At 38.3% G+C, this 144179-nt stretch overlaps 5 protein-coding genes, 1 non-coding gene and 1 pseudogene across 16 annotated transcripts; all 7 read right to left on the bottom strand.

The window, feature by feature from the left end:
* Nucleotides 1-761: 761 nt before the first annotated feature.
* LOC123941911 (trace amine-associated receptor 4) lies at nt 762-1805 on the bottom strand. The gene has a single exon (XM_046005751.1). It carries the CDS (start codon nt 1803-1805, stop codon nt 762-764), a length of 1044 nt encoding a protein of 347 aa, XP_045861707.1.
* A 10143-nt stretch (nt 1806-11948) lies between these two features.
* Nucleotides 11949-12980, bottom strand: LOC123942567 (trace amine-associated receptor 3). The gene has a single exon (XM_046006574.1). The coding sequence runs from the start codon at nt 12978-12980 to the stop codon at nt 11949-11951; it is 1032 nt and encodes a 343-aa protein (XP_045862530.1).
* A 16527-nt stretch (nt 12981-29507) lies between these two features.
* Nucleotides 29508-30485, bottom strand: TAAR2 (trace amine associated receptor 2). Its single transcript, XM_046006602.1, has one exon. It carries the CDS (start codon nt 30423-30425, stop codon nt 29508-29510), a length of 918 nt encoding a protein of 305 aa, XP_045862558.1. The 5' UTR covers nt 30426-30485.
* A 17344-nt stretch (nt 30486-47829) lies between these two features.
* On the bottom strand, nt 47830-74895 carry TAAR1 (trace amine associated receptor 1). 5 transcript variants are annotated; one of them, XM_046004247.1, is made up of 4 exons: nt 74737-74895; nt 69162-69407; nt 63769-63931; nt 47830-50586 (listed from the first exon to the last, which is right to left on the bottom strand). In XM_046004247.1, exon 4 carries the CDS (start codon nt 50479-50481, stop codon nt 49465-49467), a length of 1017 nt encoding a protein of 338 aa, XP_045860203.1. In that variant the 5' UTR covers nt 50482-50586; nt 63769-63931; nt 69162-69407; nt 74737-74895; the 3' UTR covers nt 47830-49464. The 5 variants fall into 5 exon arrangements, with proteins under 5 accessions (XP_045860203.1, XP_045860199.1, XP_045860200.1 ...); XM_046004248.1 differs by lacking the exon at nt 47830-50586 and adding an exon at nt 62797-63128; XM_046004243.1 differs by lacking the exon at nt 69162-69407.
* Nucleotides 74896-83242: 8347 nt separating this feature from the next.
* Nucleotides 83243-126658, bottom strand: LOC123942577 (pantetheinase). 7 transcript variants are annotated; one of them, XM_046006590.1, is made up of 11 exons: nt 126092-126225; nt 116110-116149; nt 110762-110795; nt 107347-107458; nt 105893-106142; nt 104484-104614; nt 92544-92736; nt 91497-91788; nt 90688-91046; nt 84487-84657; nt 83243-83505 (listed from the first exon to the last, which is right to left on the bottom strand). In XM_046006590.1, exons 5-11 carry the CDS (start codon nt 106103-106105, stop codon nt 83323-83325), a joined length of 1542 nt encoding a protein of 513 aa, XP_045862546.1. In that variant the 5' UTR covers nt 106106-106142; nt 107347-107458; nt 110762-110795; nt 116110-116149; nt 126092-126225; the 3' UTR covers nt 83243-83322. The 7 variants fall into 7 exon arrangements, with proteins under 7 accessions (XP_045862546.1, XP_045862545.1, XP_045862550.1 ...); XM_046006589.1 differs by lacking the exon at nt 110762-110795; XM_046006594.1 differs by lacking the exons at nt 107347-107458; nt 110762-110795.
* Nucleotides 96895-96999, bottom strand: LOC123942873. Its single transcript, XR_006818506.1, has one exon. It is a non-coding gene; the product is annotated as a U6 spliceosomal RNA (small nuclear RNA).
* On the bottom strand, nt 126348-139418 carry LOC123942151 (annotated as a pseudogene).
* Nucleotides 139419-144179: the final 4761 nt, after the last annotated feature.

Here is a 144179-nt window from a genome sequence, read left to right as displayed (position 1 = left end):
CAGACACTCAAAGAGGTGGAAATACCACCTATACGTTTATACACGTGTTCTCTCTCCATATATATGGATATATATATATACATTATATATTGGGAGAAAGAAAAAATGTATTCCTAAACTCTTTCTTTATTCATTCTTCTTATTCAAAAAGACTTTAATCAAAATATCACAAAACTCACATCAATCCTTTTTGAAAGAGGTTTAAGACAGAACCACCACCACCAACAAACAAGCAAACGAAATGAAAGTAGCTGTGCCTGTCTGCTTCCTTCTCCCCTTCACATTCACATCACTCACATGCTCAATAATCTATGTTCCCAATATACTCAAGCTCGCTCTCCCACTCCTCTAAGATATAACAATAATCTTAAGAAAGACTTAGATTAACCCAGCATGGCTGCCAGTGAGTGTGAAGATCAAAAACTGTGTCTCCTCCTCTGATATTTACAAGAAAAAAGGAGGATCTCCGTTTGATTTAAAACAAGGGGATGAAATTCCAAATCCTTTGTAAATTCAGGAATCAGCAGACCATGGGACAGAGTTTCTGTTTATTGGAGATGCCTTCCCCAGAACCCCCAAAATTGACCAATTTAGTAGCTCTGGCACACCCAGAAAGCTAGATCTATTCCTCCTGTTTAGGCGTCCAACACCAACACGAAGAACATCTTTATCCAGCAAGTCCGTGGCCCTACCTTTGGGGGAAGGAGCGTAATCCAAGATTCCCTGACCAAGAAAGGATCTTGGAGAATGGAGAACATTGCCTAAGCATCTGCAGGAAATAGGTTTAGGGTGGAAGAGTCAGGCTGGAAGATGGTTCCCGTGACAATCATCCTCAAAGCCTTGCGAAACCAGGGATAAAACATACCGTATATAATAGGATTGAAAGTGGAATTGAAATAACCCAGCCAGAGGAAGGCATTGTATAAATCTTCAGGAGTTGTAAAATTAATGAAAGGGTCTGTGATCGTCAAGACAAAAAAGGGCAGCCAGCATAGCACAAACACTCCCATGACTATGCTTAAAGTCTTGGTGGCCTTGCTTTCTTTTTTGGATGATACTTTCATTTTGCTTTCTGACCCTCCCTGTTTCCTGGTAGGACCCATGCCAATTTGCCTCGCATGCTTCCTAGCTACCGTGAAAATGTGTACGTAAATCCCCACCATTACAGTCCCAGGGAGAAAAAAGGCTATAAAGGAGGCCAGCACCCCCCAGAGCTTGTTAAATAGCAATACACACAAACCTGTACAGTCAATGGCTGCAACAAAGTCTTCTGCACCAATTATGTTGAACTCTGAGAATACCAGGCCAAAGGCAAAAAAGATGGGGATGGACCAACTGATGACCAGAAAGACCTCTATTACAGGGATGGTAATTTTGGTGACATAACGCAAAGGGTCACAGACAGCATAGTAGCGGTCCACAGAGATGAAGCAGAGGTGAAAAATAGACGTGGTACACAGCATGATGTCACAGCAGCTGTGGACTTTGCAAAAAAGGTCCCCAAAATACCAGCAGGACTCAATGGACCTGACCATACTGAAAGGCATGACCACACAGCTCAACAAAAAGTCTGTGGTGGCCATGGAGAGGATCAGGAAGTTGGTTGGGGACTGGAGCTGCTTGAAGTGGGCGATGGAAATGATCACAACCAGGTTGCCCAACATGGTCATCACTATAGCACCAATCATGACAATGTACATGGTACAGGCACTCAACGCAGACCTCTCATTTCTAGGGCATGAGTTGTTGACCAAAGCAAAGCAAAATTGTACTTCTGGAGGGTTCCAAAGATCAGGTGAATTCATCGTCTTTGTCCTCTGGATACTATTCGTCTTTTCTAAAAATACTATGTTTCTCTCCTTTCTATAAAAGAAAGAGGAAAAATAATGAAAATTGTTGGCGGACAAATTTTCTGAAAGGCCCAGCTAGCTGCAATTCTAATCCCCAATTGAACTCCCTATCTACCAGGAGCATTGCTTCCTAAATTTTAATGTACATAGGAATCACCTAGGGATCATTTTAAAACATAGATTCTGATTCTGGGGTGGAGGTTGACAGTCTGCCTTTCTCACTGGCTCTCTGGAGATGCCCCTACTATTAGTCTAAAGACTGTCCCTTAACTAGGATGGAACTAAAGACAACTAAATTAATATTGTCACCCAATGTCTACGTAACTCAGTGTTTAGCTCAAACAATAATTACAGTCTAAAAACTGTGCTTTTTTTCATTCCTTAATTTCTCTTGTGGGTATTTGCATATGCTTTGGATCCTGTTGCCCATTATGTACTATTCAATTTAAGAACATTTCTCTTTCCAATGTGAACAATATGGTTTTTAGCATTTAGAGCAATTTATGGTAAACTGAGAATGTGCTAAAGCCTACAAAATTATATGCATGAGTAATCTCAGAAAAAAAGAGGAGGAAATACTGAAATGAAAGATTCTGTAAATCTCACGGGTTATCTCCTTTCATATAGCAACTGCATCCATGAATTCAAATTTCAGTTGAGGTCTCCCGTCCACAGATTGCAAGGCTTCCACTGGGAACAGATTTGACACATAGGCGTGCTCATTGTTTAAACTGTCACTTTACATAATTTATGCTGTTGCCCTGAAAATGGAGAATAGTGAGACTGACTTACTCAAAGTAGGACTGAGGTTTGATTTGTTTTTCCAGGGACAAGACTGGATGTATGACTCTGATGACCAAAGACAAGTATTACTGAGATCTAAAGCCAGGTTGGAGAAATGGACTTTGGCCTGAGAAGAATACATTAAATGAGCATTTAAGCACCTTTGAAAATAATTTACCATATTTGCTACTATAGCTCAGCAATTTTTTCTATTGTGTATTATTTGGCATTTTAACATTATGGCACATTTTATTTGGATATAATAATTTAATTTCTCAGATTAGCATTTTTCTTTACATGTGTTTTAACTGTGCCAATCAAATATTATGCAATGGAGTTGAACTTGAGAAACCAAAACACAGAGAAGTAAGAGGTAAAAAGGATGAAGACTTATTCCAGTCCTTTTTAGACTAGATTATCAACTTTGGAATAAACAGTATAAATTATCTGATCACTTATCACTTAAGCCATAAAATACTGAATATTTTGAAATCTTTTTTTTTTTAAGATGGTTTTAAGATTTTATTTATTTATTTGACAGAGATCACAAGTAGGCAGAGAGGCAGGCAGGGGCAGGGGGGGCCGGGAAGCAGGCTCCCCGCTTAGCAGAGAGCCCCAGGCAGAGCTCAATCCCAGGACCCTGAGATCATGACCTGAGCCAAAGGCAGAGGCTTAGCCCACTGAGCCACCCAGGCGTCCCTGAATATATTGAAGTCTTAAATACCAAATTAACTTCTTTAATAAATTGACTTTATTCTGCTTTTTATTTTCTTTGTTTTTGTGAATTTAAATTTTTTTCTTTAATTCTTTTAAAAATTATTTTTAAAGGTAGCTAACAAATACCACAAAATTAATCATTTGTCACTGTCTTTCCATAAACACAGCATTCCTCGTACAAAATGTATACTCTTCAATAGTTCATGGTATAATTTGGGGAGTTTGAAGTTTTATTTTTGAAATCTTAATGCCTGAAAGAATTGCTATAACCTAAACTCTTGAGTTTGTAAGGTGAATGTCATTTATTTCCTCTTACTTATTTTGTGTGGGAGGAAAGAAGGTATGAAACAACTTCCTGAACTTAATCTCAAGTTTCTGACCCAAGGTTATGTATATCAGGGAAGGCTTTAAACATTTAAGCGTTAGAGCAAGACATAAAGAGTAAGACACACACATTTACTTAAAAAGTTATTACATGGGTGAATTGTGAAGATAATGTAAAAAGTAATAATACTTTAAGCCTCTACTTGTAAGTTCTTGGTCCCAAATTACAAAAGCAAATGTGGCTGCTGGTCTCCTGCTTCCGTGAACAAGGAAAGTGTCATGAAATCAAGCGCAATGAGGGTTTTGTTTTTTATTTAAGAACATAACAGAATAGGTTCCTTTACTTTGAAGATGCACTTTCAAAAAAGATACAATAATTTTAATAAAATAATTTTAAACAAAGTTAAACCCACCATGACATCTCACTTTTATCAGAGAATATTATTGCTATACCTTTATTTTATTTTTATTATTTTTTAACCAATAACATTTCCAGGGGTCAAATGAACAACAACATTGTAAACAATCGCAGGAGGCAAGCATAGGAAATTATTAATCATTTTTGCTGGGAGGTAATAAGAAACACTTGCAAACAACTCTGGAGAGGAGAAAGAATTGTATTGTCTTTAATTTCAAACTTAATTCTTTAAGGGGAAAGATAACATAATAAACAGACACAAGGACTCTGAAAGAATGATTTCCTTAGAATTTAAAAAAAAATGAAAAAAGACTCACATAATAATTTCCAGTAAACATCAAATACCTAAAATTCTACTAATATATATGTATTTCCCCCAAATAAGGACAATATCCATCAAGCTCAATAATATATTATAAATAAAGTGGAAATTTTAGCAAAGGACATATCAGACCTGCTTCCTCAGGCATGATTTTTCTTCCCTTTGTTGGTGACATAGCTCAGCCATTTTACCTCTAAGACTATTTCTGTGGGGGGATAAAAGATATTGTGTTCTCTTGATGTATCTCGCTCACAAAATAGTTTCTTAGGTAAGGGAACTTACTTGTGAAGTAGATTTCAGAAAGAACTGCTGTGGGTCCTCCTATCATTGCCTCTTTAGAATTTCCATGATTTAAAAAAATGATCTAGATTTAATTTTTAGATCAGTATTTTAAGTTTGGTCCCTTTCAACATGCAAAAAACACACACACACAAAAAAAAAACAAAACAAAACAACAACAACAACAAAAAAAACCCAAGGATAAATGCATCTGATCTTTTTCTTCTTTTAATATGTTCTTCTCTGGCTTACCAGAATTTGTCTAAAGAGGTAATTTGGAGCTGAAACCTTTGAGAGATGAATTGTCTGTTGTGCTAAGGTTTCTTACCACGCAACTGGGCATTGCGCCTCAACGGCTCTCCTCTGCTGATATTCGACCAGAAAAGGCAGTAAGGCCCAAGCTCTTACGAATAGACTCTTGGCAGATTAGCTGTCGTCAGTACATATACACAGAATTATGCCTCCTGAGGCTGCCTTACCTACTTGGTCCTACTTTGGACAGGTGTGTCCTGTAACAACATTCAGTGTGCTGCCCAAGAAGTGATTACAGCAGGTCCCCGGAGAATTGGCTCTGGGAGGGTGAATCCGTTCGTGTGACTATCCCCTTGACCTCACAGAAGGCCAAAGTGGAGAAAAATGAAAGGAAGGGAGGAAGGGGGGAGGATAAGGAAAGAAGGAAGAGTAAGGAAGGAGAAAACTTAGTTAAAATTCAAAAAGTGCTCACTCCACTTGTTACCAAATGATAGACATTTTTAAACACTTTAATCCTGGGGCACCTGGGTGGCAGTCAGTTAAGCCCCGACTCTTGGTTTCAGCTAAGGTCATGATCTTAGGGTCCTGGGATTGAGCCCTCCTTGGGCTCTGTGCTCAGTGGGGAGCCTGCTTGAGAGTCTCTCTCTCTCTCTCTCTCTCTGCCCCTCCCACTCATGCTCACTGCTCTCTCTCTAGAATAAATCAATAGAATCTTCAGAAAAATAAATAAATAAATAAAATGCACAATGAACTACATCACTTAAAAAGAAAATAAAAAATACTTTAATCCCCAGTGAAAATTTGATTTATTTATATCTTTTCCTTTTGCTGCCCTGCACAGTTCAGTAATATTCACACTGCAGTCAAGTCTATCATTTTCCAGTTGAGCGTCTCAGCCAGACAAAAAGCACTAAGAACCATGTTTCAAACCAACCAAATGGAAAGTGAAAACTGCTATCACCACGTGGGTGTTTTCATGAACCCTGAGGGAAAGTGTTTCTATTAGTGTACTACAGTTCTAAACAGCAAGCTTCAAGTTGTTTACATTGACAACTTTGTCATCCATCAAGGACACAGACCTGTTATATCTCAATACTCAATGCTTTAGACAACATCAGAGATTCAGTATTCATTAAAAAAAATAGAATCAAATGATTTGTATTTAAGCTAACTAGTAAAAACCAACTTTATTTTGTCCTCTGAGGATTTTTCTTTATACAATGAAAAGCCTCAGTGAATGGGGATGGTTGGAAGATGTTGGGTTTTCTTTTTATGCTCATCTGGGTTTACAAAACTTTTCCTTCCAAACTTCTTCCTAGATAGAGCACTAGTAACATCATAGTATATTTTTATGAATTTTTGTTGCATCGGGCAGGGTCTAGTCAGAAAATTAAAAGGGGAATTATTATTTTAACTGAAAGAAATTCATTATGAAACTGTTTTAAGAGATACTGGAGGACTTACGGCCCATTAATGGCTTTGTTTGTCCAGGCTCAAGCTGAGGCTCAAATGTACGAAAATAACTCCTCAGGGAGCTTCTGAGATGATAGCCCAGAGACAGACTTGGCTGCTGCAGTCAGGTTCTGAGCTGTCTGACCCATCATCACAGCTCTCCGGGGGCTCCGCTGGGGCCAAGAAGACTACTGGAACACCAGGACTTGATTTTTACTGAGAGAACTTAGTTTGCCAAAGGAAAAACAATGGCATCCTTTTGATCTTAGGAAGATCTTTTCTGTCCTTGGCATGAATTTACCAGTGACCCACTCTCAGCTGCTCATCCCCAAGATGAGTGAAGTAGTATAGGATAAAGTATAAATAAGAATTAAGTCAAAGAAATAAGAATAAAGTGATAGAGGGTAACATAAAGATCTAACAATAAGTAAAAGAGAAAGGACGAGAGGCGAGAAGGAAGGAAGAAAGGAAAGAAGGAAGGAAGGAGAAACAAACCAGATTAATAGGTACTTTAAACTGCACATTTGAATTTTCAACAGGATTTTCTTCATTCGCCAAAGAACTAATAGATCTAAATTAAATGAAAAATAGTTTCAGGTGAGGTATATTATACTTGAAAAGCTTTGCAAAATATCCGGTCATCTCTTCTTATGTTTCCTTTTCCCCACTGGGGTTCAAATTTCTAGAGAATAGGGTTTAATTCCAGTTTATCAGCGTGTTCTGTTCTGTACCTCTCCGGGTAGGCATCGGTCACTATGCTCCGTACACAGTCACAGAAGGAGAAGTGAAAGGATACAACGTAATCACTGCAATGCAGTAAAATGAATATCAAAAAGCAAATATCAAAATACAACTAAAGTGTTTACTTACATATGACAATGAATGTACATGTGCTTGCATGGATATTTAAGTTATGATATTTCCGAATAATGGGTATTTTACAGACTCTGTGAAAAATTATGCAAAACGTTTTCCTGATATAGACTGAACCCCTAAGAGGTGTATTAAGTGAAATAACCAAGCGGCAGCACAACATGAATAGGTATTTTGCCATTTTTTTAAAGTGTGAGAGAGCAGAATGTGCATATATGATTGTTTGTGTATTCTAGAGAGACATGTTGGAAAGTGGTTGCCTCTAAAAAGGACATTTATAAGACAAAAGAACGAAGACTAGAGGGAAATTTATTTTATGGTGTATAGACCTTGATTCCTTTTCCTTTTTTTCATATGCATGCACTCCTTTAAAAAAATTAAAAATATTCTTAAATAAGTTTTCTTTATCTTATTTTTCTTTATGGTATCAAACATATTAATTAAAAATTTATCTAGCTGTAGCAGAATTTAAAAACCCTTTTAACTCAGGCTCATAAAGCCTCTGAATTAGAGAAATGCCGTCGTTCAAATCCATGGAAATAATATAGTTTAATGTTCAGTTTAAAGGAATTTTTGTAAAATTGCTATTTTCAGTATTTGTAGTATTTAAGTAATTAGCAGATTAAGGCACTTATCACCATAGCTTTGTGATTCCCACTTTAAAGTGTTACTAATTTTTTTCTGTTTTACAATTCTTTTTTTTAAGATTTTTATTTATTTATTAATTTCATAGATAGAGAGAGGGATCACAAGTAGGCAGGCAGAGCGAGAGGGGGAAGAAGGCTCCCCGCCAAGCAGAGAACCCGATGTGGGGCTCGATCCTAGGACTCCAAGATCATGACCTGAGCTGAAGGCAGAGGCTTAACCCACTGAGCTACCCAGGCGCCCCTGCTTTACAATTCTTAATAAATTTTTTATTGTGGTACAACACACACTCAGTAAGTACACAAATATCAAGCATACAGCTTATGAGATTTTAAATACATATAGATATGTACAGCCATAATCCAGAAGAGACATAGACTAGTTCCAGCATGCAGATGATTCCTTCTTGTCCCTTTCCAGTTATACCTCTCCCCAAAGGACAAACCAAGTGGAAGGGAAAGGTGAGTTTCCCCCAGGTAGTGCAAACGGAGGAGTTACTCGGGGCCAATGATGCCTTCAGAAAAGTGGGAACCCCAGGAGAATGACTAAATGTGAAAATACAAAGAAAGGCCAAGTTGGATGTGGACAGACTTGATGCCTTTGGTGAGAAATTCAAAACCTTATCTCAGAACAATGAAAAGCTACATTTACCACATGTCTAGCAGGAAACAGATGGTATGGTCAGCCTGGGTGATTGAGGAGAGTTTAATAAAGGGCTTATATTACAAAGACATGGGCAGCATTAAAAAAACAGCAAGAAACAGCCTAGCACCCAGGGACAGCAAGAATACAGTGTCACCACCCTGCAGGGTCCAAAGTGCCTGGGAAAGGGCACTGGTTACGGGAATTTAAGGGGATGGCTGTATATAGAGAGGGATTCCACTTGACCTTTCCTGAAGGAAGTCTGCCAACTCCAGGGCAATGTGGTAGAGAGGTTGTCTGGGTTAAATACCTTCATTTCAACTTCCTTACATCCTGCAAGTGCTTCTCATTGGTAAAATGCCCCTGAACACCCCGGGGCAAGGAAATCCCTTAATTCTAATCCCAATTTGTGCTCCCTTCTAGGGAAAACAGAGGGAATCTAGTATAGAAACCATGGAAAATATTGGAGAGGACAGTCATTAACTTCAGAGTAACTGCAGAGTGGATTGAAAAGCTGTGAAACCTCCAGCAAGAACACAAGTTAACATGGATGGGAGGGGAGGCCTATTTACAGATGACTATGTATTTCCTTCATTGAGTAAATTAATGTCTATATCAATAAATAGAGACAATTTGCCCATAGCCTAATAGCTATATATATCATGCAGCTAGCTAGCTAAAGGTATCCAAATAGATGATTCTATTTCTATTCAGATAGATTTATATCTACAGACAGTCCTAGTCTAACAACCACATGCCATTGTCCCTCATACTTAAAAGCTGGCCATCCCTGTAGTGATCCTCCCTTCTTGGGAAACCTCTGATGCTGTTTCCATGATAAGTATACAGAGGTGAGGGAGGACATATGACCAAGGCTCTTTCCTTTGACCAAATTTTAATCAGTCTCCTTTAATCCCTATACTTAGCTAGACCAGATCCTGGGCTTCCCTCTCTGCCTTTGTAAAATCCAGTCTGAGCAAGAATCCTACTAAGACAATTCTGCAAAAAACTCCCACCCTTGGTATCTAACCAGCTTCAACCTCTTATCATTCTGGTCTGCCTTCAGCAAAAATTCTGATGAGCCAGTCTAGCAAGAATTCCCTTTAACCCTGGTGTTTCCTCTTAGTAATTTTCTACCCAATGTCCCATACCCTATTCTTTGTGTGTAGATCCCCATTGGAGTTTGTGGGAGTCAGATTTGAGTCCAATCTCCCCTACAATACAAACCCACACTTGAATAAAGTCTGCCTCACTACCTTTAACGAGGGGATGAATAATTTATTCTTTAACACACACACACCATGCAGTGATTTTTTAAAAAATATTTTATTTTATTTATTTGACAGACAGAGATCACAAGTAGGCAGAGAGGCAGGCAGAGAGAGAGGGGGAAGCAGGCTCCCTGCTAAGCAGAGAGCCCAATGCAGGGCTTGATCCCAGGACCCTGAGATCATGACCCAAGCTGAAGGCAGAAGCCCAACCCACTGAGCCACCCAGGCGCCCCCGTGATGTTTTTAAAATAGAGAAATAGTTCAGAAGTAGAGAAACAAATGAGAGGTTTTTAAAAAGATTTTATGTATTTATTTGAGAGAAAGAGAGCAAGAAGATGGGTAGAGGGGGAGGGAGAGAAAAGGAGAGAATCCCAAGCAGACTCTTTGCTGAGCATGGAGCCGAGGATGAGGCCCAATCTCACAACCCTGAGTTCATGACCCGAGCTGAAACTAAGAGTCTGACACTTAATTTCCTGAGTCACCCAGGCACCCCCAAATGAGACTTTTAAAAGCAAGAATTGAGAGGAAGTAAAAAATGATACAAGTATCACTGATAGGAAATACCTGTCGCTACTGAAGTGGGGCAAGTCAGTTTTAAGGTCTTCATCTGTGGTAATCATTTTTTTTTTAAATAGTCTTTACAGTCAATGTGGTCTCGAACTCAGGACCCCAAGATCAAGAGTCGCATGCTTTATCAACTGAGTCAGCTGGACACCCTGATCCTCAGCTATGGGTCCATATGGCAGTATCCATCCTCTTTTAGGATTCTCAGGAAAAAGGACCTGGGCAGTTCTACTCACACCTAATATCTCTCCCTGGAGACAGCCTAAAATGTTCTTCTCAAGACTAGCAGTTATACTGCATTAGTAAATATCCTTTGGTAGACATGAAAGTACTTCAATTATGCATTTATTATGCACCTTTGCTTTTCTACCAACAAGTACAGGGAATGAAAACTGTAATGATGGTGAAGAGGAATCATCTTTATGGAATCATATTGTCCTTCAAGGCACATGTTGATTCTGGCTGATTGTCCACAGTTGGATCTAAGACATGGTGTGTCAGGGAATGTGGAGAGAAGACCTTAGAAAAAGTCAGAAAAAATTAAATTTTCCTATTCTAAGTTTGCATTAAATCTGGACTTGGATTCAGGAACAGTCTGCCCATTTTCTGCTCCTCTTCTTTTCCCTCCCACAATGTAATCCCATGTAGGAGAGGAAGAGGACATGGTTGTTACATGTATTCATGTATTTTCCAATCTGTCAGGTAAAGCAAAGTTTCTGTTTGTTTCTTAATGTTTTACAGAAGAATCACTGGAAGGATTTTCACCAAACATTAATGATCCAACTTAAATCATAGACATTGTGGTGTGGATGAAATTTATCTGGCAGGACTCTAGGGAAACTTTTAGAAAAAGTGATTAAAACAAGTACAGCGAGAAGCCCTGTGATTGCTGGCTGTTAGTGTAGACACATTGTGCAGAGGAAGAAAGTAGAGACAAGGAAACAAGAAATCATTTCAAATGTAAACCACAAAGTGAAAAATCACAAGAATAAGAGCACAAATTTCATATGATGATTTGTAATCAATGGCTTCTCCTATGGTTAGCTCTTTATAATAAGCTTCAGGGTGTCAGGAAATGACTAAGTAATTTATATAATGATGGTTAATAATTCTCCCAAGCCAAATGATAAAGTGGACTTCTAGTTGATAGTAAAGTTCAACCTTCTGTCCCACTTCTCCCATGGGTCTGCAGCCCACAACAATCTTCTCTTGTCTGAATTTTAGAGTGGAATCAACAGCCAAAACCATTAACACTTGATTTTTGTTATTTCTTATATTGGTTTATAATTGTCTTGTGTGTGTAAATAGAGGCCAACCTATTCTGAAATGTTTTATATTTCTCTTGTATATCTCCCCCCAGTCAAATGGGAGTGTTGATTGACAGAGTTCACAATTAATAAGTGATTGATTGATTGATTGGTCAAAGATACTGAATGTAATTCTTGTGCTTATCTAGATTACTGAAATTTAATAGAATAATTAATGTGAGTATGAGGCCAAAATAATAAGTCTCACTTTCAATACTCTCTTCACTTTTATAATAGTTTTTTTTTTTATTAATGTGCTTCAGGAAACAGATTTGCAGTTTCTGAGTGAGAGTTAAATATTTTGCCTGACAATATGTACTTAAGAGCATTCCGAAACCATGGATAAAAAAAACCATGAATAAGGGGATTGCAGGTAGAGTTGAAGTACCCAAGCCACACTAAAAGATCAAGTACTATTATGGGAGTGGAATAGTCTAAATATGGGTCTATCAAAACAGCAAGAAAGCAAGGCAGCCAGCAAGCTAGAAAGACCCCCATTACTATACCTAAGGTCTTAGCTGCTTTCCTGTCCTTTTTCTTAGATATGTTTTTTTTCACTTCCCCCTTTGCATTTTCAGGCATGTTGTTGATAACTCGAGCATGTCGTTTGGAAACAATAAAGATTTTGCTGTAAATACCAACCATGATGGAGCCTGGAGTAAAGAAACAAGTAGTGAACAATATCGTCCCCCAAAATTTGTTGAAAGTAAGTGCACAGAAACGGAAACAAGCAACAAGAATCTCGTAACTCTGCATACCAGCAACGTTGGCCTCAGACAGAACTAAACTGAATGAGAAAAGAGCAGGGGCTGACCAGCAAAATGCCAACAGTCGCTTTATCATAGAGGTTGTCATGGTGGCCGAGTAGTGCAAAGGGTAACACACGGCATAAAATCGATCAATAGCAATGGAACACAGGTGGAAAATGGAGGTTAGGCTTAGCATCATGTCAAAGCTTGCATGGAATTTACAAAAGCCATCCCCAAAATACCAGCAGCTCTCCACTGATCGTACCATGCTATACGGCATAATGACAAAACCCAGCAGGAAGTCAGTTGTTGCCATGGAGAGGATCAGAAAATTTGTAGGAGAGTGAAGCTGCTTGAAATGTGATATGGAGATCATTATAACCAAGTTTCCAAAGATAGTGATAAACATGGCTGCGGTCATAATAGAATACATTACCACTCGGACATGCAAAGAACGGCTGATGGGAGGGCAAGATTTATTTCCAAATTTTGGACAACTGGATAAGTCTTCAGGAATATAAGTTAGATCCATGATGCTTTATCATTTCTAATTCCGTTCTCTAGAAAGATGAGTCAGTGTTTCTTCTCTTCTTAAAATGATTACAGTAAATTTCAGCTCCTAAAAGTGCAATAAGGTTCAAAGTCATCTGTTATTAATTCATTTCCATTTTTATTTATTTAAATATTTAAAATTATACAATTGTGGTGGTTTTCTCAGTTATTTGCTGCAGTAGGAAAGGAAAAGTTTCAACTGCTTATTCTTTCCTGTTCTGTTTTATTCTATTCCACCCATCTGTTTGTTTATCCAACATGAGTTTATCTATTGAGTGCTCTGTTCTTTTTAATATATTGGAAGCTTCTCAAGAGTTTATTCCACTTCTATAGGTATCTATAAATAGTCAAACTCATGAAGCAGAGAATACAATACTGGTTACCATAATGGGGGAGGGAGAAGTTATTGTGCCATGGGTATAAACTTACAGTTACACTAGATGAATAAATTTCTAGGGATCTGCTATACAACATGGTCTCTCTGGTTAATAATATGGTATTGTGTACTTCAAAATATGTTAAGATGGTAAATCTCATGTAAGTGTTCCTAACACACCCATATACAAACAACTAAAACTAAAAAAGAAAACAAAAAGGCAGGGGGACAGCACGTTTTGTCTATGTCCATTACCTTGATTATGGTGAAGGTATCACAGATGTTTGTTTATGTCCAAACTAATGAAATTGTCCAGCTTGTATATCAATTTTATCTCAATAAAGCTCTTTTAAAAAAAAAGAATTTATGGTTAACTTTTACCTTGAGCAACGACATTTCTAGAGACTCCTTTGAACTATAACAAGTTAACATCCCTCATCATAAAAATGCTTAATTCATGAAAGCTAAGTGAAATCACAATGTTTTTCTTTACACATTCTTTCAATAATTTCACATCTTCTCTTTAAAGAGTCTGCAGGTGTTGTAAGAGTTATAAATGGCATATGGCAGTTGAAATATAAGGAAAATCATGTACCTATGGGTCAAACCTGGGTCAATTCTTCATAGTTTCTCTGCTCTCTACTCCCTTCATCCCCTCCTCTCTGTCCTTTACTGCCTTCTCCTCTTTGTTCCCCTTCCCTATGTTTCTTGAGATTTGTCACTCTTCTGAAATTCTAACTACTGGAACCATGTCATAAGTGCCATCCCTGAGTGATCCATAAGGTTCACAAATTTCATGTTCACAGACTTAGGCCAGTCAACTCTCATGTGATTCTTACTGGTTACAATGGGCTGAATAAGAGATAATGGATAAATGGGCATAAATCCAAACTCTTAGTAAGTTTTTGCACCTTCTTTGCTATTTACTTTGGAATATAGGCTATCATGAAAAGTCTTTTCATAGGCTGGTTCTGGAGATCAGTCCATTCTTCCAACTGAAACTTAAGAAGGAAAAATAAAAAGTTCCCAATAGTAAATTCTGTTTGATACTGTGCGGAGTTGGGGATTTTCTTCTAGCTGAAACTCACATACTCATAAATTTAATACTGTATGGAAAGCACAGACTCACAATTAAACTTGTACAGTATGTAAGTTCATGATGATATATACACTTAAAGTATATTATTGCCCAAGAAACTCCCTGTGATACCTCAATTACACATATGAACTTAATGATGACAGCCAGGACATTGAAACATCATATGAGTGTTGCAAATAAGTAACTGCTCCATTTTTTTTTTTTTAAGGACTGAGGGGATTCTAGGAGGTGTTTCGACACAAGATCAAATTTTCCACTATGCACATTACTACTTATATAAGGGAAACTTCACATACTTTCTGAACTGGAGAAGACCTCAAATGGAGTGTTTACGTAAGACATATTATGGGATGCAGTTTCCAGCCTCCTAGCTGTTTTACATCCTACAGTATGGCTTTGAAATCAGATCAACCTAGTTTGATGATCGGCTCAACCACTTATTAACCATATTATTTTAGACAAGTTTCTCAGTGTTCCTGAGTCTCAGTTTCCTCTAAAATGGGGATGCTGTCTCTGAAGGTATTTTAGACCATTCACATTATTTTTACCTTCCTCCCTGATTTTCCTCCCAAGAATTACAGCATCTCTTCCAAATTTGCTTTATTTTGAATCTTCCATGTAATCTATTACGTTGAACCACATGCCTCTATGAAATTGCCATTTTTGTAAGTTAAAAATGTTCAAATATTAATAAGTTCAAAGAATTTACTATTGGGAACTTTTTATTTTTCCCTCTTAAGTTTCAGTTGGAAGAATGGACTGATAAAAAGGTTGACATATCCTCAGTCACATACATGTTCTAGAAGTCAGATTTTCAATGCAAGATTATATTATGGAGGTAAAGTTTATTGAAAAGAATCTTCAGTGAGCACATTGATTTTAGTAGGAGGAAAAGGTGGCCCAAGCAAATTATAGGTTCAGAATCTAATTTTCCTAACTTTAAAGTACAAATATCGTATAAGATTTAGTAGAAAATGGGAAATTTACAGTCCACGGCTCTAACAGAAAGAGGCAAATATTTGTACATGCTACCTGTAATGTACCAACTAATATTAGTATCACCATTGCTAGAAAACATTCCCTTGTTCCAGAACCTGTATGGTAAAGAACTTAAAATTGCCATTACTATTCTATGTATGTATGTACAGATATATAAATTAATATAAATTAAGATTTTCCTCATTTTTTTTTAAGTAGGCTCCATGCCCAGCGTGGAGCCCATAACCTTGAGATCAAGACCTGAGCCAAGATCAAGAGTCAGACACAGGCACCCTAAGATTTTCCTCATTTTTAATTGTTGAGAAAATATTAGGGATGAAGGATCAACAAAAGAAGATATGAGTAATTGGAATTGTTGTTCTTTAATACACTTATTCAAATTAAATGTAATAAGAAGGAAATTTTAAGGTTTTTTTAATTTGAACACAAATTTGGATGATGTTTATAAAGAATGTGCTTTCTTTCTTTTTCTCCTTTAAACTCTGATTGCCCTGCAATTTAAGGCCAAAGTGTAAAGTGTCTAAAGTATTTCAGCTGATTACCCAACTGCTTAAGAGAACCACATAAAATTTCAAACTAACCTCTTAAACCATATACACTGAATGTCTGCTCATGGTGTACCAGTAAGACAATCTCTTATCAAAACCCATACCAATTTAAAGACCTAAAACTAATATTAACAATGACTGTTATTCCTCTTACCACAGGCCAGAAAATGTCAATTTTAACATAATCTTCTAAGAAATTGATCTTAAGCTGCAAGGTCTCAAATATGAATTCTGTTTTTCATGCTTCAAAATTATTCTTAGCCTAAAAGCAAATTCCACCCAGAGAGCAGATTTGTGTGAATTTCTGATTGAAATTGTCAAATCAAGACAGCCGGGTGACAGTACAAGCATATATAGTATAATAGAAAAAAACAAGCCAAGGTTTGAAATTTATGAAAAGTCATGATATTGGATCTTTTCTGGTTAATTCCTTAACATCTAATATGAACTATAATGAATATTGAAAGCCTGCAGCCACAAAGACCCTGGAAGACGTTTCAGGGATGATAAGTAGGCCGTATTCAAATGTAACACTGAAAACTAAAACAAACAGAAGAAAAAGAGTTCTTTCTCTTAAGTCCATTTTATAACTTTCTATAGCAGTTTACACATCGTGACATCAAAAAGTAAAAGTAGTATCTGGCATGTGAATGACTGATTTATTCCAAATGGCTCACAGTTCATAAGTCAGCCTTGTAAAACCACATGGCAGCAGGCCACAGGCAGAGATGACCTCTTGAAATGTTGTCTTCTCAAAAGCAGCTGGGATCAAGAAACACATTTCAAGTGACAATAAATACACATGGGGAACAGGCAGAATAAACTTCATTTCAGAGAGCGGGGACAGAAAGAAGAGTGAAAATGAAAAGCAAAGCAAATCATCTTTCTTATAATTAGCTATCAACGATGGCATCTTGAATGCCTGCAGAACAGAAGAATCTTTACTAAACCTAGGCACCAGAGAATGTGTTCAAAGTAGAGGCTCCAAGAGGAATTGAGCTGAATAAATCTTTTATCAAGATGACAGATACAAGGGAAAGAGTCTGAAAAAAGACACCTTGGCTAGAGCACCAGAACATGATTTTGCAGGCTGCAAATTTATGTTTTCAGCATCTGTTGCCTTTCCTGCCTTCAGTTGCAATAGCGTAGCCACTTCTGCCCACAGCTGTCTCCATGTTGCCCTGTGAATGCCCACTGCGTGGCTTGGCCAGCCCCCCTTTCCTATGTCTGATTGCCTATCCTTTCATCTCTGAGCACTTCAAGGCTCAACAAAACTACCATTTCTTTCCAGAAACCTTTTCTGGCTCTACCAGTGAGAGTTAACCTCATGAGATTAGAGACTGTTGGGGTGGCCAAAGGTGGTAGAGCTAGGTGATTCTGCTTCCTCATTTTACAGCTGACTTTGATTTCAAATACCTTTGTTTCCTTCTTCTGGTACAATTCTTTTTTTTAAAACAGCCTTATCTTAATGATAAATTAATTTCTTTCTCTTTCTTTCTTTCCTTCTTTCTTTCTTTCTTTCTAAGATTTTATTTATTTATTTGAGAGAAAGAGTGAAAGAGCACAAGGCCAGGGAGGGGCAGAGGGTGAGGGAGAAGCAGGCTCTCCGCTGAGCAGGGAGCCCAAGTGAGACTCGATCCCAGGACCCTGGAATCATGACCTGAGCTGAAGGCAGGCAATTAACCTGCTGAGGCCCCTTAGGTGCCCCATAACCATAGTTTCTTGAAAAATTTCTCTATCTATCCCCATTAATCTTCCAACTTTTGCAACACTTTATACAGAGCTATGTACATGGCAGGTATGTAGGAACCCCTTATTGAGTTAAATGCAAGGACACTAATCCCAACACATCATGAAACTTGGTTAATGAGCATCTCCACTCATGAAATTAAGAGACATCTGGTTTAAGAAAGATTAAAATATTAGGAAAACAGTAAATCCTGTTCAGAAAGTAGCTAATAAACTTCCTCCCAAAACAAACAGTATTTTATTGAATGAAATGTAGCCCACAGTGAAAATTTTGTGTGTCTTAAAGTTTCTAAATTACTTGAAAACACATTCCCACTATACCTAAGTCCTTGAAGGAACTATTGCCATTAAAGGCTGTAACCAACATTAAAACCTAGGTCTTTCAGCTCCTGTCCGGTGACTCTCCTACCACATCTTACTTTCTCTAATTATGGTAATATTTTACTCCTGATCTATTTGGACAGCAAGAAAGTTTATGACTTCATCTGCTTATCATTTTTCCCTCTTAGCCTTACTAATCAAAGTATCATCCATGAACCAGCCACATCATCATCTGCTGGGAATATTTTGGGAAATTAAAAAATCTTAAGCCATCCTAAAGTATATATCTTAGCAAGATACCTATATTATTTTTATGCCCAATGAATTCCAGAATAACAATTCTAGTCAAAAGAGAAACTACATTTTTAGTTTGGACACTCTCAGTATCTGAAATGACTGAATGATTTTGAGCAACAAAGAGCAACTAATACCTTTAGTCAATGTTGGTGGCAAGAGAAAAATACCAAAAATGAAATAGATAGTGAATTAAGTAGTATACTACAGGAATTGTTTATCAAATTATAATATTAAAAAGAAGAATACATTTTAGCATTTGAGACGCATAAATACCTTTCATTTATTAAATCATATTTGGCATGGTTTTTGAATTTTACAAAAACATTTTTTATATGTCACCACATAGAAATTTACAAACCTTGCCAAACAAAATTTAATGAAAAATTTAAGAAGTTTCTTTCCTTAAATATCATAAGAATCATATTCCAGTCAGGAAAAAAGCCCTACCTCCTCTACTGCAACAATTTCTGGTTCTCTATAAAATTTAATTATCCCTGTTCAATTATTTTGAAAAAGAGAATAAATTAGCACTTAAAAAAAAAGGATAGTACATTTCCAATTTTTTGTATTGACCCAGTACCTTCCCTCTCCTGAAAAGTTAGTTGTGAACCATGAGTCTCTTCTGGTGGCTTTGCAGGTATGAGATCAGGAAATTCTAGAAAGTGTAGTGTTGAGGACTGAGATATCTGATTCATATAACTTTGCTTCTGCTCTCAAGAGACCTGAAGTAGAGAACTTAGATCCAGGAGCTCCAAGAGAGGAGCTAAGTGCAGAGCCCCAGTGGGATTGCTCTTCTAACTCTCTTTCTTGGAGGATATTGAAATTGTGTGTGTGTGCGTGTGCGTGTGCGTGTGTGTGTGTGTGTGTGTGTTTTAAAGATTTTATTTATTTATTTGACAGAGAGAGATACAGCAAGAAAGGGAACACAAGCAGAGAGAGTGGGAGAGGGAGAAGCAGGCTTCCCACTGAGCAGGGAGCTTGATGCAGGGCTCAATCCCAGGACCCTGGGATCATGACCTGAGCTGAAGGCAGACACTTAATGACTGAGCCACCCAGGTGCCCCTGTGTGTGTTTTTATTCTGTTATGTTAGTCACCATACAGTACATCATTAGTCTTTGATGTAGTGTTCCATGATTCATTGTTTGTGTAAAACACCCAGTACTCCATGCAGTACATGCCCTCCTTAATGCCCATTACCAGGCTAACCCATTCTCCCACCTCCCTCCCCTTTAAAACCCTCAGTTTGTTTCTTGGGGTCCATAGTCTCTCATGGTTTGTCTCCCACTCTGATTCCCACCCCCCTTCATTTTCCCTTCCTTCTCCTAAAGTCTTCCATGCTATTCCTTATGTTCCACAAATAAGTGAAACCATATGATAATTTACTTTCTCTGCTTGACTTATTTCACTTAGCATAATCTTCTCCAGAACCATCCATGTTGATGTAAAATTTGGGTATTCCTCCTTTCTGGTGGCTGAGTAATAGTCCATTGTATATATGGACCACATCTTCTTTTTATAAAGGTACTCTTTTTAAAGATTTTATTTACTTGACAGACAGAGATCACAAGTATGCAGAGAGGCAGGTAGACAGAGAGGAGGAAGCAGGCGCCCTGCTGAGAAGAGAGCCCGATGTGGGGCTCGATCCCAGGACCCTGCAATGCTCATGACCTGAGCTGAAGGCAGAGGCTTTAACCCACTGAGCCACCCAGGTGCCCAGACCACATCTTCTTTATCCATTCATCTGTTGAAGGGCATCTCAGCTCTTTCCATCATTTCGCTATTGTGGACATTGCTGCTATGTACTTTGTGGTATATATGGCCCTTCTTTTCACTACATCTGTATCTTTGGAGTAAATACCCAATAGCACAATTGCCAGGTTATAGGGTAGCTCTATTTAATTTTTGAGGAAACTCTGCACGGTTTTCCAGAGTGGCTGTACCAATTTGCTTTCCCACCAATAGTATAAAAGGATTCCCTTTTCTCCACGACCTCTCTAACATTTGTTGTTTCTTGCTTTGTCAATTTTTGCCGTTCTAACTGGTGTAAGGTGGTATCTCAATGTGGTTTTGATTTGAATTTTTCTGGTGGCTAATGATGATGAACATTTTTTTCTTGGGTCTGTTAGTCATTTATCTTCTTTTGAGAAGTGTCTGTTAATGTCTTCTGCCCATTTTTTTGACTTGATTACTTGTTTTTTGGGTGCTGAGTTTGAGAAGTTCTTTATAGATTTGAATATCAACCCTTTGTCCATGATATCATTTGCAAATATCGTCTCCCATTCCGTGGGTTGCCTCTTAGTTTTGTTGACTGTTTCTTTTACTGTGCAGAAGCTTTTTATCTTGAAGTCCCAAAAGTTCATTTTTGCTTTCGCTTCCCTTGTCTTTGGAGATCTTTTTTTTTTTTTTTTTTAAAGTTGCTCTGGCCGAAGTTGAAGAGGTTACTACCTATGTTCTCCTTTAGGATTTTGATGGATTCCTGTTTCACATTGAGGTCTTTCATTTTAAGTTTATCTTTCTCTATGGTGTAAGAGAATGATTGAGTTTCATTCTTCTGTATATAGCTGTCCAATTTTCCCAGCACCATTTATTGAAAAAACTGTCTTTTTCCCCCTTAGGTGCCTTTTCCTGCTTTATCGAAGATTATTTGATCAGAGTTGAGGGTCCATATCTGGGCTCTCTATTCTGTTCCATCTGTCTATGCATCTGTTTTTGTGCCAATATCATGCTGTCTTGTGATCACAGCTTTGTAAATTAGCTTGAAATCAGGTGACATGGTGCCCCCAGCTTTGTTTTTCTTTTTCAAGATTTCCTTGGTGATTCAGGGTCTTTTCTGGTTCCATACAAATTTTAGGATTATTTGTTCCAGCACTTTGAAAAATGCCATTAGTATTTTGTTCAGAATGGCATTGAAAGTCTAGATTACTCTGGGCAGCATAGACACTTTAACAATGTTTATTCTTCTGATCCATGAGCTTGGAATATTTTTCCATCTCTTTGTGTCTTCTTTGATTTCTTTCATGAGTGCTCTGTAGTTTCTAGAGTATAGATCCTTTACCACTTTGGTTAGGTTTATTCCAAGGTATCTTATAGCTTTGGGTGCTGTTGTAAATGGAATTGATTCCCTAATTTCTCTTTCTACAGTTACATTGTTAGTGTATAGGAAAGCTTCTGATTTCTGTGTATTGATTTTGTATCCTGCCACATTACTGAATTATTATATGAGTTCTATTTATTTGGGGGCAGAGTCCTTTGGGTTTTTCACATAAAGCATCATGTCATCTGTGAAGAGAGAGTGTTTGACTTTTTCTTTGCCAATTTGAATACATTTTATTCTTTTTGTTGTCTGATTGTGGTTGCTAGGACTTCTAGTATTATGTTGAACAATAGTGGTGAGAGTGAGCATCCTTGTCATGTTCCTGATCTTAAGGAAAAGTTCTCAGGTTTTCCCCATTGAGAATGATATTCCATGTGGGTTTTTCATAGATGGATTTTATGAAATTGAGGAATGTTCCCTTTATCCCTGTACTCTGAAGAGTTTTAATCAGGAAAGGATGCTGTATTTAATCAAATGTTTTTTTTCTGCATCAATTGAGAGGATCATGTGGTTCTTCTCTGTCCTCTTAATGTGTTCTATCACATTGACTGATTTGGGAATGTTGAGCCACGCTTGCATTGCAAGGATAAATTCTACCTGGTCATGGTGGATAATCCTTTTAAGGTACTGTTAGATCCTATTAGCTAAGATATTGCTGAGAATTTTGGCATCCATATTCACCAGGGATATTGGTCTGAAATTCTCCTTTTTGATGGAATCTTTGTGTGGTTTGGGCATCAAGGTAATGATGGTTTTATAGAAAGAGTCTGGAAGTTTTCCTTCTGTTTCTGTTTTCTGAAACAACTTCAGGAGAATAGGTATTATTTCTTCTTTGAATGTTTGGTAAATTCCCCAGGGAATCCATCAGGTCCTATACTCTTGTTTTGGGGAAGGTTTTTGATCCCTGCTTCAATCTTGTTACTGGTTATTGGTCTATTCAGGTTGTCAATTTCTCTGTTTCAATCTTGGTAGCTTATAGGTTTCCAGGAATGCATCCATTTCTTCTAGGTTGCTTAACTTATTGACATATAACTGTTGATAATAATTTCTGATGATTGTTTCTATTTCCTTTATATTAGTCATGATATATCCTCTTTCATTCATAATGTTATTAATTTGGGTCTTTTCTTCTTTCCTTTTGGATAAGTCTGGTCAGTGGTTTTTCAATCTTACTAATTCTTTCAAAAAACCAGCTTCTAGTTTCATCAATGTGTTCTACTGTATTTCTGCTTTTTAATTCATTGATCTCTGCTCTAATCTTAATTATTTCCCTCCTTGTGCATGTTAGTTTAATTTGTTGTTGATTCTCCAGTTCTCTAAGGTGTAAAGATAGTGTGTGTTAGGGATTTTTCTATTTTTTTGAGTGAGGCTTGGACGGCTATGTATTTCCCCTTTAGGACCACCTTTGTGGTATCCCAGAGGTTTTGGACTGAAGTGTTTTCATTCTTGTTGGTTTCCATGAATTGTCTAAGTTCTTCTTTGATTTCCTGGTTGACCCAAACATTCTGGAACAGGATGGTCTTTAGCTTCCAAGTGCTTGAATTTCTTCCAAACTTTTTCTTGTGATTGAGTTCCAGTTTCAAAGCACTGTGGTCTGAGAAATTGCAGGGAATAATCTCAATCTTTTGGATCAGTTGAGTCCTGATTTGTGGACCCAATATGTAGTCGATTCTGGAGGAAATTCCATGTGCGCTCAAGAAGAATAAGTATTCTGTTGTTTTAGGGTGGAATGTTCTGTATATATCTATGAGGTCTGTTTGGTCTAGTGTGTCATTCAAAACTTGTTTTTTGTTTTGTTTTTGTTGTTGTTGATTTTCTGCTTAAATTATCTGTCTATTGCTGAGACTGGAGTGCTGAGGCATCCTACAATTAATCTGTTATTATCAATATGTCTCTTTATTTTGGGTAACAGTTGGCTTAGGTAGTTGGCTGCTCCCATGTGGGGGACAGAGATATTTACAACTGTTAGAACTTCTTGTTGGATAGATCCTTTAAGAATGATATAGTGTCGGGGCGCCTGGGTGGCTCAGTGGGTTGAGCTGCTGCCTTCGGCTCAGGTCATGATCTCAGGGTCCTGGGATCGAGTCCTGCGTCGGGCTCTCTGCTCAGCAGCGAGCCTGCTTCCCTCTCTCTCTCTCTCTGCCTGCCTCTCTGTCTACTTGTGATATCTCTCTGTCAAATAAATAAATAAAATCTTAAAAAAAAAAGAATGACATAGTGTCTTTCTGTATCTCTAACTACAGTCTTTAGCTTAAAATTCAGTTTGTCTGATATGAGAATTGCTACCCCAGCTTTCTTTTGTGGTCCATTGGCATGAAAGATGGTCCTGAATCCCTTTACTTTCAGTCTGGATGTATCTTTACATTCAAAATTGGTCTCTTGTAGACAGTATATGGATGGGTCCTGTCTTTTTATCCAATCTGCAGCCCTGTGCCATTTTATGGGAGAATTTAGGCCATTCATGTTGAGAGTGATTATTGAAAGATATGGTTTTACAGTCATCCTGTTGCCTGTGAGGTCCTTGTTTCTGTAGATTATCTCTGTAAATTTCTGTTCTATATCATTCTTGGGGTCTTTATCCTTTCATAGAACCCCCCCCCCCTTAATATTTCTTGCAAAGCCAGCTTCGTGGTCACATATTCTTTCAGTTTTTGCTGGCTTTGGAAGTTCTTTATCTCTCCATCCATTCTAAATGACAGCCTTGCAAGATAAAATATTCTTGACTGCACGTTCTTCTCATTTAGCAAGCTGAAAATATCTTGCCAGCCCTTTCTGGCTTGCCAGGACTCTGTGGACAAGTCTGATGTTATTCTGATGTTCCTTCCTCTGTATGTAAGGAATCTCTTCCCTCTAACTGTCCTTAAGATTATTTCCTTGATTTTAAGATTTGTGAGTTTCACTATTCACTATTATCAGTCTGTTCTCTTTGATCTTGGGAAAGGACCTCTCTGCCTCTAGGACATGAATGATTATTTCATTACCCAAGTTAGGGAAGTTCTCAGCTATGATTTGCTCAAATCATATCTTCTGGTCCTTTCTCTCTCTCCATCCTCTCAGGGATCCCAGTAATTCTGACATTGGAACATTTTATGGAGTCATTTTTTTCTCTAATTCTGTTTTTATGGGTTTTAAGCTGTTTGTTCCAGGCCTCCTCCTGTTCCTTCTTTCCTTCTTTTCTATCAGTTTGTCTTCTAGATCACTAATTCATTCTTATGTCTCATTTACCCTAGCTGTTCAAGTATCTAGATTAGACTGGATATCATTGACAGCATTTTTAAGTTCTGCCCGATCAGGTCTCATTTCTGCCCTTAGAGAATCTATGCTGCCATTTTTTGCATAACTGTTTTCTATTTTCTGCATAACTAGCTATTTTCTGCATAACTGTTACCTTGAGGTCTATTTCCAACATCTTGTTTATATCTTTATCTATTGGTTCTGTGGCAGAGATCATAGTCTGTGAATTTTTCCTGTATTTGGGGTTCCTCCTTTTAGTCATTCTGTTGAGGGGTGGTTGAGGGAATATATAGAGTCCAGATTATTGACCACAACTGAAGCAAGATTCACTTGTTTTATAGGGACCTTTGAGTTGTTGGCCTCTTGTTCTTCCAGTCTGTCTTCTGGGGGGAGGGGTCTGTTGTGCTGTTACTCAGGCAACCCTGTTTGAGCAGAGTTGCCCTGCCCCCTATGGTGGGGATGGGCTTTGTAAAAAACAGTTTTGGGGCAGCTTTTGTTCTCTGGGTGCTTTCTCTGACGACTTCTGCTTCTCTTCCAAGAGTCAGAGCAGAAGTGACCATATCCAAACCTGTCTCAGAACAGAGAGATTGCAGCCTGATTTCCAGAGAGCTGTCCAGGGCACACTGACTCCATTTTTGTCTGTGCTGCCAGAAACTGCAGCATCCTGGGTTGTGTGCCCCACAGCTACACTCCCAGTTCTTGCTGGCTCCACAGCTCCACAGTCCCACAACTCCAGGTTTCAGCCTGCAGGGGTTCCCTAAAGTCCTTTCCCCACTGCTACCAGTCTGCAAGTGGGTGCCCAGTTCAGTGCAGGAGACTTTTACACTCCAGTGGCTGAGGATCCCAGAGACTCCCTCCTCCTTCCATTTATCTTCCAATATCTGCCTGCAGAATCATGGCTGTCTGCTTCATACCTCAAAACTAACCACTGGGGATATTCTGTTTGTAGAGATCCAGACATATCTTCTTTCATCTCAGCTGATTTCATGGGTGTGCAGACTGGCCTGGTAGATATCCAGCTCAATTCAGGAGATTGGATGAAATAGGGTCCCTTACTCCCCTCCATCTTTGTCCCCTATTCTGTCTGTTTTTAATGTCCCAAGTAGTTTTCAGTTTCTTTTTTTTTTTCCAAATGAAAGACAATTTTATATCCATTTTATGGGGATTTGGGCTTATTCTGGGAAGATAAGTTACCAAAGATAAGGTATCTTTCTGTTTATTAAGAATATACAGATATGTGTAGGCTAAATTAAACATCAGCTGATATCCAAAGGAGGGACAATTGTCTGACCCAGAAAAGATGACTGTTTAAGCTTTGACTCCTGAATGTAATAAGATATTAGAGTAAGAGGGAAGTATTTATTTTTGCCTTAGAGATTTATACTAGTTTGACTAAAATACTTAGTAAGAACAGTCCATTAAAGTGTCACAAACCAGGGTGCCTGGGTAGCTCAGTCAGTTAAGTGGTTGCCTTTGGCTCAAGTCATGATCCCAAGGTCCTGGGATCGAATCCCCCATCTGGCTCCTTGCTCAGCAGGGAGTCTGCTTCTCCCTCTCCTTCTGCCTGCTGCTTTGCATGCTTGTGTTCTCTGTTTCTCTCTCTGTCTCTCTGTCAAAAAAAATAAATAAAATGGGGGTGCCTGGGCATCTCAGTTGGTTAAGTGACTGCCTTCTGCTCAGGTCGTGATCCCAGGGTCCTGGGATCAAGTCTCACATTGGACTCCCTGCTCATCATGGGCCTCTGTTTCTCCCTCTCCCTCTGCCTGCTGCTCTGCCTACTTGTGCTCTCTGTCTCTCTGTCAAATAAATAAATAAAACCTTACATAAATGAATAAATAAAATGTCAAAAATCTTGAAAAAATCTCTTCAGTAAACAAAGAACACTGAATAAGAAGTCTAGAGAACCAGGTTCTATTTCTGCTTTTATAATTAGCTATATATTCTGGAGCAAATCATTTAATATATCTGGGTTCTGTTTTCTCATTTTCAACTTCCTACAAAATTGTAGGTGCAGAGGGGAGACTACTTTATTAACTATGGGACACTGATGAAAGGCAGACAGACACTGCATAGGAGGCTGGATCACTTTCTTCACCAGGATATAAGTCAGGATAACTACATTCTGAAACCAAAAAGTGTCATGAAAACCTACAAAAAAATTATCTGTTTCAGTGAAAGGGGACTTAATGAGCAGAACTTTACAAAGGGGCTATTTAATGTTTTTAAATATGAATAGGATCTAGGAGAAAAAGAAAGAGGCATTATAAGAAACTTTACAGTGCACACAGGGCTGTCAAATTTTTATTGCATCTGTAAGCATGAGCAAAAATAGTAACAACCATCACAAACAGTATCTTTCTGTTAAAAAAAGAAAAAGAAAAACGAAAGAAAGAAAAGAATGTCTCAAGCTTTCCAACAAATGTCAACAGACAAACTTATACCAAGATATTTACTTTGATTTTCTAAAGTCATATTTTAAAGAATTGGGAGAAAATTTAATAAATATTAATTCAAAAATTTTTTCTACTTTACAGTTAAACTAAAATCTAGTTTACTCATTTTTTAAAATAAAGGCAAAAATAAAATAAAATAAATAAAGACAGGAACATCTGTGTGCATGTGTATGTGTTCAAATACCAAAACAGCACAAACATCAGCATTTCATTAAAAAGAATTACCAAATAGACTCAATAGCATCCAACACACCATATTAGCTCTCCTAACTGCACCTGGATTTAATTACTCTCTTCTTGGAAAATTATTGTTTCTATTTATTTTGTACTTGCAATCTCTTTCACCATCTCAAAGCATCTCCACCATCTCTCCTCTACTCTAAGGCTATAGGGAGGGACCAAACTATCAGCAGTTTGGCAAGGAAAAAGTTCTAGACCACATGTGGCTGGGCCATCTTTGGGCAGGTATGCAAAATTAATACTTCAGCTGACCACTGAATGGTCATTGTTTAATTGTGATTTGTGCAATTAGCTAAGATCAAAGCAAATTTATGGGCAGCTATGTAAACTTTTCCACAAAGAGAAAAAAATGCTAATTTTTTCATTACTATAATGTAAATAAAGAAATTAACCAAAAAAATTTTAGCAGAATGCAGTTCACACACACACACCACTAAAATTAAAGCATTATAAGGCAATATTTATCCTTAATACAAGTGATGTATTCTGAGATGATCTATCTTCTCCTGTTATATTTTGTTTTTCATGAAAAATGTTTACAGTCAGTCATTTGATGGCACCACTCAAATCCACTGACAAGTCAGGAATTCTGAGAGCCAGATGACATCACATTCATAGCTTAAAAATCAGCAAATGAAGATATGTATATATATATAAATAAATATATATGCATGCATATAAGCTAGAATCATTTTCATGGAATATCATAAAGGGCAATCTATATCTATATATATCTATTTATCTCAAGGAAATAGTCAAATTCTACAAACCGTGGCTCTTTCCTTCTTTCTTTTCTTTCCTTCCTCCTTCCTTCCTTCCTTCCATTCTTTTCAAAGCCAGGTGTTAAATACTTAGCAGCACACCACAGTTTGCAGATGACTAACTTCATTTCAGGAGTTATTTATGGGTCTCAGCTTACAGTTAAAAGGACAGTGAATAACAAATATATGGTTTCCAGTACTAGACCCCCCCATAAATACTTATAAATACCCCCCCATAAATAGCTTCCTCCTCTCACCACTCTATGATTCAAACATGTATGTATGAAAATTAAACAAACAATAACCCACAACTTTTTGGTATATATTTACATTTATTAAAAATCAGAACATAGGGAGGCCTGGGTGATTCAGTCCATTTAGTGGCTGACTCTTGGTTTCAGCCCACATCATAATCTCAGGGCAATGAAGTCCAGCTACCAGTAAAGTCCACACTGGGCATGGGGTCTGCCTAAGATTCTCTTGCTCCCCCTCTGCTCCTACCCCGACTTGTGCACACACTCTCTCTCTTAAGAGAAAAAGAAATAAGAACACCAATTAGCAATACAAAATGTGAATGAGTCCCAGGAAGGAAGGAAGGACTGCACAGAGTTCTCCTGCAAATGAACAGAAACTTGTCAGTGGCTGTGATTAAGGTGATACATTGGTGAAAACATGAATGAAATCTGTTGCCTCTGATGTGCAGTTGCCCTTTTCTTTTAAGAAACGTTTAGCCTCACCACAGTAAAATCTAGTAAAGTGTAACTTCCTGCTAACCAATGACTGGTTCCTGACAGAATATGCATTTTTTAAATTATTGCCATATTTATTTATCTAAAATTATTAGTTGTTGATGTTTCAAAATACATCCGTTCGGATGCTGAGGAGGAAAAAGTGAATGGAAATACCACACAAAGTGTTCGTGGTGGTGAGAGGGAGCAGCATCCTCAAGGTCTGTTTGTGCCCTGATCCCTTCCAAATGGGGTAAAAGTCCTGTGTGTTCTCCTCACACCATTCCTGACTTTTCCTCTTCTCCTCTGTTTGTTCTTTCTTTCTCACTTTCCCTTCTTCTTCTTCTTCTTCTTCTTCTACCTACCTACCCACCTAGAAGTAGTGGATATATCAAGTATTCTGAAAAAGATTCCTTTTTTTCCCCTCAAGTCTTAGAAATGAAAAGCTTGCCATGATAGCCAAAAGTGTGCACACACTTGTGCACATGGCCATGCCCAGACACACACACACACACACACACACACACACACACACACACACACTTTAGGTGACTTTATTCTTCTAAGTTACAGTTTTTTTGCTTCAATTCATTCCTACAGAAGAAGTCTATTCAGTTTCTTTTTGAGTAAACAAATTAGTATTATAATGTGAGCTGCAAATTTTCCCTAGTAAAATGTACTTCAGTGCTCTGCGAAACCAGGGGTAGAAGAAACCATATATTAAGGGATTACACGTGGAATTAAAATAGCCAAACCATGTCAAAGCATCAAACAAAACCACAGGAGTAGAGAAGTCCAAAAAGGGATCCAATAAAATCGTGAAGAAGCAAGGAAACCAACATAGTAAGAAAACACCCATCACTATTCCTAAAGTTTTGGCAGCTTTTTTGTCTTTCCTCATTTGGTTATTTTGATTTTCTGGCAAATTATTGATTGCACGAGCATGTTTTCTCGACACTGCAAAAATCTTGCCATAAATTCCCACCATCACAGACCCTGGAGTGAAGAAACCCGCCATAAACAAGGTGGTCCCCCACAGCTTATTGAACATCACTGGACAGGAACTAGAACAAGCCACCAAGATGTCATAGCCTTCTATCCCATCAGCATAGGCCTCAGAGAAAACCACCCCGAAAGCAAATGCTCCAGGGACAGACCAACAGAGAAGTAGCAACCGCTTAATGAGGGGAGTCGTTATTTTTGTGGAATAACGTAAAGGGTAACAGATAGCATAATATCTATCAATGGCCACTGAGCAAAGATGGAAAATGGACGTTATGCTAAGCATTAGGTCAAAACTATAATGAATCTTGCAAAATGTAAGCCCAAAATACCAGCAAGTCTCCACTGATCTGACCATACTGTAAGGCATGATGGTGAGTCCCAGGAGGAAATCAGTGACTGCCATGGAGAGGATGAGGAAGTTGGTTGGTGTGTGAAGCTGCTTGAAGTAGGAAATGGAAATGATCATGGCAAGGTTGCCAAACACCGTGATGAATATGGCTCCTGCCATAAATGAATACATAGCTGCTCGGACACCCAGTGATCTTTGATTTTCTGGGCAAGATCCATTCCCATATCCAGAGCAATCCAATATTTCCTTCAGAAAAATCAAGAACACATGAAATTTTGTCAGGCAATACATAAAACATTCTACAATTTAGGTAATGTTTTGTAGAACAACTCAAGAAAAATATCGAAGACTCAAGGAAGATAATTTATGCTAAAGTATTAGTTATGATCTTTCTCATTTATTTATCCTAACCTTTATTTGGAACTTCATAGAATTTTTAACCTGAGCTTAAATGATCATTATTTACTTTATACATTCCCAGATACAAATTATACCACCAACATTTAGTAAGCTCTTACTTTATGCCAGGACCAGAAATTTTAAAAAAAGAAAAAGAGGAAGAGAAAGAGAAGACTGGAAGGAGAAATGAAGGGGAAGAGAAGAAGCAACAAGTTCATTATCTAATTCATTATAACCAATGTTCTTTATGTTCATAGAAAGATTAGATATGTATCAGACAATACATTCACTTCTTCCTCAAATAAATATTGAACAAATAAGTAGATTTTATTCAAATAATATTTCAATATAGATATATATACAACACATCTTCTTTATCCACTAATCTATCGATGGACATTTAGGTTGCTTTCACCTCTTAGCTATTGTAAATAATGTTGCAATGAACATAGGAACTCATATGTCTTTACAAATTGGAAAATGCAGTACAGTTGACCCTTTAAATTATATGTGGATTTAATTGCAAACTTCTTTGTGATCCTGGCTTAGTGACTTTGATATAATAATCATCCTACAGTCAATGTTTGGAACGTCATACTCAATCCTTCTAGGCTTCAAATCATAGAGCGCAGAACTGACCTCCCTTCCATGTAGCATTCTGGAAACTTAATTAGCCAATCAACTCTAAGAACTATAATAAAGTTCTTTGAAACACATAGCATGATGCATACATTAGAATATGTCTTCCTCGAACCCCTGCCATAGAGCAGGAAGGGACACAGGAGATGACTATTTGGTGACTTCACCAAGCAAGCCTTTTAAGTAACCTTCCTGTAAGCATCATTGTCCTCTCTGGGGTAATGTGACTTCCATCATCAATTTAAACCTTTCAATGGCCATATCTTTCATATCTTCCGCAGTGATTATCTGTGAATGCTGAGACATAAAACAATACTTTCAAGTCATATTCTTCTAGTGACACTAAAATTTTTTTTAAACTACTAATATAAGCACATATAGATACATGGATGGCAAGAGAATTAAAGTCTGGTCTTTTCTCCATTATTGCTTATCTATAAGAAGCACAAAATTTAATGATCCAGAACTTAAAGAATTGCTTGCCCATTCATGAATAATAAATAAATACCATATCTAAACTGTATTCTATTAATTTGTTAAAAATAAAAATATTTTCTACATTCCCTGGGAAAGTGATTAAATTGCAGGGCCATGACCACAATAATAAGGAATTTTCTGATTTTTCTAATGCAATTTCATTTCTTTCTTTTTCTTTTTAAAGATTTTATTTATTTATTCATGAGAGACCCAGAGAGAGAGGCAGAGGGAAAGTAGATTCCCTGAGGAGCAGGGAACCTTATGCAGGATTCAACCTCAGGACCCTATGATCATGACCTGAGCCAAAGGCAAATGCTTAACTGACTGAGCCACCCAAGCACCCTCAATCTAATTTGTCTGTACCTTATTAAATTTGGTAAATACAGTAAATAGTAAAAACCCCTTTGCTTTAGCAACCATTTATTTATTTATTTATTTATTTATTTATTTTTTTAGCAACCATTTTTTAAACTTTCAACAGACTACAAAGTTCTTCTTCCTGTTAATCATTCTTTATACCTTTCTGGAATTATTCTGCCCTTACCCAAGCTTTTAGTTTCTTTCAGTTTTTCAATTTCTCTCAAATATTCCATGTTAATGAATCATAACATATTAAATAACACATATGAACAGCTTTAGTACAATGCCTGATATGCAAAGAACACTATCAACGTGATTTTCTTCTCATCTTTCTTCCTTGTTGGGATGAACACCACTCAAGAATACATTTGACTAGAAAATACTGTTCCTAAGAAAGTAAAGGAATGGGGTTGTGTATAAAATCCTAGTTCTGTCTTAACTCTCACTACACTTAGGTGAACACCAGTGATAATTTACTCAGCCACTTGTGAAGAGTTAACCCTTTCTAGGATTCCATATCTTCTTTCCAAGGAACTAGCTGCACTTCCAAAAGCAACACATTATCCTATTCACATAATAGACTGACTCAGCCTTTTATTACAAATTCGTATTAAATCCTGCACCAACCATCTTTCACATTCCTATACATACTCTTTGCACATGACAAAAATGCAAAACAGAAGAATCAAGTCATGCGTAATGCTATAACACAATTAGAGTGACAATTTACTTTTAACAAAACCTCAAGAAAGAGAAAACCCAGGTCCATCCTTAATCCCTTTTCCACATACCTGTTTTACAGCAGAAGATGCCATTGTTAATGAAATTCCTTCCAGAAGGAATTTTACTGCCTTGTTTCTTTTATATGGAACTAGAAGACTTGCACTATGTGACTTATGCTCTTCTAGAACTTTCAATTAGTCTTGAGGGAACTGAGGCTGAAAATTTTAAGGTGGGGAGGGGAAGCAAAAAACAAATCCTTGCTGCTCTGAAGTTGAACAATTTAATAAGCTTAAAGCACTCTCCCATCCTCTCAGGAGTGTCTGTTTACCTAAGTTGTCATCACCTGACCTGAGGTCTTGAAGTCTGCTATCCCATAATGACTGTAAAAGCAAATCTGAACTGTTGTGTTCATTATAGGTGGCCCCAAGGAATCTGATCCCAACTGCACAGGGATGGGACCAGTGTCTCCAGTAGAAAAAGGACATATGTCTTGCATCTCTTTAGGAAAATCTGAGATTATCATAGTCCACATTTGTCTCACATTCCAGTCACTGAGAAGAGGCTATACCATCCATTGTTCTTCTTTTTCTTTTTCTTTCTCTTTTCCACATAAAAGTGACTAAAAGAACAAATCTCAGGGGCGCCTGGGTGGCTCAGTCTGCCTTCAGCTCAGGTCATAATCCCAGGGTCCTGGGATCGAGCCCCGCATCAGGCTCTCTGCTCAGTGGGGAGCCTGCTTCCTCTCTCTGCCTGCCTCTCTGCCTACTTGTGATCTCTGTCTGTCAAATAAATGAATAAAATCTTTAAAAAAAAAAAAAGAACAAATCTCATCAACCCTCTTAGATCTGGAAGAATGGGGCAACTTGCTGAATTCTCTTATTATTTGAAAAATTTCCCTGTAGATTCTTTTGTTTTTTTCTGTGTGATTAATCATACTATATATAAATAATTGTAGTTTTATTTCCTCTTTTTCGATACTTTAGGCTTTTAATTTCTTATTTTAATGTATTGTGCTAAGACCGCTAGAACAATGTTGATTAAGGTATCATTACAAAATGATGAAGCTAATTTTAAAACAAAATTCACATGTCTTATGACACTGAAAAAGTTTTATGTAGATGTTATGGTTCAAAACCTTTTAGGAACTCCTTTCTTCTAGCCTTTAATTCAGACACAAAACACTAGTCATTTTAGGATAGTACATGTTCCCTTCTAGAAAATAAATACCACAGTTTATTACCCAATCAAATCACTGAGACTATGCTTAAAGTGTTTCCTACTGTTTCTGAAAATGTAATTCACATTAAAGATTTTTAAAAATATATCTTAACTCTTTTAATCTGCAAAAAATTGAATTATGTTTACTTTAGTCTGATAATGACATCTCTGGATTACTAAAGCACTCATTTATCGTGGCAACTTTCCTTGTCACTCAAATACTTCGTATTGAGATTGTCAGTTTATCCTATACTACTAGATTCTGTTTCCACTTTATCGTGACCTTTATCCTTTCCCACCACAAACACATACTAACAGAGAAGATTTTAAACAAAGAATTTTTGTACTACCAAAAAAGAGAAGGAAGGAAGGAAGCCAGCAAAGAAGGAAGGAATGGAGGAAGGGAGGGGGGAAAAAGAAATGAGAAAGGCATGAAAGAAAAAAATGTGTGATATGATCATGCTCAATACTCTCCAATGGCTTCCCTTCTTGAAATAACATTCAAAGCTCTAATATTAGCCATTCCAGCTATCTATTTGATCTTGTCTTCTGTAACTCTCCTTCTTAAAAGAGAGTATCAGATTTGATAGAAAAAAGCTCAACTATAAGCTGTTTTAAAGAGAAGAATCGAAAACCAGGATACAGACATTTTGAAAATGAAAAAAATTCCAAACAAATATAATCAAAAGCAAACTTGTATAGTCATGTTAATATCAGACAATATATATGTTAAGGCAAAAAGCATTACTAGGGGAAAGGATACAAAATGAAAGAAGTTCAATTTGCCAAGATGATGTAATGTGTTTAAATTTAATCATAGTCTACTATATAGAATCTATAAAGAGAAAAACTGACCAAACTACATGGAAAATTAGACAAAGTCCACAACACTTGTGGCAGATTTTAACACGTATCTATCAATAATTGAAAGAATAAGTACCAAATATTAGTAAGATTTTTAGATAAGCTAGACCTAACGAAAATAGGTAAGGCACAACAAAACAACTGCAGAACCTACAGTCTTCTAGGGTATACACAAAACATTTACAAAAACAGATAAAATATTGGGATATAAAGTAAAGTCTCAACTAATTTCAAGGGACTGACATGATGTTTATCAGGTTTGTCTAAGCACAGAGCAATTAAGCCATAAGTAAATAAAAAGGTAACTAGAAAAAAATCCCTTATCTTGGGATACTTTGAAATCACTCATTGACTATAAAAGAGAATCACACATTAAAATTGGAACTTACTTTGAACTAGGCAATAAAAAATGTATTAAGGCTTGAAAGAGTCATCTAAAAATAAAATGGAAAAGGATAATTTTTTCCTTAAATGCTTATATTAGAAAAGAAGAAAGACTGAAAATTAGCTAAATAATCATCCAAATTAAGAATTTAGAAAAAGAGCAATGAAATACCCAAAGAAAAGAAAGGAAAAAATAATAAAATAAGAGCAATAATTGACTCAGGAAACCAATATAAAATAGAAAGATTAAATAAAGCCTAGATATTTTAGAGAAAAAGAGAGAGAAAAAATAAACAATATTAGAAATTAAAAAGCATATGAATATGTGTAACTACATACTCAGCAAATATTAAAAACATAATTATATACTATGAACAACTTTATACCAAAACAATGGAAAACCTAGAAATTCCTAGAAAAATATAGTTCATAGAAGCTGACACAAGGAGAAATGAGAGACAGTCTGTTGGACAGTGTGTGCTTCCATACTATAAATTAGCTCATGTCCAATTGATCTATAGTAGGATGATGTCAGTATAATTCAGAATTATATGTTGATTCTCCTGTGATCTTTCCCAACACATTAATGTTTTGAAGTAATTATGACAGGCTTCCTTACAATTGAAAAAAGAACCCTAGCAGTAGATATATATATATATATAGAGAGAGAGAGAGAGAGAGAGAGAGAGAATATACATATAGCCTTTCTCTCTCTATATATAGGCCTTAAGGATCTTGCTGAAGCAGAAGTAGTTGCTGCTTTGGTGGTTTTGAAAATGGTGGCATCAGGAATCTCTGGGGATGTCAAGAGTACATATGAAAAGATGGTAGACGTGTTTCCTCCAATGCTAATTTTTTGGGGGTTTTTTTTGTGTTTTGTGTTTTTTTTTAAATTAATGATCAATGGCATGCATTTTCAGAGGTTAGATTTTTAATTTTTATTTCGTCATTAAACTATTCTCTATTGGAAGCAAATGCATTCATGCATCCAGAATTCATAGGCACAAGCCCGTCAAAGAAATTCACTGAGAAGCTGAGTGCAAATTTACTCTACTCATGTTTTTGTTAGGATTATTATTGCTTTTTAGGTCCCAGGTACAGTGCGACATGGGGCTTGGGTGGTCTGCCAGTAATCCTATTTCCCCCATTAGCTCTATTATTCATTCATAGAGCACTGTTTTAATAACATTGGTTTCTCTGGTACCCACACATTACATTAAAGCAGAAACATCTGTGCTTAGTCTGGGGACATTAAAATGAATAATTTGAATGTTCTCATAAAGAAAACTTCATGCCCAGATGGTTTTAATAGCAAGCCCTACTGAGCATTCCAGAACCAAATAATTCCTGTCTTACACAAACCTCTAGAATACAGAAAATGGCCAGTCTGCCATTTGATAGAAAAAAGCTCAACTATAAGGTGTTTTAAAGAGAAGAATCGAAAACCAGGATACAGATTTTTATGAGGTTAGCATAAACTTCATATGAGCCTATGAAATCCTCACAAGAATATATAGTATAGGAAAATTAAAGTTTGTTCTTACTCATAAACATAAAGGTAACAGTCTATAGACTACTGATTTATTTTTTTAAAAGAAAAGATAAATTCTACCTACATTTTTACCCAGGTATATAAGCACAGTTTGACATTTTGACATTAGGACATGACTTGTAGTCATTCACAATGTCGGAATAAGAGCAGGTAATCATTCAATTATCTCAACTGACACATGATAAAATTCAAATCCATTTATGATTTTAAAAAATAACTTGCGGCATACTAGGGGGAAAATGATATCTATAAACCCAATTAAGAGTATCTCTGCAAAAACTGAAAAGTTTTCAACAGACAGCTTTCTTAATGATGAAACATTATTCCCTTGAGGATAATGAAAACCCTCTGAAACCCTCTAAAACCACTTCATTTCCTTTTGATGAAGGCTTTGGCCAGTAAAGAAAAGCAGAAGAAAAATGTATAAGGATTAGAAATGGGAAAAATTGTTATTATTGACAAATGATACAAACATCTATATAAAATATTCAAAATACATGTTATATTTTTAGAATTAATAAGCAAGATTTACAAGGTTGCTATAAAAATCAGTGTATAGAAATATGTCACTTTTATAACAAGAAAAGATTAGAAATCATAACTTTTTAAAAGTCTATCTTTACAACATAATCAAAAAATGCATAAAATAACTTTAAAAATAGATGTGAAAGTTCTTTATGGAAAAGGTTTAAAATCTTATTTAAAGACATAAATGAAGCCCTAAATAAATGAAGAAATATACCATATTCTGGGATTGGAAGAATAATTTTGGTGAAGGTGCTAATTTTCCTCAAAATGATCTATATCTTTAATATAGCCTCTATCAAAATTCCAGAGGGTATGAGTGTGCATATGTGTGTGCATGTGTGTGTATTATGTGACAAGTCATCTCAATAATTTATAAGGAATTACAAAGGGCCACATAAACCTAAATTCTCCAGAGGAAGAAAAAGAAAAAGGAAGAAGAGGAGGAGGATGAAAATGGGATGAAGGGAATTTTGTTTTACCTCATTTAAAGACTTAATATAAATTTATAGTAGTTAAGACATTGTGGTGTCGATACAAGTAAGGGAAACTTCAAAGAGCCTAAAATTACATATTTTCCTTTATACATACGGAAATATGATTTATGAAATTACTCACAACAGATTAATGAAGAATGGTTAAGGGGGTTAGGACAATTATATAGAAAAGATAAATGAAATTGGACCCTATCTCACACACATGCACCAATCAATTCCAGAATTAAGGTGAATTAAAAGCCTAGATATGAAAAGCCAAGCTATAACACTCAAAGAAGACATTTGGGAAAATGTCTTTATGATCTCATTGTAGAAAAGGATTACTGCTGTCACAAAAGGAACAAAAAATAAAGCTTGATAAATTTGACTACATGAGAATAAAGAATTTATGTTTAACAGTAGTTACCATAAGAAACAAAAAAAATAAACTACTAATTGGGGAAAGTATTTGTCACACATGTAACTGACAAAAGTTTAGCATAAGGAAAATGAAATGAACTATAAATTAATAAAAATTTTTTAAAACAATGTTATTTTTTCTAAGCATATGTCTTATAATCTGCATGGATGTTTGTAGTAGTGATTTTTATGCCTAACATTTGTACCTTACATATATTGTTATATGCTATAACATATATGTTATATGTTAAACATGCTATTCAATATTTGTAGAAAAGATCATCACGCTGCACTGAATTATGCGCAGTAATAGAACTATGTCTGAGTTGCCTCTGGAGGTCAGAGAAGAAAGTACCATCAGGGGCAGAGTGGCTCTCTAGCAAGCAAGCTTCAGCAAAGAGGCTATGGCAAGGCTTTGAGAATGAAGATGTAAACAATTTGATAAAGGAAATTATTTTTTCTTCTAAAGATTTATTTATTTGTTTGTTGATTTGAGAGAGAAAGAGAGAGAGAGTGGGTAGGGGCAGAGGGAGAAGGAGAGAGAGAATCAAGCACAGTCCCAGCTGAGCACAGAGCCTGAGGCAGAGAGAGCTTAATCCCAGGACCCTGCAATCATGACCTAAGCCAAAACCAAGAGCTGACCGCTCAACTGACTGAATCACCCATGCACCACGATGAAGGACATTCTGAACTGCAGAAATAGAGTGTTGAAAGTCCACGTTTTGAAAAACCTGGTTCTGAAAAGACAGAATTCTCGGGAAATTTAGGTAACTTGGTGTGGCTGAAATATAATATGCTTGTAGGAAATGGGTAGAACATACAGATAGAAAGGTAGGCAGGACAGACCATAGATGGTCTTTTCTGTTAGCCAGGGATTTTGGACATTGTAATGTAAGTAATACAAAAAGTACTACAAAAGACATAAAAATGTTCAACAGCAGAAAGATATTTGGACAAGGGGCTAAATATGGGTTTTACATGAATCAGTGGTTACTGTGTGGAGACTGGACTAGAATGGTTAAAAGTTGAGGAATGAGGGGCGCCTGGGTGGCTCAGTGGGTTGAGGCCTCTGCCTTCGGCCCAGGTCATGATCTCAGGGTCCTGGGATCGAGCCCCGCATCGGGCTCTCTGCTCGGCAGAGAGCCTGCTTCCCCCTCTCTCTCTGTCTGCCTCTCTGCCTACTTGTGTTCTCTGTCTGTCAAATAAATAAATAAAATCTTAAAAAAAAAAAAAAAGTTGAGGAATGAAACCAGTTTTAGGATTTATCCGGAGTTCATGGAGGGAAAGTTGGGTCCTGAATTAGGATACATACCCCATATTTGACAGGATGTGAGGAGTAAGGAAGAGGAGGAATTAAGAACTCCTCCCAGAGTCAGCTTGAGCAATTGCAAGGATAGTGGTGTCTTTCAACATTGAACATGGGAGGAGAACGTGGGACAATGGGATAAATTAGTTTGATTTGTACATACAGAATTTTGATTCCTGCTGAAATGGAGATGCCCAATATAGACAGACAAAGACACCCATGTGTTTTATGTAAGTTGGCCAAAAAAGAATAGAAACAGAGTAGGAGGCAGTGACTGTATCAACACAGCAATGACCTTGAGGATTTGATATATCAGCTAAACAGAAAGAGATCTGAGCTCAAGATGGATATCAGGGAGGGGTGCCTGGGTGGCTCAGTGGATTAAGCCGCTGCCTTCGGCTCAGGTCATGATCTCAGGGTCCTGGGATGGAGCCCCGCATCGGGCTCTCTGCTCCGCAGGGAGCCTGCTTCCTCCTCTCTCTCTGCCTGCTTCTCTGTCTACTTGTGATCTCTCTCTCTGTCAAATAAATAAATAAAATCTTAAAAAAAAAAAAGATGGATATCAGGGATATACCTTTAAATTCTCTCTGCCCCTGGATAGCTCAATTGATTAAGCATCTGCCTTTGCCTCAGGTCATTGGCCCTGCTTCTGGCTCCCTAGTCAGTGGGGAGTCTACCTCTCCCTCTTCCTCTGCCGGGTGGTCCGTCCTGCTTGTGTGTTTGTACATTCTCTCTCTCTCTCTGTCAGATAAATCAAATCTTTAAAAAAAATTCTCTGTGGTATGGACTAAATCAGCAATACCTAAATGAATTGTAAATCATAATCATAACCATAGCTAATTTGTTGACCATGTGCTATGAACTTTGTACTATACATCATGCAAACATGTGATAAACTATAATCTCATTTCATTTCCAAAAGCTTAGTTTTCTTTCCATGAAAATTTCAGAGGGACCAGGAACATGTTGGTCTTGTTCCTGTCTGAACCCTTAGCATGTAGCTCACACAATGGGCTATAACAAGTGCTCAATAAATACTTACTATATAAATGAATAAGTGATTTAATGAATGAATAAATCTTCACAACACATTGGAAGTTACGTATTTCCCACTTTACAAGTGAGAAAACTGAAATTTAAAGAGGTTTAAAAAATTACTTTCTGCTACTGAACATGGATAAATAGCTAATAATCACCAGTGTTTGAACGTAAACTCAGGGCAATATGCTTCTAGTGTACATCACAAGCAATGATTCTGGTCTCTTTTGGTTGTGGTTTTATTTGATGGTGGCAACAGGAGTTGTGAGGAAGAGTTTAGACGATGCACCCAGGTAATGAATATGTTTTTTCACTTCCCTTTTTCATATAGAACTAACCTGTCACCTAGTTGTACATAATCAAATTTAGCTTGGTGGTAATTCCACATCTAGTCTACTGCGTGGTAGAAAACAGGTGTTATTGCAGTGTTTGTTCTCTTGAGTTTTATTTTATTGTTCCTTGTAATTTGAACCATGGAAGGAAAACCAATGGATGGATCTATGTGGTTTTCCTTATTCTTCAAACTTTTTAAATTTTCCATGCTTAGGACAATATACAGATAAGATGAAAATCCTAAGCCATTTAAAAATAAAGCTAAAATATTTCAAGCATATGATGTCACTGTTTGCAAACTCTTCTGTTTGTTCAAAGTCTTGTGAGAATTGCTAATAACAGTAATTAAATGTGTTGATTGGATATTTGCCAATGCCCACCGCCATTCATTTACAGTTTGACACTCGGAAGAAGCAATTTGAGTCCACATCCAAAGAGACAAGTACAAGCAGCATCTCTGTTGCTTTGCTCTCATTTGCCAAACTTCCAAGTAAATAGAGACCAGAGGGCATCATTAACACATCTGCTGTTCTGTCTTGGTCATGATGGGAAATAATTTCACACTCTAAGTCATTAGGGAAGCAATTGTGCTTAGTAGAGATAGGAAAACATTTATCACAGAACTTTATTTGAGGAATCAAATGTTTGGGGAATTCTCAGACTACTAAGCAAAGACAAAGTGAAAATCTGAGGATGAAAACTTCAGCTGATGCAAGAGAAGCAAAATAGTGACTTCTACCTTAGTCTACTTTCTTATCTGATGTAAATATGTTTACAGAGCTGGCATCATGAGCTACAAAACAAAGAATCAGCTATCTGGAAGATTTCAGAAATCTCAGCAAAACCATTCAAATAATATCACACCTTAGCGCTGGTTGCCTGAAACAAGAGAACTCTTAACTAGATACTTATTTTTTTTGTTCCTTAATGGGTAATTTTAGATTTTAAATTTATCAGTGAGTTAGGTGGAATAAATTAAGATACTGTAGTGAAAGGAGGAATAAAACAAAGAAAGGCCAATTTTGTGTTTGGAGCAAGAATTATTCTGCGTTTGGTTGTTGCCTTTGTCATCTGGTACTACTGACTGTGATTATGGATTATTAGCAGTCCTTATGACATTAATTTTTTCAGTGATTGGAGCTGACCAGATGCCTCCCTGATATGTTTCAGGCCTACCATAAGATTTTGTTGCCCAAAACACCTTTCTTGCCATTGGGATTAGCTAGTAATAGGGTGGAATAGTGGATATTTCATAAATAAAAATTTTAAAAACATGATGGTAAATGTAGGTTTATCAAATAGTCATTTAAAAAACCTTCCAGGGGCACCTGGGTGGCTCAGTGGGTTAAAGCCTCTGCCTTCAGCTCAGGTCATGATCCCAGCGTCCTGGGATTGAGCCCCGCATCCGGCTCTCTGCTCAGCAGGGAGCCTGCTTTCCTTCTTCTCTCCCTCTGCCTGCCTCTCTGCCTACTTGTGTTCTCTGTCAAATAAATAAAATCTTAAAAAAAATTAAAAAATTAAAAACCTTCCATCTATTATCACCGTATTTTCATAAAAGAAAAGAACGAACATCTTAATCCTGAACATTTAGCAAGATCATGATCTTAAATAAAAGAAAATTTATTACGGGCACCTGAGTGTCTCACTTGATTGACTGAGTGTCCAACTCTCGATCTCAGCTCAGGTCTTGATCTCAGGATACTGAGTTCAAGCCCTGTGTTGGGTTCCATGCTGGGCATGGAGCCTTCTTAGTAGAACGAACGAAAGAAAGAAAGAAAGAAAGAAAGAAAGAAAGAAAGAAAGAAGGAGGAAGGGAGGGAGGGAGAGAGAAAGAATGAGAGAGAAAGAAAGAAAGAAAGAAAGAAAGAAAGAAAGAAAGAAAATCTATTAAGTTAGGTAAGTATTCCAAAATGAAAAACTCACTACCTTGTTTTAATTTTCGCATTTCACAATGATCTGTAAAATGTTTGTCACATCCAGCTCTAATCCACAGGCTGAGAGCGTTTGAGAAACCCTGAGTTGGACTGTCAAGTCACCCTTAATTTGAGAATATGACATTAAAATGCCTAAATTTCAGGAGAAAACTTGATAAATAATCTTTTTCTTGCTGCTTTAAAAACATCACATTCTCATCACTTATCTTTCCTCTCTGCCTTCCTTGGACACATGTTCCTGGCGCAACTATCCTGTGCTGGGGCCTGTGGCAGGTGCTGGAGATTCATGTGTCAGGACTTCTGAACTCCTTTCTACATGTGCTTAAGTATTTAGTATCTTCCTACGTTTCCACCGTACTATACAAACTGAAAAATTTAAAATTCCGTTTTCTTAAGAGGCTAAGTCAGTGGTTGTCAGAAGAGATGTAACCCAAAGAACATGCATTATGGGTTGAAACTGAAGACTTCTGAGTCTCAATCCAAACATCCCCTCAAAATTTCAAGGCAGGGCATCAAACATCAGCTTAGGCAGCAGACTGTAAGCTAAGTCTAGATATGTTTTAATAACTTAACTCTTGGGGCATTTGGGTGGCTCAGTTGGTTAAATGTCTGCTTTTGGCTCAGATCATGATCTTAGGGTCCTAGGATGGAACCTCATGTGGGGGCTCCCTGCTCAGTGGGGAGTCTGTTTCTCCTTCTCCTTTTGTCCCTCCCTCCACTCATGCTTGCTCTCTCTCTCTCTCTCTTTCTCAAATACATACAATTCTAAAAAATAACTCTTAAAATAATTTCTATTCATATCAAGTACACATTTACTGCCAAAATTAAACCCGTCTAGGCACATCTGCTTAGACTTGGCTGGGATTAAAGTATGAAATCCTAGAGTTTATCCATTGTTGGCCCCACTTCTTGAAATAGATTTCCTGGAGGGTGGAGATTGTAGCAAAAGAGACTGGGGCTCAAATCTGTCTTTAACTTTTATTAGCATGATCCCCTTGGATACCTTATTATAATCCCTTATTCATTTATTCCCTCTTAAAAACAAGCATAAAGTGACTTGTCTGTGTCAGGCATTGTGCTTAGCACAAAGTTATACAACAATGCATAAAACACACTCCCTGACTTCAGCAATTCACAGTTCAGTGGGGGCAGAGGACATCTTAGCATAATGACTAAGGGCACCAACAAGGAAGCACATTTGGATACTTTGGGAGTTCAGAGAAAAACACCTACTTGATCCAGGGAATTTATAGATGGCCTCCTGGAGGACTCAAGATGGGTCCTTTAAAATGAGTAAATGTCAGCCAGTTAAGGGAGGTGGAGTTAGGGAGGAGGCGTTTCAGCATTTCAAGCATGGGGGGCTGCAGGAGCAAAGGCACGAAGGAGAGAAAGCACAGGAACTAGGAAAAGAGCTGGGATTTGAACTCAGGATTGTCTGCTTCCAAAGGCTGAGGATGTCCCTGTGGGGGTGCGGCAGGCTTCTGCTCTATACTGCTGTACTTCCGGGCTGACATAAAGTATCTGTTCAAACTCATCAGATAGGTAAGTAATTGTTACTTTGCAAATAGATATCAGTATTATACATGTGTATTTAAGTATATAGTGTGTGTGTGTGTGTGTGTGTGTATACATTTTATATACATTATTTTTTAAAGAAATAAAAATTCCCATAGCCTCTCAAACATATTACATACAGAACACTGACACATCACAGAACAGTGATGTGAAAATGTGACCCCAGGTTCAATTTCCTTCTGTGTAGACCATGCCATAAATCTTCTGCTATTCTTTTGCATAATTGTAACTTTGAAATTCATTAAGAAAGAGGATGGTGTAATTCTGCACCACCTTAAATGAAACAAGATGGGATTGGGAGGGAGACAAACCATAAATGACTCTTAATCTCACAAAACAAACTGGGGGTTGCTGGGGGGAGGTGGGATTGGGAGAGGGGGAGCGGGCTATGGACATTGGGGAGGGGAGGGGAACCATAAGAGACTATGGACTCTGAAAAACAACCTGAGGGTTTTGAAGGGTCAGGGGTGGGAGGTTGGGGGAACAGGTGGTGGGTAATGGGGAGGGCACGTTTTGCATGGAGCACTGGGTGTTGTGCAAAAAGAATGAATACTGTTACGCTGAAAAAATAAATAAAATGGAAAAAAAAAAAAAAAAAAAAAGAAAAAACAATCCGGTATGTAATGCTTGCCTATGTCAACTTCTCTGTGTAACCTGCCTGAGCGTATTCTGAGTGAGGACCACCATAGCATATGCCAATAAAATGACAAGGAATAATACTAATATTGTATGTTTGCTAAGTGTTTTTTTTTTCTTTTATGTGCAAATCTCCATGCTAGATGGTTTCTCTCATCTAATAATCAACAGTCCAGTGAGACGGGTAATATTACTGTTCTCATTTGTAAGTGAGTGAACTAAGGCTTAGAATTTTTAAGTAACTTTGTCCAAACATTAAGAGATAAATATGGCATCAGAGTTCAAACCCATGTGTCTGGCTGCTAAGCTTTCCCTCTTGACACAGATCATTTTCTTGACATAGGACCTGAGTATCCACATAATTTATTCTTATATTATTGCTCCCCAGCAGCAGCCAGGGCACTACTTTCTAACATAACACATTGTGGAAACACTGACCAATAAACAAACCTTAAGAGTTTATCCTCTATCTCAGTTATTATTTATCTGACTTGTTTATTTATGGAGAGGAAGGTTTGCCATTGAGAAACCATTATGAGTGGCTTCACTTTAAGCTTCTAAGTCACTAAAGTTGATAAATATGCTAAGAACTTTCAATTTGTATGAGTCGAAGATTTCTCTCTCCTGGGAAAAATCAAAGACAGAAACAAATTAGATGCTGATGATGATATGATTTCACAGGAGAACCAGCCTCAACCAAGTCAAAATGTTGGAGTAGTGTAAATTCACTGGAAGCTCAAAGACTTGGGAAAGGGGTTTTAGGAGGATTTGTCAAAGATAAATTTATTTTCTTTGAATACTTTTTACTCCTGGCCATATACTCAATAACCTCTATTGAAACACTTTGGAAAATGCACATATACTTTATCTGAAAAAATACTTCAATCTGATTCTTACACCATCTAGATTATTTCAATGCAGCATTCAAAATATCTCTCTGGAGAGTTGCTTTGTTAGTACATTTTATAGTCTGTTAGATTTAAAAACAAATCATTCTTCATATATCTACACATTGAAGTTAAAGTGCAAGCTCTTGTTGACAATGTACGAATAAACGGAAACTGTGACTCACCAGAATCTACAATGGATTAGAGTTCATATGGTTTGCCTTATGCTTTTGACAAGAATTTATGACTCTCTAAAGACTGGATTATTGAGTTCAAGAACACAGTTAAAAATGGGGATGGACCTTCCAGTTTACTGATGTCTTAAGATGGCTTTATAAGTATTATTAATAAATCAGTTCCAACAAACTTCTTTGCTAATGCATCTATTTTTATCTCTTCCTGAGTGGTATTTTATAGAAATCACCCTCTTTGAGAGGGAGTAAGTGGAAAATTAGACTGTTTTGATTGGAAGTTTTCTGGATTTGGTAAAGAATGGCATGTCATTGCAATCACTTTCTTGGCATTTACCCTAATGCAGTGTATCAAGTTAAGGTCCTTTCCATGGATTCAACTAAAAATTATTCTCAAAGAGAATTTATTAGAATACTATCTAGGATTCATGGAATATCTAAGAGATTGGAGAACTTAGTTTGGAAATGGACAGACCATGAAGCAGCTCTGGAGTCTGGTAAGCATGAACCACAGTAACACCAAGAGCAGTCTGGTCATGACCTTACCACATGGATGGAATGGAACCCCACATATCTTCATTGTTTTCTGCTAACAGTTCTGCTAAAGATCGCTGTCTTTTCCCCTCTGCTAAAGATTCATATTCTAAAGAAAGACTCTCTGGAAATGTTAGCATGGCTTACCCACCTGTCTATTTATTTAAGGGAAAAAGCAGGGGTCTATCTTCTCACTAGAGTTACAATAGGCTGTGCCCAGCCAAAGTGGAAAATTTCTCAAAGGCTAATTTGATGACAATTGGGAAGTGAACTCTGGACAACCAAAAGGGAAAAATACTTTCTACATGAGGGGATGGAAGCCAGAGTGAAGTTGGGAATGTAGAAATACAAAGTGAGCCTGTCTTTTTATTGTGCTAAGAGAGTGGGTTATGGGTTATCTCTTATTGTGAGCATTAAAAACAGAAGTTATCAAAAAAGACAGGCTATAGGGCTACAGTATTGAGTAAAAAAAGGTAAAATTATCTGAGTCATGAACTTGTCCCAAGAAAAATGTGGAATCAATAGTAAAACCTGAATAGTAATTTAAAATAGACATAAGACAAGGATGACTCTTATCACCACTATCACTATTACTCTAGAAATTCAGACTAGTACAGTACAGCAGAGAATATAAATAAGAATCAATTATTGGAAAGGAGATAAAACTTAGCATTGTTTGAGGAAAATATAGCTACATGGAATGAAAGTCCAAACAAATCAACTGGAGATGTAAAATAGATTTTATTGTATGCCGGCACTAATGGTTACATAGAAAATACAGTGTTTTTAAAAAGATTTACTCACAATAGGTAAAACACACATATGCAAAAGAACAGATGGCTGGGAATAATTTTGAGAGGAACATGTGGGAGCAAATGAAGAACACCATAGAAACTTGCTGTAAGGTACAGACAGCTGTCTAAAGACTTATGCTCCTTTAAAAAAAAAAAAAAAAGATTTTATTGATTTATTTGAGAGAGTGAGCAAACAAGAGAGCATGAACAGGGGGAGGAACAGAGGGTGATGGAGAAGCAGACTCCCAGCTGAGCAGGGAGCCCAACATGGAGGTCTCAATCCCAGGACTCTGGGATCATGACTTGAGCCTAAGTCAAATGCTTAACCAACTGGGCCACCCAGGTACCCCTTTTGTTCATTTTTAAAAATCTGACAAAGTGATCTCATGGGTGAAAAAAAGTCAAGATAGTTTTTGACACTAGGAGTAATTAGCAACAATTTGTCTTACTTCAAATTAAATGAAAAGGTAAATGTCCCAGAACATTATTCAGATGGATAAAACGTAATACACAGTCCTGAAACAGACCGTGAGCAATGGAAGGATTTAACATATCCTCAGAGATCATCCAGTCTGTGAACAGAAACTTGGATGCAGGAAATTGCTCTGTAATTTCATTTAAAATTAGCTGCCTTAACTTAATCTACTCATGAACCTAAGTCATTGTTATTAAATAAATAAATCCAAATCACTAGGGCTACTCAACATGCAACAGACTACATGAAGTCTGTATGAGAAGCAGTACAATTGGAAATCAATGCTTATAATCATGAATCTTACTTGAAACCACCATTTACTCCTCTTTGTCTTTTTGTATATGCCATCTTAATAGGTATGGCATGTCTATTCTGATTATACCTCGTGTTCATCCTTCATGTTTATCTGCACTGGTGGCTGCTTCTCTTTCAGTGCAGCCGAGAGTCCAAAAAGTGAATTTGCTTTACTTCACAGAACTTGTATTTTGAGTCCTGTCATACCAGGCGCACCCTTGAACTATGGTAAAATCCTTCCAGACACTTTTATAACCTTCAATAGCAAGTAACAGACAGAAATTTGGTTTAATTTCTATCATTAAAAAAAAAAAAGGAATTGAAATCTAAGTGGTCAACAATAGGGAAATGGTTAAAAAAAAAATCTTTGGAGGTGCCTGGTTGGCTCAGTCAGTTAAATATCTAACTCTTGATTTTAGCTCTGGCCTTGATCTCAGGGCCATGAGTTCAAGCCCCTCATTTTGGGGGAAAAAAAAATCTTTGTAGATTCACACAATGTAACATTATACAGTCACCAAAATATTATGTTTTTAAGAATTTTAAATGATATAGTTCTTTCAGAAGACAAGCTATGAGTGATAACTTTATTTTCATTTCGTTTCTGTATGATTTTTTATTTTTATTTTTTCTTTATTTCCTGATTTTTTGCAACTTTTCTGAGAATCAAGAAAACCTATTATAAAAAGATGAGAATTAAGATATTTAAAAATTGGAATATATATTAATAAGGATTCATGAAAAATGGCAAATCATGTATAAAAATTATTCAATAACATTTAATGTGTACCTTCTTTGATTTTACAAAAAGACATTTATAGTCAAGAAAATGAATGACAAAGTCATTCCAATTTGCATTACCAAATGCATTCCCTGAACAGATGAGTAAGGTATTTCTGGCAATTTCATCGCAGTTCATGTAAGGCCTGGAAAATTCTTTCATGTAACGCCTCCAATTCTGGACTCGCAAAGCTTCCGTGTGGATAGTAAGAATGGCAAAGATCACATCTATTACATCTCAAACAGGAAGCGGAATGTAGGAATTCTATCTTATTATATGTTCTTCGGTCCAAATAATTGATAAAAGCCCTGCAATTGGTCCATGTGGTTGATTATGTTGTGATCATAAATATGATCACCACCTGTTTTGCAAAACAGTAAGCAGTAAATATAATAATTCTATGGATGTGATTCTAAAAATAGTTTGTACCTACATGAATCTTTTTGGAAAATCTTACCAAATAGAATCAACTTCAGTGCTTTTCTGAACCAAGGATAGAAAAAAGCATAAACCATTGGATTGAACGTAGAGTTCAAGTACCCAAACCAAATCAATGCATCATTCAATGTGGGTGGAATGCTATAGTCCAGGAAAGGATCCGTGACCATGCAGACAAAGAAAGGACACCAGCATATTAGGAAAACTCCCATCACAATCCCTAAAGTCTTTGCAGCTTTCCTTTCTTTGCTTTGTAACATTCCATTTTTTTCTTCCAATCCAATCTGAAACTTCTGATTTGCATCATGAATTGATTTTGCCTGTCTCTGAGCTATGAAATATATTCTGGAATAGACACACAACATAATAGATCCAGGTATATAGAAAGAAGTCATAAAGGCCAGTACTCCAGATGTTTTGCTAAAGAAGACGGAGCAACCCCCTATGCAGTGAATGTATTTATAATACATCTCTTCAGCTCCTTTGAAGTTTAGCTCCAGAAAAATCATTCCAAATGCAAAAAGAGCAGGAACACTCCAACTAATGAAGATCATCGCAAAGATAACCAAGATACTGATTTTGGCTTTGTATCTCAATGGATCACACACAGCATAGTAGCGGTCAATGGAAATGAAGGACAAGTGGAAAATGGATGCTGAGCTCAGCATAATGTCAGTGCTGGTGTGAATTTTACAGAAGACTTCTCCAAAGTACCAGCCATGCTCAACAGATCTGACCATGCTATAGGGCATGACCAGGCACCCCAGCAGAAAGTCCACAGTGGCCATGGAATGAATGAGCCAATTAGTTGGGGTATGAAGTTGCTTGAAGTGTGATATGGAAATAATGACTATCAGATTGCCAATGAGTGTGGTCAGAATTATGAGCACCATTAAACTATACAGAGAAGCACGGACATCATTCGACCTGCTGCTTTTCACACAGGAAATATTAATTATATTGTGGCAAAAAGACATTGTTCCTGAGGGTTTTCTACCAGATTATTTCTTCCTTTGTGTATTGAGGAATCTTTCTTTGAAATCCATAATCAGGTTTGGGTTCCTTCCTTTACTTCCATATACCTATTCCAGAAATCCGGGAAGAAAAAAAAGAGAGAGAGAGAGGGAGAGAATCATTGAAAATTTGATTCTTTTCACTTCTAGCATACTCACTATTACTTCTTGCTGAAAAATTGTTATTTTAGAAAAAGCATTTATTCCTAAATTTAGTTCCATAGGTCAGTTCAATAACTTTTTTTAACGTCTCCTTGTTGGATAATGGTACTAGAAATGAAAAGTTGAATTACTAGATTGAAATACATGAAACTGACACTTTTTTAGGTCAGAGAAGGTCAAATGATGAATTTTTCATATGCTTCAATCTATGGAAATAGTCTTTGTTCAAAGGAAAGTCTTGTGGGGAAAGTTTATATTCTAAAGGGTACATATAAATTGCCAGAAATTTTAGAATTCAAATATGTTCAAGAGGAATATTGAAATATTTTAAATGCATCTCTTGTACACAATAATATCTGCTAGTGAATGCTTTTGTACTTGACAACATATAAGATATTTCTTATTTTCTAATTAACTGAAATGGAAAGAAACTTCTAGTTTGCAAAGCACTTATGCATATATTCCAAGCATTACTTCATTTAACATTTTTGCAACTACAATGTAAACATTTTTCCTTATAAGAAAGTTACAACATGTTTTGTTAGTGTAATTATACTGGCAAGAATTTGAGCTTTCATTCATGAAACCACTGAAGGTAGAATAAGACCTGAGGTCTCAATTACTAGTATAGTTTCTTTTTTGTTAATCCACATTTTCTTTCTGTGGCAGAAAAGATCCACACTTTTTTCCCACAGCAGAAAGGATCAATTCAGATTAATTATTTTTAATTAATTAAATTAATTAATTTAATTTGTTAATTAATTAATTAAATCAATTAATGATCTATTAAATTAATAAATAATTGATTAAATTAATTAATTAAAATTTAATTATTTTCATTAAACTTTAAACTTTCATATAAGAACAAAAGATCTCTTGAAAAGTGATACCTATTAATGAAGTGTGATATGGTGGTCTCAGTTACTAAGGATTTTAAATACACAGACCAAAGTCTTTGGTAAAGACATGATGTGGCACAGGAAGAAGATGGCTGAGGTGAGAACCCTGGGAACCTGAGCTTCAGTGTGTGCTATGGGCATGGCACTGGAGCTCTTTTTTTTTTTTTTTTTTCTTAAAGCTCTGAAGCCCATTAAACTTTTTTTTTTTTCATTCATTCCCAATTTTAAAACCAAAGTAAAATCTGGTTAAAACAGAGATGGCACCTTCTTCCTCCTCACGCCCATTAAAGAACCCAAGGCTCCATGAGAGCTAGTTTAAAAATATCCCCTTTGATACCACATTACACCAGTTAGAATGGCCAAAATTAGCAAGACAGGAAACAACGTGTGTTGGAGAGGATGTGGAGAAAGGGGAACCCTCTTACACTCTTGGTGAGAATGCAAGTTGGTGCAGCCACTTTGGAGAACAGTGTGGCAATTCCTCAAGAAATTAAAAATAGAGCTTCCCTATGACCCTGCAATTGCACTACTGGGTATTTACCCCAAAGATACAGATATAGTGAAAAGAAGAGCCATCTGTACCCCAAAGTTTATAGCAGCAATGGCCACGGTCGCCAAACTGTGGAAAGAACCAAGATGCCCTTCAACAGATGAATGGATAAGGAAGATGTGGTCCATATACAGGATGGAGTATTATGCCTCCATCAGAAAGGATGAATACCCAACTTCTGTAGCAACATGGACGGGACTGGAAGAGATTATGCTGAGTGAAATAAGTCAAGCAGAGAGAGTCAAGTATCATATGGTTTCAGTTATTTGTGGAGCATAACAAATAACATGGAGGACATGGGGAGATGGAGAGGAGAAGGGAGTTGAGGGAAATTGGAAGGGGAGGTGAACCATGAGGGACTATGGACTCTGAAAAACAACCTGAGGGTCTTGAAGGGACCGGGGGTGGGAGGTTGGGGGAACAAGGTGGTGGGTATTAGGGAGGGCATGTATTGCATGGAGCACTGGGTGTGGTACAAAAACAATGAATACTGTTACGCTGAAAAGAAATTAAAAAAAAGAAAGAAATCTCAAAAAAAAAATCCCCTTTGGGGGTGCCTGGGTGACATAGTCAGTTAAGCATGAGCCTCTTGATTTAAGCTCAGGTCAGGATCTCAGGATCATGAGTTTGAGACCCTCCCCCCCAACCCAAGTCTGTTTCTCCCCTTCTCTCTCTTCCTCTGTCCCCTCCTCCACTGGAGTGTACACTCTCTTTCTTTGTCTCTCTGAAAATAAATCTTTTTGAAAAATCCCCCCTGTTTCTATATGATTCTGTAATTCTCAACTAAATTCTGGAATTTTCAATATATTTTGAAATATATATATGTATATGTGTATATATATATGGTATGTATAAATACATATGTATGTATGAGTGTATATGAAGAGAAGGAGAGAGAATTTGGAAGAAGAATGGGAATTTCTGGCACTCAATAAATACCTGCACAGTGTTGAAATGCTAGAAAATAGCAAAGTCTTAGAATATTCCCAGAGTCTGCCTTCCTTTTCATTTCCTCCCATTGCCTCTGAGCTGACAGTTTAGATCAAGATTACATAAAAATTTAAATGTACCCATAATTGGAACTGGGAAGAATAAAAATAAATAAAATATCAAGCTATGAAAATGCATATTTTAATAAATTTAAAACACCTCTCCTCCAATCCCTTCAAATATGTAGTACTCTTCCATAAAAACAATAAATTCCTCAAAAAGAATGATTTTTAATTTCACATCTTCAGAAGATCCCCTTTTACTTCCACTTTATGAGAAAGGAAAAAACAAAACCTCTTTGAAAGAGTCATTTACACTGTCTTTCATTCATCTACTAGCCTTTTGAATACGCTCTAGCTCTAACAGACTTTTGTCAACACTCTACCAAAACAGGTTTTTGTTTTTCAGCTAAGGCAGTAGAAGAGATGGTTTATTGTACATGTGTTACATTCAGGCACAAATGAAAAGAGAATTAGTCCAGAAAGTCACAGGTCCAGGGCAAAGGACCAAAAGGGACTGTTTTGGTATGAGAGACATGCGTCTCTCAAAGGTGATCATTGTGATCAGATGGCAATGTATGTTCTGAATCCCCTGAATCAAGTTCTAGACAGTAGGCATGCAGTCCACAAATTAGTACCAGTGTCTCTGGCTTCTGGCTTTCTTTATTTCTGCTCCTGTGGCTTCCACGGGTGGACAAGCTGGAGCTTTACTTGGTCCTCTGCTCCATCTTCCTACTTTTAGCCTTCAACCTGTGCTTGTGCTGCTTCCTCTGCTTGGCTTTCATGGTGCAGAGGTTTCCAAGAAGATGGCACTAAGGCCAAGAGCCCAAAACTGTTTTTTAATCTTGTTGTCCTAGGTTACTAACCCCAGTGCTAAATTCTCAGGCTTCTTCTTGCTTGACCCCCTAGATGCTTCTTTTTTTTTTTTTTTAGTTTTATTTTTTTTATTTTTATTTTTTAAAATTTATTTATTTATTTATTTTTATTTGTTTATTTACAGCATAACAGTGTTCATTGTTTTGGCATCACACCCAGTGCTCCATGCAGTACGTGCCCTCCCTATTACCCACCACCTGGTTCCTCAACCTCCCACCCCACCCCACCCCCCCCACCCCCGCCGCCCCTTCATAACCCTCTGGTTGTTTTTCAGAGTCCATAGTCTCTCATGGTTCATCTCCCCTTCCAGTTTCCCTCAACTCCCTCTCCTCTCCATCTCCCCATATCCTCCATGTTATTTGTTATGCCAAACTCAACACACACAAAACAGATAATCATATCAAAAAATGGGCAGAAGATATGAACAGACACTTCTCCAACGAAGACATACAAATGGCTATCAGACACATGAAAAAATGTTCATCATCACTAGCCATCAGGGAGATTCAAATTAAAACAACATTGAGATACCACCTAACACCAGTTAGAATGGCCAAAATTAGCAAGACAGGAAACAACGTGTGCTGGAGAGGATGTGGAGAAAGGGGAACCCTCTTACACTGCTGGTGGGAATGCAAGTTAGTGCAGCCACTTTGGAGAACAGTGTGGAGATTCCTGAAGAAATTAAAAATAGAGCTTCCCTATGACCCTGCAATTGCACTGCTGGGTATTTACCCCAAAGATACAGATGTAGTGAAAAGAAGGGCCATCTGTACCCCAATGTTTATTGCAGCAATGGCTACGGTCGCCAAACTGTGGAAAGAACCAAGATGCCCTTCAACGGATGAATGGATAAGGAAGATGTGGTCCATATACACAATGGAGTATTATGCCTCCATCAGAAAGGACAATACCCTAGATGCTTCTTGAAACAATCCCTTCCTTTGCAGCTCTGAATTCAATGGCTACTCCTTTCAGTTTCCATTGCCAGTTCTTCAATTCACTTGCCCTGAGGCTGTCCTTGGTTCTCTTCTCTACTGAGGTCCGCTCCCTAGGTGATTTCTTACAGTCTTCTGGCCTTAAATTAATCTATATGCTGAAGAGTCTCAAATGAATAACTCCAGCCATGACCTTCCCCAACCCCACACTCTGGATAATCATTTCCTGCTGTCTAGAGAATATCACCATTTACTATATTTAAAGCCTTCAGTCTTCTCCACAACATGTGTCCAGCTCCCTTTCCTTTCCACACATCTCAAAAAATGGCAGCTCCGTTCTTGCAAATCCTCAGTCCTAAACCTTGAAGTAATTATTGACTACTCTCTCTCACACTCAATAATATAGCTAATCCATCAGTAAGTATCTTGACACTTCATTGAAAATATATCCATAATCGGACCAGTTCTCATGGTTCCAGCCACTAACCACTGTCAAGTTAGTAGCCTCCTGACTGGTTTCCCTGATTCTTTTCTTTTTTCCCTGCCTTTCTAGTTTAATTCTAGAGTCTTGACTTGAGTACCTAGCTTCAAAGCCAAGGAGAGGATTGGTTCCTTCCTCACCATTCTTTCAGAAAAGGTAAAGAATATGAATCCATTCTGTGGACGGTGTGGAAAGTGTTCCACAGACGATGTTAAGCAGAGGAGAAACTCATTCTGTTTGCCATCAGCTGTAATAATTAGTTATAAAGTCAAGAAAGGGGACCCACAGGGCTCCTTGAAAAGGTAATCATGGAGCACAGAGGATAAAGTCATAGGTTTTTGTTGTTGTTGTTGTTGTTGTTGTTGTTTTAAAGAAAAATTGCCTTCTATTGATACATCATTTTCAGATTACTGATACAAATTGGTCAGAGAATAATTAAGTCTTTTGCCCAACATGAAACTGCAAAAGGTTTCCAAACACAGATGCATTTCGTATTCAAGTTCCAAAAATAAATAAAGGCTTTCTATCTGACAACATTTACATTCCTAGCTCTCTAAAGTAAACATTAAGAAACGAAGTATAAAAAAAGACCTCCCGGCTTCTGAAGAGTCCACTTAGTTACATGAAGTATTCTCTTTCACAACGCTTTTTCAGATTCAAAAGATATTTACTTCCTAAGAACTTGAGGATCTTCATTTCAAACCCTTCAGTCCGTTTCCATGGCAACAGCGCAGTGTTCCTCGGTTCCCAGAAGTCGCATTAGTTGACGGTGGAATTTCTCAATCTTTTGTACGACTCGGGCTTGGTCTGTTCTTTGCACCAAACAAACGAAATCACCTGTTAACTTTAACACACGAACTCCGCCATCAGAATGCTAGTTTTTGAGACCACACACGCCTTTGTAGGGCCGGCGCTGCTGAACGCCTCCCAGGCCTGGTACTTTGGCGTCCGGCACCTACAGCGGAGCTGCGGAGAAGGCGAGGTTGGGGACATGGGGCGCCACCAGGCCCACCTCCAAAGTCATAGCTTTTAAAACAGCAATTAGGGCTGTCCACGTGAACAGAACCAGGGAGAGGCAGAAGCCACACAAGCCCAGATGAGGAATTTCTCAGCAGTCACAACCCTACAGGAGAAAGTCACCTGAGCTCCAAAGTACATTTAGGGAGACATCAAGATCTTCCACCCCTTAACCCAAGGAAACTGGCAGTTATTCAAGGTAAACAACAGTAGAATGGCCTGGAGCTGCAACAGTGCAGAACCTTCTGGTGTGTCCTTACCCAAACACACAAAGCCAGATAGAAAAGCAAAAGCAGTTTCCTAGCAGGAAACAGAGCAATTAAACTATGGGGAATTCAAGCCCAAGACCACTTGATACCTTAAAGGAAACTAAGAATAAACAACTGTCCTTGAACCAGATAGAAGCAAGAATGTCAATGCCTTGTTGGCTTGTTCAGATTTTTTCACCGACTTTGTGTTTCCTCTAGGTGGTGACTTTGTAGTTAGCACATAATATAAAATGAGGGTTAGAGAAATGAAAGATTATAACTCAGGATTTCATTTTTTGTTCTAGAACTTTCCATGGATATTCTGTATTTGCTTTTTATAAGAAAATCTCTGAAGTGTATAATACCCTGACTGATTTGAGGGAGGGAATTTAAAAGTAATATGGACCTAAAATTGCAACTAAACTTTGTTTTAACCCAAATAGATTGTTGTCTTATGGTTGTTTTACTGCTCCTAGATAATGTTATAAAAAATTGTATGGTCCTACGTAAACTATTGTACTCAAACTTTTGTTAAACTTTCAAAGTTTCAGATGATTCTTGCTTGACCAGTATGTGACCATTGAGTGTCATAAAAAAACACTGTCACCCAATGCCACCAGTTGAGTTAATGAGTCTGTGATGCTCAAAGGAGATAAAGGATTTAAAGTATGCTAGGAAAAAGCCATACAATCTGTGTGAATCCAGTAAATAGTCCTCAAGTCTGTTTAGAGACCATAATTGCCCTCTCCAAATAGATGGGACCACAAACTTGCTGATCCTGCATTTGGTTCCAGAACCAAGAAAGCAGGATGTTATTAACCAGCCCTAAAACGGAAAAATAATGCTTAGAATTAGATCTTCTGAAAGTGTTTTCAAGGCCCCATTAAAAGAGCAGAGGGTGTAACACGCCTAAACTTTCTAATCTAGCAAGACCCCACCCTGCGTGAGATTGTGGTCAGAGGCTGTGTGTCCCTGTCAGAGTTTCTGGAGAAATTAAGATGGCTGACATTTGCCAGGATAGCTCACTTTCTTCTCTCTTTAAAGTTACCTGGTAAGTAGGGGCGCCTGGGTGGCTCAGTGGGTTAAAGCCTTTGCCTTCAGCTCAGGTCCTGATCCCAGGATCCTGGGTTTGAGCCCCGCATCGGGCTCTCTGCTTGGCAGGGAGCCTGCTTCCTCCTCTCTCTGTCTGCCTCTCTGCCTGCTTGTGATCTCTGTCTGTCAAATAAAGAAATAAAATCTTAAAAAAAAAAAAAAAAGTTACCTGGTAAGTAGTATATTCATTCACCATCAATACAGTTAAAAATTTAACTTGATAATACAGTAAATATAATTTGGTATCTTCCTACAAATCCAAAACCCCAAAATAATGTACTTTCACAGGAACAAAAATAAGGCTAACCTCAAGTATATAGAGCTATGAGGAGAAAAATTTGAAACTAGAGAATTTTATACACAGGAAATGTACTTATGGACTGTGAAAGATGGTTTACTATATTCCAGTGTTCATAAAACATTCTACCGTATTCTTTTTGAAAAAAAAAAAAAAATATTTGCTGAGAAACATCAGTTGCTTGTGGAAGTCATGAGAATTAGGATCTCAAGAATTTGGATATGAAGCTGTAAAAAGACTAAAAATTAGCTTTTTGCAAATCAAACAGAGGACTGAGTTTAAAATAATTCTGGCAGGGGCACCTGTGTGACTCAGTCAGTTAAGCGTCTGACTCTGGGATCGAACCCCATGTCCATGTTGGGGAGAGGGGTCCTTTCTCAGAGGGGAGTCTGCTTCTCTCTCTCCCTCTGCAGCTCCCCCTACTTGTACTCTCTCTGACTCTCTTTCAAATAAATATATAAAATCTTTTAAAATATATAATACAATAAAATAGTTCTTCCTTTAAAATTGAAATGCAATTGATGAAGAGACACATTTTTTAAAAGCAAGTTTGAGGGAAAATACCTCTAAAATACCATTTACACACTGGAAGCAAGTATTGTAAACAGCCTTGCCAGTGAGAGAAAAGCTTCCACCCAAGAGACTTTGACAGCCTAGCCTGCCAACAATGTGTACACCCCTGATAAGACCTCTCAGAGTTCACAATTCATTTAAGAAAATAGCAGTAGCCCACCAAAAGGAGTCAAGTCAATTAGAAAAGGTGGGTGGCTACTCTAGAGGCAGAAAAGTGAGAACTTTAAAAAAAACATTTAGTAAAAACACACAAGAACATCAAATTAGCACACAGAAAAGGTTTTACAACCAAAAGAAATGATATCAGGTATCCATAAAGAATTTATAAAAAAGAATAATCACAGCTAAGGACTAAATCACTGACCCTGGGGATCAAATGGAAGAGTATCACACATGCTAAGCTACAATACAAAGAGAAATTCACTTTTTTTTTTTTCCCACAAATATGGAGTGAATGACTTCGCTCCGTCAGACTCTAGGTCCTGGGTGAACAGACACAACTAAACTTCCTACCCCTTGAGGAACCTACATTCCAGTGTGTATGGGGACATAGACAATAAATGTGAACAACAAATAAGAAGTTAGATTGTAGTGTTTGCTAAGGGGAAAAAATAAAGCAGAGAAGAGAAAGTTGCAATGTTTAGGGAGAGGACTGAACCTCAGGATAAGGGAGCCATGGAAAACTTAAATAAGAAGCTGACTCTGAATGAAATACCTGAAGGAACTGAGGAGCTAACCACATGGATACGTAGGGGAAGAGCAATCTAGGGAGAGGAGACAGCCAGCTCAAAGGCCCTGAGATGGGAACATGCTTTAGTATGTCTGCAAAATTACAAGATGTCAATGTGGTTGGAGCAGAGCTAGCAAGGCAGAGAAAAGGGGATGGGGAAAGTAGGGATGCTGTACAAAACTACACTGAGTAGGGCCCTATAGGTCCCAGTAAGAATTTTAGCTTTGCCTTTGAGTGAAAAAAGAAGTTCCTGGTGGGTTTTGAACCTAGCAACATGATCTAACAGGTTCTGACAGATGCACCCTGACTGCTGTGCTGAGAACAGAGGCAGAAGGTAAGGACGAAGGTGAGAGAAGCTGCCACTACACCCTGGTGAGGGAAGATGTTGGTTTGAACATAGCAGGCATGGTGAGTGTGGAGAGGAGTGGCCAAGTTTGGAAATGTTTGAAGGTACAGCAGGCAGGATTTACACATGATTGAGCTCGGGAGGAAGTTTTCCAGGGAAATAGCAAGGCTTTTCGTTTGAGCAGCTTGAAAGGGGGGGATCCTGACTGACTGAGATGGAAAAGATGGTGGTTGGAGAATAGCAAGGAACCGAAGGAAATCAGGAGTTGGGTTTTGAATTTGTGAAGTTGGAGCTGAGTGCTGAAGAGTGGCCTCTAGTGTCCACTGTGTCTTTCAAGTCCAGGCAGGCCTGGCCATTCACCCATTCTCTGCCTTTGGACAGGTTATCCAATCTCTTGGGGCTACAGTTTTCTTGTGCAAACAAAAGTAAAAAAGTAAAAAAAAAAAAAAAAAAAAAAAAGGAAATCTAGTTCCTGGGCTGTTATAAGTCTGGAATGAGTTAATATTCGTAAAGTGTTACCATAGCATCCTGTGCCTAGCGTTTATCAAATAAATAAACATCTGAGAGGAATGGTATAGACATGTTAAGGAAATGTGTAAAAGGTATCAGGAAACCTTTACAAGACTATACATCTATTTAAATCAATATGAAAAAGATGGATACTAAAAGGTTATTATAGGCAGAAGGAAAGGAATAGGAATGGACAAGGGGGATAAATAGGGAAGAAACAAGATGAACCAAAACAAAGAGGGGTTAGTATGTCATAAGGGAATGGGCTGTTTTAGTAACTGCCATAGCCTCAGGGCCTGGGAAATGTCTAGAACATGTACTGAGAACAAAAATGAATAAAGGCTTGAATGAATGAAACAATGAGCTGAGGAGCTCATTAGCTCATTTCTGTTCCTCCTGGGGCCCTTGTAAAGTAAGACACATGCACTTAGTCCAGCTCTGATTCCAAAGATAAGAAAGAAAATGTTATAACCAACCAGTTAGAAATTCTTTCATTGTGGTGATAGTATTACAGGAATTTGCATATCTCCAAACTCTCAAGTAATATGTGTTAAGTGTATACAGTTTTTTACATATCAATTATATGTCAACAATGCTGCTTTAAAAAAAACAAAGAAGGAAAGATGATTGGGCTACCATAGGATTTATTTGTAATTTTAGAAACCAGAAGACAGTGGAATGAGTTTAGAAACTCTTCGGGAAATAGCAACTCAACAGTCCTATATTCAGCCAAAATGGTAGTCATAGGAAGGCAAAAGAAAGACAGCAAATACACATTTATAACCACCTTCTAAGAAACTCTAGGAAATACTCTAACAGTATAAAAATTAAACCAAACCCAAAATTTCTAATTAACAAGAGATGACTAATAAAAGCAACAATGGTGAGTAATATTATCTAAATTAAGATTTATTTTAAATCAAAAAAATTATGATTATAGGACACAAATAATGCTGGTTATATAAGGATTTTTGAAATGAAAAATATGTATTTCAAGAAAACACTTAATGTTACTCTGTAACTTAAAGTCTTAACTATCTTAGTGTCCTCCAGTTTTTATCAGGTTGGTAAGGGGCTAGCAAGTTAAACATCTTGACAAGATGACAAAATGTACAGCTAATCATTTATTTTGGCAAGTTTCTCTAGCAGTATTTTTTAAAGTTTAAAATGCCTATGTTGTTCAACCCAGCAGTAGTTTTTGTAACAGCAACAGAAGTAAAAACTAAAATAGTCTGAACTTCCATCAGACATACACATATCAGTAGACATGATGTATGTTCAATAAGATGTTAAATTAGGGCATCTGGGTGGCTCAGTTGGTTAAGCATCTGCCTTTGGCTCAGGTCATGATCCCAGGGTCCAGGGAACAAGCCCCACAGTGGGATCCCTGCTCCATGGGGAGTCTGCTTGTTCCTCTGCCCCTTTCCCCACTCATTCTCTCTCTCTCAACCTCTCAAATAAATAAATAAATAATGAATCTTAAGAAAATAAGATGTTAATTAAATGAGTTGGGTTTTTTAACGTACAAATATAGGAAGATGTCATGATATCTTGTCAAGTAAGAAAAAAAAGAATTTGCAAAATGTTTTAAAATACCATGTACAGAGACACACATACTGACACACACACACATTTGTATAAGCATGGAGAGTATGTATGAAATGGTGCACTCCAAATGCTTAGTATCCTTTATTCAGAGATGGTAAGATTAAAATTCAAAAAAAAAATTAAAATTAAACAACAACATAAAAGAGAAATAATATCAAACTGTAGCAAAACTTTTCCTGGGTGGCAAAATAACAGGTGAGTTTTACTTTCTTCTCCCTAATTTCTACATATCCCAAGTTTTCTACTATGAGAATATTTCACTTTCATAACTAGAAAAAATCATTTAATAAAATTAAATGGATTGTCTATGAATTGCTCTAAATGAAAGTTTAGTGAAACTCAAAAAAACTATTGGTTAATAACTGGTAACAAATTATACAATTTGTGCTTTTTGTGCTTGTATAATTCTCTATATGAGTTATTGATCCATTTTAACATTATATTAAAATTAAATTTTTGCTGAATTTCTGAACTGAACCCATATCCTGTTTTTGTTCTATATAAATTTAGAAATATAATTAGAAATAAAGTTGATAACAATTTTATTCCAAAAGTATGTTTGCAGCTCTGTAATTTACCCAGTATTCCTTATTAAAATACTAAAATATTTTTGAAAAATGCTTACTTTATTTTTTTGAGATTTTATGTATTTATTTGAGATAGAGCAAGAGCGAGCAAAAGAGCACAAGCAGGGAGCAGCAGAGGAAGAGGGAGAAGCAGACTCCCCGCTGAGCAGGGAGCCCAGTACCACTGAGCCATCCATCCAGACACCCTGGAAAAAACTCATTTTATCTTATTTTTTAAAGATTTTATTTATTTATTTAATAATAAAATAAGAGAGAGAGACACAACAAGAGAGGGAATACAAGCAGGGGAAGTGGGAGAGAGAGAAACAGGCTTCAGGCTGGGCAGGGAGCCCAATGAGGGGCTTGATCCCAGGATCCTGGGATCTTGATCTGAGCTGAAGGCAGTTGCTTAACAACTAAGCCAGCTAACAACTAAGGCAGTTGCTTAACAACTAAGCCACACAGGCACCCCAAAAATACTTATTTTAAAGGCGAGAAAGAGTCAAGGGGCAAAAGAAATAATGTTTTCAAGTATTTAAGGCATGAGTCTTGATGGGGAACATCATTGGAAGAAATCTGTTTCCATCTTGAAGAAACAGGAAGCATGGCAAATTCCATTTGTTTGCTTACCCATCAACATGGCTCGACAGAAAAGAGAAAAAACCATTTCCAGCAATATTATCAATAGGTAAATAGAATATACCTGAATGTTTTTCTGCTGTGTAGACCTGCATAAGATAATATGTATCAGATTTAAGTTATCATACTAAAAGATTCTTAAACTAGTCAATCTAATATATGGCATGTAGACACAAAAAGACACTAAAGAGTGAAGTCATTCAACAATGGGCCAGGATTTTTCCCACCAAATAATATTTGTGCAAATAAGATTTTAGTTCTGTAGTTTAGTATACAATAACAATAACAAATAATTTAATTTTAAAACCTGTACAAATCTCTGTGAAGTTCCTTTTCGTAATGTTAAAACTAGCCAACATACACAGAAGGAATGCCCTTCTTCATTTACAAAAAAAGGAGATAAGAAATCATGTTTCAACTTTAAGTCTCCTAGGTTTCCATAGGTGAAATTTTCATAAACGTGAAACATTTTAAAAGCACGTATAAAGCAAGCTATTTAAAGATATATTACTATTTTTTTAGCTTCTCTTACTAACACAGGTTTTAAGTAACTAAGTTATAGAAACCTTGTTAACTTTTCTATTAAATAATCATAAATTTTAATGTATGAGTAAGTACCAAACCACGGATAACTTTTATGGTATTCAGGATTCTCTCAGTAAAAGATCTCTTAGACCCCCAGGCTAGTCCCTGCTTTTTGGTGTGGCTTTTGAGTGCATTGAGACCTACCTTCTCCAGCAAGAGTTAACAAGAGTGGATGAACTGAGAGAAGAAACAGCCTTTGGGAGGAGACCCACTGCATCTGTCCCCAGCACGGCTGCTGCTGGCTAGAGCCACTGCTGTGCTCCAAAAGGCCACAGTTCACATAGGCAAGTGACGCAAATATTAAAATCTGGAAAAGATAAGCTGATAATAAATCTTTCTGAAACAAGGTAACAATATAGTATTAATACATGGAACTGGGAGGTGCTTGTATTCTAAACCGGCATCAGGAAGCTAGCAGTGAACAAGCTAAATAGAGAAAGTAAATATTACCATTACTTTAAAAATAATCTCAAACATGGGCCACCAGTAACCACAGTCATGGGTGTTAACAGCATATATATATAAACACATGTCCATTAAAACTGCCTTAATTGTGGATGGATTTGAAAGAAAAGTACTCCTGCATCAGACATCTTTACAAAGGAAATAACTAGCACTAAAAAAGCAGTTTAGTTTCAAAACAGGTAACTTTACCTGCCAAGGGACTAGTTTGAAAAATTAATGTATTTAAGCCCAATAATGTATTTATGCCAATTATGTATTTAATATTAAATTACATTAAATATGTATTTAAGCCCAATAACATCCTGTGGATAGAAAATAAATTAAAACAACGGTTTTCCTGAACTTTGTTTTAACCACAATAGGAAGAAAAATCTTTTACATTATGACTCAATATACATGCAGGTAAGCATCCATAACAGAAGCAAATGTTTTCATTAAAACATGTGCTTATTTATGCTTATTAAATGTTTTCATTAAAAATACGCTTCATTCAACCACTCTGATATTTTCCACTTTCTTTTTTTTAATAATTGGGATTTATATCCCAATAATGTTACTAATCACAATTATAGAAACACTGATTTAGAGATGAGATGGTCTTCAATATTTTAATTCCTCTAAATAAAACTTCTAAAATGACTCTCTCACACATGGAGCCAGATCCTTCAAAATAGCCAAATGACTAGCTTCACAAGTGCAATTTCTCATCTATGTCTATTTGTTATTCTGCCACAGGAAATCGTAGATCATTATGATAGACTATTACTGTTCTCAATTCTTCACTCTCCTAGCATCTACACATATGTCTTTGCTTCATTGAGAATGGACGTTTCTTCCCTGTCCTTCAAACTTCAGCTTTGCCACTTTCCTTTTTGGCTAAAAGAATATAGACAGAAATGAAAGTGTGCCAGTTCTAAGCCTGGTCTTGAGGTGGACTCCCATATTTATGAATGTCTTCGGTGCCCCTCCCATGATGAAACCAGGCCCCAGTGTAGCCTGCTGGTCCGAAAGGATGAGAGACATGTGGAACAGATTGGGTCATAGGGATAGGAAACATATGGCAGAGCCACCCTAGCTCACCCCACAGACTCATGAACATAAGTTGTTATTAAGCTACTGAGTTTTGGGGCAGTTGGTTATACAGCATTTTCATGGCAACAGATTATTGGGTTAATTGGTTTCTGAAAGAAGCCACCGAGATCCATCTTGCAGAAACACTGACACGACACGATGGGTCACCTATGGTATAAAGAGCCATTAACAAAAGCTGCCACAGCAAAACCAAAGAAACAGAAAATGAAAATTACCCTTTACCAAGTTGAAACTGACATTTTACCAGGTGAATATAACTCCTGTTTCAGAAACTTCCAGATACTAAACTTGGTTCAAGAAATAACATACAAGCTCACTTCTTATAACAATAAATAGAAAATATCACTCATCTTTCCAAACATGAGTTCCAGGTTTGCCTGAATCATACATACACACGTCATTTTGTGAGTTTTCTTTGCAAGCAAGCACAATGTCTCATGTAGAGGAGTTTAGTATGCTCTAGAAAACCAGAGCTCTCGTCTGCTTTGTTCATTCTGTCTCCTCATCACCTAAAATGGTGCCTGCGAATCACTTGCTCAATAGATATTTGTTGGCTGAATGATGATAATTACTAATTAAGTTAATTATTCAGTTTTAAAGGTTTTTTAATCCAAGTATTACATGAATATGGAATTCTCATAATTTCACTTGTGTTAATTACAAAACTGCTCTGCAAGTCTTTTCTCTTTATGTCACTTTCTTTCTTTTAAACCGAACATTTATTTAGCTGACAATCCCTGAATGGCAAGCTTGTGAGACAAAATGTAATTATGATTCTTCCTTCTAGGAATATGCAGCTAATGGTGAGTTAGATGTGCAAACAGATACAGTATCATAGAGAAAGTGCTGACTTGAACTAGAAAGGCTGAATTATGGGGGCAACTAAGAGATCTAAAAACCTCATTCGGTAGCCTGGAAAGATTACCAAAAAGGTGGTCACATATAGCTGAATCAGGAAAGATCTCAGAGAACTTTACAAACAGACTAAATTTAAAATAGGGAAATATACATGAGAACTTCATATTTAATCTTAATAAAACATTTTCATAGTGGACAATTAAAATCATTTAATCAGTAACAATCACGTCTTACGTGATTACATACAGATGACGACAGAGACCATATAGGCTTTGTTACTGCTGTGTTCCCAGGACCTGGCACATAGTGTGTGCTCAATAATGACTGGTCAGTTGGCTGCCTGGGATTTCTAGCAGATTAGTTGAATATTTATGTGTATAGCACAAGACGAGTCAGAACCCATAGTATGATTCGGAAGGCATCATTCTTTTTTTTTTTTAAGATTTTATTTATTTATTTGAGAGAGAAAGCAAGAGCAAGAGAGCGAGCACAAACAGGAGGAGGAGCAAAGGGAGTGGGAGAAGCAGGCTCCCTGCTGAGCAGACAGCCTGACTCCTGACTCCGGGCTCCATTCCAGGATTCTGGATCATGACCTGGGCTGAAGGCAGATGCTTAACCATGTGAGCCACTCAGGCGCTCCTGGAAGGCATAATTCTTGTGGCACAGTTGAAGTTGTCTGTGATAGAGCACTAAAAAAATCCCAGAGACAGAAAGAGAGAGGAAGGTGGAAATGTGTGGAAAATGCTTCTAGATATTGAGAAGAAAAATAAAACAATACAGGGGAGGAAAAAGAATATTTAAGACGGAGTCACAGTATAAAATGCTAAGTGACAAAATAAGCACATGGACTGAGGATAAGACCACAGGGTAAAGAAAGTGCCATTAGTGATTTTGGAGCAATGTCAATGCAGTATTATGGGCCATGGGGAGGGGTCAGAGGGTCAGAGAAAAGCTAGATTCATGAGATTAAGAAAAGGGAGGTGGCCGGATTAAATTAACTTTTTGAGACATGTGACAGTGAAAGAAAGATGAAAAATAGAATATTATTTTGAAGGAATGGGAGGTTCAGAGAAGGACAAATATAAATTTAAAATCAGATGCTTAATTTTCCTTATTGAAAATAAGAGACTCTGCCTCCCCCAATGCTTGCTCCCTTTTCTTAAAGCATTTACTTTAGAAGATGTACAAGTTTTCCTCTCTTTGAAATGTATATAAATATTTTTTAAATCTTCATAATCCTCTTGCCAACTTTATGACCCAGGAATGTCTTGCTCAAGGACCTGAGAACCGACTCTTTGAAATGTAATCATTAAGGAAGATAATATCCTTATCTCCCAGTTTCTGTGGGATGAACCTAATCTCAGTGGACACCTCACTCCCAACGTGCAAGACCACCTCTTGTCATAAAGAGTTTAATTTTCCTTTGGTTAAAGTCAATTAGCTCACACAGATGGTCACCCCAACGACCAAGTGAATTTAGGATGAACTCTGCGGGACAAACAATGATGTCAGTGCTTTTACTTGAGGACTAGTGATTGTTTATCTTGAGAAAATCTATGTATTAGTCATCATTCTCCAGAGAAGCAGAACCAATAGGTTACATATATATATATATATATATATATATATATATATATATGCAAAGAGACTTATTATAGGAAGTTGGGTCATGCAGTTATGAAGGCTGACCAGGCTCAGGATCTGCAGAGGGTGGGGATCCAGCCTGTTGGAGTTCCAGAGAAGTCAATAGGGTGGTTTCAATCTAAAGGATAGCAGGCTCAAGATCCAGAAAGAACCAACGTTTCCATCTGAGTCCAAGGCAGAAAAAAGCCATTGTCCTGATTCAAAAGCATCAGGCAGAAAGAATCTTTTCTTCCTCAGGGAGGGTCAGCCTTTTAGTTTTGTTCACTCCCTCAACAGATTGGTTGCAGCCCACCCACATTAGGCAGGACAATCTGCTTTACTCAGTCTGTCAATTTCAGTGCTAATCTCATCCAAAAATATATCTACAGAAACACTCAGAATAACGTTTTACCAAAAGTCTGGGCACCTCATGGCCCAGTCAAGTTGACCCATAAAATGACACATAAAACTGGCCATCACAGTGGGCTGGGTTATTTGCTTGGCTATACAGAAGAGTGAGAGTTTGTTCTGTCTTCGTCGTTTATTAGCAGATGGCCCGTGGTGTGCGTCACATTCTGGTTCAATGCTTATTCGGTAACAAAAATTGTTTTCTTTCTCTTCTAGCTTTGTGGGGTGATTTTCTGGATTGAGAGGTATTCTTGGTTGTAGTTCCCCCAGCAGAAGCATTAATACATCAGTTGGATTAGAATAAGCATGAAAGGATTTGTCAGCCACCAGGACAGACCAAAGGGGAGGAATTTGATCGGACACAGGCTAAGGTCATGATGGGGTCAGAAATTCAAGCAGTGATGAGCATTAAAAATAAGAACTGGCCCACCTTGCTCTTCTTCTTCTTTCCAGGGTGTTAGTTTGCTAGGGTTGCCATAACAAATGCCACAGGCCGAGCTCTAAGTCCTAACAACAGACATTTGTGTTTTCATCATTTTGGAACTGGAAGTCCGAGATTACAGTGAAGCTGATAGGGTAAGCCCCAGCGCGATCTAACTAGTGTCTTTGTGAGAAGAGGAGTTTGGACACACAGAGACACCAGTGATGTGCAAGACCTTGTGAGGACACAGCAAGAAGGTCGTCTACTGCAAGCCAGGGAGACAGGCCATAGGAGACAACCATACCTGCTACATGACAGACACAGAACTCAGTGTTTGTAATATGATGAATAAGACTGAGTTCCTATCCTCAAGGTAAAAGAGTTTACATTCTAGTTCTGAACTGCCATGAAACCCGTTGGTTTTACTGGCTACTCTTGTTTCTCAGCTTCTACATCTATGGCTCACTTTGCAAAAATCATGTTTCAAGGAGTCTTTTCAAACTGGCTTTGTCCTATTGTAAGTGTGGTCAGTACTTTCTAGTTTTCAAGCTAGATACTCTACAGTCCTCTGGCCTCTATACATCCCATGAATACATATCGCATGAATACTAAGCAATTAGATAGAATGATGAGATATAATTTGAATGCCCCATAAACCAAATATACCTACCTTGAGCCGTCTTTCCCAGTAACGAGCAAGGGAATCTGAAACCACCTCTTTACAGTGGCTTCTTTGGATTAAGTTGTTCTCTCTGGAAATCTTCTTTTGAAATGCAAGTATCATATCTTTTGTTGTATTTTCTTATAATAATTGATTGGAACCGTATCTTTATCTCACATTTCCCATGGTGACGTTAATGTAAATAATGAATGAAGTAAAGTTCTCAGAAGATTATACCCACTAACGTGAATAGACCTTTAACACAAGTGAGCTTATGAGAACAGAGCTTCTGGGTAATAGAGGTGGGAAGAAGGTAATAAGGTGGGAAGAAGAGTTCGGGTTAGATTTGAAGACAGTTCTCATAGAGGGAATCAAGGTATCAAAGAAGATAACTTTAAATGCTCCGAACTATTAAAAATGTACCGAAAGCAGATGTATTGAGGTAGAATGTAGTTAGCACAAGAACTCCTTTCCAATATAATGGAAAAAGATGAGTACTTTAACAAGCTAGCACCATAAATGAATCAAATTCATAGAAAAGGTCATAAGTCATGAAATGCATAAGCAGGGAGTGAAATATCCACTTTTAGATTCATAGAAGTTTTCCTTACCATGTAAGTGAGGGAGTCAACAAATTGTTTCCATAAAGAGCTAGATACTAAATACCTTAAGCTTTGAGGTGGGTTAGGGTTGTCATAGAGGTTGTCTCTCTCTTAGGGTTGTGGCAACTATTCAGTTCTCTCACTGTAACATGAAAGTACTCAGATGATACATAAATGAGTAGGTGTGGCTCTGTCTGATAAAACTTTATCTGAAAGAAAGAGTTTACTGATCCCTGATATAGATTACAGAAGAGATAGGGCACCTGGGTGGCTCAGTGGGTTAAAGCCTCTGCCTTCAGCTCAGGTCATGATCCCAGGGTCCTGGGATCGAGCCCTACATCGGGCTCTCTGCTTAGCAGGGAGCCTGCTTCCTCCTCTCTCTCTCTCTGCCTGCCTCTCTGCCTACTTGTGATCTCTGTCTGACAAATAAATAAATAAATTCTTTTTTTAAAAAAAAGGTTATAGAAAAGATACTATAGGGTTTCATATCATCGATCAAAGCAAAATGATGGGGACTCAAAACCATTTTACTGGTAAGATCCTTCTTTCCATTCTGCTACACATACACGTTTCTACTATGGTAGAAATAGCACTTGCAGTGGGGAAAAAAATCAGTTGATTGAGGCAAAAATAAGGAAAAGGAAAGTCTTTACAATTCCATTTGAATTTTATATTTGGGGCTATTGCCTACTGACATAAAGAGTAAACAATGTCATCATAGCAAGAAATCATTTATATAAATGTCTTTGTAAGGTTACCATAGGCATAACTGGTCATGACTTGGAAACTATTCCAGAAATGTCTTAGACTTAAGGAATTTTTTCGGATGTGGGGGGCCTTATTTCCTAAGCATCCCTCAATTTTTTACAGTAAATGTAGCAAAGATATTTATATGAAGCCCTCCCACCTTTCATTATTTTCAGATGCCCTCCCATTTCCTTCCACTGTAGAATTCATCTTTTCAGTGAATGGTGGTCAGTGATGGCAAGTTTTCAACAGCAAAAGCAAATACAACCATTCCCAGAGACACTTGCCATTGAAAGGACTTAAGCAAACCAGGTCTTCAATGCATAAAAGAATGTCTCAACTTAAGGAATTTGGGGAAGATGGGACAAAGATCTTGGTTTAAGCAATGTGGCTTCAAGCCCCTGAAATCATAGTGGAGCCCTGGCATTGTCTAGGACATAGCCATGTCCTAGACATGTCCTGACATGGGCCATGCATATAGTCATTTGGGCAGCACCATTTCTATTGCACAGAAAACCAATTCAGCAAACTATCATGGCGTCCTGAAAAGTATTCCACAATATTTTTCCACTCCACTCCAGAAAGTATTCCAATGATTTACTATCATTTTTTAAAGATTTATTTTATTCATTTCAGAGACAGAGAGAGAGAGCATGTGTGCAGGCATGTGGGAGAGAGGCAGAAGGAGAGAATCCCCAAGCAGGCTCCCCACTAAACATGGAGCCCAAAGCAAGACTCCATCCCACAACACATGAGATCATGACCTTAGCTGAAAACCAGGAGTCGGTCACTCAACCAACTGAGCTACTCAGGCACCTTGTACTACCATTTTAAAATGATTTTTAGCAAGCGTATCTACATGTATTATAAGAATCTACTGTCATGTCATCTGTATATAGCTTTTGACTCTCCATAAACTTAACTTCTAATAGCCTACTGTTTGGCTGGAAGTCTTACTGAGAACACAGTCGATTAACTGTGCACATTACATGTATTATACATTGTGTTCTTACAATAAAGGAAGTTAGAGAGAAGAAAATGTTATTACGAAAACCATAACAAAATACAATTATAAACAAGAATAAAATTATAAATGAAAATACAATTATAGTTCTGTAGTGTATTTATCCAAAAAACAGTATGACTGTAAGCAGACCCACACAGTTCAAACCCATGTTGTTCAGAGGTTAAGTGTATTCTGGTTTCCAAAGCAGGTTTTGATTTGTGAAAGATGCTATATTCTGATATGAGTATCCAACTGACTTAATAATAAACACTCAATCCCTTATGGAGTGCCTTCTGTATGCCAGACACTGCGCTATCATGTCACCTTTAGAAAAGACTGATTCTCAAGGTGGCTAAGGAATTTGGTCTCAGAACAGCAGGAGGCAAAGTGAGGAATCAAAGGCAGGTCTCAATCTGAAGTTCCATTTCTCTCTGCTACTATTTTACTTCTCCCATTATGCAGACACCTAGAAACAGTCTGATTTATAAATTGTCTTCGGTGAGTTTCGTTAAAGTGATTCAATTTCCCACAGCCTGTTCACTTCCGGTGGCCTTGACACAACTGAGTTGTAGAGCTTGCAGTTTAGAGATCCAGACAGGAAATAGAACCCTTCCCCCTCCAAAAAATTTTTATCAGTTTCTTAACTGTATTAGCAGACAGTGTTTAATTACAGGATATGACAACAATGCCTTTTACTAGCCTAGAAAAAGACATGCACCATCCTTGGGCATGGAATCTAGTTGGGAGTCATGTGACTATAGAACTAATCTTCATGCAGATCTCTACATTATTGCTGAATATTGTATCTGGGGCCACTTATATCTAAGTGTCTCAGCATATCTGAAACATTTATATCCTAAGGCCCTAGCACATCCCCTGGAATTTCTAAACTGATAAACAATAGTTCTGGAAACTAATAGTAGTATGGAGGCTAAAAAGCAAAGTGATACTTCAAAAATTGTGTTCAAGGGACACCTGAGTGGCTCAGTTGGTTAAGCTGCTACCTTCGGCTCTGGTCATGATCTCAGGGTCCTGGGATGGAGTCCCACACTGGACTCCTTGCTTGGCAGGGAGCCTGCTTCTCTCTCCATCTCCGTCTGCCACTCTGCCTGCTTGTGTGCTCTCTCTCTCTCTCTCTTTCTCTCTCTGACAAATAAATAAATAAATAAAATCTTTTTTTAAAAAATTGTGTTCAGTTCAAAGCCCTGAGAACAGACCAAATGCTAGCAGGTCTCGTAAAATCTCTGAAAACTTCTTTCAGAAAAGAAGTTGACTGATAAATAAAATCATATTGATGCCACCAACCCTGAATATTTTCATGAGTATTACAGGGAGGAGACTTAGAGGATTGTCTGTGTATCTATTCTCTTGGCACCACAAATAGAACAATGGAATACAGGGGGAATTTTGCTTATACATTTCAGGAAGGATATTCTCTCTTTTTGAACCTATCGTAAGACACTCATCTTGAATGTTAATTTCTTATTGAACTTGAATCTCTGACCCAGATATTATAGCCACTTGGACCTATAGAGGGCAACATTTGGGTTTTTATACTGGATCTCTACTCCGCAGGGCCCCAGAATGGAGTATGACCCAGTATGAAGTAACTTCAACTCTCTTGTCCTTTTGTTTGTTTTCCCCATGGGGGCAGAGAAGGGGGATAAACTAGGACAACAATTTACAATAGTGAATTTCCCACAGTGTGCTGCTGGGAAACTTCTTTCACATCTTGAAGATAGAATGTGAACATCTCAAGTGGGCAGCCTAAGCTTGGTTAATGTCAGTAGTAATAACAAGAAATAATGAGAATATGGAGGGGAAAGAGCATTGGTGAAGGAGGAGGGAGAAAAAGAGAAGGAGAGCAGAAAGAAAGGGGAGGCAGGGGGCGCCTGGGTGGCTCAGTGGGTTAAGCCTCTGCCTTCAGCTCAGGTCATGATCTCAGGGTCTCTGGGATCGAGCCCCGTATCGGGCTCTCTGCTTGGCGGGGAGCCTGCTTCCTCCCCTCTCTGGCTGCTGCTCTGCCTACTTGTAATCTCTCTCTCTCTCTCTCTCTATCTGTAAAAAAGAAAAAAAAAAAATTTAAAAAAAAAAAAAAAAAAAAAGAAAGGGGAGGCAGAATAACTTACTGAACCTGGGCCCATCACTATGTGAAGTGAAGTCTCTAGTTTATTCCCAATACCCTCCAAATAGCTGGAGAGGGAAAAACTGAAATAATTACTACATTAATGAAAATTTCATCTAACATCCATCTATGGATAGGTGGACAAGGGAATCTTACTAACTATAAGCTGAGCAAGATGACATTATAACATACTAAATAGTAATTTCAGAACATTTTCAAAAGGTAGGGGGGCACCGGGATGGCTCAGTTGGCTAAGCGTCTGCCTTCAACTGAGGTCATGATCCCAAGGACCCAGGATCGAGTCCCTCATCAGGCTCCCTGCTTCTCCCTCTGCTCCTCCCCACTGCTCAGTGCTCTCTCTCTCTCTCTCTCTCCTCAATTAAATAAAACCTTTTAAAAAAAAGAACATTTTTCAAAACAGTATTTGTAATTGTCTTAATCAGTAACATCATTACAGTGTACTGTTATTGAAAATATCTGAAAATAACTTTCACATTTTTATTTCAGTTAAAATTAAATTATATATGTACTTAAGGAATAATTTCAGGCTATCAGATTTTATTTTCTTGCTATAATGCCTTTATAATCCATCTCTACAACAACTATTTTCCTAGAACTAGGTACACACAATGGCATGTTTTTCAATCAATTTTTGCTCATATTGCAATAGCAAATAAACTCTCAGTAATTGTCTTTGATAGAGCAAGATGAAATTTTATCATAGATGGAAAGAAAAAAGTCATCTGGTTCACAATGAATTTCAGTTAAATCAACATCATAATCTGTTAAAAGAGTATTTTGGGACACTAATATTTTCATAACTCAATTCAAAATTTATCCAGTCAACATGTCTACAAAGCACATTGTCCAAACATTAACTTTTTATTAGGTAATCTACAACCATACTGACAGGTGGACCTTATTTGCCTTGGCCGGAGTTCAAAGTTTCTAGAAGGTATTGATAACTAAATAGCTATTAACACTGATAAGAGCTCTTGCTGTAATTCTGTGGCTAGACCACCATATGGAACCAATTTCAAAATAGAAAGAGTATAAAAGAGCTCACCCTTCTGTTAGCATATTCATTGATACTTCTAAACTTACCTCCCAAGACTGAAAAGTTCCCACTCTTTATGTTCACCGTCTTCTCTCAGTTTCTCAAGGAATTTTTTTTTAATTTTTATTTTCAGCGTAACAGTATTCATTGTTTTTGCACCACACCCAGTGCTCCATGCAATACGTGCCCTATTACCCAGCACCTGGTTCCCCAACCTCCTACCCCCCGCCCCTTCAAAACCCTCAGGTTGTTTTTCAGAGTCCATAGTCTCTCATAGTTCATCTCCCCTTCCAATTTCCCTCAACTCCCTTCTCCTCTCCATCTCCCCATGTCCTCTGTGTTCTTTGTTATGCTCCACAAATAAGTGAAACCATATGATACTTGACTCTCTCTGCTTGACTTATTTCGCTCAGCATAATCTCTTCCAGTCCCGTCCATGTTGCTACAAAAGTTGGGTATTCATCCTTTCTGATGGAGGCTTAATACTCCATAATGTATATGGACCACATCTTCCTTATCCATTCGTCCGTTGAAGAGCATCTTGGTTCTTCCCACAGTTTGGCGACCATGGCCATTGCTGCAATAAACATTGGGGTACAGATGGCCCTTCTTTTCACTACATCTGTATCTTTGGGGTAAATACCCAGCAGTGCAATTGCAGGGTTATAGGGAAGCTCTATTCTTAATTTCTTCACGAATCTCCACACTGTTTTCCAAAGTGGCTGCACCAACTTGCATTCCCACCAGCAGTGTAAGAGGGTTCCCCTTTCTCCACATCCTCTCCAACACACATTGTTTCCTGTCTTGCTAATTTTGGCCATTCTAACTGGTGTAAGTAAGGTGGTATCTCAATGTGGTTTTAATTTGAATCTCCCTGATGGCTAATGATGATGAGCATTTTTTCATGTGTGTGATAGCCATTTGTATGTGTTCATTGGAGAAGTGTCTGTTCGTATCTTCTGCCCATTTTTGGATATGATTATCTGTTTTATGTGTGTTGCATTTGAGGAGTTCTTTATAGATCCTGGATATCAACCTTTTGTCTATACTGTTATTTGCAAATATCTTCTCCCATTCCATGGGTTGCCTCTTTGTTTTGTTGACTGTTTCCTTTGCTGTGCAGAAGCTTTCGATCTTGATGAAGTCCCAAAAGTTCATTCTGGCTTTTGTTTCCTTTGCCTTTGGAGACGTATCTTGAAAGAAGTTGCCGTGGCTGATATTGAAGAGGTTACTGCCTATGTTCTCCTCTAGGATTCTGATGGATTCCTGTCTCACGTTGAGGTCTTTTATCCATTTCGAGTTTATCTTTGTGTACGGTGTAAGAGAATGGTCGAGTTTCATTCTTCTACATATCGCTGTCCAGTTTTCCCAGCACCATTTATTGAAGAGACTGTCTTTTTTACATTGTATATTTTTTCCTGTTTTGTCGAAGATTATTTGACCATAGAGTTGAGGGTCCATATCTGGGCTCTCCACTCTGTTCCACTGGTCTATGTGTCTGTTTTTATGCCAGTTCCATGCTGTCTTGATGATCACAGCTTTGTAGTAAAGCTTGAAATCAGGTAACGTGATGCCGCCAGTTTTGTTTTTGTTTTTCAACATTTCCTTAGCAATTCGGGGTTTCTTCTGATTTCAAGGCAAATTTTTATTTTCCATGCCACTTCAACAGGTATGACCGACTGAGTTCAATCTTTGTTCTGGGAGATATATATATATATTTTTTTTAATATTAATCATATACTTTCACCTTAGCCCTTCCTGCATTTTAATTGCATAAGGATGCAATTAAAAACTGGCTTTAATAATCAGAGTACATCATCAGTGTCCAGTATTTCAACCAACAAGATTAACCCTGAGTCTCCCAGAAAGCCACAGTCTAGGGTGGTTGTGTGAGAAACCACTTGTGACCTAAAATACTAGTGAAAGCACTGGACATGAAATTAAAAGATTTTGGTTTGAGGATCTAATACACCTTAAGTTAGGAGATTAGGAAACAGTACTTTGTTCTCTGAGGTAAAAATGGGGAAAAATATACCAACTTTGTGAAATAAAAGAAAACGTATGTTAAAACATCTTGTAAACTATAAAACACTATGCATAAGATATTAATGATGCCTTTACTACTCTGGGTAAGAAGATAAAGTTTCCTTCAGATTAATGGCAAGGGCAAGAAAAGTTTAAAGAAACTGGTGGTATTGGCTTGCAATTGGCAGGTCAGAGGGCTGACAACAAAAAAATGGGGTAGGAAGTAAGGGGTATAATATCACTATAGGTTGGAGAATAAAGGAATGATAAATAGCAGCCCTGGTGACTCATGGCAGACATTAATCATTTACTGAGTGATTTCTATATGTCAGAGTGGAAGAAGAATGTAAGATACAAGCCTTTATGGAACTTACATTCAGTGATAGACATTACTAGTACTAACGAACATTTATGAATCTCTTCCCTTTCCTGGACACACAGGGAAATTATACTTCCTATGCAGCTAAATTTGGTATAGCCATCTTACTTCCTTCGGCCGTTAAATACGAGTGGATATGACCAGTATCTCTAAGGATGAAACCATTTAAAAGGCAGTGTGCAATTTCTCTATATTCTTTTATCATTCTCCAGCAATAATGGGAACATCGGTTGATAGGGAAACAACACATAATGAAAAAGTCTGAGGTTCTGAACTTTGACAAGGAGGTTTCCCTAGAGTAGACTTTAAATAAACAAGAGCAACTTTGAATAAGCAACTTTTGTCCTATTAAGTCAGCAGAATTTTGGGGTGGTTTTTTTTTTTTTCAGATTTTGATTACATAAGTTCAATTTTAATGGCACAGCAGCAATACATTTCTTTAACCAATACTTATAAATATTGTCATCTCAAAAGAAATTACTAGTAGATTCCGAAGAGAAGAAAGGGGAACAGTCCTGGAACTGATCTGTCACAATCTGCAAGAATTTTTGGTTTTATTTGCTACTGCACAGTAAGCTAGCCTATCCTGACTAATACCCATAGTAAAGAAGAAGCGCAGCGCAGAGAGAGAAATTTGATTTTACACTGTCTGTATTTAAGATACTAAACCTATTATACATGAGAACATGCTACCTATATATTGCTAGTGGATATAAAATATTTTCCACATCTAGGACTCTGTTCAAAAACTAAAGTTAAGGTGATACATTTAGAATATGCCCAAGACATCTAGAATAGAGAATCAGAAGAATGTGAGGAATGTGGTGTTAATTTTCAGTATAAGAGCTAAGTGATAGGTTTCAGAATGGCTTTTGACACTGATGACTCTCTGGTTGATTTGTTACCATATTCTTCTTGATATTCAGAATGCTTTAACTATCTAAGTCAACTTTTTCCACTTTAATATATTAATTTTTATAAATTATTGGAAAAAATCCTTGCTGATTAAAAAAAAAGTAAATATGCTGATGTTCTTAAGGTCTTTTTCTTAGTAGTGTCATTTCATGAATTAATGATTCTGGAATTTATGCTGTTTATTCTATTTTACTTTTTAATGTATATTCTTATAAAGTAGAATTCTGAGAAGTGAATGTAAAAGTGACAGGTGTATATCAGGAGAATAGTATTGCCACAAACGAGTTAACCCAGGCAATTTGAATTTTATTAAAGACCAAAAGCTGAACTCATTAAATTTAATCTTTATTATAAAATGTAACTGTAGAAATTTCTTTGGCACAATACCTTTCAGATATAAATATTAAGAGTCCATTTTGAAGCATCTATTACATATATAGCAAAAAGAAAAGGAAAAATCCTGTTTTAAAATTATACACATATATATACATTATACACATATGTATAATGTTTGTGTGTACTATATTATATATATAATATATATTATGTATACTAACTGTAATGGCCAGCATCCCAGCTGACCTACAAGGATCTCTGTCTCTTGATATTCTCAACTTTGGATGATTCTCTCCCACATTGTACCACTGTTGGTCTGGATGGCTCATAGCAAATGGAAGAACTGATGTCACTTCCACAATTAAGATATAAAAGACTGGGGCGCCTGGGTGGCTCAGTGGGTTAAGCCTCTGCCTTCGGCTCAGGTCATGATCTCAGGGTCCTGGGATCGAGCCCCACATCGGGCTCTCTGCTCCGCGGGGAGCCTGCTTCCTCCTCTCTCTCTCTGTCTCTCTGCCTGCTTCTCTGCCTGCTTGTGATCTCTGTCTGTCAAATTAATAAAATCTTTAAAAAAAAAAAAAAGATATAAAAGACTGAACCTTCCATCCTTCCATCTCTCTGTTTCTCTCTCTCTACCTCTATTCTACCTATCTATCTCGTCACTCACTGTAGGAGATGCCAGTTACCTTTTTGTGAAGACTTTCAGGCAGCCCATGCATAAGGAACAAAGGTCTCAGAAAACTTCCAGCAAGGGACTGGGGCCCATTAACAGCCATGTGAGTGAGCTTAGAAGCAGTCTTTAGATCCAGCAGAACTTGAGATGACTGAACCCCTGAGCAGGTTCATTACAATTTGAGACCTTAAGCTAGAAGACCCATTTCAACCATTTCCAGATCCTGATTCCTGGAAACTGTGTATAGATAATATATTGTTTTAAGCTGTTACATTGACAGTAATTTGTTATGCTACAATGGATATATAATGTATTTGTAAAAACTGAATAGAAAAAAAAGCATATAGAGTTTATTGAAGGCTTTAATATTTTAAACTTACCACTGTTGCAATTCTCTTTTTTAAAATTGTATGATGGAATTGAGGCTTGCTATGACGGTTGTTGTTCCTAAATACACAGGGGTTTATTTTCTAATGGGTCTTTTTTTTTTTTTAAAAAAGATGAACTTTACTCAAATATTTATTGGATGATGTAGTATTTTTTAAGAAAAGCATCTGCTAAAAATTTTTTTATTTCAAAATGCTGTATTGCTGGTAGGGATCACTGCTCTCCTTTGCAGAAGGGTCTATTTTGCACAGCGTAGGGCTGATTTCAGGGTTCTGTGGATAGTGAATAGTCTACCGGTTGAGAGATATTTTGACTTAAAAGATATTCTTCATTTCACTAAATTGTATGATGTCAACAGAAAAATAACATTTAAGTCAGATTAATTACATGATTTCATCAACGTGACTTTCTGATTTCCAAACTCCAGAGGATCTTCAGTGATCTGATGGTTTCACTATCAGTTCATCAGCAATGCTTCTCTAAGGGGATCTAGCTGAGTCTTGGGGAACCAGGCAAGCTGGATACTCTTAACGGGGCAACCATTTTAAGCTTCAACTTATGGTGGAAATGGAGGAGAGAGGGGGATTGGAACCTGTATTAGTTTGCTAGGGTTGCCATAATAAGGTACCATGGATTAGTTTAAACAACAAAAATGTATTTACAAGATTCTAGAGGCTAGAATACAAATAAAGTATCAGCAGGGTTGATTTCTTCTGAGGCTCTCTCCTTGGCTTGTAGATGGCCATCTTGCTTTGTGTCTTCACATAGTTTCCACTTGGTGCATGTCTATGTCCTAATCCCCTCTTCTCACAAGACCAGTCATATTGGGTTAGGGTCCACCGTAATGCCATCATTTTACCTCCTTAGACCCTATTTCCAAATACAATCACATTCTCAGGTATGAAGTTGAGACTTCAATATATGAATTTGAGAGGGGACACAATTTGGTCTATGAAACCTGAAATATACTGTTTAGATAAAAAACTAAAAGAACAAATAAGTAAAATCTTTAGGACACTTAAGCAGAGCTGAGTAAGAGATATGTATTACAGTAAAAGTGGCAATAGATTCAGATTTATTATAAGTGACAAGGCTCAGGAACTATGTAAGAAATAACAATCACAGGTGCCTGGGTGGCTCAGGCAGTTAAGCATCAGACTTGATTTCAGTTCAGCTCATGATTTCAGGGTCATGAGATTGAGCCTGTGTTGGGTTCTGCACTGGGCATGGAGCCCTTAAGATTCTCTCTCTCCCTCAGCTCCTTTAAGATTCTCTCTCTCAAAAAAAAAAAAAAAAAAAAAAAAAAAAAAAAAAAAAAAAAAGATTCTCTCTCTCCCTCAGCTCTCTTCCCCATTAATGTGCTCACTGTCTATGTCTCTCTTTCTTAAAAAAAAAAAGAAAGAAAGAAAGAAAAAGAATACAAGAATCAATAGCAACAAAACAATCAGGGAGAATTTCTCCATGGAGCCTGGAGATGAGGATCACTGGGGACCATCTTGAAGAGGGCTACTTCAGTAAGAGACTGTGTTTGTGTGTGTGTGTTTTACATCAGCAGAAGTTTGATATATCTTTAAATGAGGGAGTATCAAAAATTGCTTTTTAGACCACTCAAATTCATCGAGGTATAAAGAGATTAAGGAAAACATATTTGAGCATTGATCTTTTTTGAAATTGGGTTGTTCGTATTAAAAAAGCACCACAAATGTTTTATGCAGAGGAATTAAAAATCACAGTAAGGAAGCATATCAAAGCTATCATAAAATACATATATCTTAAAGAAATCTAGTAACCAGAGCTGGGTATGGACATAGTAAATATTTTTAAAAGGTAAACTCACTATGTGTAATGTTTAACATTTAAAAAGTCATGCTAGGGTGCCTGGGTGGCTCAGTGGGTTAAAGCCTCTGTCTCCGCTCAGGTCATGATCCCAGGGTCCTGGGATCGAGCTCCGCATTGGGCTCTCTGCTCAGCAGGGAGCCTGCTTCCTCCCCTCTCTCTCTCTGCCTCTCTGTCTACTTGTGATCTCTGTTTGTCAAATAAATAAATAAAGGGGCGCCTGGGTGGCTCAGTGGTTTAAGCCGCTGCCTTCGGCTCAGGTCATGATCTCAGGGTCCTGGATCGAGTCCCATGTCCGGCTCTCTGCTCTGCAGGGAGCCTGCTTCCCTCTCACTCTGCCTGCCTCTTTGCCTACTTGTGATCTCTCCCTGTCAAATAAATAAATAAAATCTTTAAAAAATAAATAAATAAATAAATAAATAAAATCTTTAAAAAATAAATAAATAAAAATTTAAAAATCATGCTAAGACAAGCTAGTAAGTTTGGCACAGGGGAAAATATCAGATAGTATGTTCAGATGAGTAGTCTTTAGTTGATTTCTAGGAAAATTTTGAAAATAAAAACTAATATGCTTTCTCTCAGGAATTTTAGAACATACCAAATTCAAAACAAAACAAAACAAAACAATTTGCAGTGTGTATCCTTTAGTGAATAAATAATAATGTTCATTAAAATTAGCTTACTTATTCAAGGTATTAGTTTACTTAGCACATTTGGTTGTAAGTTAATCAGGGTAATCTTGTGTGTGTGTGATGGTATATCATACAAAACAAACAAAGATACTTTATTTTTCCTTTTGTGAAAGAATTACAAGAAAGACACTTAAAGGGTTTGAGTTGTTTTAAAGGTTTTCAATACTATAATCCACTGTTATTTTATACTTCAGGGCAGGAGTCAATAAACTTTTTCGGTAATGGGCAAGGCAATGGCAGCTTTTCTGGCCATAGGGTCTGCGTCACAACTACTCAACTTCGCCACCATAGCATAAAAACAACCATAACAGCACTTAAATAAACATGGCTGTGCTCAATAAAACTTTTAGGTATGGAGACTGAAATTCGAATTTCAGATCATTTTCATGTATCACACAATATTATTCTTCTTTTGATTCTTCTTTGTTTTTCAACCATTTAGAAACATAAAAATCTAAGGCCACGCAAAAACTTATCACAAGGGACGCCTGGGTGTCTCAGTGGGTTAAAGCTTCTGCCTTCAGCTCAGGTCATGATCCCAGGATCCTGGAATCGAGCCCCGCATCAGGCTCTCTGCTCGGCAGGGAGCATGCTTCCTCCTCTCTCTCTGTCTGCCTCTCTGCCTGCTTGGGATCTCTGTCTGTCAAATAAATAAATAAAATCTTTAAAAAAAACTTACCACAAACACAGATTTGGTAAAATGTTTGCTTTAGAATCACCCTATCAAAAAAAAAAGAACCGCCCTATTGATAGGCTTATAGGCTAACAAGATAGGTAAAACACTAAAGAGGTACTGAAAAACATTCAAAAGTGAAGGCCCTCTAAGAGATTGTTAGAGTTCTATGTCCAGCTGCCTTCCAAAATACATCATTGCTAGGTATCAAGCCCAAACCAATTAGCTGATGTTGAGTTCATTGATTTTCTAATTGAAATATGGAGGGTGGCTAAGCCAGTGGAAGATGTTTAAACATTTAGACAACCAGAGGTGATGTAATTTTAGCAATAAATATATCACACATGGTTTTACTGTGATAATTACACAGTTGTGAATAGCTAGCACATATCCAGTACTTTCCATGATCCAGAAACTGTCTAAGGACCTTAAATGCATTCAATTATTTAATTTTCAAAAAAAAAAAAAACAACCCTAAAATTGTGAGTAAAACTGTTACCCTCATTTTATAGATTTTACCTTTCAAAATGATGTCACTGTTTATCTGGCTTCTATTATCTGGGGGAGGTGTGTGTGTGTGTATAAAATCCGTGAACTATATATGTATTTGTATTTACTTGTACAAGAGACCATGACCATTGTTATGATCTTCATCCTTCTTTACTCAGCCATCATTTTTTTAATTACACAAAATAAAAGAGAGCAAATGGAAATTTTCTACCAACTTAATGAGCACACAATTGGTATTATGACTAAGAGCATTATTCCTAGTGTTTGTGCCCGGAGGTCTGATGAAGCGTTTAATGTCTGGTCCTTCTCATACACTCTCCCAAACAGAGTCACGGTCAAGAGAGGTCCAGATGGTGGCTTCACACTGAACAAGCGTCCATCACTTGACACCTAATTAAAACACAGAGAAGTTGGCTGGGTCTCCCCGTAAGTTATACAACCACACAACAACTTCTAAAAATCAGTACAACTGGATGAAGAAATAAAAAGTGATGGCTAACTTCTCTTGTAGAAGAATTTTTGAAATGGTACAGAGTATAAGAAAAATTGCAGCTATGGAATTGGCACTGATTCATTTATTATTGAAATGGCTATCATCAATATCTTACCATTTACTTATTTGAGGAAGTATTCCATGAATCAGTTAGCATAAAGCAATGGGTTTGGGAGTATCACACAGAAATCTAGTCCTCTCAGACATAATAGGCTCCTCCAAGTGGACAGAAGGGAGTGACTGAGGGGTTTTGAGCAGAACCTCTGTCATCCCTGTCACTAACTCACTACAGCCTCCCAACCTGTTCTTTGTCCCTAGTACTCCCACAGTAGCTATTCCTACAAGGAAGGCGGAATAACAGCAAAATCCACAGGTAAGTAGGGGAAAGAATATGACTGGGCAGAGTTTATGCAGTAAGAAGTACTTCTGGACTAAAAAAAAAAAGAGTGTTTGCTTTCTTGCCTATTTCGGCCACTGGGTCTTCACCCACACAGTGAGAGCAATTCCCTTTAACTTTGCTAGGCTATCACTGCCCATGATGTGAAGGGGTTTCCTCTGATGGGACCAGTCCTAAAACCCTCTCAAAGTCTTCTTCCTACTCAACAGACCCAAAACAGCCCACTTTCCTCCCAATAGTCTCCACAATAATATATTTATGTATTCTCTAGGATACACTAATCATTATACTACAAATTTCCAAATAAGAAATTCAACCTGCTCAGTGTCCTTCATGATTCCGCAAGAACAATATTATTCTTTCCAAATGGAGAGTTGTATGATATTGGTAAATATTTATATTTGGTATTGGTAGGTTTTGTACTCAAAAAGCACTTCCTCTTACATGAAATGAATTATCAATATTAAGCAAAGGTTCTTACCTGAAATTCTCCAGGGGCAAGCTGATTTTCACTTAGCAACACCTCAGGGAAGACATACTGGGTTCCAAAAGTGCCACTGAGGGAAAACATTTCAAACCGGGTAGAGGCAGTTTCAACTGCACCACCACAACTGTTTAAGTCTGCTGTTTTACACTTCAGGAGAGTACAAATCTAGGAAAGTAAATGCAAACCAGTAAGTCCAAAGAAAGCCAATTAATATACCCTTCCAACCTAGAAATAATGCCTATGCAATGCCTTTTCCCCTTTGTTTGATAAAATGTTTTTTAATTAGATTAATCTAGTTCATGGATACACAGCTAATTCAACTAGTTATAAAAATAAAGGACTTCAGTCCCTTGTGCTTTCTCCAATTCAGCCAAACAGATTAAATCGCTTAAAGAAACAATCAGACCTTTTGTCGATAGCCATGAACTATACCCTCATTGTTCAAGCTAGCAATGCTTTTAATAACCAAGTATTCTATTTCTTTTTAAAAAGGTTAAATTTAGGCACAAGTTTAATCTCTACATTTTGGTCTATTTTGCATGACAAAAGAACTTTAAAACTGTGATGAACCCGAGAGTTGATCTAGAGGCAATCCCTATGAATTGGAAAAGTTATATACTTTATATCTGAGCAAGAATTGAGAAAGTTCTTACTATACTACAGAGTTAAACTATACTACACTATACTACTACATAATTTGAATGTAAAATCTAAGTATATGAGACATCTATGAGTCATCTCATTATGTCAATGCAAAGTCCACAAAAGGAAGATCTGTATTTACTGAACTCTATCTGTACTGCATCTTCCAAGCCTTATTTCAAGCCACTTTTTCCTTGAAGAAGCTTCAAGGAAAAAAATATTTTCTTAATAGCCACACAGAGATAAAAAACTGTATCCACAACACAGTATCAGTAAAGAAAAAAAAAATAAACTCATAAAGAAAAAAATAGTTCTTGAAAAATAAAAACATGGGGGAACCTGGGTGGTTCAGTCGATTATGTATCTGACTTCAGCTCGAGTCATGATCCCAGAGTCCTGGGATCCAGCCCCGAAGTAGGCTCCCTTCTTACTGGGGAGCCTGCTTCTCCCTCCCCTTCCTGCTCATGCTCTCTCTCACTATCTCTGCCTCTCTCTCAAGTAAATAAATAAAATCTGTTAAAAAAATAAAAATAAAAAAAACATGTCAGTGAAAATAAAAGACTTAACACAAGCCTTGAAAGATCAAGGAGAAAAATTCTCAGAAAGTAAATGGAAAAAATGAAAAGAAATAGCAAAGAAGAGATTAAAAAATTAGAAGACCAATCCAAAAGACACATGATCCCAATAATAGGAGTTCCAGAAGAAGAAATGGAGGGGAGGAAATTCTGGGTTTCTAAGAAACCCAGAGGAAGAGAGACACACATACAAAAGATCAGGAATCAAAATAACTCAAGAATTCACAGTTAGCAATACAGTGACCTGGAATTCCATCCTAAGGAAATACTCCATCAGATATGAAAGGAAAGGCATTTTCAGTCTTGTAAGTTGAAAACATTTTATCACCCATTCACTTTAATCACCCATTCAGAAAGTTCTCTTTCTGGAACTTACAACAACAAAGGAAGCGTGTGGTATTGCGATTTATAGTAATACATACATATTTGGTCTTTTTCTAGTTCCTGACAGAGAAGATCCAAAAGTCCTTGGAACTTCCTTAGTGATAAGAGGGGATATGTGAAAGGAGGGGCTTTTGTTGCTCATAATGGAGCCTCTTTTAACCACACCTGAGTACATGTTAATGATGAGATTTTTGGAAAGCCTTAAATAACCACAGGATGGAAACAGAGTTGGAACTTTAAGCTTCACCATCCCTACCCCTGTCTCTGGAGAGGAAAGGAGCTAGAGGTTAAATTAATCACCAGTGGTGAATGATTTAATCAATCATGTCCATGAAATGAAGCCCCCATAAAAATCCTTAAAGTATGGGGTTCCGAGAGATTTCAGGTTGGCAAACAAAAATGCCTTATCTACAAGCCAGGAAGGTGGCACACACCAAACTCCATGGAGACAGAAACCCCTATGCTTGGGATATTTTAGATCCTGCCCTATGTATCTCTTCCTCTGGTTGTCCATTTATATTCCTTAAAATATCTTCTGCAATAAATTCTTAGCAGTACATAAAGCACTTTCCTGGGTTCTATGAACCATTCCAGAAAATTAACAAATCCAAGGCAGGGATGATGCGAACACCTGATTTATAGTCAGTCAGGTCAGAAGCACAGGTGACAACCTAGACTTGCAATTGGAGCCTCAAGTGAGTAGGGGGCCAGTCTTCTGGGACTGAGCCCTTAATCTGTGGACTTTGCATTAGCTCCAGGTAGATGGCGTCAGATGAGTAAATTTCAGAAGAAACAGCTAAAAGATTCAAAAAGGTTTGCCTTCAGAAAGAGGAACTGGGTGGATTATGGAAGGCACTAGTGTTTTACAAGCCTTGATTGCTATTTGTCTTCTTAGTTATGTTCATGTATTATTTTGATTAAAATGAAGAAAGAAGTGATAGGACCAATCCAGGTAGTAGGAAGGGATAGGACATTGAGACTATGAGAAGGACTAAAGAAATAAAGGAGTCGAATCAGGAGCTGCTTGCAATGGAGCCAGTCTTTATGTAAATAAAACCTGATGGTATAGGTCTGATAATTATCTTATGTAATAATAATAAAAATTAACATTTACCAAGGACTTTCTAGGTACTAGGCACATTGCTAAACCCTTTACATTTATGAAATCAATCATCCCAAAATCTCTAAAGAATTTTATTATTATTATTTATTATCCTAATTCCCCTCTTAGGACTAGGACTTCCAGTTATATGTTTTAATTGTCCACAGTATTTTTCTTTTATGGCATTGGTCATCAACTAAAATTAACTAGTGATTTTCTTAGGTTTCTGCTCAATCCTATTTTCCCACTAGTGTTAAGTTCTATGAAGACAGTGACTATATCTGTCCTCCTCCATCTTAATATCTTCAGTCTCTATCAAGTTCTTGAACACAGAAAGAATTACATAAATATTTGGTGAATGAAAATAATCTATATGTTAGAACAAGCCAGAGGTTTAGAGAGGCTAAAAGGCTGGCTCAAGGCCTGGTAGCCATTACCCAGAACTTCTGACTCCAGAATCTATGTTCTCACTCTGTTGTGTTGAGCCCCTGAACTTAATCTCTGGATTTTAGTAGAGTTGTTATTCCTAGTTTCTTACCCTGTTGGGAAATAGCTTTACATTCTAGAAGACTGATAGGCCAGTGATTTGGATGACTCTGACCTTGGTGGGAGGAAATGGAGAGGCAAAGGGTACAAAAAGCAATCTGAAGAGGGAAGTTTCCTAAGTATATTGGGTAAAGGGAATGAACTTCTTTCATTTAGTTTATTCCTGCTTTATTCATTGGTTACCCAATGATTCTTTAAAATATGTAGACTGCTCCTTCTCCCACTCTTCTATAGCAACTGCTATAAATATCTACCCGATCTTTTACCATCTTCTACTCTAGAAAATGCTACAAACACCTTCTTTCCCCATGTCCTTAAAATTTATTCTAGAACACTCAGATAATCTCTGTGGCAAGATGCAGAGTTGTTGTACCCTTATCTCCTTTCCTTTCTCTTCTCTCATTAGTTAAGAAATAGATTTTGGTGTTATAGAGATTTTTCTAGCATTAAATATCATCACTTTGGGAGATTAAGAATATAATACAACACCAAACTCCCTCATCCTCAATTCTAAGACCAAGCTTCTCTAAATTAAATAAAGGACTTGTAGCACATTTGACATTGAGACCTAACTTGAACCAACATAAAGCTATGTTTTTATTTAAGCTATTTAGGATGAATAGTCCCATGTTTTCCAGCAGACATTAACATGTTTGATTTGGGGTGCTGCCCCAGACTCTGCTGGTGATATCAAGTACTGTGGCTCCAACTGAATGTCCCATAAATACCTCAAAACCAGAACTTCCAAAGTGAACTGAGCATCTCCCCACTGCCACTCAGTCTCCTCCCCCTCTAGCATCCTGACCTGTCAGAGAATTACATTCACCCAGCTAGCTGCTTTTGCCAGAAACCTAGTCCCCTCATTCTGCTTTCCTGTTCTATTTTTTAATATTTATTTATTTGGGGGACAGAGGGAGTGAGAAAGAGCACAAAAAGGGTGAAGGGCAGAGGGAGAAACAGACTCCCCGCTGAGCACAAGCCTAACGTGGGACTCGACCCCGGGACTCCAGGATCATGACCTGAGCCAGAGGCCGACGCTTAAGTAAGCCATCCAGGTGCCCATGCTTTCCTGTTCTGTATCAAATTGGCTACAAATCAAGTTTTCTATTTCTTGCTTGACTCCATACACTGTTCTTCTATTAACATTACTCTTGGTAGAGATTATCTAGGACTATTTTAATAATCTAACTTGTCTTTTTGCCCTAGTTTCATCATCCACGGTGCTGCCATAGTGATCTACTCAATGACATATCTGATCACATCATGCCCTTGCTGAACACTTTCCAGTAGAAGACTATTACCCACAAAGTAAAGTCCAAACTTTAGGAATGACAGGTAAGAAGCTGCCAGATGTGAGCCTGCCTCTGGGCTCATCTTCCACCAATCCTTGCTTCTCACTATACACCTTAGTAACACTGACCTGCATACCCTACTTCTTGAGCATCCACACCCTTGCTCATACTCCACTCCACTTAGAATTTCCTCCTGCTCTTTTCTGGATAATAGCATAAGCTCATACATCATGTCTCCAGAAACTTCCCTGAATCCCCAAATTAGGATAGGTACAGCTTCTTAGTATTCCTACAACAAAATGTGCATTCTACGTTCTCTCCATGTCAACCTATACTGACATCATTTGTTCATTATGTCTTTCCCCGCTACTAAATGCTTCAAGAGGAGGACCTTTACTTATTCATCTTCATATCATTAGCACTGAATATGTATCTACTACGTAGTAGGCAGTCAATAAGTGCATTATTTACCAAATGAGCAAGCAGTGGTAAAGTCTCATCATGCAGCAACAAAGAGAATACTGCACAGTGGGTGCAGTTCTAGCACTCAAAGTTTCAGTCTCAGACAACATGTGCATAATTTCACATAATATGCCCTTGATAAAACTGAGCATATGATGTCTGAAGCACCTAGCCCCGGTGGGGAGGTGGGAGCCATGCTAAAGAAAGTGTTAGGCCAGCCTTCTTGGTGAAGACAACACCTGAAAAGCACTGTGAATGGTGAGTAGGTGGGGCCATCATAGATAAAGGAAACAACACATCCAGAGGGTCTGCAGTTTCCCACACCTGGGGATGAGGAAATGTCTCAATAAGAGAGAACCCCAGGGCACATGTGAGTAGAAATGACAGAAGAGAATAGAGATTAGGAAAAGGCACATTTCAAGAATTTGAGTATGTCTTGTTAAGGAATTTGAAACTAGAAACCAACTAGAAACCTGCGAGGAATTTTGAGCAAGAGAGTGAAATAATCAGAAATGGCTTTTAGTAATTTTTATAATTAGAGTGTAGGAAATAGATTGGATGGAGCTGAAATTGTCAACAGAAAGCCCTGAAATCAGTTGGGAGATAGATCAGGAAGAGGCAAGTAGAATGAGAGGAAGGTGGAAGTTGTTTGTTCTTAGGAGTGACACCCCACCAGGCTATAAATAGTTCCTCCTCTAGTGTTGGGGGCTGTGAGATACCCAAAGCGTTGCAGTAATAAACTATTCTAACATATATCCCAGAGGTCAACCCTATACGTTTCCAAGACATACTTAGTGTCAAGATTTTAATGAAATGAGCTAAGTTTTAGTGAACATATAAAGAAAATGGATAAATTTCTTCAGGCAGGAAATACCAGAGGCTAATCATCCACTAAAATCATCTGTAATTTGATTATCATTTTAAATACAGGTACTGTAAATAAATTTTCTGCCTTTTTCCCAGACAGTTTAAAATGGACTGACATCTAGGATTTCAAGTTTTAGCAAACAAAAATTCAGGATGCCCAACTACATTTGAATGTCAAACAAAACAAAATTTTTAGTGTATAGGTATTCTCAAAAATGAGACATACTTATAATAAAAATAATCCATGGTTTGTGTGAAATTAAAATTCAACTAGGTGTCCTGTATTTTACCTGGTTAACTCCCCTGCCACCAAAATGATCATTACCTGCAAATAATATGTCCCTTCAACAATATGTAGTCCATCAAATGCCCCTAGGGCATAAACTTCATCTGTTCTCTTCTCAGATATCTTGTAGCTTAGATGACAGCAGAGTTTTTTCTGACAAACTGTGTAATTTCCTGTGACTCTTGTGAGCTCCAAGAACGTGAATTCATCAAAAAAGGCAGTACCTTTAAATTCCTGATTTCCTGTTGAAAACCCTTTTATACTACTGGCATAAGAAGTCCAATTTACTACAGGGCGGTGTGTACAAGAATCCAGTTTTGAGAGGAGGAGTTGTCCCTTCTTTGTCTTCATATCATAATGAAATACTCTTGGAGAATCAGGTGCGTAGATGCCACTTCCTGAAAGTGATATTGGAAATGGCATTTGAAATAGAAGTGAAAAAAGTACTGCATAGTTGTTATTATTTGTTCCATTTTATTGTTACCATTTACTCTCTCTAAGCCATATATGTCATTAATTTCAGTAAAATATACTGAGAAGGACAATAAGTGAGAGGAAATCCAACAGAGTATGGTACCAAAAAGCCAATAAGAGAAACTTCCATGTAGGGAAGTGGTGAACTTTAGAGGGAAAAAGAAGAAATGTGCATATAAGTTGAATAAAACTAAATAAATCTACAAAACGATTTAGACAGATGGATTCTACAGTATGTCACCAGCTAGATATGCAAAAATTAAGAGTTGGAAAACATTAAATATTAAAGAGTACATGTTAGCTAGAAAAAAATTACTTTTTCTTTTACTTTTTTGATTACTTAAAGTCTGTAAATCTTAGAGTTTACACATTACCTGTCATTCTGTTTGAGGGCTGATGTATATTGGATGCAAGGAAGTTGACCCCCATGCCCATTGCCCAAGCTGAGTGGAACTGAACAGCTGACAAATGCGGCAAAACATTCATCCATGCTGTTGGGAAGACTATGGTATCCACATGGAAATCTTTCACCAGAGTAACAGCAGGATCATAGAAGAGTATATCAAAGCACGTGAAAATGCCAAATCTTCCAAAGAGAGTGTCAAAAGTCACAACCTCAGGCTTCTTGGGTACATTGAATTGATTTTCATTCATGAAAAGGTTGTGCTGTAATAAACAGAAGATGAAGGGAGTAAAAGTCTCCTTTCAGAAGCTAGCCTGGGTGTTACTGTGTCTGAGAAAGTGCAAGCCAACATCTCTTAGTGCCAATTTAATCCATGAGCACTATCTTCACAGAGAAAAAAGTGTAAGAGAATCAGAGATTACTATGGCCGATAAGAGCCTCGCGCTCAACCTCCACATTTTATAGATATGTAGATGGGAATCCCTATTTATTAAGACCCTCTTGATTAGCAGTAATCATGTCTTGAATAAACCTCACTGGCTATGATACTGCTGCTGCGCAAAGCTTTAAGACCCTCTTGAATATTATAAGACATAGAAGTGAAATAGATAACTTCTATTTGCCAAGAACACTTAACTGTTTTCTGTGGACAAACAACTTTCTTTGCTCCTTTCTCTTCAAAATCAAGTGTCTAGTAGGTAGTTTCTCCTTCTTGGCTTGACCCATTGCCAGGGCATGTCTTCAAAAGGACAAGGTCTAAAAGGCAACATTGTATTTCTATACAGGTACCTCCTGCTGATTCTCATACACTTCCACAGACACATTCCTATGTTTCTAAATGCACAGAAAACCCCTCGATCCTCTTTTAGGAGCTTACCATACCTAATCATTACTTTCTATGCATTGTCTCTATTCTGCTTCTAAAGTATGCTTATTATCAACACTAATGATTTTTCCTCCTTGTCCACTTTATTTTGTTAGATATTCAGTAACTGAACTGTTGGCAAAATAATTTTACCTTATGGTAGCGTGCCACCAGTTTTCCTTGGGAATCAAAGACCACATTAGTATTGTATTGGTAACGGCCATCGGGGGGACACTGAGAGTCACTGGCATTGCATGGCTTCTTGTCTCCAATATTTGCCACAAGGTAGATAGAGTTGTCCTTGGCCAGACAGCTGAGTCTTTCTTGCACTGGGGTATAGCCAAACCTGATATGTGTTCATTAGAAAAGGAAAACAAAAATGAAGCTTATCTTTTAATAAAATTCAGAATTATATTGCCTGAACCTATTATGTGATATACACAAAAATAAATTCTAAATAACATCACAGAAGGGAAGGATTAAAACAAGAATAGATTTCAGAGGAAGTACATGCTTGTGGGAATTCGGTTGTAGGAAAACTATTCTAGGATAAGATTCTAGACCAGGTATTTTTTTCATCATAGCATTTAACATCATTTATAATGATTTATAATTTATAATTAAATCATTTATAATAATGTATTCACTATGTGTTTATCTTATGATGTGTGCCACATTTCAGATATTTGGGGGCAATGATACACATCTTCTGTTCACTCACCCTGGCAAAAAAGAGGAATTAAAGAAAAAAATATTTCAAGTGAAAGAGTGACAGGTTGGAATTAGAATTCTGGGAAGATGGCAGAGTAGGAAGCACCAGAAATACATCCCTCCACCCAGACAGTATTTGTACTGGCAGAATCTGATGGATAACTATTTTGAAATCTGGGAGTCTATTTCAAGGCTTGTAAGTTCCAAGCAAAAGCTGGGAAGGCAAAATGCAATCAATTTCAGTCAATTTTAGCTCTTAGCTCAGCAGTGGCTACCCATGCTTTACCCCACATCCAGGCCCATGACAGACAGCCATGTTGGAGAACCAGGCCCAGGTTGGGCTCCAAATATCTGTTCTCCGAATATGAGGGATCTGTGTTCTGATCACTGATAACTGCTTCTGATCATGGAGGGGCAAACACGGGGGCAGGCAGCCATTGTTCCACTCTACCACCACCACCTTTATATTGTTGCAAGTCCTTCTCCTACTGGCTGAAGTAATTTCTAGAGGATTTAAAGAGCCAGAGGTGTTTCTCTCCCTCTTCCTTAATTTTTCCTTTTCTCTCTTTTTCTGAAGTCAGACATTTAAGGACTAGGACATACAAAAGCAATCGTATATATAGGAGAATTTAAAAGGTCATCACACATTCTCAGGGAGACACAGGCTAAGACAATTCCTCAAAAGATCTTAAGTTTACACATCAAGCTTATGCCTAGCACAGAAACAGTATACAGGAATCAAAACAAACAAGCAAGCAAAAGGCAGTAAACCCTGGGGGAACAATTTGATTTTCAGAGTGATCACATTTTCAGATTCAAATATGAACTTATCAACAAAAAAACATAAGATATACAAATAAACAGGAAAGGATAGCTCATTCTAAGGGGAGGCGGGGGGAGAAAAAAAAAAGAATAAACCTACAGAAACCATCCTAGAGAAAGACCAGATGACAAACCTGGACTAAAGACTAGACTAAAGACTAGAACAACTATCCTAAAGATGCTCAAAGAACTAAAGGCAAATGTGGAAAAAGTCAAGAAGATAATATATGAACAAAATGGAAATAATCAATAAGGAGGTGGAAAAACCTAAGAGAAACCAAAAAGAAATTCTGGAGCTGAAAATTAAAAATGATTAAAATGAAAAATTTACTAGTGGGATTCAAAGATGGATTTGAGCTGAAAGAATCAATAAATTTAAAGTTAAGTCATTTGAAGTGATCAAGTCAAAAGAATGGAACAAGGAAAAGATTGAAGTGAACAAGGCCTAAGGGGCCTGTGAGATATCAAGTGGACTAATATACAGATTAGAGGAGTCCAAAAAGAGTGAGATAAAGGGTCAGAGAGATTATATGAAAAAATCGTGTCCAAAAATTTTCCAAATTTGAAGACATGAATATATAAAGATTCAAGAAGTTCAATGTTCTCCAAGATGAACTCAAAGACACCCATACAAAGACACATTGCTATCAAACTGTCAAAAGCCAAAGACAAAATAAAAATGTTGAAAGCCACAAGAGGTAAGTGATTCCCCAATAAGATTATCAGCAGTTTTTAATCAGACCAGAAAGCAGGGGGCAATATATTTGAAGCACTGAAAGAAAAAAGACTGTCAACTAAGAATATGGTATCCAGCAATACTGTTCAAATATGAGGGAGAAATTAAGACACTCTATGCTAATATCTGACAAAACAGACTTTAAATTAAGAAAAAAGATTACAAGATTCAGGGAAAGACATTATATATTAACAATTCAAAATACAAGAGAACTCTTAAAATTCAACAATAAAAACAACCTGATTTAAAAATGGGCAAAAGACTTGAATAGACTTTTCTCCAAAAAGATAGCCATACAAAAGGCCGATAAGCATATGAAAAGATGCTCAACCTCACTAATCACTAGGGAAATGTAAATCAAAACCACAATGAAATATCACCTCCTACCTATTAGAATGTCTATTAAAAAAAAACAAGAAAATAGAGAACAGCAAGTGTTGAGGATGTAGAGAAACTGGAACACAAAGGCATGGTGTTGGGAATATAAAAATGATGTGGTCAGGAAAAGAACTGCCAGGAAACCAGATTGGTAATTCCTCAAAAAATTAAAAATAGAACCATTACATAATTCAGCAGTTACACTTCTGGGTAGATTTAAAAAAAAAAAACCTGAAAGCAGTGTCTTGAAGATATGTTTGTACACTCATGTTCACAGCAGCTTTATTCACAATAGCTAAAAGGAGGAAGCAACTCAAGTTTCCATCAGTGGATGAAAGATAGCAAAATGTGGCATATATACACAGTAGAATATTATTCAACTTAAAAAGGAAGGAAATTCTGACCCATGCCACAACATGAATGAGCTTTGAAGATATTATGCTAAGTGAAATAAATCAATTACAAAAAGGTTAAAAAAAAACATACAATTCCACTTATAAGGTAACTAGAGTAGTTAGAGTAGTCAAATTCATAGATATACAAGGTAATATGATGGCTGCCTGGGGCTGCAGAGATGTGGAAATTGGAAGTTATTGTGTTCTTTCCCCAGCTTTACTGAAATATACCACTATAACACTGTGTGAGTTCAAAATGTAAAATGTGATGATTTGATACATGTATTTTTAATAAATGTTTACCACAATTAGGTTAGCACATTTTTAATTAGTATAATTACCATCTTATTGTTCTTATCGTGAGAACATTTAAAATGTACTCCATTGCAACTTTCAAGTAAAAAATACAGTACTGTTAAGTCATCATGCTATACATTAGATCTCTAAAATTTATTCCCCTTATAACTAGAAGTTTATACCCTTTGCCCAACTTTGCCTCATTTCCCCCACTACCAGCCCCTGGGAACTACTATTCTCTCTGCTTCTGCAAGTTCAGCATTTTTAGATTCTACATATAAGTGAGATCATACAGTTTTTGTCTTTCTCTGCCTGGCTTATTTCACTTAGTTTAATGTTCTCAATGTTCATCTATGTTGTTGCAAATGTCACTATTTCTTTCTTTCTCATGGCTGAATAATCTTCCATTGAATATATGTATATATCACTTTTTTTAAATCCATTCATCTGTTGATGGTCATGCAGGTTATTTCCATGTCTTGGCTATTTTAAGTAATGCTGCAATAAACATAGGGGTGCAGATATCTTTTTTCCCCCTTTTTAAAAAGATTTTAATTATTTCTTTTTCTTCTTTTTTCCATTTTATTTTATTTCTTTTAGTGCTCCAAAATTCATTGTTTATGCACCACACTCAGTGCTACATGCAATATGTGCCCTCCATAATAGCCACCACCAGGCTCACCTATTCCCCCCACCCCCCCCAAACCCTCAGTTTGTTTCTCAGAGTCCACAGTCTCTCATGGTTTGTCTCCCCCTCTGATTTCCCCCAACTCACTTCTCCTCTCCACCTTCCAATGTCCTCTGTGTTATTCCTTATGCTCCACAAGTAAGTGAAACCATATGATACTTGACTCTCTCTGCTTGATTTATTTGACTCAGGATAATCTCTTCCAGTCCCGTCCATGTCGATATAAAAGTTGGGTATTCGTCCTTTCTGATGGAGACATAATACTCCATTGGGGTGCAGATATCTTTTTGAGATAGTATGGTTATGTTCAGATTTTCTATTTCTTCATGATTTGGTCTTGGTAGGTTGCCTATATCTAGAAATCCATGGATTTATTTTAAATTGTCCGATTTGTTGTCATATAATTATCAAAAGTAGTCCCTTATGATTTTTTGTATTTCTGTGGTATCACTTGTAATGCCTCCTGTTTTCATTTCTAGAAATATGGAATGCTTCAGGAATTTGCATGTCATCATTGTGCAAGAGACATGCTAATCATCTGTATTGCTCCAATTTTAGTATATGTGCTGCCAAAATTAGCACAGGTAGAGTTATTGCTTAATAGGCAAAGAGTTTGAGTTTTGCCAGATAGACAGTGTTCTGGAAGTGAGTGATGGAGATGGCTGAATTAGCAATACAAATATACTTAATACCACTGACTATACATTTAAAAATGGTTAAGATGGTAAACTTTATATTATGTATATTTCACCACAATAAAAAAAAATTATAAAAAAATACCCTTGGATGTTAAGAAAAGGGAAATCTTGTTCAGGGAACTAGTCAATCTGGTTGGAGCAGAGGCATTGGCAGGTAAGAAAAGTGAAAAGGGAATTTTAAAAGATGCATCTGGGGTCATAAACGGTAGAGCTCAGCACAAGAAGTTTAAAAAACTTCTTTCAAATTTAAGAGACAAAAAGATTTTGAGGGCAGAAGTAACATGATCTGAATTTCTTTAATAAGATAATAGGCCATTAGGACTAAATGAGAAGAACATGCAGCCAAGAATACTTTACCCAGCAAGACTGACATTCACAATGGATGGAGAGATAAAGAGTTTCCAAGACTGGTAAGGCTTAAAAGAGTATGCGACTATCAAGCCGACACTGCAGGAAATATTAAGGGGGGTTCTATAAAAGAGGAAAAATCCTAAGAATATCATTGAACAGAAATATAGAGAAAATCTACAGGCAGAAAGACTTCAAAGGTATCATGATGTCAATAAAAACATATCTATCAATAATCACTCTCATTGTGATTATGAGATCACATAATCTCATAATCACATAATCACATAATGAGATATGCCATTAATGGCCTAAATGGCACCCATAAAAGACACAGGGTTGCAGATTGGATAAAATGACAGGACCCATCCATATGTTGTCTTCAAGAGACCCATTTCGAATCTAAGGATACACCCAGACTGAAAGTGAAGGGATGGAGAAACATCTTTCAAGCCAATGGGCCTCAAAAGGAGGCCAGGGTAGCGATTCTCATATCAGATAAATTAGATTTTAAACTAAAAACTGTAGTCAGAGATACAGAAGGACACTACATAATTCTTAAAGGGACTATCCACTAAGATGATCTAACAACTGTAAATATCTATGCCCCCAATAAGGGAGCAGCCAATTACATAAGAAAACTATTAATCAAGATAGAGTCAAATTGATATGAATACATTAATAGTAGGAGATCTCAACACACCTCTCTCAGTAATAGACAGATCATCGAAGCAGAAAATCAATAAAGAAACAAGAGCATTGAATGACACATTGGACCAGATAGACCTCATAGATATACACAGATCATTCCACCCTAAAACAACAGAATACTCATTCTTCTCAAGTGCACATGGAACCTTTTCCAGAACAGACCACATACTGGGTCACAAATCAGGACTCACCCAAAACCAAAAGACTGAGATTATTCCCTGCATATTCTCAGATCACAATGCTTTGAAACTGGAGCTCAATCACAAGGAAAAGTTTGGAAGGAACTCAAACACCTGGAAGCTAAAGACCACCTTGATTAAGAATGCTTGGATCAACCAGGAGATCAAAGAAGAACTTAAAAAATTCATGGAAATCAATGAGAATGAAGACACTTCAGTCCAAAACCTATGGGATACAGCAAAGGCAGTCCTAAGGGGGAAATACATAGCCATCCAAGCCTCCATCAAAAAAAAAAAAAAAAAAAAAAAAAGAAAAATCCAGAATACACTAGCTGTCTCTACACCTTAAAGAACTGGAGAATCAACAACAAATTAAACCAACTCCACACATAAGAAGGGAAATAATCAAGATTAGAGCAGAGATCAATGAGGTAGAAACTAGAGATACAGTAGAACATATCAATGAAACTAGAAGCTGGTTTTTTGAAAGAATCAGTAAGATCGATAAACCATTGGCCACACTAATCCAAACGAAAAGAGAGAAAGCTCAAATTAATAAAATTATGAATGAAAAAGAGAGATCACAATTAACACCAAGGAAGTAGAAACAATCATCAAAAGTTTTTATCAACAGTTATATGCCAATAAGTTAAGCAAACTAGATGAAATGGATGCATTCCTGGAAAACTATAAACTCCCAAAATTGAACCAGGAAGAAATTGACAACCTGAATAGACCGATATCTAGTAACGAGATTGAAGCAGTGATCAAAAACCTCCCAAAAAACAAGAGCCCAGGACCTGACGGATTCCCTGGGGAATTCTACCAAACTTTCAAAGAAGAAATAACACCTATTCTCTTGAAGCTGTTTCAAAAAATTGAAGCAGAAGGAAAACTTCCAGACTCTTTTTATGAAGCCAGCATTACCCTGATCCCCAAACCAGGCAAAGACCCTACCAAAAAGGAGAATTTCAGACCAATATAATTGATGAATATGGATGCTGAGATTCTCAACAAGATCCTACCAAACAGGATCCAACAGCACATTAAAGATTATCCACCATGACCACGTTGGATTCATCCCTGGGTTACAAGGATGGTTAAACATTCGCAAATCAATCAATGTAATAGAACAAATCAATAAGAGAAGAGAGAAGAACCACATGGTCATCTCAATTGATGCAGAAAAAGCATTTGACAAAATCCAGCATCTGTTCCTGATTAAAACGCTTCAAAGTATAGGGATAGAGGGAACATTCCTAAACTTCATAAAATCTATCTATGAAAGACCCACAGCAAATATCATCCTCAATGGGAAAAAGCTCGCAGCCTTCCCATTGACATCAGGAACATGACAAGGATGCCCACTCTCACCACTCTTGTTTAACATAGTAGTAGACGTCCTAGTAAGAGCAATCAGACAAGAAAGAGAAATAAAAGGTATCCAAATTGGCAATGAAGAAGTCAAACTCTCTCTCTTCGCAAATGGCATGATACTTTATATGGAAAACCCAAAAGACTCCACCCTCAAACTACTAAAACTCATACAGCAATTCAGTAACGTGACAGGATACAAAGTCAATGTACAGAAATCAGTGGCTTTCTTATACACTAACAATGAAAATACAGAAAGGGAAATTAGAGAATCGATTCCATTTACTATAGCACCAAGAACCATAAGATACCTGGGAATAAACCTAACCAAAGAGATAAAGGATCTGTACTCGAGGAACTACAGAATGCTCATGAAAGAAATTGAAGAAGACACAAAAAGATGGAAGACTGTTCCATGTTCTTGGATTGGAAGAATAAACATTGTTAAAATGTCTACACTGCCTAGAGCAATCTATACTTTTAATGCCATTCTGATCAAAATTCCACCAGTATTTTTCAAAGAGCTGGACCAAATAATCCTAAAATTTGTATGGAATCAGAAGACCCTGAATTGCTAAGGGAATGTTGAAAAACAAAAATATAACTGGCGGCATCACGTTACCTGATTTCAAGCTTTAGTACAAAGCTGTGATCATCAAGACAGCATGGTACTGGCATAAAAAGAGACACATAGACCAGTGGAACAGAGTAGAGAGCCCAGATATGGACTCTCAACTCTATGATCAAATAATCTTTGACAAAGCAGGAAAAAATACACAATGGAAAAAAGTCTCTTCAATAAATGGTGCTGGGGAAATTGGACAGCTATATGTAGAAGAATGAAACTCGACCATTCTCTTACACCATACACAAAGACAAACTCGAAATGGATAAAAGACCTCAACATGAGACAGAAATCCATCAGAATCCTAGAGGAGAACATACAGTAACCTCTTCGATATCAGCCACAGCAACTTCTTTCAAGATATGTCTCCAAAGGCAAAGGAAACAAAAGCCAAAATGAACTTTTGGGACTTCATCAAGATCAAATACTTCTGCACAGAAAAGGAAACAGTCAACAAAACAAAGAGGCAACCCACGGAATGGGAGAAGATATTTGCAAATAACAGTACAGACAAAAGGTTGATATCCAGGATCTATAACGAACTTCTCAAACTCAACACACACAAAACAGATAATCATATCCAAAGATGGGCAGAAGATATGAACAGACACTTCTCCAATGCAGACATACAAATGGCTATCAGACACATGAAAAAATGTTCATCATCACTAGCCATCATGGAGATTCAAATTAAAACCACATTGAGATACCACCTTACTTACACCAGTTAGAATGGCCAAAATTAGCAAGTGTTGGAGAGGATGTGTGTTGGAGAGGATGTGGAGAATGGGGAACCCTCTTACACTGTTGGTGGGAATGCAAGTTGGTGCAGCCACTTTGGAGAACAGTATGGAGATTCCTCAAGAAATTAAAAATAGAGCTTCCCTATGACTCTGCAATTGCACTGTTGGGTATTTACCCCAAAGATACAGATGTAGTGAAAAGAAGGGCCATCTGTACCCCAATGTTTATAGCAGTAATGGCCACGGTCGCCAAACTGTGGAAAGAACCAAGATGCCCTTCAACAGACGAATGGATAAGGAAGATGTGGTCCATACACACGATGGAGTATTGTGCCTCCATCAGAAAGGATGAATACCCAACTTTTGTATCAGCATGGACGGGACTGGAAGAGATTATGCTGAGTGAAATAAGTCAAGCAGAGAGAGTCAAGTATCATATGCTTTCACTTATTTGTGGAGCATAACAAAGAACACAGAGGACATGGGGAGATGGAGAGGAGAAGGGAGTTGAGGGAAATTGGAGGGGGAGATGAACCATGAGAGACTATGGACTCTGAAAAACCACCTGAGGGTTTTGAAGGGGCGGGGTTGGGAGATTGGGAGAGCCAGGTGGTGGGTATTATGGAGGGCATGCATTGCATGGAGCACTGGGTGTTGTGCAAAAACAATGAATTCTGTTACGCTGAAAAGAAATTTAAAAAAAAAGATAATAGGCCATTAGGGTATAGAATGTACTAGAATGATTAAGAGACTAAATGTAGGAAATCATTAGGAAGTTGTTGCATTAGTTCAGATAAAAGGCAATAAGAATTGGGCTAGGGCAGTGCCAGACAGTATGGGAAAATGGAAATACTGGAACACTTGTTAATTGATTTCTTAAATTCTTTTTTAAAGACTTTATTTATTCATTTGAGAGACAGAGAAAGATGGAGAGAGAGAACACACATGAGCTGGGGGAATAGGCTGAGAGAGGGAGCAGCAGACTCCCTGCTGGGCAAGGAGACCAATCTGAGGCTCAACCACAGGACCTGACCCCAAGATCATGACTAGTGCCAAAGTCAGATGCTTAAGAAATCTGAGCCATCCAGGTGCCCCTAATTTCTTTATTCTTTATTGTGTTGACTGTAGTTGTCCCAATAAAGCAATTGAAATGCAATCCTCAAAACCCACTACATGTAACATTATTTATCCTCTATTGGAACAACCTTTAAGTAATAAATGGTTAATAGCAGATAGGTTATTGAAGAATAGCTGAGAAGGGGAAAGTAACTGTTGAAAGTATGGAAATTTAGTGCCATCTGCTGGCAATAGTAGTAAAAGCTTTGAATATCAAATCTACAAATTGGTACATTTAATATAAGCAAAACCATAGCAATTATCTACAAAAACATATCCTTGAAAAAGACCAAGAAGGATGAGAAACTACATCTAAAAGAATTATTCTAATGCATTACATATAAATAATTACTATGATAGTTCTTCTCTCTCATTTGCTTCAGTTAATGTCTGAAAGACAGATGTAAACACAGCACATCAAACCTTGAAACATATTTAGCCCAAGTCTTTTCAGATCACCACAACTGGCAGAATATATTGGTACATGAAGTATATATTGGGTATTGGTATTTCTTAAACAATCTGATTACACACTTCCCTCCTGTCTCTATTAATCTTGAAAGTACATCATATATTCAAATATATATACATCTAAACTACATTTTTAAGACTGTTTGTTATATCCAGGAAAGATTACAAAAACCTTTTTAAGAACCTATATAACCTGCTCCCTCATTTCTTCCAAGTCTTTGCTTAGATGTCACCATGAAGACAACTGATGACCAAAAATTAAGGCTCCACGCTGGCTGCCATATTTACCTATCCTGCTTGGTTTTCTCCATAGCATTTACCTTTACTACATATCGTAGATAAGTAGATAGATTAATAGATAACTAAACAGATATTATCTTTTTTCTTCATTGATTATCTCCCCACACTAAAATATAAGCTCCAAGAAGATAGATTTTTAATCTATTTTGTCCACCCTACCATCCAGAATAGTACCTGTACATAATATGTACACACACACACACAAAACGTTAAATAAATGAATGAAAGCAAGGAATGGAGAGGCAGTTAGCTGATAGAAAATAGGCAGGGCAATCAGACTCCTTGAAATGGATTGCATGGAACAGCCTGGTGGAGATTTTCAGGACGTCCTTGGAAATTTGGTTCTAAGAAAAGGTCTTTCAGATACATGTGAAGTTAACACGTGATGGAAGAGCACAAAGAGTGCTTGCCCTTCAGAAACTGAAAATCCGGCATGAGAGCTGGTCAAATAAAAAACAATTATGATATGGGGCGCCTGGGTGGCTCAGTGGGTTAAAGCCTCTGCCTTCGGCTCAGGTCATGATCCCGGGGTCCTGGAACCGAGCCCCGCATCGGGCTCTCTGTTCTGCAGGGAGCCTGCTTCCTCCTCTCTCTCTGCCTGCCTCTCTGCCTAGTTGTGATTTCTCTCTGTCAAATAAATAAAATATTTTAAAAAACCAATTATGATACAATGAAATATGAAGAAAGTAGATGATTAAGATAAATAATACTGAACTCGTCAAAATCAAGGTGTCTCTATAAGCAGTTATAGTAGTTAATTTGTGTGGTTTGGGGAGCAGTTCCAAAAAAGGAGTTCCTATGATGTTAGCAATACTGGCTTTAGAAAGAAGTGAGATAGCTGAGATGATTCTCTCAGATATATAAGGTATTGCTTTGTCTACATTAAAAATAATAGTGCTACTTTCATCGCAGATCATATTTCTTTACTCTGGACCTGACTTAAACCACTTACCCATTACTGCTACATCGACAACCACCGTAAGCTCTTGGAATTTCATAAACATTAAACTCATTTAGCCATTTTATTAATGTTAAAGGAAAAGTCTTAATTCTAAAAATGACTATTTTGCCATTTTTCTCACTCAGTTTTCTCACTCAGTTTCTCACTCACTCATTCAAATTACAGGCCGATGTGGGGCAACAATTTTCTCTTCACTGGTAAGAAGTCAGAAGACTAGAGTCTGATTCTGGTTCTCCCGCTAACCAACTACCACTGTAACCCTAAGCAAGTTATGCTATTGTCTCTCCAGACTCCTTCCCTCAATGGAAATATATTCACATTGAATTTGATGATTTCTATGTTACCTTCCAGCACTGATTTCTGTGATTTCACAATTCCTATCACTTTCCTAATAAATGTATCACAGAAGAGGAAAAATAAAACTATCTTAAACTTAGAGTTGATAGTGGATCTTATGCGGTGATCTACTAAAAAGTCCTCCCAGGTAAAGTAAGTGCATGTTCATAATTGGATTGTCCATTATCTATTTGGGATTAATACCTTCTGGGATTGATACAGGGGATCCAGTTGACTTTGGGGTCTGGGATATCCTCCAGATATGGGTAGATAGTTTCCCTGTTAAAGTTCCAGCCATATATACCATCTTCTGGAGTCACAATAATACTCGCACCCTGTTAAAAATGTAGCTTAATTAAAATATTTCTCAGAGAAGCAAACAATCCAAGACGGGGTCTGTAAGGGGACCTGAGGAACTGAGTGGATGAGCAACTGCCACCCAAGCCTTTTTTTTTTCTTTCAAATCCTTTTTCTTTCTTAATCCTTTGTTTTCTATATTTTTACAATTTATTTTCTTTGCGCAATTGCATTGTCTAATCCCACCATCACCATTTCTATATAATGTTTCCACTCTTTCATAAACATCAAGAGTTTTCAGGTTATTTACAGGGTTCTATCCACTGCCGTTGTTAAGCATAAACCCAACTCTTCTTAAAATTGGCCCCCTCCCTGGACGTTGGGTAGATTTTGTGCCCGGGTGTCATGGGATTGATTTATACTCAAAGTCTCTGTTCTACTTCCTGCTCCACCCAGCCTTCCCTGTTCTGTATCCTGTAAAAGTGACTCTGGCTTCTCAGAAGGAGGGCACTCAGACACTGATTCCCCTTAAAGGTGCCAAGCCCAGAGGTACACCCCAGATGCACCTGGGCACCTTCAGTTGGGAGAGTCACCCTGAAAGCTGCAGCCTTTAAGAAAATAGCCCTACTAAGGATAAAAAAGAACCTCAGAATTCTTATTAATCTTTAAAATGTTTGTATTGTCTAAGAATATGTATTGGTAGATATCAGTGATATGTATGTATTCATGACTCATCCCACTTCACAAAGTCCTCCTCTATACCTGATCTACAAATACCTTGTTTCAATCATATCCATTCAAACCATACACTTATACTTAACCCTTCATTCAACTCAGGACTTATATGCATTAATATAAAGTATGAAGTACATAATACATCTTGTTAAATAATTTGCAACTTAACTTTATTTTGATGTTATGAATTAATCCAAAAACCTGCACAAGCTTAGGAGCACAAAAGTATATCAAAGCTACTGATACTCTGAGCACAGCATCTGGTCTTGACTCATTTGTCCTCCACTCTCCATACGTAGCAAAATAGAGCAGCAAAGTCATTGCATGTACAGCAAGTTCCTCAACGGTCTGCTGCCTCCTTCATGGTGATGAGGCCATTCTTTTCTTAACTTGGTCTCACTATTAGGGAGCCCCAGCTATAATAATTTTGAGAAGGAGATAGGAGTCTGATTGTACAACAAAGTTGTTGGCTACCCTGACACATATGTCTTCCAAAAGTATAACCAAACCTGAGAGGGATCCTGCCTCCTAAGACCCTACCCCTTCTCCTGGTGGAATCCAGCACGCCTGAGAGATGGTACCTGGTTTGCTGCTGAAGTGACCGCTGCCTCCAAAAGATCCAGATTTTGGTTCATTAATGCTAATGCCGCTTCATGGGACACTGGTATCAGGGTGGCATTAGGTAATATCACTGCGTGTTCATAAACAGCTGCAATAAATGTATCCTGGGAGCTGACTCTGAAGACACAGAGAACTGAAACTGCCACATAAGCCAGCAACTGAGAGGTGATCATGCTGAAGTCTGATGACTGCTGATAAGCAAAGCAAGTCCTGACATGTATAGAGAGAAAACACAATTAATCATGTGATTTCCTGGTCTAGTACTTTATAAATACATTACAAAATCTATTCTGAGCAAGCCTTATGGTATTGCAATGTAGACACAGATGTAAACAAATCTTATATAACAAAGGACTCTTACTGCAAGGATCTGTGAGGATCTAATAAGGATAGGTATATTTTAGTTTTCTAGGGTTTTAATCACAAAGTGCCCAAAACTGGGCAGTTTGAACAATAAAAATTTATTATCTCATGGTTCTAGAGGCAAGAAGTTTCAGATCAAAGTGTCTATGGAGGTGGCTCTCCAAGAGGACAGCGAGGGGAGGATCTGTTCAAGCTCGCTCTCGCTCTCTCTCTGTATAAATGGCTGTCTTTTCCCTGTGTCTGCACATGGAACTCTCATTGTCTGAATCCCAATTTCCCCTTCTTACAAGGACGAATCATATGGTTTAGTGCCCACCTTATTCCAGAACGACCTCATCTTAACTTCTATCTGAAACAATATTATCTCCAAATGAGGTCACATTCTAAGATATAGTTGGTTGGAGCCAGAACTGGTATGATCAATTAACTGCCATTGACCAATTGCCAGACACTCTGTGTGGACAAGCTTAAGAGTAAAAAACTTAGGGAGGTCCCAGTATCAGAGAGGCCATCACACTTTTGTGAGCTTTACCTCTAAGAATGCTGCAGATTCCCTGGGAGAACAGTGGAGACAAATCCTCTGCCTCCTGCTTCCTAGAGGGGGAGGGGGAAATATGCCCAACGGAGCATTTTGTCTCCTTAACAAAAGGCTGCCCTCAAGGGAGACTATTTACCAGAGCCTAATTAACCTGGGGAAAGAGAAGTTTCAAACTGAAACAGTAGCCCTCCTAGCCTTCCAGTCTCAAGTGAGGGAAAACTTGAGAGAAGTGCTAGTGGAGATCACAGCCCAGAGGCTCAGGCTCAAGACATGACAGAAACTTAATCACTGGACTAAATAACCCTTCCCCATCCTCATGTGTTACCACCTCATCAATCTATCATTTGTGGCCCATGGAGCATATATTACATCAGATGAATAACTGCAGTTCTTGGAGTAGAACACTATTGGCTGAAACAGTAACAGGTTGGGAACCAACAGCCTCTACTGTGGTACCTGAGCTGTGTCCCCTGATCAGTACTGTCACTGCATCAGCTTTGCTAAGCCACCTACCAAGTGCCAAGTTCCTGTAGCCTTTCTGCTCTTACAGAGGAGAGAGCTTGGGGAAATTGTCTCTGTGGGGAAGAAACAATTTCCTTCTACCCTTCAGGATCTTCCAGCTGGTCTAGGGATTAAAAGGACATAAGATATTAACAGGAGAAAAAAATAATATTTTATTGAGTGTGCATGGAGGCTCCCAAATGAAATTGAGACCTAAAGAAATAACCAAAGCAGGCAGTTTTCATACTTTATAGACAAGGAGACAATAGATCTGTGAGGAATTGACAAGTCAAAGAAAACTTAACTTGAGGAGCTTCATTTAGTAAGAAATCCTAAACAGAGTTTGGGCTGGGGTAGTAAATTAGTAAAAGTAACAGGGGTTGTTTATATGGCCTTTTTGGCTCTAAATTTTCTGTCTCTGGGGATAAGGATCTCTTTACCTCTCAGTATGGACAGGCTATCTTGCACAGGGAGATTTATTTCATGTTTTCTGGAGACAAAGTTGGGGGATGGGGTGTCAGAATATTCTTTTTGCATAGGTTGTTTCTTATGTAACTTTCATTTAAAATAATCAATATGCTAAAGTGTCACATTTTGGGGTGGCCTGCTCTTGGTCCCTTTGATTCCCTCCTCTGAAACTTCTAAAGGAAGTTGAGCTGGCAGACTGTTTTATCTCACTGAATAGTCTTTTAGTTCTCACAGTAGGTTAGTTTAATAAAACTCAAGTCAGAAGGCTGTGATGCTTATGTATTTCCAAAGTTAAACCTATGATTTCATTAATCATGTAATAAATAAGAGGCATTTTTATGAAAGCAGAAGAAAAGCAATGGTTAAGATTAGATAAATTATAAAACTGGTTTCTCAGATGGGTTTTGTTTTTTTATCCTTTCTGATACCCTGTGTCTTTTGATTGGGGCATTTAGCCCATTAACATTCAGGGTAACTATTGAGAGATATGAATTTAGTGCCATGATTAGCCTGTAAGATGACTGTTACTGTATACTGTCTCTGTACCTTTCTGATCTACTACTTTTAGGCTCTCTCTTTGCTTAGAGAACCCCTTTCAATATTTTCTATAGAGCTGGTTTGATGTTTGCAAATTCTTTCAGTTTTTGTTTGTCCTGGAAGCTTTTTATCTCTCCTTCTATTTTCAATGATAGCCTAGCTGGATAGAGTATTCTTGGCTGCATGTTTTTCTCGTTTAGTGCTCTGAATATATCATGCCAGCTCTTTCTGGCCTGCCAGGTCTCTGTGGATAAGTCTGCTGCCAATCTAATATTTTTACCGTTGTATGTTACAGACTTCTTTTCTCAGGCTGCTTTCAGGATTTTCTCTTTGTCGCTAAGACTTGTAAATTTTACTGTTAGGTGATGGGGTGTGGACCTATTCTTGTTGATTTTGAGGGGGTTCTCTGCACCTCCTGGATTTTGATGCTTGTTCCCTTTGCCATATTAGGGAAATTCTCTCCAATAATTCTCTCCAATATACCTTCTGCGGCCCTCTCTCTTTCTTCTTCTTCTGGAACCCCAATTATTCTAATGTTGTTTTTCTTTTTTTTTTTTTTTCCATTTTATTTATTTTTTCAGCGTAACAGTATTCATTCTTTTTGCACAACACCCAGTGCTCCATGCAAAACGTGCCCTCCCCATTACCCACCACCTGTTCCCCCAACCTCCCACCCCTGACCCTTCAAAACCCTCAGGTTGTTTTTCAGAGTCCATAGTCTCTTATGGTTCGCCTCCCCTTCCAAATTTTTTTTTTTTAATAAACATATAATGTATTTTTATCCCCAGGGGTACAGGTCTGTGAATCGCCAGGTTTACACACTTCACAGCACTCACGATAGTACTTACCCTCCCCAATGTCCATAGCCCCCTCCCCCTCTCCCAATCCCACCTCCCCTCAGCAACCCCCAGTTTGTTTTGTGAAATTAAGAGTCATTTATGGTTTGTCTCCCTCCCAATCCCATCTTGTTTCATTTATTCTTCTCCTATCCCCCTAACCCCCCATGTTGCTTCTCCATGTCCTCATATCAGGGAGATCATATGATAGTTGTCTTTCTCCGATTGACTTATTTCACTAAGCATGATACGCTCTAGTTCCATCCACGTCGTCGCAAATGGCAAGATTTCATTTCTTTTGATGGCTGCATAGTATTCCATTGTGTATATATACCACATCTTCTTTATCCATTCATCTGTTGATGGACATCTAGGTTCTTTCCATAGTTTGGCTATTGTAGACATTGCTGCTATAAACATTCGGGTACACGTGCCCCTTCGGATCACTATGTTTGTATCTTTAGGGTAAATACCCAGTAGTGCAATTGCTGGGTCATAGGGTAGTTCTATTTTCAACATTTTGAGGAACCTCCATGCTGTTTTCCAGAGTGGTTGCACCAGCTTGCATTCCAACCAACAGTGGAGGAGGGTTCCCCTTTCTCCACATCCTCTTAATGTTGTTTTTCTTATGGTGTCACTTATCTCTCGAATTCTCCCCTCGTGGTCCAGAAGCTGTTTTCCCTCTTTTGCTCAGCTTCTTTATTCTCTGTCATTTGGTCTTCTATATCACTAATTCTTTCTTCTGCCTCATTTATCCTAGCAATGAGAGCCTCCATTTTTTATTGTACCTCATTAATAGCTTTTTTGATTTCAACTTGGTTAGATTTTAGTTCTTTAATTTCTCCAGAAAGGGTTTTTTATCTCCAGATTGGGTTTCTCTAATATCTTCCATGCCTTTTTCGGCCCGGCTAGAACCTTGAGAATTGTCATTCTGAACTCTAGATCTGACATATTACCAATGTCTGTATTGATTAGGTCCCTAGCCTTCGGTACTGCATCTTGTTCTTTTTTATTGTGGTGAATTTTTCTTCCTTGTCATTTTGTCCAGATAAGAGTATATGAAGGAGCAAGTAAAATACTAAAAGGGTGGCAAAGACCCCAGAAAAATGCACTTTAACCAAATCAGAAGAGACCCCAAATCGTGAGGGGGAGAAAGGGGATAAAAAGAGGTTCAGAAAAAAAAAAGAAAAAATTTAAAAAAGAAAACAAATAAAGAAAAAATATAAAAAAGAAAAAAATATATATAATATATTTATATATATATAATATATATATATTTATATTAGATAAACTAGTTAAAAAGCGTTAAAAAAAGAAAAGGGCAAAAGTTAAAAAAATTAGCAGAAGAAGAAAAAAAATTGAAAAAAAAAATTAAATTAACCGCAAGACTAAAGAATCATGGGGAGAAAGCCATGAGTTCTGTGCTTTGCTTTCTCTTCCTCTGGAATTCCGCTGCTGTCCTTGGTATTGAACCTGCTGTCCTTGGTAGGTGAACTTGGTCCTGGCTGGATTTCTTGTTGATCTTCTGGGGGAGGGGCCTGTTGTAGTGATTCTCAAGTGTCTTTGTCTGAGGCAAACCCTTTTACACTGTTGGTGGGAATGCAAGCTGGTGCAACCACTCTGGAACACAGCATGGAGGTTCCTCAAAATATTGAAAATAGAACTACCCTATGACCCAGCAATTGCACTACTGGGTATTTACCCTAAAGATACAAATGTAGTGATCCGAAGGGGCACGTGTACCCGAATGTTTATAGCAGCAATGTCTACAATAGCCAAACTATGGAAAGAACCTAGATGTCCATCAACAGATGAATGGATAAAGAAGATGTGGTATATATACACAATGGAATACTATGCAGCCATCAAAAGAAATGAAATCTTGCCATTTGCGACGACGTGGATGGAACTAGAGCGTATCATGCTTAGTGAAATAAGTCAATCGGAGAAAGACAACTATCATATGATCTCCCTGATATGAGGACATGGAGAAGCAACATGGGGGGTTAGGGGGATAGGAGAAGAATAAATGAAATGAGATGGGATTGGGAGGGAGACAAACCAAAAGTGACTCTTAATCTAACAAAACAAACTGAGGGTTGCTGGGGGGAAGGGGTGTTGGGAGAGGGGGAGTGGGGTTATGGACATTGGGGAGGGTATGTGCTATGGTGAGTGCTGTGAAGTGTGTAAACCTGGTGATTCACAGACCTGTACCCCTGGGGATCAAAATACATTATATGTTTATAAAAAAATAAAAAAGAAATAAATAATTAAAAAAAGAAATAAACTGGAAAGAAGAGCTTAAGGGGACACCTGGGTGGCTTACTTGAGGCTGCCTTTGGCTCAGGTCATGATCCCAGGATCATAGGCTCAAGGCCAGTATCAGGTTCCCTGCTAGGCAGGAGATTTCTAGATGTCAGGCTAAATGCATCTTCAAACAGGGTGAGGGAAGGCATTGGTAATCTGGAGTACTTTCAGTTTGTACATCAAGTGTATCTGGTGAACTTTCTGCTCTCACAGAACAACAGGCATGAAGATGGTCTATAATGAACTGTTATGATTTCACTCAAGTTTACATAAAGTTGTTTATATTGGTTTGCAGGGCTTCAAGAAAAGGGGAAGTTTTATTTATTAAATGATTCCAGTCAAAATTATGGGAAAAAATTGGAGATGTTAACTAGAAGTTGTGGTCAGACACTGAAGATGCTAATGGGCATCAGAAGAAGCTGGGGTGGCAATCCTTATATCCAGTTTATTTCTTAATGCAGGTAAATAGAAACCAAAACCACCCTTCCGGCAATGATGACTGCCCTGACAAGACTTCCAGCCAACCCAGACAAACAAGACCAGTTTGACCTTAACTCCTGATTCACAGCTGCAGACAGACCAAGAACTTACTACCTTCACTTCATTCTATTACTAAAATCTCTGCCGAAGGAGGAGCTCTCAGGCCTCATCTACATACATGTAATGTATGTACAGGTATGCTTCCTTAAGGTCCACGTGTGACCTTATGCCCACCTTTACACAAGATGATGAGGCCTCCTAATATAAGTATTCATCTTAACCCTAAATAAAGAGAATCCATTCACCTTTGCTCAGAGTCATGGCTTTGGAAGCCATCCCCCACCCCCCCATCCCAATGATCCCCTCATTTGCTGCAAATAAACCTTTCTCTTTTTTTTAAAGATTTATTTATTTGACAGTGAGAGAGACAGCTAGAGATGGAACACAAGCAGGAGAGTGGAAGAGGGAGAAGCAGGCTTCCCGATACGGGGCCCGATCCCAGAACCCTGGGACCATGACCTGAGCCAAAGGCACACACTTAACCAACTGAGCCACCCAGGTGCCCCCAAATAAACCTTTCTTTGTGTGATGGCTTAACCTTGTGTAGTTTCTGACTCACCCAGGAGCAAACTCATATTGGTTCAGTTACAAAATTTGTCTCTTGTTCAGCTCAGGGAAACTCCCCCTATTTGCTGCCCGAGTCACGAGTCATTTAATAAAGCCAACCAAATCTTCAGATTTACTTGGTTGCCTTATTTTTTTTAACAGATTTGGTGGCAGCATCAGGATCTGAAGCAAAATTCTAACGGGTTTGAGAACAACAGGAAACACAGGGGTGGTGGTCTGTGAACACTTTTGAGTTCCTGGTCTTTCTCGCTGTTTCTGAGAGCCACCAGCAAATCCCACTCAGTTGAGCTCCACTCTTTTTGCATTCCAGCTCCTGACCTAATTGGCTTTCTTGTCCAGGGTTAACAGGTCAGTCTAGACAGAATAGTCTAATGGAGTACCAGTCCTTAGCCCTTGGCTCAGTCCACAATTCCACGCTGGAATTCACTCTTGATTTCCCACCTGCAGTCCCCATTGACTGTAGTTTGCTGGTTTAGTCCTTTCCCCAGTTCCAGTCTGCAGTCTCTATAATCGATGTCACTGGTTGAGTCCATGCTGGGAATTGCAGGTGATGGACACAGTCTTTTCCTGGCCAGTCCACAATGACAATTTTTGGTTATTGCTGTTGCATTCAGGAACCCATGTTTGCCTTGTTTAGTGTAAACAAAAGCTTAGCTAATGGGATCCTTAAAATCAGAAGAGTCAAGCATGCTATCTTCTGGCACACTTGCTTATTTTATGTCTAAAAACAAAACTATGGTACCAGGAGCTGTGATTATCTACAGAAATGGTAAAATTTTACTAAAAACAGCACAGAATTATCAGGGTCCTGATAGAACATCAGTTAAATACAGTCATCTAAGGAATGCACTTGAAAGCAAGGGCTCCCAAGGTAAACAGAATGGGATACTTGTTTTAACTGGCAAGAAGAAGCCCCCAAAAAATTTCAAAATTCCAACAGTTTCATTGAAAGATCCATTGCAAAAGGCTAATGAATATTTTTAATATATAAGAAGTACCTGTAGGGGCTAAGGGAAGGCTGCCCCAAGAGAGACCACTTTGGCATGAATATTACTTTGTGTTAAAAGCCATCAAAACCTAGCAGATTCAGGAAAAACTCTTTATCTCACCCCTCAACTGGCTCCCTGTACTAGGGAAACAGGTATTAATGGAAATTTCTCTTTACCTAATAAATCCATCTGCATAAAAGGACCAGTTTTGTTTTCCAAACATCTCAATTCCTGCTGATGGTTTTCTCCCCTTTCTATCTTCAGGCCCCTACCCCTCTTCTTAACTCATATAAGTTTCATGTAAGTCTTTGGAATTTCATGCCTGTGTGGATACCTGTACGTATGAAGTTAAATTTGGTTTTTGTCTGTTCGTCTGTCTCATGTCAATATGATTCTTAGTCCAGCTAGAAGGACCTTGGATAGCAGAAGAAATACTTTTTCTCAACACATCTTTATAAATGTTAGGTTTTAATACTGTTTCTTATAAACTGGACTAGATCCTCATTTCTTCTAGCATCCTTTGACGCTAGACCCATCCTTTGGGGTTTTTGTGTGTGTGTGTTGTTGTTTTTTTAAAGATTTTATTATTTGACAGAGAGAGAAAGAGATCACAAGTAGGCAGAGGGGCAGGCAGAAAGAGGAAGCAGGCTCCCTGCTGAGCAGAGAGTCTGATGTGGGGCTCAATCCCCGGACCCTGAGATCATGACCGGGGCTGAAGGCAGAGGCTTTACCCACTGATCCACCCAGGTGCCCCCGCCTAGACATGCTTTAATTTTTCTCTCATATTTATGACTTGGAATCATTTAAAAACTAAAATTGCCCTTTTTCCTGAAGCTCTACAAATGGAATATAAACAACTTGATATAAATTTCAGAGAAATCACCACAATAGCTCATTTATAAATAATCTTCATGCCTCTTTCTCTGGGGGTCACTCAAACACATAGCCTGACATCTTCTTGACCAGCTACCATTAAAACTCAGAAAATGGTTTATAATTGGATCTAACCATTAACCATTGTTTTTCTTTTGTTTCTACAAAAATGCCTCTTGTTTAATACCTACTTTCTTGAGCCATAGGCCTAACTTTGAGAACACACCTGCATCACTGCCTCTTAAATGAGTTTAGCTAAACTGGACTTCTTGCCAGGACAGACACTGGCTCAACAGGATGAAAGAATATACCAACTCAGCTTTTTTTTTTTTTTTTTAAAGATTTTATTTATTTGACAGATAGAGATCATAAGTAGGGAGAGAGGCAGGCAGAGAGAGAGAGAGGAGGAAGCAGGCTCCCTGCCAAGCAGAGAGCCCGATGTGGGGCTCGATCCTAGGACCCTGGGATCATGACCTGAGCGAAAGGCAGAGGCTTTAACCCACTGAGCCACCCAGGCGCCCCCCAACTCAGCTTTTAATATGTGAAACTTCAGGGATGTTTCAGAGGAAGGAAGTATAGGGGCAAAAGGCCAGCAGACCCAAGATGGGTCATTTTTGCATGAAGGTTAGTTTGAGTTAAAAAAGTAATCAAAAGGGGCAGCTGGGGGGCTCAGTTGTTAAGCATCTGCCTTCGGCTCAGGTCATGGTCTTGGGGTCCTGGAATGGAGCCCCACATCAGGATCCCTGCTACAGGAGTCTGCTTCTCTCTCTCCCACTCCCCCTGCTTGTGTTCCCTCTCAAGCCATCTCTCTACCAAATAAATAAATAAAATCTCACAAAAAAAAAGTCATCAAAAGCCAGCAGATTCAGGAATAGCCCTTTACCTCCCCCACAACTGCCTAACAAGAATTTAGATAGAGGATCCGCTCCAGCAAGAGAGAGATCACCATAGATAACTCCATGTTGTAACATGAACTAGGTGTGGCAGACTGGGAGGAAACTTGCAGCACCTATCCGGTCAAAGTTCCCCAGGTCTCCTTTTTTCTGAGTGGTCCAGAAAACATGTTTACCAGCCATTTACTCTTTTTCATATTCCTGTGAATTACATTCATTTGCTTTGAAGTCCCAGACCCCCACCCCCTTCTCCTTCCTGCAGAATGACATACATACCTCATTCTGCTGATTCTTTGGAATCTTCACATATGTGTGGGTTCCCCATACATCCAAAATGAAATTTGATTTTCTACTGTTAATTTTCATATCAGTTTAATTCCCAATATACTAGATGAGCCTTGAAAGGGACAGGAAAGTCTTGCTCCCTGACATACCGATAACAAAAGAACTCCTAAGGTTCTCTATCCTCTCCTTTGAGTACTCATTCTACTAATCATCTGTCTGAATTGTTTTTCCACTCTGGAAAGAGACATAATTGTAAGCAAACATCACCAGTTAATGGTTTTACAAATACTCCCACATCTACCTTCCAAGAAGGGCTCCCATAGAGGTCCCCCTCCCAGAGTGGAAGAAACTGAGGACTTTTCTGGTAAATTGCTATATTATTCCATTAAAGAGCTAAAAGGAAACTCTGGTGGATAACAGAGCTTACAGACAGGATCCTGGATAAACTGTCAAAAGCCAGTGAAGGATGAAAACTCTTACCAGAATCAGTTCTTCTGAATCTCTGTCTGCCGTGCCCAGTCTGGAGAGGAAAAGAAAATCTCACTGTTTTCCCTTCATTTTCAAATTCAAGCCCATTGTGGATTGTTCTCCTCTCTCCCAGAAATAGCAACTGCCCTCTTGCTTGTCCCGTTTTGCATAACTAGGCTTGGCTTTCTTATTGCCTGCTACTGGCAAGTTGTTTCTTTGTTTTGGCTGCCTTTAGGAGTCACTCTGGATTTGTGGAACATAGTATCCTTTGCATCCTCTTTGGGGATCTGAGAGACACCCACGGAGTATTACTCAATCCTCTCAGAAATATTTAAAAGTAAAACTATGTACTCATGCAGCACCATTTACAATAGCCACATTATGGAAGCAACCCTTGTCTGTGGATGGATGAAAGAAGTGGTGTGTATACACACGCACACAGTAAATGTCACTCAGCCATAAAAAAGAGTGAAATCTTGCCATTTGCAACAACATGGATGAATCTAGAAGCTATAATGCTAGGTGAAATGAGTCAGTTAGAGAAAAACAAACAGTATGTGATTTCATTCATGTGCGACTTGATAAACAAAACAAATGAACAAAGAAAAAAACTCACTCTTAAATATAGAAAACAAACTGATGGTGGAGGCATGGGTGAAGTGGTGAAAGGGTGAAAGTATTTTTACCATTATGAGCACTGAGCAATGTAGAGAATCGTTGAATCATTACAATCCACACCTGAAACTAATAATACTGTATGCTAATTATACTGGAATTAAAAACCAAAACTATGTACCCAGAGGGAGAGCAACAAATTGAAGATAATGTAGTAGGATAGGTGAATGAACATAAGATGTCATTTAAATCATAACCCAATTCTTTGAGGAACTGAAAACACCATCCTTATTTTACAAAACAAAAATCAGCATAGAGGCAATTCAAAATTCACCTATTCTTTTGCCAATCCCCAAACTTCCCTTGTTTATCTGAAACAAACTACGAATTACTGGCCTTAGAAAACCAAAGTCCTTCTTGGAAGAACTTATTTTCTCTTGGCCTGAAAGTTACACATTGGCCTTTGCAATGTAAATACAGCCCACGATCACCTGAGACTGAAGGGGGAGAAAAAAAGAGAGAGCAAGAGCGAGAGGTCTTTTAAAAAATAAACTGCTAGGGATGCGTGGGTGGCTCAGTCAGTTAAGGGTCCCCTTCCGCTCAGGTCATGATCCCAGGGTTCTTGCATCAAGTCCCACATGGGGCTCTTCGCTCAGCGGGGAGCCTGCTTATTCCTCTGTCTGCCCCTCCCCCTGCTTGTGCCAGCATGTACTCTCTCCCTCTCTCTCTGACAAATAAATTAAAAAGTCTTTAAAACTAAATAAAAAATAAAATAAAATAAACTGCTAAAATATCTCATGCCCAGACTCTGGCACAGCTTTAAGATGAATTCCAGGAACAAGTACAAATCTTAAAAATCTTCCCCAATAGTTGTAACAATAATGTCTTGACATCCATTTGTTTGTGGGTTTGTTATAAATGTGATATATTATTCTACTCTGGATGGTACTGCCAATTTTCAAAAGAGCTCTATTAGTTGAAGACAAGTGCTAATAAGGATTGACCATTCTAAACCTATCAAAAAGGGCGCCTGGGTGGCTCAGTGGGTTAAGCCGCAGCCTTCGGCTCAGGTCATGATCTCAGGGTCCTGGGATCGAGTCCCACATTGGGCTCTCTGCTCGGCAGGGGGCCTGCTTCCCTCTCTCTCTCTGCCTGCCTCTCTATCTACTTGTGATCTCTCTATCAAATAAATAAATAAAATATTTAAAAATATATATATATATAAACCTATCAAAAAGAACCTAACCCAAAAGGTTTTTTCAGGTTCGTACGATCTGGGAAAAGATTCAATATGAAAGCTTGTTTAAGATTATTGGTTTAATTAAAATAGATATGTCTTTAGAGTTAACAGCAATAAAATTGAAACTTTTATTCTACCTGCATTTACTTAAAAGTAATAAATCAATGTTATCTCTTTTATAGACTATTCAAAAGAAATATAGCTTGGAAGAATGACTGACTAGTTTTTTTATTGTTTTTTTTTTTAAGATTTTATTTACTTGACAGAAAGAGATCACAACTAGGCAGAGAGGCAGAAAGAGAGAGAGGGAAGCAGGCCCCCTGCTGAGCAGAGAGCCCGATGCGGGGCTCCATCCCAGGACCCTGAGATCATGACCTGAGCCGAAGGCAGCGGCTTAACCCACTGAGCCACCCAGGTGCCCCAACTGACTAGTTTTCGAGTAATCTAAGCATAACTGTTAGTATCAAGTTAATTAAATAGACATAAATAAAAAAATTTTAAGTAACCTTTAAATTGTTTTCTCAACTCTTACTGGTAACCTAAAACCTTAAAATCTTGCCAAGCTAGGTTAAATGATGAGTTAAGTTAAATTTGTTTAATATCTAGATCACTTCCAAGTAAAACTGATGAAGGAGCCCAGGCAGGAACAAGTGTCCCCTGCCCTCAGAGGAAACCACCCTTGAAAGGATTTTATACCCTGTAAGGAGGCCTCCACCCTTTCCATGTGACAAAAACCTGACTGGATGACAGATACAGGGAAGGTTAATCAGATAAAATGCTAAGTCATTTATTACTGAACATAGGTTTGTGCTTTTGACTTCTTACAGCAAAGAAAATAAGAATATTTAAATCTGTTGGTAAACATGGTTTGTGCTTAACTGATTCATAAACTGGCATCTAAAGAATTGTTATAACCATTCACAATTGGTTAATAGCTGATAATTGGTTAATAACTAAAGGTGCTTCTAAGAGTACAAAATTCTGCTAACCGTAAGACTGATGGAAATAAAGGAAGCAACTCTGTATGTAAGAAAGTAGAAGATATGTAAGAAAGATTTAAGGAATGGGAGTACAATTTGTTGAAGGTAAAAGAAAGTAATTTTGTCCTAAATGAGATGGTTGTTTGGAAGGAAATGGCTTGGGACAAAACCTAAATGTAAAGAAAAATTATAGAAGGTTTGTGAAGGAAAATCTTAAGGTAAAAAAAAAATTAGGTATGGTCAGGACGGACTAAGAAAAAAAAAGAGAGAGAAAGAACAGATGCCTGATCCTGTTTGAATAAGAAAGAAAGAAAAACAGCCCGGGGTCCACTGCCTGAGCCAGATCCATTCGTAAAGAATGGAAGGAGAGACTGATCACCTCCTATTAGCCAGGGATACCCAGAGGAGGGTGTCCAACCTGTTTAAATCTGAAGAGTGCCTGACTGTGTGAATGTGTCTCTATGGCTCCACGGCTTCGGCCACGGAGTCTGAGTGGGCTGCACGCTGAGTCTCGCTGGGCATCATATGGCATAATGGTCACTTACTCCACGGAGTAGCCTGGTCCAGGGCTTATACGGACAGACCTTAGCTAAGATGCTCCTAAGTTCCCACGAGGGATGCAAGCAGGACAGCATCTGAAAGATGCCCCTCCCTTTTGTCTGCAACATAATTCACAGTGGGAGGGAAACCCAGTAAACCCACTATCTTAGGACTGCATGCTTAAGAATAAAGAGGAAAGACACTGATATAAAAAAAGCTGGTTTTCTCTCTGTTTAAAAGGGCAAAGTTTTCTTAGGTTAATTGATCTGTTAAAAAAAAATGTAAATGGTTTTCTCTTTGCTCGCCCAGAATTGTAAATGAGGTCTCTTTGACTCATAAGGCTTTTCCTTGATATGCTAAGTTACCCAGGGAGTACTGCTAAACCAATGATAAACCTTGGGTTACATTTAGGTAAATGCTGTAACTACTCTAGAGGTTCTATACATTTCCTAAAGTTTTAATGTTTTGATAAGGGTCATCACTTGATCTTTAACCATATCTATTCTAAGTTTTTGTCATTTGTAATTGTTTTAATTCTCTTGTAAGATGAATTCCGCCCTAAAGGAAATTCATGTGGGAGACTTTCAGGACATATACAGGTCTTTGGTATGTTAAAATCCTGGAACTGAAATGTTTAAGAATTTCCAGAAGTAAAAGTTGCATTCGGACTAAACCAGAATTAGTAACATGGGACTAAATGAACTAAAAAATTGTAATGTTGTGTCTCTTAATGTTTTGTCTTATTTTAAACATGACTGGTTCTGCAATGTTTGCTCTTCCAGACTAGGGAACCTTTTTCTTAAATTATCTGTAACCTACAGAGATGTAAAAGTATTCATTTGTAAATGAATCAAGGCATTCAACTCTTCTCTCTATCTGAACCCTCTGAAACCAAAAGATCTCAGTAAGTATTCTTCCTTCATGGCAATCAGTCATTTGCATAAGTTCAATAAGAATCTGTTCTCCTTGTAACAGGACACTATTGGAAACATTGGTTATTTTACCAAGGCTTTGACTGGAATGTCATATTTGAAAAGACTCAGATATGACCAGACAGCTTAAAGGAACTAAGGTTGACTTTATGAAACCTGGAGCCATAAAGCCCCATGGAACGGTTAGCCTGAAACCTTGCTTACAGAGTTCCCAGCAGCCTCACCAGGTGAGTAAAGAATGTCACTTCCTGGCAGGATACTTTGGGAACCTCAGGAAGAGGAATTCGCCCAAACTGACAGGTATTACAGGCATGTCTGATAGCAACTACATGGCTTGGCTTCTGGCCTGGAGAGGCTACTAAAAGTTCAACCTAGAGATTCCTTATAAAAAGTTCCAGCAAAGCAGATTCTAAAAGATCTGTATGGTCACACTCACTGTTCTTGCTGAGCTTATGTAAATAATTAGGCCAAGTTTGTTAAAATTGGACTTGTTTTTAAAATGAATTAGTCCTAACTTGGCTATCTCTGGAAATGAGGGTTATTTTGGAGAGAAAAACTATGTTTTAATAACACATCTTTATGGGTGTTAAATTCTAAATGTTATTGTTTTTACATGTTTGTTTGCCTAAGTTAGACAACTTGAGGTAAACTTCAGAGAAGTTGCATGATAGCTTGTTTAGATGATCTTGCTTTCGCCAGTCAGTCAACCCCAGATATAAGGAGGAAACTTCAAAAAATTGAAGGATTTGAAGGGAAGAATCTGATTGGGTTAGTGGGAATAGTGGAAATAGCTGCTGAGGGCTGAGTCATGCTTGTGGGGGATGAGCGCTCTCTTACAGACTCTGCAGGAAAAGTATATCAGGTGTCAGCAAGGGAAGCACAGCTTTGTCAGAGCCATGCCACGTATTTAGGATTTGATCTCCACGAGGGAGTTTCTTGGGATGGTGGGCTACTGCAGGCTGTGGATATTCCAGTTCATGGAGATGGCCTGACCTCTCTATGAACTGACGAAGGGAAGACATCTTACTGAGGTATTGATGTAAGCTGAGGGCCCTCTACGAGACTGGGCCACCCCGGAACCCCCCATCGATATCGGCCGGGTAACTGGGTGTACATCTGGAGATACCAACACCAGACACTTCAACCACGCTGGAAGGGATTCTACATCGTGATCCTGACCACTCCCACCAATCTCAAGGTCAACGGGATTACTCCCTGGGTCCACTACACCCACATCCGACCAGCTGACCCACACGCTGTTCTCAAGGACTTTGTCCCAGAATGGAAAAGTCAGCCTGACAAGGACAACCCCCTAAAGCTAAGACTGTGCTGTTCTCACTTATGTTGCTTACTTTTGTCAAAAACAGAGTCAGTATATTTCAGCTCATGGTACTCAGACAGCAATACCAACCACCGGACCTTGTTGCTGAAACCAGCCTGGACCCATGATTGGGTCCTTCCTTAGGTTCTTCTGAGAAGGGAAAATGTGGAGGCTGAGAAAAACTAAGGCCATCCCACCTCAGGTTTAGCCTTAGCGTAAGTACAGCCTTCTTAGCTTTGGCAGCCATCTCAGACCCCTGTGCCCAAGGGCTGAACTTTCCCTCCCCTACTTTACTTTAGTTCTAAGAAGCCCCACCCTGCTTTAGTTCCAGAGACCCCCACTCTGCTTTAGTAACAAGAACCCTCACCCTGCTTTGGTTCCAGAAACCCCCTCCCTGCTTTAGTAACAGGAATCCCCACCCTGCTTTAGTAACAGGAACCCATAAATACCCCTGCCTTAACTAAGATCATGTTGGCTCCTTGGTGGTCCTTCGGACATGAAAACTTGGCCATTACACAATTGTCACTAAGTATGGGTTATCAGTATGTCCTTGTTACTGTACGCATGTTTTCCAGATGGGCTGAAGCCTTTCCCTACCACAAGACTGATGCTCTCACAGAGGGAGGGAATGTGCTTCCCACTTGAAATATATCTCCTATAATCTCCAGTGACCAAGGCACCCTCTTCACTGGGTGAATCTTATGGGCCTTAATGAAAACCTTGCTGACCTGGAATTCTATCAACTATAACCTCCTGCTGATCCCTTGTCTCATGATAGTATGATCACTACTGTAAGCCTCTAATGCTTTATGCTCAAGCCTGTCATCAATGGGTTGGAAAAGCCTTCCTAGGTGCCATTTCAAAGGATTTTGTTTATCACAGTTTAGGGCTTGGTGACCAAGTATTCTGAACACATCATCAGAGGAAGACCTCAAGCCCCTCTGGAAAGAACCTTACCAAGTGTTCCTGACCACTAACACTGCTGCAAAACTAGAATGTATTCAGCCCTGGGTACGCGTTGCACAGATGAAAAAGATTCCACCTGGGGCACCTGAGTGGCTCAGTGGGTTAAAGCCTTTGTCCTTGGCTCGGGTCATGATCCCAGGGTCCTGGGATTGAGCCCCACATCGGGCTCCATGCTCGGCAGGGAGCCTGCTTCCCCCTCCCTCTCTGCCTGCCTTTCTGCCTACTCATCATCTCTGTCTGTCAAATAAATAAATTTAAAAAAAAAAGAAAAAAGAAAAAAAAAAAGATTCCACAGGACACCTGGTCCTGTGCAGACACTGGAGACCTCCGAATCAAACTGACAAGGAAGAGAAGTAGCTGACATTGAGGTATACTGCTTTGCCCGAGAGGCCAGATCAAGACTTCCTACTTAAACGGAACAACTGAAACCCCTTCTTTTCTTCCTTTCCTTCACTCTGGCCTTGGCCTGGAAAGGTTACACCCTCATCTTTATCTCCCAGGCCATTGCTAAGATGGGTAGGCTCTGGAATTTAGAGCAACCTATTTATTTCAGACTAGAAACCTGAAATCTGAGCCCCTCCATCTCATTGGTCGATTCCCATGAATTCACATAATCAAGTTAGAAAAGTTCTACCAGAAGGCTTTCAGGATTCAGGATTCACTCCTTTGGGCAGGTTCCTACTTCCTGGGCAAGGGTATAAATATAAACAAGGCTGTAATGGGGAACTTCTCCTTAATTCTTAAACTGTTGCAGAATCCATTGAGAAAGCAACAGCTGTCCAACTAAGATCCTTAGGCGCTCTGGCCAAAGTTGTTCTTGATAATAGAATAGCCCTCGATTATCTGTTGGCTGAAACTTTAGTCTGGATTAACACTTCTAGGGAAGTTAAAACTCAATCAATCACACACAATCACAAAGCAAGCCATTTGGCTTAACAAGGTGACTCCTTCCATGGGGTCTCCCTTTATTTGATTTTGATTGGATTGGCTCTTAGGGACTGCAGAGGAGAACAAAGGAAGGGGAAATGTAAATAAAATTAAATTTCCCTACAACTTGCAGCCCATTGATAAATACCTGGGCATGCAGAGTGTGACTTTCCTTAAGGAACTCAGAGTTGCCTTAATATTAATGCTTTGCCCACTTTGCCCATTTTGCCCAAGACTAAAAGCATCCTTAGCTTGACAACAACCAGACCTCCAGGATCCTTTAAGACTTCTTTAACATCAGAAATCCCTTCAGAGACTTCTGTTACCTCTACTTCTGCCTCCCAGCTCCAAAATATATAATCAAAATCACACGTCACAATCACAAGTGCATCTCTTTCTGTCCATGGGTTCTGTTGCTATGCTTTAATAAAAGCACCTTTTTGTAGTAAAAATGTCCCAAGATTTCTTAGAATTCTTGTTTTGCTCAAGGACCCTGCATCAGGGACCACAGCTTCAAAGATCACTCCAAACAATGAGAAATTATCCCACTTATAGTAATCAGAATAATCTTCCTGGTGCATTATATTCTTTCAAAAGCTTTAAAGGCATCACATCAGAAAAGGAACCAAGGATAACTTACTTAAAGAATATAAACCTGAATTCATAACCTCTAAATATCCCAGAGACAAAGGTCATGACTTGTGAAAGCCACACAAGGGATCAGCAGAAGTTTCAAAAACGTCAGAGCAGTAGCTATGAGTGGCATTCATGCCTTAAATTTTTATCTTGTCTCTCAGTTAAACTGAAAGTCTGATCAAAAAGAGGGGATTGCTGGAAAGAAAACCACTGGCCCAAAATGGCATTACTTAGGTAACAGCCCCAAGTCAATAAACCAAGACTAAACATCTAACCTAAATGCAATTGTAATACCCCCACGAATGTAACCTTTCACCAGTCAACATTGAATTTCCTGGTCAATTCTAGAACATTTACTGATAGATCCCTATTACTCCCCGTTAAGAGGGCAACCTTGCCTAAACAACGCATTCCTTGCTAATACATTTCTTTTTTTTAATATCCCTTCCCTGCCTTTAAAAACCTATCTCTTAGGATGCCTGGATGGCTCAGTTGGTTAAGCGGCTGCCTTTGGCTCAGGTTCATGATCTCAGCATCCTGGGATCGAGTCCCACATTAGGCTGCTTGCTTGGCAGGGAGTCTGCTTCTCCCTCTGCCTCTGCTTGTGCGCTCTCACTCTCTCTCTCTGACAAATAAATAAATGAAATCTTAAAAAAAATAATAAAACCTTTTTTTAAAATTATATTAAAATAATAATAATAAAAATAAAAAACCTATCTCTTGTTGAACTCAGGGGCGCTAGCTCCCCTCTACTTGCTAGATGGGATGCTGCCTGCCTGATTCCTGAATCATTTAAAAAGCCAAATTAGATCTTCAAAGTTACCAGGTCGATTTTTGTTTTTTAACACTGGTAATCCAGTCCGTAAAGTGTGTGAGTTCTGTGAGTCCCTACAGCAGATTAACCAAACTGAAAGAGGGGGTCCTTGGACCCTCCATTCCATAGCCAGGCAGTCAGATGCATGGGTGACACAACCTGGGCTCACAACTGGGATCTGAAGTAGGGAGAGGGCAGTTTTGTGGGACTGAGCCCTTCACCTGTGGGACCTAACATGCTCTCCAGGTACACAGTGTCAGAATGGAGCTGAATTATAGGACCCCCCCAGCCAGTGTCGGACAATTAATGGTGTGGGAAACACATCGGGATTGTGTGTCAGAACTGAGTGAGAGTCACTGTGTGTTCTGTATGGTAAAAGATGAGAAATCTGCCTCTGGGTTGCTATAAATAAATATATATGCCTAGATATTAAATTGTTAAAAACACAACAACAGTCCCAAAATGGAGTCGTTTATTCTAAACCAACCAAGACTTAATGCCTAACCTCACTGCAGCTTCAGCTTCCCCCAGAAATTCAGACTTTAACCAGCCAAACTAGAATTTCCCTAGGGGCTCACACCAGGAATTTATCTTTAAGTTCTCCTTAGGAGAGCCACCTTGCCTAAAATAATGCATTGTTTTGATAATAATTTATTTTTTCACTCCCTGTCTTCAAAAACCTTCCCTTTTCTAAAACTCAATGGAACTTTTTTAAGAGATGAAATGCTGTCAGATTCAAGAATCATCGAATGAAGTCAACATGATTTTAAAAGGACTCAGTTGACTTCTTGGTACTTAGTAATATTTAATGACTAGCACACTTGCGGCTTCCTTGTGGACATAAATCCAACTGATACAGTTAGGTACAGTGTAAGAATAAAAATACCTATGTGTGTATCTCTATATATGCCATAGGACTTAATAAAACTTTTTAATTTTTTTAACATTACCCCTAATCATTATTCTGTGGCTTAAACTGGCCCCCATAAAAAGAAAAGAAATTTAAAAATTATTTTTGCTCACCTGTGAATTATACTCTGCTGCCTCAGAAATACTAGTTGAAGCCAGAATGATTTCTCTCCCCAAACAAAGAACGTAGGAAGACACTGCTCTGGGGATTGTGGTCGGTCAGAGCTCTTCATTTGTAAGTCATGGTAAATAAAATGAGGGGGGTAGGCGAGAGGGGCAGGAGATAAGATAGCTCAAAGTAATAAAAAAGCTGGCGGTGTTAAAAAATAAGAATGGAAATAACTTGCAGAGAGGTAGCTTGGTTGTTTGTTTAGTCATGGTGATTTAGCTGACAAACCGTCTGGATCAGGTGATCAGGTGATTCTGCAGTTTCCGGGGCTAGAGAGAGGAAGTAGCAGGGCCTGGGGGTGACCACGGGTGATGAGGAGGCTGGCGCCACCAGGTACCAATGTAGCCACCAGACAACGGTCTAGAAGACAGAGGAAAGAAGCCTAGAATCAGCACGAGGCTTTTAGGCTCTGAGTATCATAGCCCCTGGATAGAGAATCCTGACTTGATGGGAGCAGAGATAAGGGCTGTATCTGCTGACCAGAATCTCTCTAGCCTGCCGGAACTGTGAAGAATTCAATGGAATGGAAATAAACATCTGGGGAAAGTCTAGGAGAGCAATCGTCATATCCTTTGTGAGAAAAAGGTGTCTCCACCTCCAAAGGAGCCTCAACCACTCCCACACGAACCCGAGAGCTCCCCGGCCCTATTTATCTCTTCCCAGAGTTAATAAGTGACCAATGGAGCGAAAAAGAGCTCACGACCCTGGGACTGAGGCACCAACAGTGACTAGGGGAAAGGTGACAGAGTGGCGCTTGATAAAGAGGCTCCTGGCTAGCGCAGACTGCCACAAATTTGAGTATCCAGGGTGAGGCTTTCTTTTATAACAGAAAAATGTCAGGAGGGAACAGGGTGTGGTCTGAAGGAGATCTTTTTTTTTTTTTTTAATTTCCATTCTAAGTATCTTATCTCCACACAAGTACAACTGAAGAGTGGAATAAAGAGATAATGGAACCCTTTTAACTAGTTAAAAAAGTTATTCATAATTTTTTAAAAAGTTAATCATAATTACAAGAGAACCTTGCTTTTCAACTTACTGTATCTTAGTCAACTAGGATCAACTACCCTCTGCATATTTTGTGTTCACCCTGTGTGTTGACAAGTGATAGAAAAACATTTGCATGCATTAGAGTAGTTAACACAAAAGTTTTCTAAGGCGCCCCTCCATTTAAATACATGTTCCGTTATATACACCCACGCTTACGCAGACTTATGTAGCCTTTCCATGGAGGATAAAGGCACCTCCTACAAATGAGTCTGTGCTAAATCAAATATGTAAAATGTCAAACACGTGAGACAGATCCACCGCTTTTTGATTTTAAGTTTTTTGTTTCCGCCAATTTGTGACAGCTCTTCTAAACAGAAAGGAAGCGTTTTTTGTGTTTGTTTTTTTTCATCCTTTCTTTGCCAGTGCAATCCTGAAAGTGTGCCCGGGGGAGGGGCTCATGATCATCTCCCAGGTCCTTTGCCCTAAGTGCAGAGGGTCCTTCACAACACAGAAGCTCTGCTCTGGCTCCTGGGACATTCATCTCCTGAAACCTGATCAAAGAAATCAAAGGATTAACTCCAATGCAGAGCTTTGGTTTCCAGCCCAGGGGCTCTTCTCCAACAACCTCACTCTAAAATAGTAACATGCACATAGGATTTGGTGTCAGAAGACCCATGTGCCAGATCTAAAGGTCGAATAGGAGAGTGAGCTGGGTGAAAGTGCATCAAGTAAACTATGGCAGAGGTGGTTTAAAAAGATGTATTAAAAAATTCTTTTAACTCATGTAATACTATCATTATTGCTCTGTTATAACAACTGTAAGGGCCTATTTAGCCAGAGTGGCCCCACCCCGGTTGAATAGCCATTTTGCTGTTTATGCAGTAAAACTTAAACTGACCCTACCCCCGCCCCCCACTCCCCCGGAGTTTACTTAAAAACAAGTCCGGGAAGCCAATCCCAGGTGGAGATAACAGCCAGGATGCAGGGATGGGTGAGGTCAGGTGGAGACATCCAGTCAGTGGAGTCTGCATATTGTCTCCCTAGCTACCAAGGAGTGTGGGCCCCAACTTTTGGGCACCTTTTGGGCGCCAATTCTGACCAAGGTGATAGGCTAGTTCAAATAGCTACTGTGGGATGAATTGTAGTTCAATTGGACACCTGTGTGTGACCTGGCATGACTGTGCAGCTTTCTCTGTGTGTTGCAATCTCATTGGCCACCTGTGTTGTGGCCAGGCTCAACCCAGTATGACAGGCCCAGTATGTTATCAGGAACTGAACCCGGAGACACAGAGTCCACACCCTTTATTGGAAATCCCCTAAATTAACACATAAATAAATTAACATTTAAATTAAATTAAATTTATTTAATTATATTAAATTAAACTAAATTAAATTAACACATAAATACCCTGCTGTAACCAGACTCAGGGTCCAAGTCCCTACTCCACTGCATTGGGTAAACTTGGACCCAAGCTTAAGCTTGCTGAATAAACCCTTATGTGATTGCATTGGTGTTGGCTCCTTGGTGGTCTCTCGGGTACGAAACTTAGGCACAACAACAACTTCATAAAATAACATATTCATGAAGCAAACTGTAGGTGCATTATTTAATGTATTTAACTTGGGCCTTCTACACCATGCAAATAAAGAGAACATTAGTTGCCATTATTCACAAGCAATTTCTTTTTATAATTCTCCATAACCCTACCATTGCCTTGGATATCAACACCACATTTATGTTTTAAATTTTCCATCACAGCCTAAAGACATCTAGAACCGGGTTGCCTGGGTGGCTCAGTCTGTTAAACAGCTGCTTCAGCTCGGGTCATGATCCCAATATCCTGGGATCAAGTCCCACATCTGGCTCCTTGCCCAACATGGAGCCTGCTTCTCCCTCTGCCTCTGCCTGCCCCTCTGCCTGCCTGTGCCCTCTCTCTCTGACAAATAAATAAAATCTTTTAAAAAAAAAAAGTCATCTAGAACCACAACTTTGCTTCCATATTATAGGTTCCCCTTGCCTTTAAAGTTTTGCCATATAATGTGAGTCATGGCATTGCAAAACTGCTTCATAATTTCAAAGATTTTCATGATGCCAGTCTACCCAACCTGCTTAAAGAAATTTATCATCCTGAATTCCTCCTACCTCATCATGTCTCTCAGGAACAAGTTGTCTTCCACTGAGAATGATGTGTGGAAAACATAACATGTTGCAAATGTGCCACTAAGGGAGAATTCTTCAAATATGGTGAAAGCTGACCCCACAAACTCCCCACAAGTTCTCGGGTCAGCAGTTTGACACTTCAGTAATGTGCATATCTATGTAAGCAAAGGAGAGACAGAGGTGGTCAGAAATCTTGGAAATATTTTCTCCAGAAGAGACACAATCTCAAGGAATAGAGGAAAATTTGTTAAGTTGTGTCTGTCAAGGAGGAAGACTTTCATGTCTCCTTCATGGTCCTTCTAGTCAGAGTAAGAACTGAGTTGACATGAGACAGATTAACAGGAGAAAGTCAAATTGAATTTTGTACTTATGGGAATCCACACGGACACAGAAATTCCAAAGGCAGTAAGGTGAAATGAGGTACACATGTCATTCTGAAGTAAGGAGAAAGGCATAGGGGTCTTGGACTTCAAAGAGATGGAATGCAATTCAGAGGAAGAGGAAAAAGAATAACCATTTGGTAAACAAATGTTTGTAGGGCCACTCAGAAACAAGGGACAGAGACAATTTGTTCAAATAGGCCTTGGGAGGGGTTCCTCCCTGTCTGCCACTCTTCGTTCATGTTACAACACAGAGTTATCTACGGTGATAGATCTCCTCCTGGAGGAGGTCTTCTATCTGAATTCTTCTTAGGCCATTGTGGGGGAGATAAAGAGCTTTTTCTGAGTCTGCTGACTTTTGATTTCTTTTTATCTCACAATAATCTTCATGCCAAAATGGCTCATCTTGGTGTGGCCAGCCTTCGTTCCCTACACCTCTGAAGCAGTCTTTTCAAACTGCAGGTCACAGCCATTAGTGAATCCTAAAATCAATTCAATGGGTCAAGATTAACTCTTTTTTAATAAAGTGAAAAGCAATAAACTAGATTTTTAAAAGTCAGAGCACCATTGCTCATAATTAGAGATTTTTTTTTATTTTTTGAAAGATTATGTTTATTTATCAGAGAGAGAGAGAGAGAGCACAAAGCAGGGGAGCAGCACACAGAGAGGGAGAAGCAGACTCCCGACTGAGCAGGGAGCCCCTTGTGGGACTTGATGCCAGGGCTCTGGGACCACGATCTGAGTGGAACTCATAGGCTTAACCAATGGAGTCATCCACACCTCCCTAGAGGATAGTTCTGATGAAGGATAGTTGGAAGCCAAACTGGGAGAAGGGCCCCACCCTAAAAGGAAAGCACCCTTGAAAGGATTTTACACCACCCTGGAAAGAGTCCTCCACCCTTTCCCCTGTGACAAAAAATCTGATTGGATGACAGGTGCAGGGAGGGTTAAAAATATTAAAACAGCCTGCCAACAAGCTCATAAAACCCCCTAGACTTAGAAACACCAGTGGCAACCCACCCTCTCAGGTCTCTTGATTCTTTGGGAGCTTTGTACTATCACTTTGCTCTCACTCAGTAAACCTTGCTTTGCTGCCCATCACTCCATCTTGTCTATCTCCTCATTGTTCAAAGCAGCACGACTGAGATCCCGGGGCACTGATGGGAAAAAAAATCCTGTAAGATTTCTAATTCTAATTTGAATTTATTAGTAAAATATTTGTTTAAAGCCAATCTTTTATAAATCATTCACACATCTTGACTGCACTGCCTTGTGATGGGAAATGAAGTTCCTATTCTGGACTCCAGTTGAAGACCATTTGGAACACAACTGCTCTAAAGCCACCTGACACAAAACAAGAAAGCACGGAAGTTGCAGACTTTTAAACTTCCTGAGTCTGGCTGGCCAAGAATGGATCAATCTGCTTTGTGTTTTCCTTTGCAGCCAAGAGAACTAATTCTGTTTTTGCTAAAGCTAAACAAATAAGGCATTCTGGGAGGAAAACTTCAGTAATCAATGTTAGCATTATAACTACTTGAATCCGGCACAATTTTTAAAGAAATGCAGTGATGTTCTAGTTTAAAAAAATAAATAAATAAAAATATCCATTCTAACACACTGAAGCTTTGTTTTCCCTCAAGTAATATTGATCTTCGTGTGCAGTCCATCAACAGCCCCTAATACATACATCCCATCTGTTCACTTCTCAGACATCTTGTAAGTTAAGTGACAACACAGGACTTATGACAAACTGTGTAATTTCCCTTGTTTCTCTTAAGCTCAGTGAAGGTGAGCTCATCAAAATAAGTCATTCCCGGAAAATCTGACTGCTGGGACAAGAAAGGCTTGAAGCTTCTGGCATAAGCCCTCCAATCCACAGCTTCCGGGTAGGCGGGTTCATTTCGAAGCTGGGGCTTCAATACTGAAGTCAGCTGGCCAACTCTGTTTCCATGTCATAGCGGTACACTTGGACCACTTCCCGTGTGCAGATTCCACTCCCTACGGAAGTGAACGCAAAGTCACATAAATACTGGTTCCAAATTTTGCATGGTCTCAAACCAATGGAATCATTTTCATAAGAAAATAGATACAACTGTTATCAAACCGTAATCACTTTCAGGATAATCAAGGATTAAGCTTGTTACAATGGCATAGTTCCAATTTGACTCTGCACCCTCCATAATGATCCGAAATTATCAATTGACTTGGGTGGCTTGTCTTTTTTACGTAAACTACCCCCTTTTCAGCCAACTTAACAATTAGAAAACTCCCCAAATACAAAGAATAATTTTAGCTCCCCACCGACCTGTCTTAATTTATTTGTGGTTAAGTTTCTTCCACTGGATCAACAAGTAACCAAGCAGTTAAGAGGGGAGCCTGCCTTACCTCCAACGCAGATGCTATGAAGGATAAATTCTAATGCTTAAGTTTAAATTGATTTTATCACCTCAACAAGATTTATTTCAATATGACTAATGGATGCTGGCTGCAAAGTTCTTTAAATCTGGCCTTGGTTTTTTGTGTTGTTTTGTTTCATTTTGTTTATGTCACTTGACCTTTTTTTTAAAAAATATTTTATTTATTTATTTATGAGAGACAGAGAGAGAGAGGCTGAGGCATAGGGAGAAGCAGGCTCCCCGCTGAGCAGGGAGCCCAATACAGGACTCGAGCCAGGGACCCTGGGATCATGACCTGAGCCAAAACACAGATGCTTTATCATCTGAGCCACTCAGGCACCCCTTGACTTCTCTTTAATTCCAATTTTCCCTCATATGAAATTGAGATAATAACATCCACCTTCTTCTGTACTCATAGGGAAAATGTTCTTTAAATAATGTCAGTACAGAAATCCATGCTATCATTAATTTTGTGACATGAGAGCTCATAAAAGCATTATTAAAGAAAAATGTGGCTTAAAAATCAATGAAGACTTCCTGAGACTGTCATGGCCAGCGGGCTCAGGATGGGTGTGAACTACCTATCATGTGCACGCTGGTGTTGTTCGTATTCACAGCAAGGAGGTTGAATCTCATGGCTCTGGCCCATGCAGAGTGGAAGGGAACAGCTGAGAGAAGGCGCAGCATGTTGTACCATGCCACAGAGTAGAGAACGCTGTCAACGTGAAGATCAACCACCACTACAATGGCCAGGTCATGGGGAAAAAGTCAAAGCTAATGAAAATGCCAGACTTCCCAAAGGGAGGGTCAAAAGTCACCAATTCTGGATCCTTGGAGAAATCAAATTGAATTTCAGGTGCAAAAAGATTGTACGGTTAACAAAAAGCAAAGAAGGGGAAAATTAGTAAGAAAACTGCCAAATAGAGGTGCTCTGTATCCATAAAACTTTTCCCCTTCATGCTGATGTGCATATTTAAAATAATTACAGAAAAGATTTGTATGAATCACACCCACTATAAAATAAAACACTGTGAGTTTTATTACCATGTTAATCAAAAACCAATTTCCCTCAACTAACGAATGAAATCATATCTACAAAGGATATTCAAAAAGTGAAGATTTCTGTCTTAACATCACAGGTTGAAATTTTGAACTTTACAAATTTCAGATTTTTCATTGGTATATTCTTTAAATACCAACAGTACTGGCAGTGTGAAGTCTAATTCATGTTAATAAGATTAACTTTGCCATATCTCCCTACAATACTGTTAGGTTTATATAAGTGAAGTACATTTATAGTGAATTTAGACAATGTCATAGCGAAACCTTGGTAATCAGTAAGCCATTTGTGATTTTTCCAGCTTGATTATTGTTCCCAAATTCCACTTTGCCTGGGCTCAGGAGTATTTGCTCAGGTTTTAATTAGGCTCTATGTGTACTTAAACGTATTCTGGCAATACGTCCTCCCCTTCAGAGAGGATAGCTGACTCCTCCCTGCTCCATCTGGGTGGTAGCTTATCTTCCTTCCTGCAGTGATCAGCTCAGGGAAGGCAGGAAGCCTAACCGGACTCATGGTATGATGAGCCTTTTGCCAGTGTTCTAAGAGTAAGAAATACGCTCTTCCTCTCAATTTTGCTGCTACAGAATGTAAGCTTTGTGCTGGGCATTTTGTGGCCTCTAAAAGGACAGCCTGAGTAAGAGCTGGAGGACAGGCTAAGAGAGCTAGAGGAATGACTGACATCTTTAAAGCCTCTGAGGGATAGACTACATCTGAAACTAGACCCACCCTTTAGAGTTTTTCAGATACATCAGGAAATTCCATGGAGTGTTTTTAAGTAAATTTTGTTTGGGGTTTTCTATTGTTGGAATAAAAACTGTCCTAATGGGGTACCTGGCTGGCTCAGTTGGCAGAGCATATGGCTCTTGATCTCTAGGTCATGAGTTCAAGCCCCACGCTGGGCATAGAACTTACTTGAATTTTAAAAAGAGAGAGAAGATGGGGCGCCTGGGTGGCTCAGTGGGTTAAGCCACTGCCTTCGGCTCAGGTCATGATCTCAGGGTCCTGGGATCGAGTCCCACATCGGGCTCTCTGCTCGGCGGCGAGCCTGCTTCCCTCTCTCTCTGTCTGCCTGCCTCTCTGTCTGCTTGTGATCTCTCTCTGTCAAATAAATAAATAAAATCTTTAAAAAGAGAGAGAAGAAAAGACAAGCCCTAATGGAATGAATGACTGACTACAGCTTAGTAAAATGTTAACAAACTGAGCCAGAAAACTAGCCTTGGTATTAAATCATGGATGAAACTACATTTCACCTTCTTTCTCAGAGACTATTAAAATCCTTGTGAGAATATTATCCCATTGTTTCAATATTCTGCCATATTCTGTTTAATAATTAATTCAAACTCAGAACCCTTATATGAGACCAAGGTAAATAAAACCCCCTGTTCAACTAAAACATAATAATTAAGAAATTCATTCATTACAGTTGTTTCATCCACATTCAACAGAGTATATATACATACCATATACCACAGATAAGCAAATGAAGAAATTCTTACCTTATGGTAGCATGCCACCAGCCCACCCTCAGAATCAAACACCACATCAGTGTTGTATTGGTAAAGACCATCATGAGGACACCGAGGGTCCCTGGCACTGCATGATTTCTTGCCCCAATATTTGCTACAATGTAGATAGAGTTGTCCTTGGCCAGACAGCTGAGACTTTGTTGCACCGGGGTGTAGCCAAACCAACTTAATACATATTGCCTCAAGCTTACTATATTTTAGTGATTTCTAATCTTCCAAAATGGCACTTTATTTGCCAGTTAGTTAGAACACAAGCTCGAGGTTAAGAATCTAATCAGAAAATATCTAACATTTCACAAGCAATATAATCTTCATCTTTATGAAAACTGATCTCTTTTAATTTTTGAAGTATAATTGACACACAATATTACATTGGTTTTACGTGTAGAAAATAATGAAGGGACAACTCTATACACCATGCTGTGTTCACCACCAGTGCAGCGGCATCGGGCACCATACAACACTATCACCATACCACTGACTACATCCCCTATGCTGTGCCTTTATTCCATGACTTATTCATTCCGTAGCTGGATCCTTCACCTGATTTGCCCAGGCCCCCTAAAAGCTAATCTATTTTAATGCACCAGACTTTCAACTACCATGTGAGACTAAAGCACAGGAAAGAAGGTGGATGAAGAGGGAAAAGAAGAGAAGCAATGCTTTCTCTCATAAAGTGCTTCCAGACAGTAAAATGAAGGAGTTGAAATAGAACACACTTCCCTCCTCCTCCTCCTTCTTTTTCTTCTTCTTCTTTTTCTTCTTCATCATCATCTTCTTCTTCTTCTTCTTCTTCTTCTTCTTCTTCTTCTTCTTCTTCTTCTTCTCATCCTCCTCCTCCTCCTCCTTCTTCTTCTTCTTCCTCTTCTTCTTCTTCTTCTTCTCCTTCAAGATTTTATTTATTTATTTGAGAGAGAGAGAGGGAGCAAGGGGAGGAGCAGAGGGAGAGGAGAGAGAAAATATCAAGCAGACTCCCTGCTGAGCACAGAACTCAACTCAGGGCTTGATCCCATGACCACAAGATGATGACCTGAGCGGAAACCAAGAGTCAGATGCTTAATGGACTGAGCCACCCAGGCACCCAACACACTCTTCTAATGAGGAGGATCATTTTTATAATTCAAGGCATAGTTTTACTAGGAAGCAATAAATATTATGTCAATTATATTCCATAGAGAACAAACGCAGCACTATGTACTCAAAATATTTCAGGAAGGAGGGAAGGAAGGAAGGTAGGAAGGAAGGAAGGTAGAAAGCAAGGAAGGGAGGGAGGAAAAGAGAAAGAAAAAGGCTTCATTATGCTGGCTCAGTTTCCTCTGTCAGTACAACATAAAAGCTTCCTTCCTGCCTTAGAGGGTGCTCATGAGAAACCCCAAGATAAATACATACTATGAAATTGCTTCTCAAAGTAGTGTCAAATCCATCCACACTGGGGACATTATCTGAGAAATAAGGGATTGATGTGATGAAATGGGTGAAATGATAGGTGGTTTCAAATATCTGAAAAGCTCTAATCTGAAGGACTGAGTCATATGTATGAACATATAATAAATATAATAAAGGCAGCACAAAGACTAAAGTTATAGAGACAGATATGCAGAAAAAAATTAAAAAATTAGCATCCAGAACATTCTGTCAAAGGAGTGGATTCACTGGTCACTGGTAATTTCAAATATAATATGGCACATCCAGGCACTCAGAATCTATTCAGTTACAGGGCTCAAATGGAAATTAACTGTGCTTAAATTTCTGCCATGCTAATTATGAATATGAGACCTTAAGCCTCCTATCTTCCCCTGATATTTAAAATGGAAATAGTTACACCTGCCACATAAATTGAATGGGATAATATGTATAGTGTACCAGGTACAGTTCCTGGAACCAAGTAGGTACTCAATAAAAAAAAATAATGGCCAAAATGGATTTTGTAACTACAAGAAGACAACCCAGGAAATTGATGGGTTCACTGCCTTTAGAAGCCGTTGGGTTCTCTCCATCATCTCTCAGCTCCTCTACAGTTCACATTGAGCTAATCTTTAAATAGAAAGGATAGATTTATGACTATTGCTTCAGACCATTTCTTTTCTTCCCCACCCTTTGGAAAAACAGGGCAATACTGTTAATATTGACATTCACTAAGACCTTCAATAAAACTACCACATATCTTTCTTTCTTTCTTTCTGATAAATAATTAAGGTATTTCTCCTGTTAGTTTCTCAAGGGTAAAGCTCAAGGAGGTATAGGACATGTCAATATTCTAAATGATAGTATTTAAATACACAGGGATGGGCATGTGGCCCTCTAATATCTCCCTTAGGGATAAATATTAGTAGGGAAGAAATAGTGGCTTTTTTGAACCAATATTGCCATTATATTAAATATTGGATTTCTTCTTTTATAACTCAGAGTTGAAAGCTTAGCATTTGAATAAATGTCTGCAAGATGCTAATAAGTTAAAATTTCATTGGTCACCTACTTTCCCAACTTAAAATAATTCATCTGAGATTAATTATTAGGCTTTGGGACATCTTTGCCCTAGGAAAGTCAATTTTTTTTAAAGATTTTATTTATTTATTTGACAGACAGAGATCACAAGTAGGGAGAGAGGCAGGCATAGAGAGAGAGAGAGGAGGAAGCAGGCTCCCCGCCAAGCAGAGAGCCCGATGCGGTGCTCCATCCCAGGACCCTGGGATCATGAACTGAGCGAAAGGCAGAGGCTTTAACCCACTGAGCCACCCAGGTGCCCCAGGAAAGTCAATTTTATCAGCTCAGGAAAATAGAGTGAATTTTCATATCAGCCTCTTGAATTATTGCAAATAATGAGTCCTTCCTGCTCTGGAAAAAAACAACCCATAATCAAATAAACATTGGATTATAGTTACATGGTTATTGTAAACACAGACCTTGCAACACTCAGAGAATACTTTTCCAAAGGTGAAAATCCTGGGGCGAGACTGACTCACACAGTAGAGCTCCCATGTTGCAGCACTGGACTTGACTGCCCAGTAAATTTCAAATGTCAGAATTATTAAAGACGTTCCTTTTGTGTGTGTGAGCGCAACAGATATAGTTCTGAACAGATGTGTGTAGGTTTGCTAATTTAATTACTTTTTAATGCATAGATTTTGCCTGTTAAAGGAATTACATATGAAATATTTAACAAAGTAAATACACCTCCAGTAACTTCATCAATCTTTTTTAAGGTTTATACAGATTTTCCCTAAGGAAGTCATGTTGAAACTACAGCTATTAATAATTACTTACATCTCTCAGACAAGAAAACAAAGATGTTCGGATCCAGTTCTTTTCATTAAAAAGAGGTAACAGTGACAGCTGGTGTTGGTGACAGCACAACAGTGTTTAGATTCTATGTGTATTACTTCACTTGACAGTCTTGTCTACTATCTCCGTTTTTTTTGTTTGTTTGTTTGTTTTTTTAAGATTTTATTTATTTATTTGACAGAGAGAGAGATCACAAGTAGGGAGAGAGGCAGGCATAGAGAGAGAGAGAGGGAAGCAGGCTCCCTGCTGAGCAGAGAGCCCGATGCGGGACTCGATCCCAGGACCCCGAGATCATGACCTGAGCTGAAGGCAGCGGCTTAACCCACTGAGCCACCCAGGTGCCCCTACTATCTCCGTTTTATGGATAAAGAACCAGAGAGGTCAAGTGCATAGGTAATCTGCTGAACATCACTCAACGAGGAGGTGACGGGTTGTGGTCTCACAATTTCCACTCGCCCTACTGATCACATTGCACATGATAGTGATGTCAAAGTTCTTTGGAAACATAAGCTCATTTATCTTTCTACCATTCCTGCAAAGAAGGCAAGTGTTTATGGGTGAACTTCCTTTATCTGGGAACAGAGGTCCCAGATATTACAACTTTTTCACTTTATTGAAACCCAATTAAGCACATTATAAAAACTCTATATGCACATACTGTTCATTAAGAAGACTATAACAAATAACCAACCAAGCATCATCATCTCACGTCATGCCAGATAGTACATATTATGAGGCATTAGAGGCTTTTAAAAAGTCTTGATTACCAGCAAGAATACTAGTCAAGCTTAATGGATTTGCTATTTGTATTTTACAGTATCACAATTTTTTGTTCAAAAATCAAAGGGTAATGACATTACCTCTGGGGAATTGCTACATGGAATCCAGTTCACGTCAGGGTCTGGGATATCTTCCAGATAGGGGTAAATGGTCTCTCTTGTGAAGACCCAGGCATAAATTCCATCTTTTGGAGTAACAGTGATCTACGTGCCCTGTTCAAAACAAGTGGCAGCAAAAAAAGTTCTTCATAAATCCCAAATACCCACACTCTTTCCAAGTTTCAAGTTTCCTTTACAGTACCCCTACGACCATAAGCAAGGGCACAATATCCGCCTTATTTATTTATTTATTTGAGAAAATGAAAGAGAGAGAGCATGAGAGGGGAGAGGGTCAGAGAGACCCTCCCTGCTGAGCAGGGAGCCCAATGTGGGATTCGATCCTGGCACTCCAGGATCATGACCTGAGCTGAAGGCAGTCGCTTAACCAACTGAGTCACCCAGGCCCCCTAACTACTTTTTCCAAAACATCTATGTTCTTGTTCATCAGGAGTGAAGTTTCTTCTTTTGGAGCTGGTGTTGCTGTTCTGTTTGGTAATATAACAGCACGTCCATAGACTGCAGCTGTAAAAGTGTCCAGCGCACCCACACTCAGGATAGAGGGCAAATATTGCCACATATTTTGGAAAAAAAGACATAATCATAGTTAAAATTTAGAGACCTTCCATAAACTCAGGTCCTCATATGTGGTATCACCCAAGAAACTTTCAGGGTAAAGCCCTGCTTGCTACCAGCTATTCGTATTTTCTCACAAATACGTTACACAACACATTAAGAAAGAACGTTGCACAAAAAAACAGACAGCTGAAAGTACATATTCGGATTGACTCAGGTATGCAGTGCTGTTGCTGACACTGATTCAGAGGTTCATTCTGCTCTCAAAGTACAATTAATGAACTGATCAAATGAGTCCACCCCAATCCAAAAAACTCTTGTACTCTTTTTTTTTTTTTTTAAATAAAACACATTTTCCTGGTAGTTCAACATTTCCATTAGTAGAGCCAATACTCAACTCTTCTAGAAGGCAGCCATCACAACAACCATTTGTTGAGAACTTATGTATGTGGCTGGAGCAGACACAGACAGACTCTAGGCAAGCTTCAGTTTTAACAGAGCTCACAAGACGCCAAGGGAAAATAGAAATACGTGCTTGTGATTGTGTTCATTTGTTCATGATCAGTGGCTCTCAACTTTTGCATTATAAGAGGATTTCAGGAGGAGCCGCAGTTGCTAGTTTCTCTTGGAAAGACCATCAAATAGTCTGAAATGTAGATTTCATTTTCCGCTTTGTAAAACACAGATTGTAACATGGTCGTAACGATGAGTGTCCACTGAGTTGCGTGTCTGGGTCTCTCCAGAATCTGGCTAATGCTGTAGTGTTCGTGTGCTGAAAACCAAGAAGCTAGGCTTTGGGTCTTACAATTTCTTCATCTTTATAGAACCTGCCCATTTTTAAGTGAAGTCCTTATCCCTAAACACTTATACTACTATGTCACCCAAAATCTCATTTTCAGGAGATGGTTTCCTTGTGCCTCCAAAAAGCTAAACATGTTTAAGATATTAGATATAGTTTTCCTTTATTTAACCCAAGTCTCTGACATTTTCTTCTCCCTTTGCTCCCACATCTAACTCATCATAAAATTTCTTTTAAGCATCTCTTTGTATTCTGATTTATTATGCTAAGCCATATTCTGCTTTAAATTTGTCTCCCTGTGTGCCACAACGGCCAAAGTTGTTCATTCCATCATAGCCACCAAATGAATTTTCTTTGAAGTCCAACTCCTGTTACATCATTTAGACTCCAAAAGAGTCAGTGATTTTCTGTTGTTTAAAACATTAATTCTAATATATATTTTTTTAATTTAAAAAAAGGGGCACCTGGGTGGCTCAGTAGGTTAAATCCTCTGCCTTTGGCTCAGGTCATGATCCCAGGTCCTGGGATGGAGCCCACATCAGGCTTTCTGCTCAGCAGGGAGACTGCTTCCTCCTCTCTCTGCCTGCCTCTCTGCCTACTTGTGATCTCTGTCAAATAAATTTTAAAAAAATTTTTTTTAATTTTTTTTTTAAATAAAATAATAAAACATTAATTCTACAAATGTGGTCCATGCTTCATGAGGGGAAAATAAATTGATTTTGCAAGATATACCGATAAATATTTTTAATAGTTACAGATTTGGATACCTGGGTGGCTTAGTCAGTTAAGCAACCAACTCTTGATTTTGACTCAGGTCTTGATCTCCTTGTCATGAGATGGAGCCCAAGTTGGGCCGGTGCTCAGCATGGAGTCTGCTTTTCCCTCTTCCTCCTCTCCTCCCCCTGCTCACTCTGTCTCTGTCTCTCTATCTCATTCTCTCTCTCCTAAAATAAATAAATAAAATAAAATATTTTAAAAAACAGTTACAGACTACCATGCTTATTAGAAAATTTATGACTCGTAAATAAAATCTTTAAGGGTGAGGGGAGGTGCCTGAGTGGCTCAGTCAGTTAAGTTTCTGCCTTTGGCTCAGGTCATGATCCTGGGGTCTTGGGATCAAGTCCCACATTAACCTCCCTGCTCAGTGAGGAGTCTGCTCCTCCCTCTACCCAACCCTTCTTCCTGCTTGAACTCATTCTCTCTCTCTCTCATGAATAAATAAATAAAACCTTTTGGAGAACGAAGAGAATTTATGATTCATATACTCATAGATTGTAGAGTTTAGGATGAAGCTACATGAAAGATGTCCATCAATCTCAATACCAAGTAAGTAATGATTAGTGTATGGTTAATGCAAAAACTATGGAGATCACGACATAATGACATGATTAACTGAAATTTGGGAAAAGCTGACATTGTTCAAGTTCTTCTACAACCTGTATTTCAGATCTCGGTTAATGGCTTTTAGTGCTCTAGTTTTGCAGGCCAAGCCCTTGGAGTTATACTTACTTCTCCCTTTCTCTCTCCCTCTTCACATGCTCAGTCAGGAGACCTTTTGCTACTGCAATCGTGGTCCAAGCCACCATCATCTCTGTCCTGGATTACTCCAGTGCCCTCCTGCCTAGTTTTGGTACCACGACTTCCACTTTTGCTCAACAGCAATCAGAATGATCCTATTAAAATATAAAACTGTGTGACTCCTCTGCCCAAAATCTTTCAATGGCATCCCAGTTCATTCAGAGTAAAAAGCCAACTTCTTGCAATGCCTACAAGTCTCACTATGATCCAGCCTCCTTCTCCTTCTAACATCAACTCCTAGTAATTTCCAACACGTTCATGTGGCTCTAGTTGTATTGGTTTCCTTGCTGTTCCTCAAGCATGTCACCAAGGGCTGTTCTGCCACCACTATCCTGAGGAAAACTGTTTCCCCTATGGTCACGCCGCATTTAGAATTTCCCTTTCTACTTCCATCTACTCTATCCTCCAAATCACTAACAAAGTTATTTTTTAAAACTCTTTAATTTGTCATAGTATTATATTCTAAAATCCTTCAACATGTCTTTTTGTTAGTTTCAGAACTTCCTTTGTGCATCAATGATCTGGCCCTTGCCTCTTATTTTTATTGTTTCTCCTTCCCCTTCTCCTTTACTCCTCTCCTCCCTACCCCCACCCCAATATATTGGACTCTTTTATAGCAGGCTATACTTCCACATCTTTGTACACATGACTAAGTCTACTAGAAGGCCCTGACTGATTTACCCAGCTGCCCCTGAGATCCTTGTTGTTTTCCAAGGTAAAATGGACCCATTCCTGGCCCTTATATTGATCACAGCATTATCACTCTATGACTTTTTTAAAAAGGTGATTTTTTTAAAAAGATTTTATTTATTTATTTGAAAGAAAGAGAATGAAAGAGAGAGAGCATGAGAAGGGGAGGGCAGAGGGAGAAGCAGACTCCCCAGTGAGCAAAGAGCCTAGTGTGGGACTCAATCCCAGGACTCCAGGATCATGACCTGAGCCAAAGGCAGTCACTTAGCCAATTGAGCCACCCGGCGCTCACATTCTATGACTTTTAATATAGTGTTAAATGAGATGCTTGAAAATATTACCACCATGTGAGGCATTTTTAAGTGTTCAAATTTGATTACCATGGTAATGAATGATGTTGATGATAACAATGCTCTGTCTCCTCTTCTAGACCGTGATCCTTAAGAAACAGAACTTCTGCGCTATTCATTATCACCATCCAGCTCAAGGCTTGCCTGACATATAGTAGGCATCTAAAAAGTTCTTTGACTTAAATTTAAAGAGACATATGCAAGGATGTTCAAAGAAACATCATTTATAATAGGAATTAATAGTAATAATAACGATAATAAATAAATAACCCAAAATTAGAAAAGCTAAGCATCTGTTGAACAGGCTAAACCACAGAAAAAGGTCCAGGGACAAAGTCCATCAAAAATGATGACTCAGAGTCAGCTAATGCTGCTTCTTGGTTCAGCTTGTTACTAAGAAATCATACAAACACCTGCTTCCATGTGGCCACAAAGCCTGTGTTCTCACAGATGTACATCCCAAGTTCATGGTTCCCACAGTCCTTATGAAGTGAAGAATATGGCAGATCAGAGGAAGTTAGATGATGGGCCTTTTGCTTTTTTACTGTTGGCTGGGGAGAGGCCCTGACAGGATGCCGGGAACCACCACAGCCCTCCTCTCCACATTGTTTGTTACTACCTCATGGAGTTTACCCAAGATCTCATGGCAGCCAGCCTAGCCATGTTCACCATATTCGTCAATAACAGAAAGGACACATGAATATAGTTCTCACCGATGTACCAGACAAGATGCAACCAGGAAAGCAGAATCCACACCAATTGTCTTAAGAGAATTTAACGTAGGGATTCGGTTAAAGAAGTATTTGATGAATGAAGGACATGAAAGCAACCCTTGGGTAACAAAGAGAACAACTGCAGAAAGCCGATCCCATTCCCAGTGTTGGTGACCAGAGGAAACAGAGGCTGTTAGAGGTTAGGAGCTTTCCAGAGGAGCCCCTGGAGCTGAGGCTCCACCTAGAGGTGGGTGTGCTCTCCAGCTAGAGCTGAGAGCCAGATTCTGAGAAGATCCCCAGGGACCTAGGACTCTAATCTGTGGAGGAGGCAATCGCTGATGAAGACAGTGACACTGGTTCCGTCTGAATGGGAACAAAGTGAAAATTAGGAGCATCCGCTACTGGAACAAACTACAACCACTGGGTGGATGAGCTAATTCTGATAGGTGAGCAAACTAGAAATGCCTGTTGCCTCTCTTCCAACCTTTGGTATTCACCTAGTGGCCCCTATCGGCATAGTCTAATAGGGAGCCAGGTTGCAAAGGAAAAACAGGTTTGCCTAGTCCTAGCGCACCATCAGAAGAATGCAGACGTGTGGGTTTGGAGCTGAGTGACAACAGCTTAATAACTAGCACATACATCAGTGAAAATGCATGAAAT

This window comes from Meles meles, chromosome 5 (genome assembly GCF_922984935.1).
Source record: "Meles meles chromosome 5, mMelMel3.1 paternal haplotype, whole genome shotgun sequence".
NCBI classification, from domain to species: Eukaryota; Metazoa; Chordata; class Mammalia; order Carnivora; family Mustelidae; genus Meles; species Meles meles.
This window is presented reverse-complemented; position numbering and strand designations above follow the sequence as displayed.

Bases quoted from the DNA above. Each gene is read 5' to 3' on its own strand.
- TAAR2 (XM_046006602.1), bottom strand. From the start codon at position 30,425: ATGTATTCATTTATGGCAGGAGCCATATTCATCACGGTGTTTGGCAAC.
- LOC123942567 (XM_046006574.1), bottom strand. From the start codon at position 12,980: ATGGATCTAACTTATATTCCTGAAGACTTATCCAGTTGTCCAAAATTT.
- LOC123941911 (XM_046005751.1), bottom strand. From the start codon at position 1,805: ATGAATTCACCTGATCTTTGGAACCCTCCAGAAGTACAATTTTGCTTT.
- TAAR1 (XM_046004247.1), bottom strand. From the start codon at position 50,481: ATGTCTTTTTGCCACAATATAATTAATATTTCCTGTGTGAAAAGCAGC.
- LOC123942577 (XM_046006587.1), bottom strand. From the start codon at position 126,210: ATGAAGAGCTCTGACCGACCACAATCCCCAGAGCAGTGTCTTCCTACG. The intron at 84,658-90,687 runs GTAATGATCATT...TTACTTTCCTAG, and splicing joins AAGGGACATATTATTTGCAG to ATTTGTACTCTCCTGAAGTG. The intron at 83,506-84,486 runs GTAAGAACCTTT...TGTTTTAATTAG, and splicing joins TTGCCCCTGGAGAATTTCAG to GTGTCAAGTGATGGACGCTT.